Source organism: Sesamum indicum, linkage group LG4, assembly GCF_026168435.1.
Source record: "Sesamum indicum cultivar Baizhima isolate 11 linkage group LG4, ASM2616843v1, whole genome shotgun sequence".
Lineage (NCBI taxonomy): Eukaryota > Viridiplantae > Streptophyta > Magnoliopsida > Lamiales > Pedaliaceae > Sesamum > Sesamum indicum.
Genome location: NC_142660.1, coordinates 1,595,345 through 1,720,687, shown reverse-complemented (window position 1 = coordinate 1,720,687; position 125,343 = coordinate 1,595,345). Strand labels below are relative to the sequence as shown.

General features: G+C 33.8%; 11 protein-coding genes, 2 long non-coding RNA genes and 1 other non-coding gene across 36 annotated transcripts; 4 read left to right on the top strand and 10 right to left on the bottom strand.

Annotated features, from left to right (window-relative positions):
* Window positions 1-12,979: 12,979 nt before the first annotated feature.
* TRNAI-AAU (transfer RNA isoleucine (anticodon AAU)) lies at window positions 12,980-13,053 on the bottom strand. Its single transcript has one exon. It is a non-coding gene; the product is annotated as a tRNA-Ile (tRNA).
* A 1,500-nt stretch (window positions 13,054-14,553) lies between these two features.
* Window positions 14,554-16,489, bottom strand: LOC105160053 (transcription factor ORG2). The gene is made up of 3 exons (XM_011077318.3): window positions 16,022-16,489; window positions 15,383-15,745; window positions 14,554-14,925 (listed from the first exon to the last, which is right to left on the bottom strand). Exons 1-3 carry the CDS (start codon window positions 16,487-16,489, stop codon window positions 14,836-14,838), a joined length of 921 nt encoding a protein of 306 aa, XP_011075620.2. The 3' UTR covers window positions 14,554-14,835.
* Window positions 16,490-17,533: 1,044 nt separating this feature from the next.
* EDA7 (embryo sac development arrest 7) lies at window positions 17,534-25,134 on the bottom strand. Its single transcript, XM_011077111.3, has 16 exons — window positions 24,693-25,134; window positions 24,184-24,282; window positions 24,000-24,091; window positions 23,682-23,782; window positions 22,828-22,918; window positions 22,552-22,610; window positions 22,332-22,452; window positions 21,976-22,044; window positions 20,969-21,021; window positions 20,750-20,858; window positions 20,234-20,404; window positions 19,987-20,145; window positions 19,754-19,846; window positions 19,124-19,324; window positions 18,410-18,627; window positions 17,534-18,276 (listed from the first exon to the last, which is right to left on the bottom strand). The coding sequence occupies exons 1-16, from the start codon at window positions 24,823-24,825 to the stop codon at window positions 17,943-17,945; spliced, it is 2,103 nt and encodes a 700-aa protein (XP_011075413.1). The 5' UTR covers window positions 24,826-25,134; the 3' UTR covers window positions 17,534-17,942.
* A 2,158-nt stretch (window positions 25,135-27,292) lies between these two features.
* LOC105159897 (uncharacterized) lies at window positions 27,293-30,248 on the top strand. 3 transcript variants are annotated; one of them, XR_847640.3, is made up of 7 exons: window positions 27,293-27,647; window positions 27,901-28,019; window positions 28,362-28,509; window positions 28,603-28,680; window positions 29,005-29,071; window positions 29,147-29,222; window positions 29,770-30,248. It is a non-coding gene; the product is annotated as an uncharacterized LOC105159897 (long non-coding RNA). The 3 variants fall into 3 exon arrangements; XR_002286904.2 differs by lacking the exon at window positions 27,293-27,647 and having other exon boundaries at window positions 27,654-28,019; XR_002286907.2 differs by lacking the exons at window positions 27,293-27,647; window positions 29,005-29,071 and having other exon boundaries at window positions 27,654-28,019.
* A 103-nt stretch (window positions 30,249-30,351) lies between these two features.
* On the bottom strand, window positions 30,352-31,462 carry LOC110011854 (uncharacterized). 2 transcript variants are annotated; one of them, XR_016065099.1, is made up of 3 exons: window positions 31,264-31,462; window positions 30,909-31,069; window positions 30,352-30,458 (listed from the first exon to the last, which is right to left on the bottom strand). It is a non-coding gene; the product is annotated as an uncharacterized LOC110011854 (long non-coding RNA). The 2 variants fall into 2 exon arrangements; XR_002286908.2 differs by lacking the exon at window positions 30,352-30,458 and having other exon boundaries at window positions 30,602-31,069.
* A 2,523-nt stretch (window positions 31,463-33,985) lies between these two features.
* Window positions 33,986-58,717, bottom strand: LOC105159896 (P-loop containing nucleoside triphosphate hydrolases superfamily protein). Of its 6 annotated transcripts, none has more exons than XM_011077109.3 (32): window positions 58,155-58,715; window positions 57,862-57,951; window positions 57,174-57,292; window positions 56,648-56,761; window positions 56,479-56,560; window positions 56,119-56,186; window positions 55,968-56,042; window positions 54,769-54,914; window positions 54,593-54,695; window positions 53,884-53,964; window positions 53,608-53,676; window positions 53,452-53,511; window positions 53,222-53,383; window positions 51,470-51,526; window positions 50,750-50,989; window positions 50,614-50,679; window positions 50,359-50,541; window positions 49,211-49,315; window positions 46,546-46,623; window positions 46,308-46,454; window positions 45,993-46,106; window positions 45,825-45,911; window positions 45,544-45,747; window positions 45,274-45,456; window positions 44,458-44,661; window positions 44,259-44,348; window positions 44,036-44,176; window positions 35,877-35,974; window positions 35,610-35,694; window positions 35,362-35,520; window positions 35,070-35,141; window positions 33,986-34,339 (listed from the first exon to the last, which is right to left on the bottom strand). In XM_011077109.3, the coding sequence occupies exons 1-32, from the start codon at window positions 58,276-58,278 to the stop codon at window positions 34,112-34,114; spliced, it is 3,834 nt and encodes a 1,277-aa protein (XP_011075411.1). In that variant the 5' UTR covers window positions 58,279-58,715; the 3' UTR covers window positions 33,986-34,111. The 6 variants fall into 6 exon arrangements, with proteins under 6 accessions (XP_011075411.1, XP_011075412.1, XP_088735765.1 ...); XM_011077110.3 differs by having other exon boundaries at window positions 57,862-57,946; XM_088879639.1 differs by lacking the exon at window positions 50,614-50,679 and having other exon boundaries at window positions 50,359-50,461; window positions 50,739-50,989; window positions 58,155-58,717.
* An 891-nt stretch (window positions 58,718-59,608) lies between these two features.
* On the bottom strand, window positions 59,609-62,664 carry LOC105159895 (Haloacid dehalogenase-like hydrolase (HAD) superfamily protein). The gene is made up of 6 exons (XM_011077108.3): window positions 62,212-62,664; window positions 61,289-61,395; window positions 60,906-61,014; window positions 60,525-60,686; window positions 60,241-60,414; window positions 59,609-59,930 (listed from the first exon to the last, which is right to left on the bottom strand). The coding sequence occupies exons 1-6, from the start codon at window positions 62,494-62,496 to the stop codon at window positions 59,901-59,903; spliced, it is 867 nt and encodes a 288-aa protein (XP_011075410.1). The 5' UTR covers window positions 62,497-62,664; the 3' UTR covers window positions 59,609-59,900.
* A 5,161-nt stretch (window positions 62,665-67,825) lies between these two features.
* Window positions 67,826-73,549, bottom strand: LOC105160052 (protein STRICTOSIDINE SYNTHASE-LIKE 2). Of its 2 annotated transcripts, XM_011077317.3 has the most exons (4): window positions 73,394-73,549; window positions 72,301-72,513; window positions 70,020-70,286; window positions 67,826-68,451 (listed from the first exon to the last, which is right to left on the bottom strand). In XM_011077317.3, the coding sequence occupies exons 1-4, from the start codon at window positions 73,453-73,455 to the stop codon at window positions 67,863-67,865; spliced, it is 1,131 nt and encodes a 376-aa protein (XP_011075619.2). In that variant the 5' UTR covers window positions 73,456-73,549; the 3' UTR covers window positions 67,826-67,862. The 2 variants fall into 2 exon arrangements, with proteins under 2 accessions (XP_011075619.2, XP_088735902.1); XM_088879776.1 differs by lacking the exon at window positions 73,394-73,549 and having other exon boundaries at window positions 72,301-73,061.
* Window positions 73,550-73,688: 139 nt separating this feature from the next.
* On the bottom strand, window positions 73,689-76,212 carry LOC105159894 (Calcium-dependent phosphotriesterase superfamily protein). Its single transcript, XM_011077106.3, has 3 exons — window positions 75,812-76,212; window positions 75,063-75,326; window positions 73,689-74,387 (listed from the first exon to the last, which is right to left on the bottom strand). The coding sequence occupies exons 1-3, from the start codon at window positions 76,084-76,086 to the stop codon at window positions 73,820-73,822; spliced, it is 1,107 nt and encodes a 368-aa protein (XP_011075408.1). The 5' UTR covers window positions 76,087-76,212; the 3' UTR covers window positions 73,689-73,819.
* Window positions 76,213-87,158: 10,946 nt separating this feature from the next.
* LOC105159893 (two-component response regulator ORR9) lies at window positions 87,159-89,618 on the top strand. The gene is made up of 5 exons (XM_011077105.3): window positions 87,159-87,510; window positions 87,599-87,735; window positions 87,827-87,904; window positions 88,467-88,537; window positions 89,043-89,618. The coding sequence occupies exons 1-5, from the start codon at window positions 87,405-87,407 to the stop codon at window positions 89,344-89,346; spliced, it is 696 nt and encodes a 231-aa protein (XP_011075407.1). The 5' UTR covers window positions 87,159-87,404; the 3' UTR covers window positions 89,347-89,618.
* Window positions 89,452-90,297, top strand: LOC148788237 (uncharacterized). The gene is made up of 2 exons (XM_088879626.1): window positions 89,452-89,463; window positions 89,917-90,297. The coding sequence occupies exons 1-2, from the start codon at window positions 89,452-89,454 to the stop codon at window positions 90,295-90,297; spliced, it is 393 nt and encodes a 130-aa protein (XP_088735752.1).
* Window positions 90,298-93,015: 2,718 nt separating this feature from the next.
* On the top strand, window positions 93,016-99,726 carry LOC105159892 (histidine-tRNA ligase). Of its 8 annotated transcripts, none has more exons than XM_088880127.1 (10): window positions 93,016-93,242; window positions 93,438-93,487; window positions 94,335-94,502; window positions 95,633-95,714; window positions 96,092-96,197; window positions 96,874-97,101; window positions 98,164-98,646; window positions 98,803-98,883; window positions 98,976-99,053; window positions 99,306-99,726. In XM_088880127.1, exons 5-9 carry the CDS (start codon window positions 96,128-96,130, stop codon window positions 99,035-99,037), a joined length of 924 nt encoding a protein of 307 aa, XP_088736253.1. In that variant the 5' UTR covers window positions 93,016-93,242; window positions 93,438-93,487; window positions 94,335-94,502; window positions 95,633-95,714; window positions 96,092-96,127; the 3' UTR covers window positions 99,038-99,053; window positions 99,306-99,726. The 8 variants fall into 8 exon arrangements, with proteins under 8 accessions (XP_088736253.1, XP_088736250.1, XP_088736251.1 ...); XM_088880128.1 differs by having other exon boundaries at window positions 93,018-93,242; window positions 96,919-97,101; XM_088880124.1 differs by lacking the exon at window positions 95,633-95,714.
* An 824-nt stretch (window positions 99,727-100,550) lies between these two features.
* On the bottom strand, window positions 100,551-109,013 carry LOC105159890 (binding protein). Of its 3 annotated transcripts, XM_011077102.3 has the most exons (17): window positions 108,823-109,013; window positions 108,371-108,732; window positions 107,392-107,552; window positions 106,123-107,305; window positions 105,771-105,962; window positions 104,617-105,273; window positions 104,336-104,512; window positions 103,871-103,938; window positions 103,560-103,782; window positions 103,377-103,476; window positions 103,160-103,275; window positions 103,026-103,083; window positions 102,372-102,523; window positions 102,088-102,289; window positions 101,538-101,693; window positions 101,363-101,453; window positions 100,551-100,837 (listed from the first exon to the last, which is right to left on the bottom strand). In XM_011077102.3, the coding sequence occupies exons 1-17, from the start codon at window positions 108,959-108,961 to the stop codon at window positions 100,834-100,836; spliced, it is 4,041 nt and encodes a 1,346-aa protein (XP_011075404.1). In that variant the 5' UTR covers window positions 108,962-109,013; the 3' UTR covers window positions 100,551-100,833. The 3 variants fall into 3 exon arrangements, with proteins under 3 accessions (XP_011075404.1, XP_088736272.1, XP_088736271.1); XM_088880145.1 differs by lacking the exon at window positions 100,551-100,837 and having other exon boundaries at window positions 101,359-101,453; XM_088880146.1 differs by lacking the exons at window positions 107,392-107,552; window positions 108,823-109,013 and having other exon boundaries at window positions 108,371-108,513.
* Window positions 109,014-116,029: 7,016 nt separating this feature from the next.
* On the bottom strand, window positions 116,030-121,101 carry LOC105159889 (protein MAIN-LIKE 2). 5 transcript variants are annotated; one of them, XR_847638.3, is made up of 8 exons: window positions 120,799-121,101; window positions 119,323-119,390; window positions 119,045-119,157; window positions 118,311-118,955; window positions 117,949-118,116; window positions 117,466-117,855; window positions 116,661-117,322; window positions 116,030-116,285 (listed from the first exon to the last, which is right to left on the bottom strand). XR_847638.3 is itself a non-coding variant. In XM_011077101.3 (7 exons), exons 1-6 carry the CDS (start codon window positions 120,827-120,829, stop codon window positions 116,714-116,716), a joined length of 1,956 nt encoding a protein of 651 aa, XP_011075403.1. In that variant the 5' UTR covers window positions 120,830-121,101; the 3' UTR covers window positions 116,030-116,285; window positions 116,685-116,713. The 5 variants fall into 5 exon arrangements, 1 of the variants encoding a protein (XP_011075403.1); XR_847639.3 differs by lacking the exon at window positions 119,323-119,390 and having other exon boundaries at window positions 119,045-119,207; XR_847637.3 differs by lacking the exon at window positions 119,323-119,390.
* Window positions 121,102-125,343: the final 4,242 nt, after the last annotated feature.

Sequence of the window (125,343 nt, the reverse complement as noted above, 5' to 3'; positions counted from 1 at the left end):
AATTAAAATGTCCAAAATTTGACAACATTGGTCGCATCGTAGCTCTCAAAATGTCACGTCAACGCACTTGCAGACAAAGGATAGATTGCAACGTCAACCTTTTCAGCCCTAAAAATTCAAAACAGAGAAAATATATTGCAAAATATTTAAAAATAATTTTACCATTTTTTTTGTAACTTATTATTTTTTAAAAAAATATATCAATATTTTTAAAATAACCAACATATTAGTATTACATAATTCAGTATACGATACATCAATATTTTTAAATTATTTAACAAATACAAAATAAACAAAAGATAATATATTAATACTAAAAAATAGACAAAATATATGTGACTAAATAAATTCTTGAAAAATAACGGTCCACTTTCTTACAATATAATTCTTCAATTATTACCAATTTATGACCCAATCATCCAGATTTTCTGTTAAAAAGAATTACTTCGTTTATCACACAACATTTCAAGGTTAATTTCACTACAATTTATGGCCCTAAAACCAATGTATAATTTCATAAGAAAACTAATTAAAATAGGTAAACACACATATAAGTGAAAATAAAATCAAAACCTTCTCTTAATTTAAAAAAAATCTTGTCATAGCCTATGATTAAAATGAACTCACCTCTCTAATTAATGAAATATTTATATTTAATGAATTTAAATTTGAGAAAAGAATTTAAAATCAATGATTCCGTATTATTAGAATTTAAAATCTATCAGTATTCAAGAAAACATAATTCAGATATACAGGTGAAGGATTTACAATCTTTGATTTTTAGAATTATCCAAATAAATTCAAAAAAAATAGAAAAAATACAATTTACTTCCATGTGATACGATAAGGGATAATTTGCTTCATTTTTCAAAACATAAAGATATAATTTGTTTTTTTTTTTTCTTCACAGGGATTCTTTTTTTCTTATTAAAATGTTAACCCAAAAACAATTATGATTAGGGATTTAAAATTATCAATCCAAATACAGGTTTTGTTGAAATTCAACTTTGAAGAAAAAAATAAATATTTAAAACCTTAATCATAAAAAGACAATGTGTAGTGTTCAATAGGTACGTCACAGTCATCCATACAACACTCAGTACATAATGTATCTCAATGTGTAATAAATTTAAGCATATCGAGGAGACCTCAAAGGCGTGTTTCCTAAGTCTAGACATTTAGGAAAAAGCCCATCAACGTAAGATAACGCACTTAATTGAAATAATCAGTTAGAAACGGTGGAACAAACAAAACAGAAAAATACCAAAAACGTTACATACAATGCACCCGGAAAATACATATCAAAACGGCGAGTGAGTCAGTGACGTTACGAAACCACGACTTTCACACTAATCACTAATCTTAAAAATTAATCCACTTCTCACTTTTTCTTTAATTTCTTTTTTAATTAGCAAAATAATTTCTTTAAGACCGACAATTAAAATTTTTAATTGCTAATTAAAACTTAACAGCAAGGTAATTAACTAGCATTAATATATAATTATATATCTACAAAATTGAAGCACGTACTAACAGTCACGTAGACGTACGGTACCAGACATTGAATATCAGACAGAACCACTAGCAACATTGGGCAGATCGTGCGGCGGCGCGAAGGCCAAGAGAACGAGCACCGCCATGATGGCGACGGGGACGAGGAGGAGCATCAGCGGCGGCGGCGGGAGGGGCGGCAGGACTAGCGGCAGGAGCAAGAGCGAAGCCGTGAAGATGAGCATAAGGAGTACCAATCTCACGCTGAAGCAACTGAACATCAAGCTCTTCATTAATGGCTTCCTCTTCTCGTCGGCGGCGGGCCGGCCGTCCAACTCGAATGAGAGCCGTTCTTCGATCCCGTACCCCATCTTCTTCGACCATTATACGAACTCACAAACACATATATCGGATTTCCGTACTCGTATACACACGCCAATATGTGTGTACATATACATATAAACACGTATATGTAATGGATGTGCGTTGTGTTCCTCGCAGAGTTTTTCCGTGACTTGGGAATTACAGAGGGTTTGTGAATGTGGTGTGGTTAGGACTTAGGAGCCACTTAAAGAAAGCGCGCTTGAGGGCATTTTGGATATTTTCTCCACTTTGTACAGTTTCCATCTGTGCTTTGTATTTTGATACAATATATATATATATATATAGTATACTTCTAGAAGAGTATTCATACGCATCAAAATACAAATTATACGGTAGAAAAATATTATAACTATTAAATTAGCATAAATTTGATACTAAATTGCTATGCCTTGAAAACTATGCCAAATTAATATTATTTGCTAGGATCAAATAAAATTATTGTGAAAATTTAAATTTTGACCACGATTAATTAACATTTATTATGATTTAACTTATGACCAAAATATTTCACCATGATTGTTAGTTGTGGCCAATGTTTTGATCTCGCTTTCAGAAACAACGACTAATAACTGTTGCATAATTATAATTAATTAGGCATAAAATTCTTTGAATATATTCGTTAATTTAGAAATCTCAATATGTTGAATTAATATTTGAGTTTGAACATATGATTGTGTAGATCAATTGTAAAATCAAATTTGGACCAAATTCAATCCCTTTTTTGTATTATGATATTGATCGGGTTAGAGATCGAGGTCCTCTGAAGGTAGTTTAGATCGGATGGGTGGGCCCTAAGAAGAAAAAAAATCGTTAGACTTGCTGAAAGATCTCCAGCAAAACTCCTTTGATGTTTAAGTCAGTTTGTGAAATTTGAAGTACATACTAACGTAAAAATAATAAATGGCGCACTTGGCCAAAAATAGTTGTGGAGTATTTACAAAATCAAATATCCATACTTGTATAGGTTTACGTTGCATGATCTCAAGCTTTCAAGTACAAAGTGATCCAATAATTTTGAGTCTACAAAGATTGAAATCAGATATCTTTAAAAATAATTATTGAATACATTTAAATAATCATTATATTAGATATCTAAAACTTTATAATTATTAATTATGGTCGAATATTACCACACTTATGATCTGGGGTTTGAATCCTTACTCCTTGTTAAGGTATTTGATGGGATTAAACGTACGTTCTAACCATTAATCCTATGTCGCTATAGGTCTTAATTTTTTACATTAATAAGTACGGTATACTCGATGTTAAATACAATAGATAATTAAATTATTGACATATACTATAATTTCAAGAAAATAAAATAATATATAATAATTATTTATATATTCAATGCATAAAATATCAAATATAGAGACTTTATGTCTCCAATTGCAGGGTAAGGGCAATTACGGTCATTGATTAGTGACCAAATTAGGCTGAATGTATATATGAGGTAGAAATGTCATGTCGTGTGTGTGTGTGTGAGTGAGGGGTTTATGTAATAAAGACACGTTGCGGAAAACGTAATGTCAAAGATAAGGGGCGGATTCGTAGTATGTAATGACGGTTATTTTGTAATGTTACAGGAGTGACAGAAACAGCTGCGACATTTTCAATCAACGACAAGAACCAATTCTTGTGGTTCACCTCCCTTTGCTCCCTCTTTCCCCCACTGCTTATTTTTCTTTTAATTTTTCCTCTCTTTATTACACTGTTCGTGTGTTCAGACTCGGAACCAAACAATTAAAATTTTGATCCCGACTCGTTAACAAGAATCCGTCTTAAAATTTAAGTCCTCCCTCCCTACATATATATATATATATATATATATTTGATAGTTGGATTCATCTAAGTTCACGAATAAGGGTAAGGTTGAGATTTTACTTGTTCATTTGTAATAGATTCTTATTTTTTTTATTTTTAATAAATAATTCTATGATTTACAGCTACGTATATTTATTTAATTAATTAAATTTTAAAATTCAATGTATTGAATAATATAATTAATTATATTTTATCAAAAAATTTAGAGGAAAACACAGAAAAGAATTCGATCTATCTAGAATAATTATCGGCCTATATAGAGGACGTGATTCGATTCTTCTTAAGATGCCAAAAATCATTTTAATTGATGTATGATTTGAAAAGAAATAAAAGTATTTAATTCGAAAAAAAACGGAGTCGATAATAAAAATTCAAGTGACAATTTAATATTATGAATCTAAATAATAATAATATATATTTGTATATATTTTTTAATCCCGATATTTTGTCAATAAAAGTATTATTATGAAAAATAAATAATTAGTTGAGTGATGACAAACAATATAATTGTCATTATGGTTGAATTGTATTAATCAAGATTATCAATTTCTATACACGTGACATTAATTAATTTCGATCATATTATGAAAATTAAAAATTATTTTGGTATTTATTTAATATTAATAATAATTTAATATTGTCACTACATATATTTTATCATTAAAATTACTTTTTTTCTTTTTGTAGTTTAATCTCAAATAAATATAATAAAAAATAATGATGAATTTTGGTGGATATTTGGTTTTTAGAACTTATTATTATTAATAATAAATATTTTAATATAAATGAAAAGAATTAATAGGGAGTGGGTCCGGTTAAGAAAGGTGAAGTTGATCTGATGAAGACAAGAGGAGTCTTGATGGCCTTAATCATATTAACTTCAAATCAAAACCTTTGACGATACGATACATGCACACGTGTCAACCTCTCACCTTCACGCAATTCCTAATCCAACACATGTATAAAATACACAAACCTACGTATTCCTCTCGTATATATTGCCTGCATCTACGTATAAATGGCGCCAATACATACTTACAGACAAAAATTACAACGAGCTCTTTTTAATTTTATAAACATTTCATGCATATGTATATGTTAAATAAAAGGACAATTACATTACACCCCGTGATATAATCTGTTTACACAAACCGTTCCTGCATTTTATATAATTACAAAACCACCCTTGATAGATGAAAATCAGGGATAGTGTGTATAATAATGTTGATATTGTTGGGAGTGATGTATGTACAATTTTTCACCAAAAAAAAGAAAAAGAAAAACACGATCGTCTGTGTAAATAATGTTGACGATTTAGTGGGTGTATGTGCAATTATCCAAAAGACCGAGGTGGTTTGTGTAACCATAAATTAGGGGTGTAAATATAATTATTTTTATAAAAAAATAAAAAATTGCACAATTTTATACATAATTACACACCTCGATCTATAGTTTATTTATAGAAACCACCCCTACCATTTGTATAATTATAAAAATCACACATGACAGCCAAAAAACAGGGGTAGTTTGTGAAATAATATTGATAATTTTTGGAGAGTATGTGTAATTTTTTAAAAAAATAAAGATAGTTATACAAATGATGTTGACCATTCCAGTTGATGTATTTGCAGATATTAAAAAAGGCAGAAGTGATTTGTGCAACCATAAATGTAATTGTTTTTAAATAGAAAAAAATAAAATAAAAATGGAAGTGCTATAAATGGGCATGCAGGTGGACAATAGCAGCATGATGAAAACTTACAAACTTCTCGGCTGAACTGCCGTTACAAAAGGACATTTTGCTAGGTACATACTGTCTCTTTGTATTTGGTATTACAATGGTGTCGGAAGATGAGGGGAAGTGGATCAAGGGCTTGCTCCTATAATTGAACCCATTATTTGTACTAAAAGTTGAAAAAAAACACAAGAAATTTATTAGTGAAAAGAAGTACCCACATTCATTTAATCTTCTCTTTTAGTCCCTCCCCCTTTTCCTAGCTAGCTGTGAAGTCAAAGTATCAGGAAATTTCATTTTCCCTCCCTATACTTTGCACTATTTGCAGTTGGGTACCCATAGTTTTTTAATTGGTATATTTACACCACCATCCCTCGAGGTTTAGTGTAATCACACGCAAACCTTCTGCATTTTGTTTTCGTCTAACAAATGAATCCTTCCGGTAATCAAAATTCACCTGATAATAATAATAATAAATCAATATTGACATTCGATTGACTTATTAATGGTCAAATAATTTTCTTTTTTCTAACCAAATTATCCTTATAAGGGTGAAAATATGTTTCCTCACATGAAGATGTATAACGATTTTTCTGACCAAACTACCCTTATAAGGATGAACATATACTTCCTCACATGCATGAGCGTGTGAAGATAACGGTTGGTCTGGTCAGAAAAATATTTATTTGACCTGTAATAAATCAATACTAGTCAATTAAAGAATAAATATAAATACCCGTTATTTATTAGACGTAATTAAATATTAAAAATACTAAATATAAATTTTTTAAATCACATTAAATCTACATATTATTACACAAAACTTGAAAGACGGCGGTGTATCATCCCTTTTCAATTTGGGTCTCAAATATCCGTTTCATTGGGTGGTTAGATGATTAATAAAACAAGACTAAAATAAAATAGTATTAGTGACAAAATTTAAGAAATAATATGAAAATTATATATATTTATACTCATTAAATGACAATAATATTTGTTTTATTTTAATTATAATTTTTATAATTTTATTGATGACAATAATCATATAAGAGTTGTCACTACTGGTATTAGTGACGAAAACTCACGAACAAAATTATCATTATAAACAATAAACGATATATAATTGTATTCTTACTGTATTTTTGTCACTAAATTTTTTATTAGTCGCAATTAAGACATAATCCTTTATCACTGTTAAAATTTTAAATATTATACTGTGGTAAAATAAAAATTATCTCCATTAGGTATATATTATTACTAATAATTTTCATGATATCATTGTACATTTTTTTAGTAATCAACATTCTCTATGTAGCAAAAATTATGGTAAATATTTTAGTCAGGAACAACGACTGCTAGCCGTTATACAGTTGTGGTTAATTAGTATTTATTATGATTTTTTATTTTTAATTATGATAATTATTAATAGTGAAAAGTTGTATTTCTTTTAGTGATATTGTATTGACCAATGAATATTATCAATTAATTAATTTAGGGGTCTTAATTGGGGGTGGGGGGGGGGGGTGGGGGGAGCAAAAACCATATATGAATTGTGTGTATTATTACTACAATAATTCATGGCAAGAAGTGCAATCATTTAGTTACCACAAAAAAAAAATTAAATTAAATTAAAAAAAGACATAATTAAGCACAATGTATGAGGACTTGATCTTTTTTCCTGCCATCAAATCCTGTGTGTCAATGTTACTTTTTTGATGTTGTACTTTGGGTTTTTCAATTGGTGGAAGGTACCACTCCTCATTAGTCATTTTCTTGTACCTTCTTACACATATACATATATGTAGTCCTAAATATATTATTTGCAATTTTTTAAGACATCTTAATTATTTTTGTAACTATTTCTTTTTTTTAAAAAAAATATTTTTAATAATTTTAAAATATGTATTAGTATTTTTGATATGTCATGCAGTTCATTTCATGTATGGATAGATCCAAAGGTGAAAATTTGAGGGGACCGAAATATTATACTTATATATTGGTTCGCGTTGCTACATTATCAGGGCAATTCAAGTAATTGAGGGATCAATATGTAAAAATGTTAAAACTTATGTATAAATTTTGGAAATTACAAAACTGTCCAGGCCCCCCTGGATTTGTCATTATGCATCGAAGTGTGTCACGAACACTAGCTGGTATTATTAGATAATAAAATGACATCACAAAATTTTAGCCAGTATTTAATAAATAATAATATAAAGGGTAAATTATAACTACCTTAACTGAAATTTAGCATAACTATTGATATTCTTTAAATGAAAAATAATTACGTAGCTCTTAGTCAATGAGGTGAAAATACTACTTTACCCTTGTTGAATATATATATATTTAAGAAGATATGAAAAATATAAAAAGATTTGAGGATGAGTAAAGTAAATAACCAACATGGCATATTAATTCATCAAAATATTTTAGAAACTTCTAGAAAATATATAACATTATAAGTCATAATAAAAAAGAAAATTATTGTCAGTTCACCACAACAAACAGATGAGAATCTAAGGCGAAGGAACTAGACTCGTTGTTGACGGACGTTAAAATAAAGGGAACATATGTAATTTTTTAAATAATGAGAAGGTATTTATAACGGTGTCAAATCCTTAAGGGAATGGCCGCAATTTATCCTGATATAAACCAAAAAAAAAAAAAATCACTTTTTTGAACTATTCTTGAAAATGTCTAAAAATGTGTGGCAGGGGCAATGAACAACACCACCACTAAAGATGGAGTATATAAGTCAACATAGGTAGAGAGTAGAGAGCATGTGTGGTGGAAAATATGAAAGGGCCATTTGATTAATATGCATTCATGCACCTCTTTAAATACAAAAGATTGTTGGTACATACATTAGCTAGAGAATGAAAGCTCTAGCAAGGAGGGGGTCCATTAATAATTACTAGTAGACTATGGGTTTTGTTTATATGCCATTATCAAAATTCACCTCTTTTCTTTTTTTTTTTAGTTGTACTTTTTGAATATGTCTGTACGTAAATTTATATTAACTGATGTACAAAATGCTTTTGACTATGATTTTTTTATGAAAAACTGAATAACAATAATTTGTTGTAATACGATAATAAAAAAAAGTTATACATATGTTTGAATATCGAGGGAGGTGAAGGTAAAGGTCATTTGTGATGCTCTTTGTGCGGGGGGGGGGGGGTGGGAGGAGTTAATTTACCATTTGGTCCTCCATATTTCACTCAAATGGCTATTACTGCAATTGTACTTTCAAAGGTTTAAGGGTATTTGAGTAATTTTTCATTTATTTATTGCGAAATAATTTTAATTTTATGCATAATCTATTTGAATTACTATTGTATTTTTTCATATGATGCAATATTTATATAGGAGGCCCAACATTTCCCAAGAAATATGGAAGATAATTAGGGTTAATGTATAGTAATTTTGAAAATAAAAGTAGTGGAGATGGAACATGTAAAATCAAGCACGTACAAATTTTTCTCATTTATTATTTATTGTACCATTTAAGGAAACTGAATAAGGGCAAATAAGTAATATTTCAGAAACTTGCTCTGGTAGCAATATTCATTACCTGGCAATATCTGCTGCCTGTCCCTATTACCTCTATCGGGTGGGGTGTGTCATAGAGGTGGCAGACGAGTCGAGTTGGCTCGCGAACTTCGCGAGTCAGTTCGATTTTGAGTTTGACTCATTTTGAGCCAGCTCGAGCTTCCGTTAACATAGAAATGTATGTTCCCCAATCACCAACAAAATGGTCATTTGCTATAATATTTTCATGAACTTTCTATACTCCAACAAAAATATCAACGGACACATATCCATTAATTAGAGAAACATCATCATCTGCTTTAATTGGCAACACCATCTTCTACCTTCTATCAGCATTATATGTTGCGTATGTAAATCAACCCAAAGGACGGAGGCCAAGTTTTTCATACAAAATAGATTGCAGTTCAACAAACGTATTGTTACGATATATTCTCAAAAATTTGATTGGAGGGCGATCGTAACTTACACAATTATATAAATTAATTTGTTGACCTCCAAAATATATAACAATATTAATATTGTTTCGCGCAGTCATACCCACATAATAAAATAAATATAATAACAATATTTTTAAGAAAACAATCAGAACCCGGCTTTGGTCTCGATTTCAATGGTCAATTTCTTATTTATTTTTTTTTTGTTAAATCATTTCAGAATCGGGTTTGAAATACCGATTTTGATGCGTCAGAGTCAGGTTTTATATATATATTATTTCTAATAGCAAAATCGTTGTCTGAAACCGTGATTATGTCAATTTTTTCAAATTTTTCAAAAGGCCCCTTTTTTATAATTATTTTTAGATTAATTAAATAATTTTCCCAGAATTGATGGAAAGCAAGTGGGACGAATGTTGTCATGTAATAGAGAAACAGATCATTTCTTACAACATTATAAAATATGACTTTCAGTACCTTGACAAGCCACATACATAACACATATTGCTGTCCAAAACCAATTCATGTGTCCTATTTTTGTTTTTTTTTTCCCTTTTTAAAATTTCGATTAAGTTTCCATATTTGCTAAAAGATAACTCAATTTGCTTGTGTTTGTTTAAGGTCAAATTGCATACTATGCCATGCGTTTTTAAAATTCGGCTAACAATCCTTCTATATTTTAAAAATAAATATTTTTTTTTAATTTTTTTAAATATAACACAATTGTCCCTTATCATTAGTTGAAGTTAATGGAGTTAAATTTTTTTATCAAAAATTGTGATGCCTTTATCTATTATCTATTATTTCTTATTTTAATGATTGCTGGAGTTTTTTAATTACATAACAATCATAGAATTTAATCAAATATATATCTCAACCGTTAGATCTAAATTATTAAGGGTCAAGATTAAATCAATTTTGATATATATTATACATATTATTATCAAATATAAATTATAAAATATTATTTACAAAAAGTAAAAAGTAACAAAATTAACCCCACCCCTCGCCACTAGCCCCCTCCACCCTCCACCCACCGCGCCGCCCATTCCCACTCCCGCCACTAGGCCCCCCTCCCCCCTCCACCTGCGTCCACCTTTACCCCCTCGTGCTGCCCAACGCAGAGGGGGTCAACATCGCAAGGTAGAGGGGGGCAACAACGATGTGGCGGTCGCCCAGATCACATTGTCGTCACCAATTTTTTTAAATATTTTTAATAAATTTAAAAATTAATTTAAGAAAAAAAATAAAAAATTTAAAAATGATAAGAAAAATTAATTTAAAATTTTAAAATTTAAAAATAGTATAACAAGGTATTAAAATTTTCATTGCAAATACATAAACTAGTAAAATTTAAACTATTTATAGTAAATAATTTATTAAATTATATTTAAATTAAATATTGACTTAAACTAGTTAAAAAATATTATTGTTAATTTTCATTAACATTTACATTGATAAATATTTAAATTTTTAAAAAATGAACTTAGTTTATCATTTTTTGTGTTGTGATATTAATCTAATTTTTTAATTTAAATTTATTAATTTTTAAAAAATAATATATTTATTTGTATTTTGATATTTAAATAAATATATTTAAGAATAATATTATTTATTATTTAGGAGGGATGAAAAATATAAAAAATAAGGTTAAAACAAGTATATTTGATCATAATAATTTTAAACACAATATATGGGTATTTTTATCAATTAACAGAAAAAAAGGTCAAAACTCGCAAAAAAAATCATGCCCACTTTCACCAAAAGCGAGCAGTCCACCTTCCGTTAGTTTCTAACAGAAGGGGGGTTTTGCGTTGGATTTTAAAAATTATAGGGTTTTTTTGCTTAGTTTTAAAATACAGAAGAGTCTTTAGTCATTTTTGAAAAATACAGGGAGCAAAATACAATTTGTCTTTATAATTATGTCAAATTTTAAATTATCCTTAATCTATTAATAAAGAATTTACCTTTTTACTAAGAAGTTTCTATGTTCTTCAGAAGTTTCAGAGTATCTAAAAATAATTTACAAGAATTTTATTTTATTTTAATTCTAAAAAATTGCGTACATCTATAATGCTGAGGTTGGAGGGTACAGAGAACCAATTTTAATCCTCCTTAATTAAAAAAAAAAAGAAAATAACTTAGTTTTGGGGGGGGGGGGACAAAAAAATAAATCAAAAATTTTATGCAATTGGATGACATGAAATATTCACAAAAATTCAAGATTCAAATATAGGGACAAACATTAAAGAATTACATATGGCTCCAATTAGACTTATTCAGTGCACCAAAACATATATTGTAAAAAAATGAAAGTTGAATTTAAATTATATGTAATATTACTACTGCTTTTGTATTATGGACTACTTTTTTATCATTTACAATAATAAATATTTATTATCATTGCAATTTTATTTTATTTTCTTGTTTTGGGGTAATTATGATGCATTGGTGAAGATCAAGTGCAATGAACTTGCAAGACAACCACACCACTACCCATCAATACCCATAGATAATTATTTGGACATGCTTTTTGTCATAAAGTTGTAGTGCTACTCCAAACATTGTCTCTTCCACTTGCAACTTCATTTTGATCACTTGTATTCCATGTATTTCAGTATTGGCATGCTATATATAATATAACTTTTTAATTATTTTTTTGATTTTAATTGCTATTATTTAATGTTTTTATTTTTGTCTAATGCATACAGCATACTAATTTTTTTTGAAAAATATCAACTATTAAGGAGGATCGATGGTCACCGTGCTAACCATTAGGTTCAAGATTCGTTCCTGACCTAATGTGGAACGAGAGCTTTATATTTTATCACTGGGTTAAGTATATCTCAAGTATTGACACACGGATACTGGAGGAGGGACCCTCATATTCTTTTTGATCCAATTCATACTCATGTCTTTGGACAGTGTGGGTCCCACTAGATCAACGTTAAACTTGATGATCACTCACACAAAAATAGAGGGTTCGAGTCCATGTCCTCTCTATTGAATTCATATACACCCTCATATAATATGGACCCTTTTGGATGAGCTCTACCTATAGTGTGAATTTTTTTGTGTAAACTCTATGTGATTCTGCCCTATCGAATCCATATACACCCTCATTTAATGTTTATTGTTAAAACGTCAAATGTTTAACCTTAAAGCACAAGATAATTGCTGAAATTTGGAGCCTTTTGATACACTTAGAAAAGACAATATTGAAATAATTACAGGGGCAACATGCAAAATAGACAATGAAATGTTGATTGATTTTGTAGGGATATTGGGAACCCCATGAAAATGAAATGTCTTAACATAGACAAAATTGGTGTATGTTTTGTCTTAGAGTTCATCTGAAATGGAAAGAGATGAAAAAGGGTAGTAGGTAGCTACAAATGGTGAGACATTAATATATATTATAAGGCAGTTGGGAGACCAATAATTAACACTACATTTCTTGTTTTACCCTCCTAACTATTGTTTTTTCTATACTGCAGAAAATACCAAAAATTAACAAAGAATAAAGACACAATAACAAAAGGGAAATTTAAAATTAATGTGGCCCATGCAGGTCTCGAACCTGCGACCTTCGCGTTATTAGCACGACGCTCTAACCAACTGAGCTAATAGGCCTCATGTTGTCATCAACATTCTATTTTAGATGTAGCATTTTCCCAGTTAAAAATGATATCTTAATTCAATTTAATTATTAGTAATCCAAAAGTCAGATAAATTTTAATTGAATTGAATGTAAGTGGAGCTCGAACAACTTAGACATTTTAAAACACTAGCCGTTATATTACATGATCCTTACGTGCATATAATAAATAAATATTTATATTTTTTTTACATATATTATACATATATAAACAAACATATTATATTTCAATAAATAAATAAAATTAAGAATATTATCTACGTTACAAAAATTGGTATCGCAGCGTTACAGACCGTTCTTTGTGAGTGAATTTTTTTTTTCTTTTTTTATATTTTTATAGATATATTGATGGGAAGAAAAATTTGAGTAGGAGTGATCGAAAAATACATAAAGAATATTTTTGGTCATATGAAATTTTGGTGTTGCGGTGTCATAAACTGTTGTTTGTTAGTGAAAAATATATTTTCTTTTCATATTATATAGATAGTATAAATATATGAATGAGAATAAGAATTCGAGTAGTGGTTGTTAAAAATGCATAAAGAATATTTTTGGTAATAAAAAAATTGATATCGTGACGTAAGTAATCGGTGTTTATGAATAAAAAAGGGTTTTTTTAATTAGTATAAATTATTAGTTGAAGGTCATAATCTATGTATTAACTTGAATTGATTCGAGGGTTTCAATTTATTTCATGCTTTATAAGGCTAAACATAGAATCAAAAATAAAAAAATAAAAAAAAATCAAGAAATGCATATACATTCTCACGTTCAATGTCCGTAAGGAAGCACACGAGGCATGGGCCCAAGAGAAGATTCCTAAGATGGGTCGACCCGGATTAAAGAATAATGGATCATGGAGTGTTCTTGTTTGTCGGGTTAGTGGGTAGTGGTTTTTATTTGATGTGGAGGCCTTTGTCTCCCTCTTTATTTATTTACTTTTATTATTTCACATTCATATTTGGAGCATCCCATGCAAATTATTATAACGTCAAATATTATTCTTTTAATTATAAGAATTTTAGCCAATTTCAATATTAATTTTGAATGCGGCCCTTTAGTATAATTGTTGCACAAATTCATCGATCATGCACGATGATGGGTTAAAAAAACGCATAGATCCAATTAATATGGACTGTACTCCAAACTTGGGCTGAAGCGAACGCAAAAAGGCGTTAGCACTCCAAGCCCATGTTAGTATTGAATTTGAGATTGAATAAAATCAAAAAGTAAATAAATGCAATTGAAATCGAGATATGATGAAAAAAGTCGATGAAAAGTGTACGAACACTTGATAATGTGCGTGTGGGGTGTCTAGAGTATATTTAGAAAGTATTTTGATTTGAAATAGAGGATCATAAGCCTCATTTGATGGCCCATATATATATAATGTGATATGCAAAAGTTTAAGATTAAAAGGATAAAAACATTAGGTATAATTAAAAGTCTCAACTAAGTCAGCACAATTAATGAGATGAGATTACAAGTTGGATACACAATAGTTGATTTATTTTAGCTACTGTATGTATGCCGTCTAACAGAAAAAATTCTTATACAAATCAAGTTTGGCCGAATCAAACCAATCACATGATAAGTGTGATATGCTTATCATGTAATTATTTTTTTCTTGAAATAAATGTATTGTAATTGTTATATAATCGATTTTGGTATGACCAAATTTGATTGGATTAGAATTTTGGTGTGGCAGTACATGTATTTTAGAACTCCTTTTGAATAATAAATTAGGAGCTAAAATTTCAAGTTAGTGTAATTTCTTCTCCTTTCTCATGAAATGGCCACACTTTCTCCTTCAACATTTCAGTATCTATCACTTGATTTTCTTGTGCCTGTTCAAAAAAACAGAAAAAAATTTAGAAGAAATTCCAAAATATGTATATAATGTTTGGATTCGTTTTCTGAATGTTTTCTTGTGTTTTGTGGAGATAGAGAGAGAAAAATAAAGATAAATAAGTGTGTGTTAGAGATAATATGTATGTTTGGATTTGTTTTTAGTGATAATTTAAAATAAGTATTATATGTTTAATGTTGTGTTTTGGGAGAAAAAAATTACTATTCATTGTCAAATCATGTCTTTTTTATATATATGTGTATGTATATATATATATATGTATGTATATATGCTAAAAACAGTTAAAAACACCTAAATAAGGTATTTTTGAATGATGGTCAACATTGGGTATGTTTTGACTTGTTTCGAAAATAGTTTGGAAATGAAAACAAACATAGTATGTTTTCATATCATACAATAAACATTAATAAAAAAGAAATTGGAAAGTAATGTACCTGAAGATGCAAAGTGTAGAAAAGGGTGGTGGCATCAAGTGATTGAAAGGAAGATGCATTGAGCAGAAGAAAGCCTTCCTGCACCTCCAATCTCATCACAGCCTCACAAAATGAAGAGTAATTGCCCTTTTCAGCTGAGCTCTGAACAATGATTTCCCTGTCGCTTATTTGAGTAATTGCTGAACTTTGAGTTGCTTTTCTATGCCTCTGCTGCTTCTTCATTGATGTGTACTTTTCTTGCCTGCAAATCTTCTTTGACATCATCAGCTTTTCCTTCTTTTCAGTTAGTCTCTCCACTTCTCTCTGTAGCTCTGGAATGTATTTCACCACTCTTGAAACTGTCGCTGGAATGCTTAGTTTTCTCTGTCAACCACATCATATATACATATATCAGATCATTGTTGATTACACATGATGTAGTAAAACATTGCAGTAAAAGTGTCGGGTTTGGATTTTCTGTTCCCAAATTCTAAATGCACGCCTTGTGTACTATTACACAAGTTTTCATTAAATGAAATACATGATATGTAATATTTGCACACGTTATATATGGTTGTGCTAGTGTTAAGGCCATGATGGTTCCGTAAATCATCTTAATGAGTTTCTCCGAAAAGAAGACAAGAAATTAAGGAGACTTACTGTCTGATCCTCAGGTGGAAGCAGCGACCTAAGAGAAGAATACAAGGAGTTCATCCTCTTACGACGATCACGTTCGCTGGCATTATGGTTGAGCTTCTTGGCCATCTTATTATTGCTCTCATGATCATCCCCCTCATGAAACCCTTCATTATTAAACTCCCCATTCTTGCAAGGAGAGTGGAGATCAATGGAGCCTGCTGAGGTTTCTGGTCTCTCTCTAGACAAGTAGTTTAGGCCGTTTTCTTGATCATGGTTGAACATGGGATCTTCTTCCTCCAAGAGCCACCCCATAGAACAGAACTGAGGAGATATATCCAACATTTTTCCAGTGATCAGTTTGTACTCATTAGGAACTGATGATTTGATTTCGATTTCTATTTGGATTGGATAAGAATGACTTGTTGTGTTGGTAGTTGATAATGAGGGCTGGTAATTATATATATATACTAGGATCAATGTTGTTATCATATTACAATAGGCTAAGTCAGCATCAATTTTATATTTGTTGATTTTTCTGATTTTCTATTACAATAGGCTAAAACAGCATCAATGTTGTTACCATATTACAATATGTCATCAGAACTAATTAGTTCAAGTTGATCATCCTGTGAAAAGGCACACGAAGGCTTAAGGCTAATCATAGTTTATTTTAGTAATCGTGCGTCTTATGCATGACAACACGACTTCTGATTTGGTCTGTTGCTCATCAGCTTGAGCCATGCACGTGGAAACACACTTTCTTCTTGGTGATTAGACATATATATGTCTGGGGTAGACTTTGTCATTTTTATTTCACATATGCAGGAATATTCTGTTGAGAGTTCGATTGTTTTGCCACAAGATGAGATTGTTGTATTTGATAATGTCGTGTACTATTTTGTCCTATTATTTTTTATTTTTCTTCTAGAAGAGTGAGCATGGAGCTCTAAGTCAACAAGATTCCAATCCCACCTCAAACAAATTTATAATTGTTGTCCTGGAAAATTTGAGAGTTAACAAAGAGTTGTCCGAGATGAATTAATGGTACTACTTCTCTTTCGCTAGTCTTATAATCCCTTCATCCCATTTTTATGCCTTCGATCTGAGTTTTGATAACAGTTTTTAGTAAGAATTCAAAGAGTTAAACTTAGTAGAGTGGTGGAAAGAAGCCCATGTAACGCTGAAATTGTCAATGTTTATCTTACAAAAGCAATCAGTGAGTTTTGCATTTTGCCACTGACTAGTCGTTGGTGCATGAATAATAAATAAGCCCATGAAAAACACACAAACGGAGTACGAGGTGAGGCAAGGACAAAGAAATAAGTCTCTGAAATGAGGGCCAAAGCAACAGCCAAAAAGATAAATTGTAATTATAAGTTTGAAAAAACATAAAAAAAAATAAAATGAAGTAGTGGATTGAAAGGGAAAAACATCATACTTATGAGATTGTTAAAAAATATTAAATTATTATTTTGACTATCTTTTTTTTTTCTAAAAAGAAATGAATTAAAAATAAATATGAATAATGAATAATTAGTACAACAAAAGAAAAATTTCTTGTATAATAGCATAGATGGTAATTTGTTTTTTGGTAGAAGAAAAGGAGAAAACTAGGCCATGGTTGGCAGTGGAAAAGCTATCAATGCAGTGTATCTTCCACCAACACTCCCACTGATTAAAAGAATGTGAAGCTACAGTTTTCAACATCAAACAACTTTCTAGTGTACTTACTGTAACTCAAGTACAAGAATACATCCGCCGAAATTGATTTTTCTGATCTTCTGACTTTACACCGGCAAAGAGTAAACTTTTTCCTTCATTCTCTATAATTTTATGTTAGTATTCCCTTTTTGTATCCCCATCTCTCGTTCAGTTCAAATGTAAGCAAAAATGACACAGATTTTCTTAGAGGGGTAATCAAAGATTTTCTCCATATTTAGGTTCAGCGACGTCCTCTCCCTCTGTTCCTCCCTCGAAAGCCACCTCTCCCACGACCCCCACGACCCCGGGAACCAGATAGTTTCAACGATTGAATGCCCCTTCTCTTTCCTGGGCGTGCCTCCTCATCCTCATCATACTCATTGTATTTCGACGAGCTTCTGGGTTTGAAGGAGATTTCTCTTGACCCTCCTTGTCCGTGTTTGACGTCCTCCCTTGAAACTTCCCATGGTTTCCTCAGAGCTGCCCTTTCTCCCAAAGGAAGAGAATCTTCCTCTGCAAGGGATTCACGGTTCCAGAAAGCTTCTGCATGCCTTTTATCCTTCACTTCGTAAAATCTGCAGATATGACATGATATTGAAGACTTGATTAGGTAAGTGTACATTCTGAATTTGTTTTTATGTGACGACTTCTGCATGCACAAAGAACAAAATTTTGTTCCTGCTGTCCAAATGAAAACATGTGTCTCACCTAGGAGCTTGTACTTTCTTCTTAGATTTGCCCTTTGTGTTTTCATGCTCATCCTCTGACAATTCACTCGCTGACGATGCATCAGAACCACCAATAGCCTGTTCATCCTCTTCTTCAACAGCTTCAAAATGCTCCTCCAGCAAAGATGGCTTCTTTGTCGTTGATGGCATTGGGTGCAAAGCAAGGTATTCGTTTGAGAATTCATCAACCTCAAAGTCCTGCAAGCGGTGTCAAGAAACGATACATAATTTGGATGCTGTTTGAACGTAAACAAATTCCAATACAGATGTTGTCAGTACGAGGCCAAAAGTAATGCCATCATCATTAATGAATCTTTTTACATTAATCATCAAAGAAAATCCACCCAATACATCCGTGTACTATTCAAAAGGTTGTCACACTGATTTGAGAGATATCCCAATGATGTAGCCTAAATTTCAGAGGATAAAGGTGGTTAATACTCAAGCCTGTGACCAGCCGATATATCTGTGTCTCATTCCTCTCAAAATTGATTCTTTGCGCTAAAGATATGTATAATGATTATCATTTCTTGTGCATTTTCACATGTCTCTATATTACTTACTGTCCAGGGGTTATTAAAGTTCTAACTATTTCCCAAATCCCTGAGAACACGGTACTACATGGTTGATCATAACTAACAGCAGCAATCAAGAAATGAGTGTTTTTTGCATAAACAGAACCTCTATGAATTACCTTATTTTCAAACATAGCTGTAAACCTCTCATCTTTGAGAACTTCACTGGTGAGGCCTTTCTTTTTCTTTGATGTTTTCTTAGCATCGGATGTTTTCTGAACATCAGCATCATCAGTTCCCTTATTCTCATTCAGCTCTTCCTCCTCCTCAAGAAGTCGGGCTGCCAGAGCCCGATTAACTCTCGGCAGCTTCCTCTTAATCTGCAAGATGAAAGATAAATGAAATTGAATTCTCAACACTTGATACGAAGAATGATATGGGCTCCAATATTTAAGTATGAGTCATAAGGCAGTTGAAATTACATAAATATAAACATATATGTACTACACAAAATCTTTACTACTTCATAAACTTTATTCAAGTTAAAATGCAGCATACAATGGAGAGAGTGCTTATAGTAAGTTTATCGATTTTGATCAATAACTAAATCATCTAGCATTTAGAATTGCATCAAATACCATGTTCTTCTTCTCAAGGTAATCAATCCTACCAAAGTAATTTTCAGAAAAGATTAGCAGTAACAGCAAACCAAGCAACCAACAATTCCCCCCTCAAGTTCCCTGCAACACTTTGATCAAAGCAGCGTGGCTACATTAATAAAGACATAATACATATGGCACAGAACTGACCGTTATTCTAGAGGCACGTTCGGCTTCCAACTTTTCCTGCTTTCGCCTCTCTATATAAGACTCATAAGCAAAAGGATCTGCCAAACTTTGGGCCTAGTGACAAAGAAAAAAATACAAATCTAATGAATATCTTGTCAACAATTACAAAATGTGGCAGATTAGAGCAGTGTTTTTTCCCCCATAAAAGAGAAGTTCAATGCCAGGTAAAAACATTCTGTTCTGCAGATTGTGACCTTTTTATACAGCCGGTAATCGATAAAGAAACCATGCATATAGGCCCTAAGAAGATTGGTTCCAATCAAATTAGTCAAATTCAGTTTCGCAAGGTCCTCTTTCGTCAAGAATTTGTAATCATCATAAATAGTTGTTTGTCCACCCTCCTCCAGCTCTTCCTGCACAGCCACAAATTATCATAATAATTAACATCAAATGGCAGTCATCTGTTTATGATGGTTGCAAAGCATATAACAACAATCATACCGTTAAGTTCTCTAAGTAAGAACACCACTTCGGAGCAGGTCCAAGGGCCGGTATGAAGTATGACGGTATTTGGCTGCTGTCCAGAGCCAGCAAAATCAACCCACTTTCTTTGAAGACACACATGTCATTGATTTTGCCAGCAGTTGGTTCAATGCTAGTCATACCTTCTCCCTGAAATTAACAGAATTTGATGTCCAACATTCAGAAGACCTAGACATAAGGTGCTCAAAACTCCAGGGAAGTCCCACATTTGAGAGTATTCTATCAGACATCAATACCATACAAAGTTATGTTCACAACCAGTTATATTTAGAAGAAGGTATATATTGATTGACAAAGTATTTCAACTGAGTCAGGCGAACTATTTGTTCATGATCCGCATACATGCATATTCATGCTATCCCTATGTAAAGCTGGCTGCTGGGACGTTCAAGTACACAAGACAAAAAGGAAAAAGTAGAAGGTGAAGCAGAAACATCAAAATAAACAATCTAATAAGATGAAAGAACTTCTCACCGTCTCAGGGTCCCAAATCCTGACTATGTGTTTATCGGCAGTGATTAATTTTGATTGCTCAGAGTTTAGTGTCTTATGCCACTTAATGTTCAGTATTGGGCTGCCATACCTGCACAAGAGCGACCAATTGCCAAAGTAAAGATCACGAATTCACAAGGTGGGAAGTTGATCCTTCTTTGCATAATTAAACTAAGTAGACATATAGTAAAGGCAACTCACATGTGATCCTTTACACGCAAAGGATTAGATGAGCGCAAATCATAAATCAGAACCTGCATAATTTACAGAGCATAAGAAAAATATCCGTAGAATATTAGCTCGGTTAGACAGAATTGCATGCATCAAAAAGGGAAAAATACAGTTCAGATACGATTTACTATGTCAGCAACTCATTTTCTCGTATATCTGGTCATCCAATCCACACTTAGAGATTTCTATCATTTTTTTCATATGCTCTTCCTACTACTTACTCTACTCAATTTTTGAACCATCAGATGGTAAAAAACCAACATGCACCAGTATATGTCTATTGTGTCCTCCCACACAATACTAAACGTAATGCCCATGCTCTCGAACAACAGTTTAACCCAGAAAGACCTAAATCCTTCTGGCCAAAAAGGAATGACAAAGTAACATTCTGCATCTTATGGTTGTTCCAACTACTATACCCCAAGTGCCAAGGTGTAACATATTGGTAAATGTGCCTCGCAATCATTAAAGCATAAACATTCCTCAACACAAAGCACATAATAAAGTAAGAACCATCAGATGTATGTTATATCTATTAAGAAATAGAAGCACAAAGAGTGGTTCTTCTATGAAAATTAATGTACTGCATAACTTCACATTTCTATTAGTCTACACGAAAATAGCATTCAAGTTTTTTCGTTAGTACTCAATAGCCTGATAGATGAAATCTGTGTAAAGTGCATGCTTTCATCTTGACCATCTGGTGACTACAAGAGCATATTGTTAAAATCAAATTCAACTCCCAGATTCACTGATTTCCAAGCATAGATTATAAAGCAATTAACAATTCTTTTCAGTGGACCCATGGCAGTAGGTGTTGATACTTGGTTTTGCAAAAATCATTTGATATGGGCCATGTTGCTTTTCTCATAAATGAGGTACAACATAAACCATAAGATGTGGTAAAGCACAAGAAAATGAAACAAGACAATGGATTGCAAAGAATGGTAATATGACAATAACAGACTAAAGCTTACCTTCCCACCACTGCTTCCAACGGCCATAAGATAACCTCCATCTCCGTCGAACTCAATCGCAGTAACCTCCTACAATTATCATATTATTTTCATCAATTAAGAAACTCCTCATTATGCCATACTCTAAAGCTTCTTATTCGAGCAAGGGCTATTGTATTTGGCAGATTGATAAAACCAGGTTGGAAACATGTAGGTATAGGTATCACATTTTGCACTTAAGAGCCCTTGCAGACTACTTTCACCATCAATATAAGGCATTTGCACTGGAATCTAAGAGAATAGTGAATAAAGTGAGGACACAATATGTGGTATGCAGCCATGGATTCATAGTACCAAAAATGAAATAAGCTTGTTACCCCATCAACATCACCCGTAGATGCAACAACATCTATTCGACCAACAGAAGACCTTGTCCTCATATCAAAGCATTCGACAGCTCCATCCTCACCACCACCAGCAACTAATCCATGGACTTTGCTGAATTGGAAACAGAGATCACATTACTAGAGATGTGGGCCAGCTTGAGAACAGTAAAAAAGATAAAGTCGATCAGAAGGAAAACTAAGTCTCACAAACCTTTGAGACACTACATTCAAAGCTGGAGATTGAGTGCTGAGAGAGGATAGGAAACGTCCCTGACAAAAACATTATTAGCTTTGGAAAAGTTGAACCAGGAGATCTTATGAGATATTATTTTTCATTGTTAAAAATATGAAAAAAATACACATACAGGTCCTGTGCTTGTACATGTGCATACAAACCCATGAGTTCATACGTGTGTGACGGAGGGGAGGACAATAGTCATGCTTGACATTTTCGAAGAAGAAGGGAGCATAGATTGGCTAGACAAACCTGTTCCAAATTAATCCTGTATAGATCTGGAGAAGAAGCAGCACAAATAATGTCACAGGACCAGCTGTCATACGCAATATCTCTTCCCATCCTGTTTAAAAAGGTAGGATCACAGTGAAACAAATACCAGAATATCACCTACTACATTCTTCACAGAAACTTTATTTCAAGCTTCAAGTAATTTCTTGATTGGGCACTCGAGCTTGCATAGCTCGTGACTAGGACAAAAGCTATAAACTATTATTATGTGTAATTTCTCTCGGGTCAGAACTCGAGTAAGTAACCAATTTGGTGCTAATGATTCTTTTCATAAAATTGCAAGAGAAAAAGGGACCATATGAGCTTTTTTTTTTTTTTTTTTTGTCTCCAAAAAGAATCTAGATGTCTTTTAGAAACTTATATGCGTGGAGGTAGTTTCAGGACAACAATGAAAGCATGACGGAATGATTGCACGTGTTGAAGATGCCGTTATCTAAAAGCTCCTCAATCTAATAGCATATTTTCTTAACAAAACCATCAAAATAGAAATTGAATGTAAGAATTCAATGAAAGCACCAAATCATTTATGTAACATCAACCAATCCGTAAATTTCAATTCATAATAACCCATAGTAGATCAAACTGAATAATCACAGGGAACTGTATCCATATATAAATTTTCCAGCAGCACTTTTCAGCATTTGATTACCTGAGTTGTGCAATAGAAAATTCGTACAGAGAGAGAGAGTAGTAGAAAATGGTTAACAAATTGTGAAGAACAATTAATGTGGGTATATTCTGAATAGATATGTAAAAAAGACTTTGATTCCAAGAGCTAAGATACGATGCTTAATGTGTGAGGGAGTGAGAGAGACCTTGGGATCCTCAAACTGTAGTGACTTCCATATTTTGCATGAAGACATACAGAACGATCAGCGCAAAGAAATGCGATTTTTGCATAGTCATCATCCAATACCTGTTGATATAGCAACATTAATAAGTTACTAATTTGTATATATAAGGACTATAAATACTACATGCTACCAAGAGTTAAAATTATCTAACTCAAGTGCATATAGACACTAAACTACATATACAAGAACATTATAGAAGATAAAATAACTGGGGAAGCAAATTGATTACATGTATATTTACGCTGAATTTCATCATCTACCATTTGTAGAAAGTATTACCTCAAAATCAATAATTTCTGAAATCAAATGTCTTTCAAACTTCAGGGACAGTTCCCTCAGCTCATAGACTTTGACTTGTGGAGGGTAAATGCCTGAAGATAAAGAAATATCTGAACATAACACATCTGGACACAAAAACACAACTCTGGAATGCAAGTAGGTTGACATCAAAATTATAGCTCACCTGAGGCTATAAGATACTCCCCATCAGGTGTCACCTTAATTCTCGAAGTCGCAGTTTCAAACCTTAAATCCTGGATCAAATCCACCCTCTGCAAATAATCTGAAAATTGATAGACAAAAACTCATTATTCATAAGATCATCCTTTCCATATTCAAAAATTACAGACATCTTTTTAAATTTCAAATCAATTAAAGTAGATTAAATGCTTAATATCCAACTTATGATAAAACCACCTGAAAACTGTCAACATTTTAACACTTCTATATTCTCCCATATGCATACAAAAATTTGAACTCTTAATCACTAGAACAAAAGCTCAGCCAAATAATGAACACAGAAGTCCGACAAAATGCGTGTCCAACTGTACTGTAATAAAAACTGAAATTTGTTTCGAATATTCGAATTCACTAGTCACGCTTAGCTAAATTCTTTAGTCGAACAGGCGAAAAAAATGGGATAAAAAATTGAACTGTCCGTTTAAAAGTGCTCACAGTTCTAATTCCCAGTACCTGGGTTTTTGCGCAGTGCCCTAAGCTTCTTCGGAGGAAGCCACGTCGCAAGCGAGCGGTTGTGGCCGGCGACGGTGTACATTTTTACTCCATTTATGGAGGTCGACTTCAAGTTGCCACCTTCATACGCCATGGTGCCCGACCTCTTTCAAGCTTTCTGGCTATCTATTCGCTTGTATTCCACCACAGGAGGGGTTGCCTACTGGTGGGGAGGCAAAGAGTTCAGAGGCTGTTGAGATTATACAAACAGAGTACCCAGCGAAACCCAGAAAAGGCTATTCTTTTCAAGTTGAAAGAATATCAACCTCAAACAACCATTCACCGGGCCCTAGGAGGAGATGCCGACGTCTGTAGTCGGCGACACCGGCGGCGAATCCGGTTCTCGGCTTTCAGGAAGAGGTATCTTAGTGAAGAAAATAATAAGGGGGAATGATCAATAATGGGCTTTTGGGTTAGGCCCATATAGTTCAGTTAATTCTGATATTTGACTACAAACCCATACCTTCGTCCTTTTCTTTTTGTTAGTCTTCGCACACCATTACTATATCTATATAATAAATTTTTTATTATACTTTAAAATATATTGTAAATAAAGAGAAAATATATAATTAATATATTTAATTAAAAAAATCAATTGATATAAAATTTTAAAAATTAAACAAATTAGTTATCTTATTAAACATTTTTTGCTTTACAAAGATTAGGTACGACAATATCATTAATTATTGTTTATGAGGATGGAGGACCTTTCTATTTTTTATTTTTTTTTGTAAATATAAATTTCATATATAAGTTAAGGTGGTAAAATCATACAACACAATCACGAGATGTAAGCCCGATTAAGGCCAAGGTATCGTCCATAATCTATATAGTGTTATCATGTTAATCAAAAAAAGTAGTTCTACACTAAGACTTCTTTGCCTAGTCTCCTCAATAACTACATTACCTACAATAATGTAAGATTGCTTTTCTTGCTGAACTCGTCTCTTATTGTACTCCTACTAGATGTGGTATACCAAAGAAGCATATGCCGCATTGATCACATGTTTGCCCCACCACTTCAACGTTGCCCACATAACATTATCGTCCCAATCACGTTGAGGCCATGGGTACCATACATGGTGTTGAATTTAGTTAAGGCATTGGCGTGAGAATCGACAACTGAAAAACAGGTAAGAGAGCATTTCAAGTTGTCCGCCTATGCAAAGGACACACGCCCCATCTAGGTGGCTAAGCCAAGGTTTGTCAAGCATTGATAGTCTATCCAATATTGCCAACCAAAGTATGAACAAGTTTCGATGGATCTTGAAAGGTTCAAAAAATAGTGAAGACCAACCTACCTTGGGGCTCCCGACGGATAAAAGAACTTGTAAGCTGTAGCATTAGTGAACATCCCCGATCCAATTGCCAAGTGATCCTATCACTCCCCCCATGTACAGTGAGTAGCGAGTGTAGAATCTCCAAACAATCTCTATCATCTTACATTGTTAAACAATATGGATTAATCATATCATCAAAATTCAAATCAAATCGTTAGATATGATCAAACTTACAGAAAAATACACTTGGTAAAGTTTTAAACTTATTGGATATACAAATGTCAAGATACCGTACTCGAAACATAAGAATAATCATTCAAGTCCGTGTATCATATAATCAGGCCATGTGATTTTAAATCAAAATAATCCGATATGATCTAATTGACACGGTCTTATATAGATTTAAATTTGGTGTGAATCGGGTGCCCAAATTTTAAGATATCGTAATTGTTGATTAAATTTTTTGATCTTATTATATATATAATAAAATAATAATTAAAATTGTTCAACCATCACTATTATTATCATTATCATTATTTTTAGATTAATTCATAGGATTCACTAAATTTTGACATAAATTTATAAATAAAAAAATAGATTGCATAATACATAGTATGTATCCTGATATAAATATAAAACTCAAAAATAGATAAAAAAATCATAAGTGAATTACTTATCGATTTAAAAAAACTATAACGTAATACAAATATATATTAAAATATAACATAAAGTTTACATATGTCATATCAAATAATAATTTTAATTACAAAATATATTATAATTTACTAAATTATTGATTAAATTTATTTTTGTATAAAGTTAAATGTATAAATAAAAGTACCATAATTTATTATTATATAAATAAAATGTATGATATTGATTAATAATTATAATATATGGTCAATTTTAATTATAAAACTGATCAAATATTAAATATAAAATTAAATATATAAAAAATTTAAAAATAAAAATATACATAAAAAATAAAAAAAATAGACAAAACTCGCGAGCCAGTATAAACAATTGAGCACTCGAGCTCAAATTTTTCGAGCTCGAGAGCATTCATCCGCTACCCCTAAATTCGACCCATTATTTAAATCCGAACGGAATGGGTCGGTAGCTTCCTCTGTTCAAGTGGCCTAATTGGCCCAACAATAGCAATTCAGCCGATACTGAAGAGAGGCCCAATTTCAGACCAAGATACAGCATAAAACGGCTTTTTTTGTAAATTTTGGTAATTAAACGACTATTTCTTCTTTTCTTTTTTAATTTATTTTTGCTAATTAAACGGCTATTTTTTTCAAAAAAAATTTGTAATCAAATGGCTATCTTTAAATTTTTGGTAATTAAATAGCTATTTTTTCGGTAATTCAACGGCTATGTTTATATATATATATATATATATAGTTCAAAACAGTTACAAATCGGCCATTAGAGAATTTGAAGGGGGGAAAGTCAGCAAAACCCCCACGCTCACACACACAAGCAAAGAGAAGAGGGCGGTGAGAGAGGAAACGGAGAGAATACACGTCTCCGTGAGAGCAAGGCCTCTCTCCACCAAGGATGCCAAGGCCAGTCCATGGCGTATCAGGGAATTCTATTTTCATACCCAACCAACCCTCCAAATTTGAATTCGGTAAAGTCTCACGGTTATTTTTTTAATATAATTTTGTTGCTTTTGATTTGTGGTATGGTTCTTGTTTTTCTTGATGTTCTTCTTTTTTTTTTTTTTATGGTTATTGGAGGATATGGTTCTTGATTTTGTTGATGTTCTTTTTTCCAATTTTGATTTTCTTGATGCTCTCTTTCCTTTTCTCAATGGTGACGTGTTGATCATATTGTGGCGGTTCATGGTTGCATTCTGCTGTCTTACTGGTTGGTGCTGTAAGGCACTGTTTTTGCATATGGACAAACAAGTAGTGGAAAAACACTCACCATGCGTGGATCAAAGTCTGAGCTTGGAGTCATCCCCCTTGCTGTCCATGATCTTTTTAACATTATACAACAGGTATTCATTCCTACGGCAGCCTCTTTTTGGTTTCTTTGTTGCTTATGAATATTTTCTTCCAGTAGGATAGCCAAATAGAAGTTTATTCATGTCAACGCCGTTGCACATGGTTATTCAGTTTAATAAATTCACTTAGGGTTGGAATCAATCAGATTCCTTGACGTGTTCATTGCATGCCCACCAGCGTACTACTAGGAAATTTGAACATATTAAGGCTAAAAGATAACTGTAATCATTCTGATCAAATTGAGTTAAGGTCTCCCGGTAGTCATTCTCTGATTGGTCTTAGATTGAGCAAACATATATGGCTTGTTCTTTGAGACTTGGCTTCCGCATTTGTAGGTGATGCAGTCTAATGTTATTTTCTCTCTCTAAGGAAATGGATCCTGAGTTTCTTTTACGCATGTGACATATAGAGATTTACAATGAGGAGATAAATGACTTGTAAGCCCCTGACACAGAAAACTGCAGATTCATGAAAGTAAAGGAGGTAATGATTTTACTTTTTATTTTGCTCATCCGACTACTGTTACTAAGAAGACAGTATATGGTATATCTAACGAACTTTTGAAAACTGAAGCAGGAATCTTTGTATCCGGGTTAAGAGAAGAAATTGTGCCATCTGCTGATCAAGTCCTTGAACTTATGGAGTTTGGAGAGTGTAAGATGATATTTTATATATTAAATTTGCTAACGAGTTTTTGTTGTTTTTGATGATAAAAAATTTTGCTTGATGTCTAACTTCCATATAGTTTCTGTAATGGAACAACTCTTTACACTTGGTTTGCTTCATGAAGGGTTCACTTATAATCTAAGCTTACTTTTAATTTTGCCATGGGCCAAGTCTTTTCCCCCATTCTTTAAAATCTTGAATATGAGAGACAAGTCGAAAAGGAAAAATGACACTCTCACCCCTAATTTTGTTATTTTGTATTGTTATATGTGGCAACCATTTGATATATTTTTTTTGAATATCAATTTACAGCTCATCTCATATTGGGGAGACGAATATGAATGTTTATAATAGTAGGCTGCACACAATATTTCGCATGGTATATTACTATTTTTGTATTACTGTCATTTTGACAAGTTATTTATTCAACTAATCAAGAATTTGTTTAAGACAGATCATCGAGAGCAGGGAAAAAAACTGGTGATGCAGAGGCAGAATTCTCATGCAATGCAGTTCATGCTTCTGTCATGGTATTGATCCTCTTTCCGTTTATTTATTCATAAAAACAAACTTGCAGTCTTGCTCAGATATTAAGGTCAGTGTGCAGTGGTAGACTTATTCAATTTTTCCCTATTTGAAATCCTTCATCTGAATAAAGCGGCTCCCATTCCAAGTTAAAGGCATTTACACGAAATTGGCCCTACTTTTCCTTTCTGAAATCTTTCATTTGAGTAGTGGATACCGTTGTTACCTAAAGGCATTTATATGAAATTGGTCTTTGTGGCTGAAGAGGATTATTTTTCAGCCTCACTAGTGTAATCTTCTTTCATTGTCGGTTTGCATTTATCTTTTTTAGACATGTTATGTGGTTGGAGAGATTTATTCCTTTCCCTTTTTGTTTGTTTTTCTTATTCTGGTTGCTTCTTTTTTGTGTTGTCTCGCTCTCTGTTTTTGTTCTATTGTTCTTTAACTAATATTTCTCTTTTAACTAGAAGAAGGAATTCTCTGCACACTTTTGTCCATTCCTGTCTATTTTCCTTATATGGTCTTTCTGGGATCTTGATTGAACCCTTACAGAATTTGGTGGATCTTGCCGGCTCAGAACGCGCTGCAAAGACTGGTACAGACCGCGTTACGTTAAAGGAGATGTCCCACATCAATAAAAGCCTAATTATCTTAGGAACTGTCATAAAGAAACTGAGTGAAGGTGCTGAGAGCCAAGGATGGGTATGAATTGCTACTGATGTCAGATATTGAGATTTTATACTCTGATGTTTTTTACCCAAAATATTGCATCGGTCATGTCCCCTTCCGGGACAGCAAACTTACACGAATTCTGCAACCTGCATTGGGTGGAAATGCAAATACTGCTATCATAAGCAATATAACACATGCACAGGTTAATATTTGGAGTCTAGTAGACCTCGAACTCATTTGAAACTTAGTCTTGGTTTCTAGAAAGAATGGATAGTTTGGTGATATTGACCGTTTTACATGTATTATTCTGTATAAGAGATTGCATTTATCTGATTTCACAACTAGGCTCTAGCTTGAAAGTTGGCCCTTCTTTCAAATGAACTTATCAAGTTTGCTTTACTGCTCACATTTCAGCTGTAGAAACAAAGTGGCATAACTGCATTACCTCAGATTTGTTGGTTCTAGAACTCCTCTTCTCCAGCAAAACTCGTACTTACAATGGTAGGCATTTTGTTTTTTAGACATTTCTCTAACTGTTTTCATCGAGACCCATACTTAGACTGTATCACCTACAAATGCGATTTTTTGTTCATATGTCTAAAAATTGCATCGAGATAGAAAGTAATATTAGACTGTATCACCTACAAATGCGGAAGCCAAGTCTCAAAGAACAAGCCATATATGTTTGCTCAATCTAAGACCAAATAGAGAATGACTACCAGGAGACCTTAACTCAATTTGACCAGCTGGACCAGCATGATTACAATTATCTTTTAGCCTTAATGTGTTCAAATTTCCTAGTAGTACCTTGGTGGCATGCAATCAACTCGGCAAGGAATCTGATTGTTTCCAACCCAAGTCCTACAAGCTAAGTGGGTACCAAGTGAATTTGTTAAGGTAACAGAATAACCATGTGCAACGGCTTTTGACATAAACAAACTTCTATTTGGCTATCCTACTGGTAAAAGATATTCATAAGCAATAAAGAAACCAAGAGAGGCCACCGTGGGAATGAGTACCTGTTGTATAATGTTAAAAAGATCATGGACAGCAAGGGGGATGACTCCAAGCTCAGACTTTGATCCACGCATTGTGTGCGTTTTTCCACTACTTGTTTGTCCATATGCAAAAACAGTGCCTTACAGAACCAACCAGTAAGACAACAGAATGCAACCAGTAACTGCCACAATATGATCTTCACGTCACCATTGAGAAAAGAAAAAAGAGCATCAAGAATAACATCAAGAAAATCAAGAACCATATCCTCCAATAACCAAAAAGAAAGAAGAAGAACATCAAGAAAACCAAGAACCACACCAGAAATCAAAAGCAACAAAATTATCAAAAAGAAAAAAACAAACCGTGAGACTTTACCAAATTCAAATTTGGAGGGTTGGTTGGGTATGAAAATAGAATTCCCAGAAATACGCCATGGACTGGCCTTGGCATCCTCGGTGGAGAGAGGCCTCACTCTCACGGAGACGTGCATTCTCTCCATTCCCTCTCTCGCTCTCTTCTCTTTGCTGTGAGCGTGGGGGGTTTTGGTGATTACCCGCCTTCCAATTCTCTATTGGCCCCGATATGTAACTGTTTTGAACTATACATCTATATATTAAAAAAAAAAATAGAGCCGTTGATTACCAAAAAAATAGCCGTTAAATTACCAAAAATTAAAAGATAGCCGTTTGCTTACAATTTTTTTTTCAAAAAAATAGTCGTTTAATTAGCAAAAATAAATTTAAAAAGAAAAGAAAAAATAGCCATTTTATGCGGGTGCTATATCTTGGGTTGAAATTGGCTCTCTCCAATATTGACTAAATTGCTATTGCTGGGCCCATTAAGCAACTTGAATAGAGGAAACTATTGATCCATTCCAAATTTGGATTTAAATAATGGGTCGAATATTCGAATCCGATTGTGTAATATGCAATACTTGTGCATAAGTTAAATTGGAGGACAAATATAATAGTATATTAACTGTTAAAGGATAATGTAGACTTTTTCAATACATAAATGATTATATTAATAAAAAATATAATTAATATTTTAAAATTTTGTGTTATGGTGTTACAAACCTCCAATTTATAAGTATACAGTGAGTTTTTATTAACGATAATCCGGTATTGAGGTATTGGGAAGAGTGTTAAAAGAAATAAGAAAAGAAAATGAGGAGGTTTCCTTGGTTGATATTTATATTTACAAATGGAGTTAACTTAATCAACATATTTAAAATATTTAATTTAACATATTTATATTTAATAAATTAATTATTGTAGCACGTTGTTCACGTGAGTATATAAAAAAAAAATTTTGACATGAGAAGATGAAAACGAAATAAGTCCCAAAGAAAAAAGTTAATTTAATGTCATTCATTATAAGAAATTAACTTGAATGTCAATATTAAGATAGCGTTTACAAATAATTATTTTATCGGTTGAAGGACATTTTTTATCTTATAAAATTTTAATACGAGAACATTATTAAATTATTTGTGAGGTTGTAGGACTTTTTTATTTTATATTAGTATAGATGCTAATGTTAATATTCTAGAATACTCGCACTTTAGACTTTATTTATGTTAGTTTAGTTTGTTGGTTTTATAATTGATTAAAAGAGGGATAATTACGTTATCATTCTTTGAAATTTAATGTAATCATACATAAGAGATAATCTCTTATAGTTCAGAAAATTACTTATAAACCCAACCAAGTCAGCGAGGACAGTCCCAAAATGATCATGCCTAAACCTCCCTTCCCGAAAAGTTTCGCCAAGTTCAAAGAGGAGGAAGAGAAAAAGGAGATCCTTAAAACTTTACTCAAAGTTGAGGTAAATATTCCCTTGCTCAATGCAATTAAACAAATACATTGCTATGCAAAGTTTCTCAAAGAATTGTGCACCAACAAATTCATATTGAGAGGTAATGAAAGGATATGTATGGGAGAAAACGTATCCGCCATTATGCAAGGAGAACTACCTCCTAAATGAAATGATCAAAGTACGTTTTCTATCCCTTGCAAAATTGAAAATATTGGAATAGAAAATGCCATGTGCGATTGAGTGCTTCAATTAATATTATGCCTCTTACTATCTATGAATCTTTGAATGTTGGCCCATTGAAAGAAACGGGAGTTGTTCAACTTGCCGATCGTTCTGTATTTTACCCTAAAGGAGTTCTTGAAAATGTACTTGTGCAAGTTAATGAATTGGTTTTTCCTGTTGATTTTTATGTGCATGATATGATGGAGGATATTTCTCCCGACTCTACATCCATTTTTCTAGAAAGTTCTTTCCTTAAAACCTAAAAAACCAAAATTGAAGTTGATGCCGGAATTCTCTCTATGAAATTTGATAATGATGTTATGAGTTTTAGCATTAGTGGTGCCATGCAATATTCTAATGATGTGCATTATGTTTTTCTCGTTGATTTTATTGACCCTTTGGTGCAAGAAAATGCTATGTTCGATGGTGAGGGACGATTTAACAAAAGTCTCACTTCGAGTCCAACAACTTACAAAAATAAATTTTTGATGACAAAATAAGTTCGAGAAAAAAGTTATCCATGAACCGCCAAGTTTTCCTAAATCCACACCATCACCGGGTGCATTACATAGAAGAAGTAAATTAAGAGTGTCCAACTCATTTAAATTGAGGCACAACAACGTCTAGCCAAAAACGCTAAAGAAAGGCGCTTCTTGCGAGACAACCTATGTCCTTTTCTTTTTCTCAATTATTTTTTTGTTTCTCTCTGATCTAACTTCTTGTAAATGTTGTGATGCCACTACAATGATTAATATTGCATCAATGGTCAATGAGTATTACGTTATAATGGCTTATAACAATACATATTTTAACTCATTTGAATCTCTCCATTTCGAAATTTAATATAATCATACATAAGAGATAATCCCTTGTAGTTTAGAAAATTATTTTTAATTTTTATTTGTTCATCAAATAAACCCCAATTAATCAAAATATATCGATTTAGCTCACATTAGAACAAAAAAATTGACAAACTACTAACATATTGCAAGTCAAGTAGATTTTTTTTAACCGAATTATTTTTAGCAATTGAAGGGATTGAAATACAAAAGAAATCTAGCAAATAATTGTTTGCATTACATTACTAATAATCTCAAGTACACAAGATATACAGAGTATAATTCTTCATAAGAAAGGCAAAAGATGAAAGAGTAAGCTTATACTGGACAATTAAGGTGATTTTTCATTGTCCTTTAACAGCTGCAAGCTGTTTCTTGAGATTAAGGACTTCAGTACCATATGAAGCTAATTGCTTTTTCAGCTTCGATGAAGCCTCCTCAAATTTTCGGTTCATGTACTCTAACTCATCCACCGACTCATGGTACCTAACGCGAAAAGTATCCAGTTTTGATTGGGCGCCTCGGAGTCTCATTCTGAGCTTAGCCTTGTCCTTGCTGTTACTAACTTGGTCCTGTTCAAAATCAGCAGAAAACCACACCTTTTCTTATGCTTGGCTAATGACATGCTAAAATCTCAGTATCAAACCACATGATAAAGGGCCACAAATACTTAAATCTGGTTGGGGCATATTAAGCCATCATACCGCTGCTCTTACATTTTATTTGTGTTTGTAAAATAATACAGTAGTTGTGTATTTAGAAAGGTGAGACGAGTTTGGCAATTGGGACAAAGGTCAAGACTATTGACCAACAAAGGTGCTAACAGCATTGGCAATTATCTTCCGAGATGCAACAGTGGTGCTATATATGTGGGCCCAGGTCAAACCGAATATGGTATACGCACTCTGAAGGACTTAACCACGAGTGTGTTTCTTGAGCTAAATACAATAGCATGCAAGTTCTCCAACTTCCAATGTAGAATGGTGACTTCACACCTTTTTAGCTTCAAATTGCACATTTTAGGTGTTACACTTTGGGCATTAGTTTCTTATTTGCCCAAAATTGATTACTCTTTTACTAATTGGTATCCACTTCAATTGTTGGTCCAAGGTAAAACCTAATTTTGAATACCAATTTTACCATAATTTGTTCATATGGGTACTCTAATATACAGAGGAATGTATATAGATGAGCAAGTTAGATATGTAAGACCCCAACAAAATTAAGAAAAAGTGCACGATTATTTCCATTTTGGATGCATGTGAAACCTAAAGCTATGTTTTCAGGAGTAAGATCACTTACATTGCGCATCTTGTCTTCCATACTAGAAAGTCTATCACTCTGCTGCTCTAGTTCATGTTTCAACTTCAATATCTGTGAAAAACAGAATCATGTCATCCTGTGGTTATTAACATGATGCAGGAGAAGTAAACCAGTCACAAGGTTTGCCTGCGCCATTATCTATCACTACAAATATATGTACTGCACTTCCCCAGTAAAGGGAACAAAAGCTGAAAACTAACGAAGTGCTATGATCACTGTGCAAGTGAACACTGCACTTTGGAATTTCTTTTTTGTTCAAAGCTGGACTGACCTGAGAGTCATCTGTTGAAGAAAGCTGGACTGGTTCCAATTCTTGAACTTGGGCCAACAAATATGCCCTTTCTTTTCGGAGAACACCCAATTCCAACTGTAAAATTTCGATTTCTTCACATGTATTTTGGCACTTAGAGTCTGGTCGTAGATTCAAAATCTGACAACGTTGTTTTTAGCATCCATCAATAAGCAAGTCAAGTTAAAGTGCATGGTATAAAGGGTAACAACCAAGAACATAAGACTTACCTCTGGAGATCTTTTGCTCTGGTCATCTGAAGCTCTTTCTTCATTTCTGCTGAGGTTGACTTCTGACGGCTTCTCCTTGAAGCATCTGAGCATTATCAGAAGGGTTAGGATAATTTACATGTCATGAAAATGCCTTTTGACAAGACAACGAAGAACCCCAGAAATCGTTTCGGGAAAGTAAAAGGTTATTATCATATTCAATACTTCATACAAGAAAAAATGTCCTTCACTTGTACGTTCCAGAAAAACCCAAAATGCGAGACAAACCTGCACTGCTTCTCCAAGGCACCATTTTCCTCCGACCTTCTTGGCAACTCCTCAGAAACTATGCAATCTCTTCTATAAATCTCCAGTTCGTTTCTTGCCTAATATTGTCACATCATCAATGAGGAAGATAATCTTTCTTATAAATTGGAAAGTAAACCAAGCAGTTCAAAGAAACTTGCCAATTTTCGCAATGATTTCTCAAGAAAATATTTACAAAGTTGAAGCTGCAAAGGTCAGCTGGGTTTTGGTAGGAAATCTAACCAAGTTAAAAAGAATCCATACCAGAGAGAACGAATCCAGAAGCCCTTTTACTTGGATACATGTTCCAGTTATTAGAAGACTTAAGCTCAGCCAGAAATCAGGAAAAATGAAAAAATGCCAAGCAAACAATTAATATATTAATATCTATTTCATAACTGAATATTTTAGTCCATAACAGGGACATATCTTTTGTTGTTGATCCAACAACTGAAGAAACATTTGATTTCTATTGTGCAAGTTGAACATTCCAATTAAGACCTCCATGTTCAACATGAAGGGGAGTATTGAGAATCACGAATTGATTCTTAAAAATAATTGTAAAATCACATATCTAAGTAATTCTTGTGATATTTATATGATTTGGTTTGGGAGTGATTTCCTTCATCTTCCATTATTGTCATGAGTAATTTATTTGTATAAAAGATGAACATCATAACATCAAATTAAGAGAGATGTATCGTGGACATAGGGTATATGGCCGAACCACATAAATCCCCGTCTTATGTTCCCTCTTCACAAATCTAATATTTTGGCATGATATCAAGCATGTTTAGGGAGGGCAATGGGTCTAGAGATCCAACCCGAACCCTAACCATTTTGGGCGGCTTTGAAGTCTTATATAAATTACTTATAATACTTATATAAAATATATTTATGCATATATGACAAAGAACTGTGTATGTGTTATTTATACTTACATACAATACATAAACTTAATTTTTTTATAAATCAAATAATGATATTAATAGTTTATAGACGTTTTAATTTATATATAAGTAACACATTCTAAAAAAATTCAATATGTTAAAGCCTAAAACATGCACATATAAATGTATAATAGAAATTAACATTTCAATAATATTATTAGTGTGTCATTTTCATAAAGTTATTATTGTATTATTTTTATAAGTAAAAAAATATTTTGAAAATCTTAAGCCCTGTCTAACTCGCCGGTTTCTAAATCCAAGAATTTCTCGGCAGGTCGGATCTTAAGTTTTGTGCCATCCACTTGGTTGAAAGGAAAATATATAAAATAAAAAATATATATATTTAGTTCTTAAAGAGAGAGAGACGAATACAGGAGGAAACCCTCATTAGTCAGCCAAGACAATCGACCGACCCGCCACCATGTCAACCACCTACCGCCGCAAGCATACCCTCCAAGCAAGGTGCTCCTCTTCTGCCTAGTTCGCAGCTGCACCCCTCTTTCCCTATCCTTGCTGGCATGCTGCTGCTAAGAATGCCTATCTGGCTAATTCCGCCACTGAGTGGCAGCACCCTCTTCTCGTGCACCGCATGCCGCCTGGTCTCCATCCTCTATCTAGCAATTCTATGAACAAGAATGGACTTTTAACTTTACCTGCTAATTAATTGGGTCTGTAGGTTTTGTGCTATATGTTTGTCTCCCGTTAGCCATGACATGAAATTCTCCGATCTTTTGCTACTTCTTTTGTCCATATATTTATCATGCTGTCCGTTCTTAATAGTGTTGTTGGTATGACCATTTGTCATGAAACTACACGAAAACCTTATTTAGCTACATTACGCCGTAGAATTATGAAATTTTTTACAAAACTCTGCAACTATCTCTACTATCCCTATTGTTCCGCCAACTCAAATTGCTTTTATTGCCTTCATGGTAAGTCTTGGATGATAGATTTTGGTGCCACAACCCATATCACTAGTAATAAAATCTCTATACCTATTTGTTCTACAAATGTTTCATACTTTGCAGTCTCTAGGTTTGGACCACACATTGCATCTTAACCTCGATAATGTTCCAAATCTCATAATTGCTATCTCACTTTATTTCCTTCGTATTGCATCTTCCAAAATCTAATGACGAAGAGGATACTTAGTAGTGGGCATGACTGTGCTAGTCTCTATTACTTAGACGTGCTGATACACTAGTTGATCTTGCCCCATATGCCTCAATATCCCCCCTTCAGTGGCATTATAAGCTTAGTCCTCTTTACCATCTCTATATTAGAATTGAGCATCTTCAGCAATACACACCGTAGTTTTCCTATTCCATTTCCAACAATTTGAAAACTTCAGTTTTTTTAAGTTACAACGTAGAGTTGTTAGATGTCTACATTTGTTCTTTTAGAGTAGTTAGGTGATTATACTTAATTTTTTTTAAATTCAAATGCGTCACAACATTTGTTTTAATATAAATTAAGACACATTGCTCTATTTTTTTACCTTAATTCTATTAATATTATTTATTAATTTCTAAAAGCTAAGTTCCAATTTTTTTTTCTCTACAAATGATTAATTTTTTTAGGAATTAAAATTATTGCATGATTTTTTTAAAATTAACTTTATTGAGAAAATTATTTAAACCAAAATTTAATAACAATATATATATATATATAATTTTAATAATTCTAATTAAACTTTCTAAATTAGATAGTTTCCTTCAAAGGCATTTAACATAATCTTATATTTTCCTTCAAAGCATTTAGCAATCAATATTGGTTACGAAATTATCGTCAAATGGTACAAAATTTTAATAATATAATCACCTATGTAAAAGAACGTTAATTAAATTTGATTTGTATAATATAAAAGATTAATTTTGTTCACATCAATTGTTGTGTGCAACCTTGACAATCTTATATACCGACTCGAAATAGTGTTGTTGACATGATAACAACTTACACTAATTGTGTAAACTTTTCAAACCAACCATATTTTAGAAAAAAAATCTTCATAATATTAGAACAATTAAGTCCCTCATCATAAATTAAAGTCGAGCATGAGGAGGGGTAGGCCTTGGTTGAATTGCTCGGAATTATACAAGATCATAGATGCATTGAGCAAAATATTTGAAATATATAAAAATCTACACAGTTATATAATCGAAGAGCACTATATTGAATGGTGTCTTCTTTTAGTAAAACTACCTAGAGGCTAGAAGTAGCTGCTTTTCTTTTTTTCTCTCTCTTAAATTCACACTTTCATGTCAATTCTCTCACAAATTATTGATCCTTCAATACTTAATCAGGTTTTGCATTTTCTCAATATCTTTTATTATTTGAAGAGATATGAAAAAATATCTAAAATAATATAAGTTGTATATTCATCACTTGGAAATGATTAGTGTGTCATTACCAGCATATCCCTATCACTTTGTGTAATTTCCATGCAAGTCACCTCTATAAATACATGTCCATGCACTCTCACTTGCCCCTTCTTCCGTGAACATTTTAGCTCAAGAATTTGCAAAGTTCTCTTCACTCTATAACCACTAAAAACTCCGTTGTTTTCTATAGTGAAAAATGGACAAGGGAGATGGAGGGCTTGTTCGTCCAATCTCTCACCTACCTAAAACGCCTGGGTATCTTTCGGCCAAACAACGACTCCATGCAAGCGATTCATTCGGCCATATTCGACGTCAATAAGGGTCGACAAACTTCACGAGCGTTTTTATCTGTCCCAATGAGTGGGAAATCACCCCGGCGTGAATTGGAACCACGACGATATGAGATTGACCGCGGAAGCAAATTTTTGTATAAAGTTGTGGATGACACAATCTCGCTGACAATTTAAGTTGTATCGCGCCATATGTACTTTCAGAATAGGGAATCTGTTCTTTAGCACACGAAATGCCAGCTCAATGACATTACGCAATTGTGAGTGACGCTGTTTAAATAATTATTTCGGTCCACGAGCTTGCCGGTTGTTACCCCAAAACGAATTGATATGATAACGATCTTGACGGTACGGCGCCAAAAATCCAGGAAAATAGGGATTAGCGGTGTAAATTTTTGGATAATGTAAATTTAATATCGTTTGATGGCGAAGAAAAATTCTGATCATTGTTGAGGCAGTCTATGAACACACAGGCATCGTTTGCGCTACCCTCCCATCCAGCCATGACATACGTAAACATCAAGTCAAAATTGCAACAGCCATAACATTTTGTGAGATATCACCGTGTCGTAAACGGTATGCATGGACACCGAAACACTTGCTGGTATAAGTATGCCATCAATTGCGCCGACGCAATCCTAATATTAAATAAATTTGAAATGTTATGAGAAGGAAAATTAGCGGCTTCGAGGTTTAATGAATGCAATATTCATTACCTTAAAATATGGAAAGAAGTGTCTATTGTTATGGATTCTGGGATGAATACGATTAAAATTTGTAGGACAAATTAGTCCCGGTGCAAGAAGATTCAGAGCCCACGAAACCCGTTTCATGTGCCCGAGATGATCTCCAATAAGTGCTGGAACATGAAACGGGTTTCACGGGCTCTGAATCTTCTTGCACCGGAACTAATTTGTCCTGCAAATTTCAATCATATTCATCCCAAAATCCATACCAATAGACACTTCTTTCCATATTTTAAAGGTAATGTATACTGTATTTATTAAACCCCAAAGCCGCTAATTTTTCTTCTCATAACATTTCAAATTTATTTATTATTAGGATTGCGTTGGCGCAATTGATGACACACTTATACCAGCAAGTGTTCCGGTGTCCATGCATACCGTTCACAACACGGTGATATCTCACAAAATGTTATGGCTGTTTGCAATTTTGACTTGATATTTACGTATGTCATGGCTGGATGGGAGGGTAGAGCAAACAATGCCCGTGTGTTCATGGACTGCCTCAACAATTATCAGAATTTTCCTTGGCCACCAAACGGGATTAAATTTACATTATCCAAAATTTCACACCGGTAATTTTACAGTCTTCATTCATGATTACATCTCTTGTTATTTCAGGTAAATATTACTTAGTGGATTCCGCTTATCCCAATTTGCCTGGATTTTTGACGTCGTACAGTCAAGATCGTTATCACATCAACTTGTTTAGATGTAACAACCATAGTAGTCAATGGCGCGGAATGGCGCACGGCACAAAAGGCGCAACCCTCGCGCCATACGGCGCCCATGGCGCCGCCATAGCGCATGCCTGGGCGTCTTTTCGGCGCTGCCCAGGCGCGCGCCACGTGCGCGATGAAAGAAAAGGGCCTGGGCGGCCTGGGTTTTGGCTGGGCTGCCCAGGCCCATGAATTAAAAAAATAATAATAATAAGTTAATAAACCCTAATTTCCTAAATATAAAAGGAATTTCCTAAATATAAACCCTAAAAAAAATAACTTAATAAACCCTAATTTCCTAAGTTAATTTTTAGCGTGTACAGCAGTACAAACTCTAATTATGCCGATTGAATCTTTGAAATTAATGTGATTTTATTAATCTTTGAGTGCTTCAATTGTTCTGTTAGTGTTTTTTTTTTTTGAATGATTTAATTATATGAAGTTTTTTTATGTTTAATTTGTTGTTTTATATGTCTTATTTAACTCCTTATACATTAATCTAATCAAAATAATACTAATTATATAAATATATAGATTATTTCTTATATTTGCCCCATCCTTTGAAAAGGCGCGCGCCGCGCCGTGCGCCATGGCTCCAGCATCCCTTGGCGCCATTGTGCGCCGTGCACCACTGACTACTATGGTAACAACCGTTAAGCTCGTGGACCGAAAGAATTATTTAACCAGTATCACTCACAATTGCGTAATGTCATTGAGCGGGCATTTGGTGTGCTAAAGAACAAATTCTCTATTCTGAATGTACCTATGCAGCAATACAGCTTAGATCGTCAGCGGGATCTTGTCATCGCATGTTGTGTCATCCCCAACTTTATACGAAAATTTGCCTCCGCGGTCAATCTCCTTTCTTCGTGGTTCCAATTCACGCCGGGGTGATTTCTCACCGATTGGAACAGATAAAAACGCTCGCGAAGTTTGTCAACTCTTGTATAACCCCATGCGTACGTTAGTCGCGTGTGGAACGCCTTATTAACGTTGAATATGGCCAAATGAATCGCTTACATGGAGTGGTTGTTTGGCCGAAAGATACCTAGGCGTTTTAGGTAGGTGAGAGATTGGACAAACAAGTCCTCCATCTCCCTTGTCCATTTTTCATTATAAAAAACAACATATTGGAATGCATATCCTATAGAAGCCATGGTAGTTTTTAGTGATTAAAGAGTGAAGAGAACTTTGCAAATTCTTGAGCTAAAATGTTCACGAAAGAAGGGGCAAGTGAGGGTTCTTGGTGCATGGACATGTATTTATAGAGAGTAATTTGCATGGTTGCATGAAAATTACACAAAGAGATAGGGATATGCTAGTAATGACACACTATACATCATTAAAAACTATACTCAAGTTGCTGCAAAATTCTTGAAAATGTATTAATTCCTTCCACAAGCAACCTTCAATTGACATTTGATTTTTGATGGAGGAAGATGTCAAGCGATAGTGGAAGGGAAACCATTAACTAATGAAGAAAACAACCATTAACTCCCAACCACCATTTGTCCTAATAAATTACAACTACTAATATATAATTTTTATGAAAAGTAATAACATACTGTTAGTTTTATGATTTATATATATTGTACAATAATATTATATGAAAATTTGTTATACAGATTAGTAGTATAATTAAATTTTAATAAATTAAAAATAATTTATGTCACGTACAATAATTTAAAAAAAGTCAACAACACTTAATAATTAATTAATCAAAATTTAATTTTACAGTACATATATATATATATCTTAATTCTTATTTTGGTGATTATGCGATATAAGTTGAAAAGCTAATTATGCTTTTCATCTGACTAAAAAAAGAAAAAAAATCTAACTAACTGTCACATAACTTATAATTTTTGTAAGATATAATTTAATTATAATTAAATTAAATTTATGCATAGCAGTAGGTGTACGTTAATATGTATATATGCAAACAAAAAAAATTGTACTGAAAAAGGAAAAGGAAATGGCAAGATTCACTTTCATTATTTTATAATTTCACATATTCAACTCCTTCCTCATCATAGCTTGGAGGGTTAGCTAAGCTCATTCATTAAGGGAAGGTGGGTTGCTCAATTTGGTCAACCCTCATAACTAAATTCTATCATATCAAAAATACATATACATATATTCAACATTCTCACACCTATATACTTATATTTGGAAACAACTAATCCAAACATATTCTCAGTTTTCGCACAAAAACCAATAAAATATTTTTACACAAATTCAATTGTTGGAAACTGAAAATGAAAATGAAAACACAACCAAACGGGCACAAAGTGTCCAAAATAAATAAAACCATTAAACAAATCCTACATAGTCATTATAAAATTGAAAAGTAACATAAAATATCCATCACCGGTAGTAGAATATCTTCTCTCTTTGTGTTAGGAAAGGTGTAAAACAGCAAAACCCTAACGTCTTCACTCTTTAGTCTATTTTTTGTGTAAATTTCTATAATTTTTCTTTTCCTTAAAAAAAAAAGCTAAATTAAAGGCTAGGCTGAGCAAAGGTGTAACAAATAGCTATTTCTTTATGCTGGGCAGTTCGCAAGCTTCAGCCTGAAAGGGTTGGGGCTTGCAAATGGCACGCCTAACAATGGCGCACCATGGCATCGCCATTTGCAAGGTATGCGCCATTGTATAAAAATGGCGATGAGGCCTCGCCATGGCATGCACCTTATAGTATGATGATTATTTTAAAGTATCTTGAGATTCTTAGGTTTTTTATTTTTTGTTAATTTGAACTATGTATTAAAAAATGAAAAAAGAAAAAAATAGTTTGGCTTGGAGCTCATATTGATTTCCTAACCAACCTCGAGCTTTGGGCAAAAATTGTCAAGCAAGTTCAAATATTGAGGAGAAAAGCTCGTATAATCAAGCAGAGCATGAGCCTAAGCAGGCCAATTGGCTCGGCTTGATTGGCAACCTCAGCCCTAGTATGCACATGTCCGTAGAAAAAAGGCTCATGCGCATTCAAAACCTTAAAAGGAAAGAAAAGTAATTGTGGAGGGATATGTAATATATATTAAGGTTAAGAAATTTACCTGTGACAATTTTTCAGACAATGAAGCAATTTCAGCAGCGTATAGTTTGTCCTTTTCTCCAATGAATTCCACAGAAGCTTTCTCCTTGGATGACCATATTGCTTTCTCCTCCTCCATTGTCAGAAGGGCTTCAGTGAGTTGCTGCAAAAAGAATGAGAGCATCGAAGAATGAAGAAAACTGCTAGAGTTCCACTGCGAATAAGTATCAATTCTACTTCAATACCATTGACAAGTCCTCCTTTTCTTCTGTCAAAGTTTTGAGAGAACTTTCCATTTCCTGCACATGGGACCTGTATTCTTCCAAGCTTGTTCTCTGAAATATCGTCAAGTAAATAGTAATAGAACTTGGTTTCAAGACCTAGGTATGATACATAACTAACAACTTCTGGAATACGAGTGTAAAGAAACTAAGAAAAGCATACAAGATTGACAACTTCTTCCTTCAGTGTCAACTCTGAGTTTGACAAGTGCAACTCATTGGACAACACCTGCAAATCAGAAGCCAAACTCTCAGCTCTAGAAGTGGCTGCATCCTTTTCCCCATTTGCTATTGCCAATTGGTCTTCTAATGCCCCAATTACAGTCTCCATCTCAAAAGCAACTACTTCCAGCTTCTTGTACTCCTCCTGAATAAGAGGACAGATGTAGTAGGTGATATCTACTCAGAGAAGATACAATGCATGAAGAACTTCACATCTCCCAGAGAGGCAAAAAGTTAAGGCAGAATAGCAAAAGCAAAAAGGAAAGGAAATGTTGTGAACTGAATATGACTTCTGCCATTCACAGAAAACTACGCATGAGTTGGTGCTCACCTCTTTTGAAAACCAACTATAACACTACAATCCAAGTGCCCATTTTAGACCACCAATATAGACCTGATCTCTTTCATTTATGACAGTAGTTCATCCTTGATTGTACTAATGTCATATCTTTAATAGGGCGTAACAAGTCTCCATTTTCAACAAGTAAATTCATACCTGATCGTTTTCAATTATTACAAACATTTAAGAAATTTCCCAAATGACCTGATATCACAATCACAAACAGGAACCTGCAGTAATTATGTTTTGTTCGTATGATCTGTACCATCCTGAAACTTCTTGATTCTTCTTTCTTCTTTTCAGGGGTTGTAGAAGGGAGGTACAAGTTTGCATTTGATTTGTTAAGTGCAATTTCTTTTGTTGCATGAGAAGTCCTGCACATTATGCATTATTTGATTCCTAATTACTGATAATCACCTCCAGTTCAGCCAAAGCAGTAGAGCCCTTTGTCTGTTTCTGATCAAACACATTTGAGCTCCTATCAATTGTTGAATCACGCCTTCTGCCAATAATAGATTCACGTTTGCTCATATCACGTTCAAGCATAGCCTTCTGGCTTTGCAGTCTTTTAAGTTCTCTTTCTGCACATGACTTCTCACCCTGGCATCATGTAAAATGCATATACAAGTGTAATGTCTGAATAAAAGCGCCTATAGGGAAAAAAGAGCAAAATTAAGGGTGTAAGACCTCAAGTTTTGTTCTCTCCTGAATAGCATTCTTTAGCTTGAACTCCATATCTTTTAACTTTAATTTTGTTTTCTCCAAATCCTTTCTGATACTTTCCTTTTCCTTTGCCAAGGAACACGATGATAAGGATGAATTTTCCCTTTGGAGCATTTGAAGTTGACATAGATATTCAGATTTTTCGGCTTCATGTCTACCCTCGAGTTCCTAGAAAAAAAGCTGGTTGGCTCAGAATTGGAGATGTTGAAAACATGACAAACGTGAAACAAAGTGAAGTAACTTACCATGAATGCATTTGTAGAATTTTGAACTTTTAAATTTAATTCTTCTATCCTACAATGAAGCTCTGAAGCTTGATTGCAAAGAACAAGCTGTATTTCAACAAGAAATACAAAGAAATTTCAATAATGGAATCAGTAAATTACGAAGTATTTACATGCAAAATATTATACCTTATCCTCCTCAAGCTCACGAACTTTGCTTCTCAAGCAAGAGTGTATCATCTCATGGCTCCTAAATATCGATTCTATTTGAACCATACTCTGGGCAGCAGAAGGCCTAAGGTCCTGCACTTGCAATGAAAAAAATGTGGATTGATGATATGACAAGTGCTATAGTATGTTTGCAGCCAGATTAACTTTAAACAAGGTGAAACATGAAAATAGTTTCCAATATGAATGAAAGTGTAATACAAAAAAAGGAAAGATTTCGGCTTATCATATCTAGGTTAAAGATCCAAAAAACACTTTCTAAAGATGCCTACTGACAAGAATCAGGTTTGGCAATGTCGAAGAGAAATGGACAAGCTCGTCCACAACCGAAGAGAGAGACCCTATAAGATGTCTTGAGTTATCAAATTCCAGCTTTATTTCCTGGGCTTCAGTTAATAGGCTGGTCATCCAATCAGATTCTTCCTGAAAGAAGTTAATGAACAATTAAGTAAAAGAGCATAAAAAATGTAACCGTGAAATTCTTTAGATGCATAAGCCAAAACTAGCCAGTTACCACACTAGACTGTACAGAAGCAAGGGTGTCACGAGCAAGAGTTGCTTCTTCTTGTGCAAGCATAAGTTCCTCATACATCTGCATTAACCAATAAAGGTCATAACTTAAAGCAATAGATTTTGCAACTGATTAAAAGAAAGCACAAAAACAAGCAACTCTCACATGCAAAGAACTTTCTAATTCCTCAAGCTTCTATTCATCTCCCAAGAATTCCAAGTCATATGCACTGCCAGGTGGCATGTTGATAATTTGTCTTCTATCATCCTAGTGTCAAGTATTTCTACTATCCACTGATCCCTTTGTAGTTCTCTTATCTTTTATATGTTTTCTTAGTATTGAAGAAAATAAACCACTAATATAGCAATAATTCTCGTACTTCCACAATGGTCTCCAAACTATTAAAATGTGCGCCTCAAAAACTGATTATGGAGAATGAAATGAAAAGGATATGTCGGAATAGTGCATAAAAAGATAGATGATGAACTTAAGCAAAAGGAGGAATACTAAAACAATTTTAAGTTCCAGTTAATTTGGCAATATCAAGCTATAATATGGTTGATGCGTGGCCCAATATGCATGCAAAGATTGCTTTCTTTGTTATGTGTATAAGTGAAGAGAGAAACACAAGACGTGGATCCTACGTCCGCGTGACAAATGCCCAAAGGGCTAAATCATGTTATTCTCTTAGTTTGAGGATAGGTTAACTACATAATGTTGGACATGGAGATCTAACATATGTTCAACATGCACAATAGAACTTAAGCAAAAGGAGGAATACTAAAACAATTTTAAGTTCCAGTTAATTTGGCAATATCAAGCTATAATATGGTTGATGTGTGGCCCAATATGCATGCAAAGATTGCTTTCTTTGTTATGTGTATAAGTGAAGAGAGAAACACAAGACGTGGAACCTACGTCCGCGTGACAAATGCCCGAAGGGCTAAATCATGTTATTCTCTTAGTTTGAGGATAGGTTAACTACATAATGTTGGACATGGAGATCTAACATATGTTCAACATGCACAATAGAAGTCAAAACTTTTCTTCAGATTCTGGATCACAGATGGGGAGGTGACCTGAGCTCAATGCGACATCATGCCATGTACACACATCCAAAGTAGTGTAAATAGAGACATCAAGTCACACAATCAATTTTAGGTTCAAAACACGAGCAGAAGGGCACTTAACCCATCAAGAGCAAGGTCGATCAGAAACAGAGACCAACAAACGGTTTAGTTTACGTGTAGAACACCATAAGTAGTGAAGGGGTCAAAAGAGAATGAGACCAACAAACAATTTAGGTGTAGAACACCATAAGTAGTGAAGGGATCAAGAGAGAATGAGACCAACAAACAATTTAGGTGTAGACACCATCAGCAGTGGCTCGATGAAGCAAGTGTTGCCTATATGCCCAAGCTGATTAGCACCGAGACGAGGTTATGCCTCATGAAGACCACTATGGCGGAAGAAGAGCATGTTGGCAGCGGCAAGGCGATGATGCTTAGTAGGGTTACAGCACCGCGGCAGTATGGCGGAAAACGACCCTATAATGCCACTCGCGGTAGCACAAGGTAAGGCAGTGTGCAGCAAGGCTTCAGGCTCATCTTCCGCCATTTGTCATCGCCCTGAAGCACTGTCGCCTTGCCGCTGCAGCCACTGGCCACCGCCGACGTGCTCCTCTTCCAAACAGGCATATTAACCTCATGTTGCTGTTACTAGAACACTTGCTCCAGCAAACCACTACTAATGGTGTTCTACACCTAAACAATGTGTCGGTCTCATAATGAGACCGGCTTTCCTCCTTGTGATAGGCTATCCACTACTATCACCTAAACTAAATTGGTCACTTTTTCTAAACTACGTTGCTGGCGTAAGTTTCTTCTACTTGACCTCAGGTCACCTTGCGGGGGAGTATTGAGAATAATGAATTGATTTCCAAACAATTCATAAAACCCCTGTGGTTTGGAAATTACAAAAAAATTGGAAGAAAATCTATATTTACCCTGATTGACTTATTAATGACTTATAATGTAGGTCAAATAAATCATTTTATGACCAAATTACCCTCATACGTTTTCATGCGTTAGTGCTTATGAGAAGATATATTTTCCTGAAAAAAAATTATTTGACGCACAGTAAATCAGTAATAAATAAATCGAGGGTACATATTAATTTTGATTCAGTTTTTTTTGTTATCAGCAAATTCAGTGAATTTTGACTAATGGGGGAACTTATTTGTTGAAGCAAACCTCAAAGATGCTATATGTAATTTCACCGAACCTCATAGGAGAGGAGTGTAATTGTCCCTGAAATCTAAGTGATTCTTACGATATCTTATATGATTTAATTTTGGAGAAATTTCCTTCCATTTCCTGTTATTAACATATGCAATTCACCAATATGTAAATAGATGAAGGTTATATCCTCAAACTAAGAGAGAACAACATGATTTACCACCTTTGCGTATTTTTCTCGTGGACGTAGGTATGACCAAACATTGTAAATCATCATATTCTCTTTCTCTCTTCATTTATCTAAGTTTTTGACATTATCTTTTCAAAAGTAAGATGCAAATTTTAGATATCCGAAAGAAAATTCCATCCTATATTTGACATTACACGTTATGATGACATGGAAACTTTAAGCATCACAAGTGAGCATGAACCTTTTCATATTTCTCCTGTGCAGACTTGGTCCGCTCAGTTGCCAAGTCAAACACACAATCTAAATTTTGCTGGCTTGAGGACTTCTCCATCTCCAAGATTGCAATCTGCATAGCAATTTTGATAGATTTACACAATGAAAAGATCCAAAGGATGATTAGAAAGGACATTAGCAATCACTTGAAGACTATGCTGAAAATCAGCACCGTATAATCAAAGAAAAACACAGGCAATGCTTGTCAGTCAGACTTCCCACCGTGGCAATCAGAATCATACAAGAAAAGCAGGAAATGCAACCTGATTTTAATTATACAATTATAACGAAGAGCTGAATGCAATATTTGGCAGCACAACAGAGCCCGAGTCAAGCAGAGAAGCCCGCAGTATTGCTTAGGCAACTAAAAGGACCAAAAGCTCCTGATGTTTTTTCTTACTGCAAATTTCAACTCCTAAAATTGATTCGACATCTCATCTTCGCAACAGAACGAGCTATATTTTTTGCATCATTACAGGGGGTGGTCACCCCAGGGTCACCTGAAAACTTAACTTCTGGAACCCTAGAAAACTGATATTAACTTTTTGTAACCTTCAGTACTCCAGCAAGTTGGTTCATATAAGCTGGTTGTCTTTCAATTTACTATTTATCTCACTTAATTCTTCATGTGACCAAATTAGAAAATTCAAATGTACATAAAAGAATACTTTTTAGAGAAGATTGGTGCAAACCTATAATCTATTACTACTTTAAAATTAGAAAACCTTCTATTATGCAAAATAATCCAATAGTGTCATGGTTCAAAAAACGGCCAGTCACCTCTTGCTTAACATGAGTTTTGCTTGGCAGGTGCATTGTGCTACCTAACATCGTGTTAACCAACTAGAGGAATAATACCTAATTCACCTAGCTCAAGATCACTAGTTGTGGAAGTTTCTCTATGAGGACCTCTATAACTCCAGTCTCCTCCATCAGGTACCAAACAACTCCTCGTAGCAGCTATAAAATCTTAATTTACAAGCCATAACAACCGGAGCCTTTTCCTGATTTCATTTATTCATAATATCCATTCCATAGAAATGAGTACCAAGTGAAGAGGAGTAAAAGAAAATTGGGGAATATTGAGCAATAAAGCAATAAACGAGAGCTGAAAACCTTCTCCTGAAGTTGCTTGATCACAAGAATAGCATCCGAGTCCTTCAAACTTCTATTTCCATCTGGATGTGACAGAGGATTGGGATTTCTTGCAGTGCATTCTCTGCATTTCTCATCCACAACAAGATCAGCCTCAGCAAGCTTCCTTGTTAAGTAATCAATTTGAATGTCACTCATTGTCCTCTGTAAAGAGGAAAAGTTAGTTATAGGAAAATTCCAATGCAAGCATTCATTTGAAGAAGTAGGAAAACTAACATAAGTTTCAAACTCTGAAAGCAAATTTTCATATTCTGCTTGCATTTCAGTCAAGTCATTGCTCTCCTGAAACAAGAGCAATTAATCCCAGAAGCAAATTGAAAGGTAAAGAAAAAGTATATAACTTGATATGAACCATAGGTAAACTTCTTGTTCTGGCTGGAACTTTTCTCCTACTGGTAACATGCAGCAGTGCATTTGGATCAGGAAGTGTACAGTCTTCTGAAGCACTCCTTTTACAATCTTGCTCTTGTTTGCACAACTCAGCAGCACTCGCTTCTTTAACTAACTCTTCGAATGGAAGAAGTGGACCAATTGTGCAATCTGCTCTTGTTGATTTCACTTCAGAAGGGGTCTCTTTTACCACAGACGATAACTAGAGCACCAATGCAGAATGTCAATGAATACTCATGAACATTAAAATGTGGTAATTTGAGTGTTAGAAACACAAATGTAGTGCATAACTTAATATATAGAGATGTCAAGAGCTCAACGCAACTAGTTGGTGAACTTAAAGAGATTATACGAATTGTCTACGAGAGTATGCCATTGCTAGCAATCACAATTATTTCATTTAGGATAAAACTTATGTCTGTACTACACCATGTGTATGAGTGCCTAAATTAGCATGTCGCAAATGTAAGCAGAGAGGTTTGTCACAAAATTTATACACGTCCGAATGCAACAATTACACAGAACCCAATCTTCTTCTTCATGGTTTCAACATACAAGTCACAAGAACAGACAATCTTTCCAGTTAGAGAAAAGGATAATTGTTTCAATTCTATGACTCAGCAGGTAGTTTAAAAAAAAATGGGAGAACTTGACTTTCGTACTATCAGAAGTAGAACTATACCTCCTTCAGTTTCTTCCTCAAAAGATTTCCAGGGCACCAGGTATCTCGCCTTTTTGCCTACCATAGAGTACACGTATAAGAGAACCACAAATAGTGAGAAATATAACCAAAGTAGAGGTAAATTATATAGGACTGGACGCAAAAGTGCACATGAACATTGATAACATAAATGGGAAACCATGAAACTGGACTATTTTTTTACGGTTTTGGTCTTCTTTCACCAAATAAGTAGGAAAAACAAACAAGTATGAAGGTATCTCAATCCTGATAGAACTAGAAGAGGAGTTCACTAGTTGTAATCTACAATTTTTGAGAAGAAACTGAAGATTGTACACACTCCATAGTAGTTAATGGCGCACGGCGCACAATGGCGCCAAGGGCTCCTGGAGCCATGTCGCATGGCGCACGGCGCGGCGCGCGCCTTTTCGAAGGTTGGCGCAAATATAACAAATAATCTATATATTTATATAATTAGTATTAAATGCGATATATATATATATAATATTTATATTGTATTTATCTAAACAATAGTTACTTCATCATCTTTAAGTATGCTGCATGCAGTTTTGAGTTTCATGATTTTTGGCAAAAATCTACTATAAATATCAACATCAACATAAACATACAATAAAACACTGTAATTAATTTAGAAAAAAGTCATGTGAAGTGTGAACTGCAGCAGCAGGACAAGATGCTTATAAGTTATATGGAAGAGAAGAAGAGAACTAGAGAAGAAGTAAGAAGAAGAGGTGTTGAGAACTGAAGAGTCATGTGAGAACTGAAGAGTCATGTGAGAACTGAAGAGTCAAGAAAGAACTGAAGAGTCAAATTCCTTTTTTTAATTAGGGTTTACCTTTTCTTTTTTAATTTCATGGGCCTGGGCGAGCTGCAGCCTAGCCAGCAGCCCGCTGCCCAGGCCCCTTCAGATGGCGCGCGCCTGGGGCAATGCCGAAATGGCGCCCAGGCGCGCGCTACAGCGACGCCATATAGAAGGGCGTCGCCATGGACGCCGTATGGCGCGAGGGCTGCGCCTCTCGCGCCATGCGCCATGGCGCGCGCCATAGCGCGCTATTAACTACACTGACACACTCTGTGGCATGTTCCGACAAGGATTGGAAAACAGTATATCCCAGAACTAATAGTGGCTATAGTATATGAGTGCTGCATGTAGATCCCAAAAATAATAGTGGGCCATGGCATATGTGTGCTGCAAAGTACATGGAGCATCGAAATCACATCTCCAGGTTTCAAACAGTTGAATGGCAAAAAAGAAATACTACTTTAGCATTCAGCATTACTGAAACAGGTTTTTGGAAAGTTAAAAATGTTGTTCGGCCCTAGCTGGATAATTCTAAGATCTTAAATCAAAGAACTTCAACCAGCATCCTCTACTGGTTTTCATTTCTTGCAGGAGGCACAATATTCCATAACTTGCTCTACACCGTGCCACAAGTCTCATGCCAGTTGGATCCATGATTTGACTTAGGATAAGCGAGCATCCATTATAGATTGCTTTCAATTATGAAAATAATACAAAACAGATACTAAAAAGACAATCACTATCTAATTCCAGCCTTATCCTCTAAATTTAGCTTGTCATCTTTGTCCACCTTTCCAAGGGGAGAATAGAAGTTACATTATTAGCAGCTATACTATATTGCCAAAAGATCAAATATCACGCACTATCACTTCACTCATGTTTGCAAGCAACATACAAGTTACAAAGAGCACAGCAAAAGATAACAGACAGACCTTTTTGTAGACAACACTCGTCTCTTCTCTATTTGCACAAAATACCATAGAGCTCAAATTTTCAATTTTCTTGGCTTGCTCTTGCAATCTCTTCTCCCTTTCAGCCTGTGCTTTCTTTTCTTCCTCCAGCTCTAAAGCCATTCTCTCTCTCTCCAATTCACTCTGGATGGATAACAGATTTTAGAGCACATATATGTAACTTAAAGTGAAATTAAGAAATACCATCAAACCTTTAGCAATGTATTCCGCAGATTCAGGATTTCCTCTTCAAGATGTTCCGAGTGTAAACCCTTGAAAACAAACAGGAATAAGCATGTCAGCATGACACACTAATGCAATAACTTCAATAAGCATGATTCCATATAACAACCATGCTAAGTACCAACCTGCAATTTGGCGCGAAGTTCCTCAATTTCTTTCTTCTGACGTTTTAGCAATGCAGCATCAGTCAATATCTGCATCACAATTAGACCGTGTCAAGAGAGAGAGAGAGAGTTATTGATGGAAAAGAACAACTTTCCTATTGACCTATTTTGTTCATGCAAGCATGCAGGAATCAGTACTTGTAAAATAGTTCGAGATACATGCAGATTTGATATGGGGCCATATGGCGAAGAATGGCTCGTTACAACTATCAAGGAAAAGGCAATCAAGTGTACTACCTCATTTACATGGGCACAGTTTGTCACACGCAGTGCCCTACTAGCAAACTGAAGACTACTTTTAGTCTCATCAGCATGGATCTGCAATTAAACAAAAACCACATAATGGCTTGAAAAAGGACTAATCTGTAGTAGTAATGCTATAGCAAAAGGACAAGTAATTAACACTGCAAAGAGTAGCACCAGGAGCAAAGAAGAAAACTGCCCCAGGCAAAATTACAGCAAGATAAGCCTTAATTTGGAACAAGGGATAGACTAGCCTATTTCAAATCCTGATGTCGTATATCAAGTTGAAAATCAGATCAGGAGGACCAAAACAATACATATAAGCTCAAGAAAAGCATAGCTCATCTGTAAGTATGGGTCTCGATGAAAACGATTAGAGAAATGTCTAAAACAAAATGGCTACCATTGTAAGTATGAGTTTTGCTGGAGAAGAGCAGAGTTCTAGAACCAACAAATCTGAGGTAATGAAGTTATGCCACTTTGTTTCTACAGCTGAAATGAGAGCCGTAAAGCAAATTTGATAAGTTCATTTAAAAGAAGGGCCAACTTTCAAGCTAGAGTCTAGTTGTGAAATCAGATATATGCAATCTCTTTAACAGAATAACATGAGTAAAACGTTCAATATCATCAAATCATCCGTTCTTTCTAATACCAAGATTAAGTTTGAAATGAGTTCGAGGTCTATTAGACTCCAAATATTCACCTGTGCAAGTGTAATATTGCATATGATAGCAGTATTAGCATTTCCACCCAATGCAGGTTGCAGAATTCGTGTAAGTTTGCTGTCTCGATAGGGGACATGACCTCTGCAATATTTTGGGTAAAAAACATCACAGTATAGAATCTCAATATCTGACTTCAGTAGCAATTCATACCTACCCTTGGCTCTCAGCACCTTCACTCAGTTTCTTTATGACAGTTCCTAAGGTCATTAGGCTTTTATTGATGTGGGAGCCCTCCTTCAACCTAACGCCTTCTGCACCAGTCTTTGCAGCGCGTTCTGAACCGGCAAGATCCACCAAATTCTGAAAAGGTTCAATCAAGAACCAAAAAAGACCATATAAGGAAAATAGACAGGAAAATGGACAAAAAATTGCAGAGAATTCCTTCTTCCAGTTAAAAGAAAAATAATAGTTAAAGATCAATAGAACAAAAACAAATGGCAAGACAACAGAAAAAGGATGCAAGCAGAATAAGAAAAACAAACAAAAAGGGAAGGGAATAGATAAATCTGTCCAACCACATAACATGTCTAATAAAGATAAATGCAAACCCACAATGAAAGAAGATTACTGTCCTTTAGAACTGTCAAACATTGTTATAGCGATCATCGCACAAACATTTTTATGAATTTAGAATATAATGTCCTTTAGAACTGTCAAAACGCCAAATTTCACATAAAACAAACTGAAAGAGCACTAATAATCTAAACCAAATGGCCCCGACAATGGTGCAAGAGATGAAAGAAGAGTTAGACCTTTATTTTTTGTGTGTATGAGGAAGGCATCAAATAAGAACGCCTTATGTGGCCTAGTTCTGCTAGCATATAACTCATAGCTTATACAAGGGACAGACAATTCCACTTGATATTTGCAAGGTCCATGATATTGACAGTCCCACTAAATTCTCCTGCCTTACCCATGACTCATGAGGAATATGAGGAATAAAAAACAACATTATCTTCCATACCATCCTCCCAAAAAATGATGCAGAATGTATACTATAGATACCTATTACGAGAATAATACATGTTCAATGATTTTAAAACTTAGGATCATGTCCAAAACGACCTTTGCCTGGACTTGGCATTCTCTGTACCAGACAAGTTCTCTAGGACCAATTTCATATAAATACCTTAAGTTACAACGATTTCCACCACACAAGTGATAGATTTCAGAATGGAAAAGTAGGGAAAATTTCGTATAAATGCCTTTAACTTAGAACGGATGCCGCTTCTTCAAATGAAGGCTTTCAAAAGGGGAAAATTGAATAAGTCTGCCACTGCACACTGACCTTAATATCAGTGCAAGACTACAAGTTTGTTTTTATGAATAAATAAACAGAAAGAGGATTAATACCAAGACAGAAACACGAACTGCATCACATGAGAATTCCGTTTCTGCATCATCAGTTTTCTCCCTGCTCTCAATAATCTGTCTTAAACAAATTCTTGATTAGCCGAATCAATAACTTCTCAAAATGACAGTAAAAGATAAATAGTATGCATACCATGCGGAATATTGTGTGCGACCTACTACTATAAACATTCATATTCGTCTCCCCAATATGACGATGAGCTGTAAATTGAAATTAGAATAAAATATGTCAAATAGTTGCCACATCAAAATAACAAAATTAGGGTGAGAGTGTCATGTTTCCTTTTCGACTTGTCTCCCATATTCAAGATACGAAAGAATGGGGGGAAAGGACTTGGCCCATGGCAAAAGTAAATGTGAGTTTTTATCATAAAAAACAATAAAAACTTGGTCATTACACAAACTATATGGAAGTTAGACATCAAGCAAAATTTTTATCATAAAAAACAATAAAAACTTGTTAGCAAATTTAATATATCAAATATCATCTTACATTCTCCAAACTCCATAAGTTCAAGTACTTGATCAGCAGAGGCCACAATTTCTTCTCTTAACCCAGCTACAAAGATTCCTCGCTTCATTTTTCACAGTCGTTAGATATACTATATACTGTCTTATTAGTAACAGTAGTCGGATGAGCAAAAGAAAAGTAAAATCATTACCTCGATACTTTCATGAATCTGCAGTTTTCTATGCTCAGGGGCTAACAGGTCATTTATCTCCTCATTGTAAATCTCCATATATGACATGCGTAAAAGAAACTCACGATCCATTTCCTTAGAGAAAGAAAGTAATATTAGACTGTATCACCTACAAATGCGGAAGCCAAGTCTCAAAGAACAAGCCATATATGTTTGCTCAATCTAAGACCAAATAGAGAATGACTACCAGGAGACCTTAACTCAATTTGACCAGCTGGACCAGCATGATTACAATTATCTTTTAGCCTTAATGTGTTGAAATTTCCTAGTAGTACCTTGGTGGCATGCAATCAACTCGGCAAGGAATCTGATTGTTTCCAACCCAAGTCCTACAAGCTAAGTGGGTACCAAGTGAATTTGTTAAGGTAACAGAATAACCATGTGCAACGGCTTTTGACATAAACAAACTTCTATTTGGCTATCCTACTGGTAAAAGATATTCATAAGCAATAAAGAAACCAAGAGAGGCCACCGTGGGAATGAGTACCTGTTGTATAATGTTAAAAAGATCATGGACAGCAAGGGGGATGACTCCAAGCTCAGACTTTGATCCACGCATTGTGTGCGTTTTTCCACTACTTGTTTGTCCATATGCAAAAACAGTGCCTTACAGAACCAACCAGTAAGACAGCAGAATACCCCAGATTTCTAAATTTTTTTGGATGATATCTCTAGACTGTAGAACAAGTTCAAGAATAGAAAGCATGCACATATTCGTATTCACATTGAAAAATCAATTGCACAATTGTGTTATCTGAGTTGGATTTGCTTGCAGCCTTTATCTTAGACGAAATATTACTTGCCCTATTGAATTATCTGAATTGGGTTGCTTGCAACCTTACTAGTTGTTAAACAGTGAGACATATTTAATATTGTTTTCATTTTTCAATGTGGCATTATGATTATTTTTTTCAATTAATCACTGAACATAAATATAAAAACTGGAAAATGATGGGACTGACACATAAGTTTCGTTAACTAATTCATGCATCAATTTTGAAAATTATTCAAGAATTAAAAAAAAGAAGATCTCCACACATATGATTCCTTGGATGGCATTCAGGTTTCTACTTTACCGCACACATCATAGAAATTCTTCCTATGTTTCTATCTAATCAATTAACTTTCAGTAGCACTGTAAATAAGCAATTAATTAGCTTTCCTGAAAAACATACCATTGAAACCACGAACTGCAGCAGCCACAATATCTCTGGTCCGAGCCCTGTATACATCTTGAGTTTTACAGTCCTCCCCAAAAATCTGATCTACACATCACCATTGAAAAACGAGCATCAAGAAATCAACAACCATAACCACCACAAATCAAAATTGAAAAAAAGAACATCAATAAAATCAAGAACCATATCCTCCAAAAACCGAAAAAAATTTAAAAAAATCAAGAAAACCAAACCACACGACAAATCAAAAGCGACAAAATTATTAAAAAAAAAAGACCGTGAGACTTTACCGAATTCAAATTTGGAGGGTTGGTTGGGTATGAAAATAGAATTTCCAGAAATACGCCATGGACTGGCCTTGGCATCCTCGGTGGAGAGAGGCCTCGCTCTCACGGAGACGTGTATTCTCTCCATTCCCTCTCTCGCTCTCTTCTCTTTGCTTGTGTGTGTGAGCGTTGGGGGGTGGGGGGGGAGAAGAAGAAAAAAGGGTTTTGGTAACGTTCCCGCCTTTCAATTCTCTATTGGCCGATCTGTTGCCTTTTTGAACTATATATATATGAATATAATATATAGCCGTTTAATTACCGAAAATTAAAAAAATAGCCGTTTAACTATCAAAATAGAAAAAGAAAAGACGTTTTCTGGCGGTACTGTATCTTGGACTGAGAATTGGGCCTGCCTCCACTACAGGCCCAATTGTTGTTCCTGGGCCCATTATTCCACTCTAATAGAAAGGACACAAATTTTAAAAATAATAATCAAAAATTGGTTAAAAATAAAATAAGTGAATAATATATAGAAAATAAATTAGACTATTTTAAATAAATAAATAATTACTGGGAAGAATATTACAGAAAAAAAGAAGAAAGAAAATGAGGAGTGTTTCCTTGATTGATATTTATATTTCCAAATGGATTTAATTTTATCAATATATTTAAAATATTTAATTTAACACCTACATATTTAATAAATTAATTGTTGTGGCACATTGTTCCAATAAGGATATAGAAAGAGAATTTTTGTGTGAGATGAAGAGAAAAAATAAAATTATAAAAAATATTAAAATTACTTTTTTACTAATTAAAACAAATAAATTATTAAAAGGTGAATTTAAATATTCAAAAAATAGTATGATGAAAGGTTATTTTTTTAATAGTATAGATAGATAGAATGTTTTTTTTAAAAAAAAAGTTGGAATAACTTTTGCCAAATGTTAATCTAATGTCATTATAAGAAATTAACTTGAAAGTACTTTTTCTTAGCAGTATAGAATTAGAATTTTTAACATTTCAAATACTTTCAAAATACTTGTTTGGAATCAAAAGTACTTCTAGCAGCTTTGATTTTTTTGTAAATAAACTCAAGTTTTTTGGCACTACTTTACAGTCATTATGATATTTTTTAATTAAAATTTATATTTTTTTAAATTATTTTGAAAATTCAACATCGATATTGAAGTTTTTAAATAATTTAACATAAATAAATTTATGCTTTCACATATTAAATAATACGAATCTATTATTAACATAACACAAATACAAATATTAAGCAAAAATAGTATATTTTTAACATATAGGAACGAAATAACCTTTAATCAATTAATTTTATTTCAAAAGTAATTTTTTTTCAAATACTACTCAATTTATATTTTATCAACTTTTCACATTTTTTATAAATACTACCAACTTTGATTCTGTTACGACGTCCCACTTTTTCTACATAAATCAATTATTTAAAAGCACAATTTTTCTCAAACACTCCCTAGGTGTAAGGAAGTCAAATTTTTCAGAAAGGCAGAACATGTCTAAAGAGAACTCTTACACAGCAGCCATCACATAAATTGGCTGAAGTTTGCAACAAATAACCAGAAAGAGTGAAAGCCAGTTCAGTTATGCTCTTTATTCTAACTCTACAATGGACTCTCTCATCTCCCTCGTATTGATATAAAAACAAGATGGAAGCAAGCTACAATATATACAACGATGCCGTTTCATACATCGCCAGCATCTCTACTCGAAGAGATGTTCCGCTTTCACTCACACCTGAACTCCTATTCTTTGAGCAACCTGAAACCGGAGATGAAATGGAGACATTTGGATACATTCGACAGCAAAAATCTTAACAGAAAATGAATAAGTCGAAGAAATTTTCTTGGGTCATGATCATTTAGTAGTGAACGTGACAACGGTACAAAAAACGATGGGAAGGGGGAGGATAAGATGAAGAAAAACATTGATTGAAGTGTCGCATTAAGAAGCTTAGTTTTAGATTCTGCACCCAAATTTGAGTAGTTTTTCACATAATTTCGACAGAGTACGTGTTGCTCATTGAAAGAGAAAGACTTATAGCAAGTGAAGAACTAAATTCTTGAAATACCTCCTTGAAGGATTTAACATCACTGCCCCACAGCCAGGCATCACAACCGGCATCTCTGGCGCCCCATATGTCGTTTCTTCGATCATCTCCAACATGTACAGCATCCTCAGGTTGTACTCCCAAGAATTCACAAGCTTTCAAGAATATCATAGGATTTGGCTTCTCTGCTTCGACCTGTTCCGAATAAATCAGAATAGTTACATAGCATCAGCCATAAAATTTCAGTTTTTATATGTCGAGAGCAATAAAAGTTAGAGAAACCAGAAAGAAACGCGTCAACTTACTTCAGCGGATACTGCCACAGCATCAAACCAGTGATCGCATTTCAGTGCTCTCAACAATGGTCTTAACCTAGTGTCAAAGTTGGACACAACAGCCACTTTTACTCCTGATTTTCTGAGAGCCTGGAACACTTTCTCAGCATCTGGATCACATAGATGCCAAGCCTGTTGAAAGTAAACACATCGTGTTACCGGATAGCATGAAACCGGGAAACAGCAAGAAAAACTATGGATGGGCAAGAGGCCGTTGGTCAAATTAGCATTTCGGTGGAATTTATTTCGCTTTTAAAGAAAGTAACACGTCCTATTAACAAACTAAAACTGTTAGATTTTGCACTTGCATTCGATTACAATGAACAAGTAAAAATGTGTCAACCAGCCAACCTTTTCAGTGGTATAATAGTTGTACAGCTCCTCAAAATACTGAGAGTCTGAGCAGCCGGTAGAAGAACTGACTATAAATTGCCAAAATGGTCTCCCATCATTCACATATCTGCTCATCACCAAAAACCAGAAAGAATTTAAATCTCGTTATTAAAGTACTAATGATTTAGGCGACGGAATCATAGAGGACTATATGCTATGGAACTTGAGCTAACTTAAGGGGAAAAAAAGAAAAAAAGGGAGAAATATGTACACGATTACCAAACGAGTTCCATCTGGTTCAAACAATTGCTTCTTACGTGTATAGCCTCACATGGCAATTGAGTGACCAACTTAAACACTAAAGCTTTTATTAAATGGAGTAATGGAGACAAGGATTTTACCTGAGACGGGATCTACCCCAAGGCTGCCCGTAAGCCCATCTGTATCGGTTCAATATCTCCCCTTCGGAGTACTCAACTCCATACTTTTCCCCAATCTGTCGATAGATCTACATCACAGCAACTATTTCAGTAAAATGGATCATCTTGAACATCAATACAAACAAATTCAAGACCATTTTAGTAACCAAAGGGAACCCAAATCCGTAAACACTCAACCACTTAACACAAATGGAAACAAACAGGTCCTGTGTGAACTCGACAGAGACGCAAGAACTATGACTAGAACCGGAAACTACTGCGTAGAGATTATTCATAAGTTGATAACCTCCTTATTAGAACCTTGTAATGTCCAAATTATAAGAGATCAGCACCAATTTACCAAAAGGGAAAAACAAGAATAACATGTGCGTGTAGCTCTAGTAGTCCCTTGTAAAAGAAACAGTAGAAGAACTGTGAGTACAACAGCAAAAGAGGGAAGTGATTTCCCTTTTCAAAACCCATGTACGACTACATAAACGACACCAAACGCCGGCCAATGAAGATCTTTCTGTCAAACGGTGCACTGATCAACAGAAGCTCAACGATTAATTGAGCCGACAGAGTGAATGCTAGGACCAAGTTGGACACTTAGAGCCTTCAATTCAGCACCCGAAAATCATACAATTCCTTCAATTATCATATGCATGCATACCCTCAATCCACAAACAACGAAAAATAGTTCAAACAAATCAAAATTTAAGGGTTGCAATTTGTTTTAGTATAGTTTCATGCATCCAAGCCCAGATCATTAACTCTGTTGAACATTAGATGGATTTCACAAAAAACACACATCCCTGAAAATGACGAACTTCAATACTGAGACAAAACCATTCTTGAAATCACACAAAACGAAAACTAAAACAAAAAGGTAGAAACAGAAGAACCTGTGCCATGGGCTGGGAGGGAACAACGAGAGTGCCGACTGCATCAACGAGTAGGGCCTTATGCGTCAGCCCACCATACAAATTCCTGCGATAATCCTCGTACTCCTTAATCAAGCCCAGTATTCTCGACCCACTCAACCCATCCGCCTGAGGAGCTGACGGCGGCGGAGGCGGCTCCACAGCAACAGCTGCGGAGCTGGAGAAAGATTGGGATCCAGGGCCAAAACGGCGCAGATTAGAGGGAGCGAAGAGTTTGCTGATCTTGGTTCTAGCTGAAGAAGCCATCTTTCTGTTTCTTCTCAAGGATTGCTCCTACACATTTGACGGGTACTGTGGTGTGCGTACGAAGCTTTGCTGAAATAGAGGAGCTGCTGCTCTGTGTCCGTGGCAGTGTGAGTGAAATTGTATTTGTACCGTATGTATAATTGTCTGTATGCCTATTGTGTACGACTCTGTGGGCTTTTTCTGTAGTAGAGGAGCCAAATGGCAGGGGATGGGGGGAGATATGTGGAGGATCGTTCTGGACTCATATTACTATTTTGCCCTTTATTTTATTTTTTTACCATCCCTTTATTTTTCATTATTAAGTTTAATAAGCAGTTTAATACATTCAAATAAAATTCAAGACCCCCATATATTAATTTTTAATTTAGATGTGTTGAATTATTTAACTCAAATAACCTAAACAAATATAATATAATTAATATAATTTTTTTTATCAGATCACCCCAAAAAACTACCATCATGAAGAAGATGGGGTCAATAAAATAAAATATATATAAAATAATAAGTTAATTATTAAAATTATAAAAAAGATAGTGTCAAAGAAATGAATGGAAATAAAAAAGAAAAAGAATAACTATTGAAAGATAATAAAGGAGTGAAAAGTTAATAAATAAATAAATAAAATTAAATATTAAAATCAGTATATCAAAATAATTGAGACATCAATTTACCTCTTTTCAATTATAAATAGTATAAATAAAGATCGTATAAAAAATGCCCATCTACTGTTAAAATTATCAAATTCGAATCTCCCACCCCAATTTTGAAAATTCAGCTTGAGTAGATAAAAATAGGCTGTATTTGCAGGTTACAATAGTAGAAGAATTTTTTTAAGAAAAATAAGGGTACTAACTATTATTAATCAAAATAAATCGATTTTAATAATTTTTTTTGAATATCAATATCTAAACAAAGATCATTAAAACAATCATACCCTAATCAATATTATCAAATATTAAATCTAATCAATACCTACTATGTACTAGAAACAACGCATACTATCCAATAGAAGGGGAGTTTTTATACCACCTTCGTAGTACGAATTGGCAAACTGACTAATATTGTTTTTAAATTTTCACTTTTAACAAGCAAATTACACTTTTGTTATATAAAAAATATTGATATTCAACAATTATAATAATTTGTACTTTATTGTAATAACTATATTTTGGCTGGAATTTTACCGCTTTAATAATGATAATTTTTAATTTTTCTCATTTTAAAACACAAAACATACGCAAATTATAAAATTATTGTTTAAGAAAAATCTAGACCACGATAATGCAATGAAAATTAATTTTAGAATGCGTGAATTGTTCGTTCTAACATTGAACTTATATTTATATGTTACATCATCATTAATATCGGTCCATTTCCTTATATTTTTATATACACTAACCGTTGTGGCATGTTATCAGCATTAGTATCTCAATATATTACCAACTACATGATTAAATTCGACACAATGGCACTCGAATTTTACACACATACACACACACACAAAAAAGAAAAAGAAAAACAAATTCTTAAAAAAGATGTATCGAGCACGGTCTATTTCCTTACATTTTTATATAAACTAGTCGTTATGACACGAAATTTTTATGTGCATATAAAAAATAATTTTTCATATTTTAAAATATATTATAAATAAGAGTAATATACACTATTGATTATTATGGTTGGAAACTGTCCTAAACAGTTGCAATTGAATCACATGGGCTGTTTATAAATTATGTGTTAAACAATGTTATCTTTAACGCACATGTGTTTGTTTGGTAATTATGGGAAATTTTAATGACATCAGTTGTTTTTTCTTTTAAAAATTTACTTATTATTTATTTCATACTCTACTTTGAATCATACATTTCATAGAAACTTATTATTAAATATATATTTTTTGAATTAATTTCATTACACTCAAACAAATATTTAAATTGAATATCGAGTAGTTTGAGATGACTCTCAACCCTAACTATAAAACAACACAATAAATGTTTTATGTGTCGTTTATACTGAGGGTTGCAATAATTACAAATACTTGTCTCTTTGTTTGAAAAATTATAAATACCTAATTGTGGAAACTGATTGTAGGGGATATTTGTTAAAATATTTGTAATTTCAGGGGTTATTGTAATTTTCAAACAACGAGAACGTATTTGTAATTGGGATAAACTTTAAAGAAGTCTTTATAATTTAATTTTATATATAATTATATACGTACAAGTATTGCGTTCCACGATAATTAATAAAAAATAATAAAAAGATTGTAGATGTAGCAAAATAAATATTTTAAAATTTTGGATGAAATGAAAGAAAATTGAGTAAAAGCAAAAGAAACAAGAGAAGCTGGTGTGGCAAATGAATAAAGGTGTGTTTGGATCCTTGTCAGCGGATTCTAGCACCGCATTATGCATGCGGGTCCACGTTACCAAAGTGAGGCCCACCTTTGACGTCTGACACGTCGACCCCTTCCACTTTAATTGACCACGCGCAACTACCATTGGCGGTCGCCCATTTGGGAGTAGTGACTGTTCAGATACACCAGAGGGTGATTTTTATTTCGGTTCCACTCGAATAAATAAATAAATAGGTTAATCTCATTCTGTCATTCGAATTATAATTATTTTTATATATTTGATATTTAATTTTTTTATATTAATTTACTATTTTAATTTTATAAAATTTTGTATTTTATTATTTATTATTCTTTTTTTATTATGTCTTTTGTCAAAAAAGTTTCATATATAGTGCACATGTGATATTTATAAGTATGATATGATATTTTTTACATATGCACAGTATGTGATATTTTTCTAGCAAAAAAATAAAAAATATAATCATATATGATAAAATAAAAATTTTACAAAATTAAAATGATAAACTGATACAAAAAAAAAAATTAATTCCAAAATATAATATGAGCATATATAGTTCTAATAGCAAAATATACCAAATAACAGCAAACAGATTACACTTATACGTACTTTGAATTATATTATTATTTTTAAATAAAAACAAAACTAATTATCCATAAAAAATGTTAAATCTATTAATTATAAATGTACATGAATCGAAAAATAATTGATGGGTTTTTTAGTCAATTCATATATTATGATAATCAGAGTTAGTTATGTATCGGATAAAATCTCAGTAAATATTATTAGTAGTCAGGAGCACATTCAATACGTACATAACTAAAATTTTTATTATTTTTATTTAATTGAAAAAGCAAAAATTAATAATTAAACAGCATTGATAATATAAATTAATTTTAAATGGATATGGATGCAAAATTATTGTTATAACTAATAATTTGAGAGAAATAGTTATTATAGATAAAATAAGGGCATTTTAGGAAATCGATATTTTGTCTACCAATATAGACGTATCATAGATCTAAGATGTCCACAAATTTTAGATATTCACATTCCAAGTATTTTATTTTGAATTTTGATTTATATATTATTTTAAATATCGTAATTCATACCACAACACCGCTCTGAATTGAAAATAGTATATATTGCATAGGTCAAATTACAGCCAACTCCTTCGAGATTTGATATAATTATAAATGGCTTCTAGTTGTTTGAAAAATTACAAATATTCTCCCTGATTTTAACAATCGTCTAATAACAATCTCATTCCATTAGCCTTTATTATGCTTCCATCTGATCAAAAGACCCTTTTAAATTATGAATTATAGTTTTTTTATATATTTTTTAAAATATTTTTGTGAACTAATATTCCATATGTAAAGTAGTAATGTCCACCTGCCCGTTTAGGAGCTGCATAGTTATTTTTCATTAGATGAATTTTTCAAACAATGAGGGGGTATTCATAATTATGATAAAGTTTATGGGAGACAGTTGTAATTTAACCTATTATATATCAAGAATTATCGATTATTATTTTAATAAAACGATGAATAGATGTATTAATAAAAAAAAAATCCTAAAATATTTTGGTGCAAATTTAAGAAAGAGACGAAATAGATGAGCAAAATGCAATGTGATTTTCTAGATGATTTCAAGTGTTTGAGAATAAGTCCAAGAGAATGTACAAATAGTTGAATTTTTTCTAATATTTATTATTTTTCAATATGTGATTCTTCTTTTTTGTTTGTATTATTTTGATTCAGCTCAACATGTAAAACAAAATGTAGTTTTCTAGAAAATGAAAGTTTAGGACATTATTTGTGGCGTGGATTGAAATAAATATGGTCCATGGAAATAAATGGACAATATATAAAGTAAGAGGGTCAAAGTGCAATTTGGAGAGATTATTGGTCAAGAATGAATGAATCCCCAAATCTAATTTGTGGAAACAAGTGTATTTGGGACCACCCTCTTTTGAAATTTGAACCCCCTCTCCTAATCAAATCATACACATACATGGGCGATGTGGCACTATTTTTCTTGAAATTTGAAAATGACCCCACATGTATCATTTTATCACAAGAGGACCCCAATAGATTATCAGTGTGATCACAAATAGGAGGACATGTCTGCACCATCATTTTCAACCCTCAAAAAATCTTCCATAAGTTGCAAAATCACACGACACGGAACCGTATAATTGGAGAAAATCTATAAACAACCATCCTCTGCGTCCCCACAAGTATAATTTTTGCTGCATCTAGCGTTGTTACAACCTTAAATACTTTCCTCTTTACAACCCACACAACTTAACGAATCGAATGACTATTGCCGAGATCTTCCTAGTGTGCTTTTAATGGTTGTTTATTTTGTAGGGCTTGACTTGATAAATTTGAAACGTTCGGTGCTCATTAGTAATTACAAATAGGGTTGATTACACTTACACCCCCTCTAAAAATGCTAAATTATACTTTCCTTCAAAAAAAAATTAGAATTTATATTTACACTCCTTCCGAAAATTCTAAATTTACACCTGACCCCCCTTCTATTTTTGGGTTTGGACAAAAAATGCCTACATAAGCAAAACAAAATAATTTAATTTTGTCCCTCATTAATCATTCCAATTTATATTTTTATAAAGGAATAAACATAATATACATGGAGAGAGGTTAATATCATTACATTTTTCACTCATAAGTACAAAATCATTTCATGAAAACATTAAACGAAGGGTAAAAAATTAAAAACTTATGCAATTATTTTTACTAATGTCAGCATTGGTCGTTTAAATCACAACAAAAGAGGGTTAAGTGTGAATAACGAATTTTTAGAGGGAGCGTAAGTGTAATTTCAATTTTTTTTAAAGAAAAGTATATTTTTTCATTTTTAGAGGATACCTAAAAGTGTAATTAGCCCTAAAAAATAAAAAAAACATAATAACAGTTTCTCCAATATCAATGATTAAAAGAAGAAACATAAAATGATTTGGTATTAATCCAAAGACATGGGAAGTTTTTTTTTAATAAGAAAAGAGCTGGTAACAGATCCTACCCACAAATTCCCATTATATTCCTCAACCTCACTAACAAACTTCCATCTCTTTCCCTTGACAGAATCCAATACCTCCACCACATTCCCATCCCCATCTAACCTAATTCCCATTCCCATCCCTCCAATCAAACCACCCAAACACGAATGAACCTTCGTAACATCCACCGGAGACACTCTAATCAAACCATTCCCAATCCAAGAATTCGATACAATCCATTCCAGGAGTTTTCCCCTCTTGGAATTGATTCCCACCCAAAATTCTCCGATGCTGTTCCGTTTTACGTTATCCGGGAATCCAGGAAGCTGGGCTAAGACCTCGACATTCCCAGCCTTTGGTGGCTTAAGCCAAAACTTAAACAATCTGCAAGTTGTGGTCTCCACAAACAATAAAAAATCCCCATTTTTGCTTAGCGCTACCCCGTTTGGAAACTTGAGATTGTTTAGGAGAAGAGTCGTTTTCTTGGTTCTGGGATCGAATTTCATCAGCCTTCCCGTATCGTCACCGCTAATAATCACCGAAACATAATTCCTGTACGTGTAAGAAATTCTCACCTTAAATGAGCCTAAAACAAAAAAAAAAAAAAAACACAAATTATCCCGTGTTTTTATAAAATAAAGTACATTCATTAGTTAAAATTCATTAAATTTGTTAATATTAAAAAAAAAAGAATAAAAATTGACATCTATCCTCGAGTAACTTATTATAAGTTAAACAAATCTTTTATGACTAAAATACCCTTTTTACGGTGAAGAAATACATCCTCATATGCATTAACGTATGAAAATGTATAAAAGTAATTTGGTCATAAAAAGTTCTATTGACCTACATTATGTCAGTAATAAGTCAATCGTGGATAACTATAAATATTTATCCGAGTTTTCTGTCAAATATCATCAAATTTGATGAATATTTTGACTAACAAAGAGACTTATTTGACATATAGAAGCAAACTCAAGGATCTAGATATAATTTTTCAAGCCATAAAAATTCTACAGATAAAGCCAAATTACCCTCTTATCCAAACCACTGATAGAGGATAATTTATTTTTTACAAAGAATATTTGTTCATTTCATATATCATACGGAATAAATTGCATTTAACCATATAACATTTATGTTCCCAATAGATTGGATTTGGATGAAAAGAAATGGAAATGATGGTAAGAATAGGATAGGATGACTAGTTGATGATTCTTGAAGCAAGCAAGGAGGACAGTATGTACAATGTAGGAAGATAGAGTTTAGTTGTTCTGACAAAGGATATGGCGTGTTTGGGGGACCATTATTTGGAACTCAATCGCTTCTCCCTTCTCTTTATCTTATCTCTTTCTTTCTCTCTCCGAATATCTTTTGTTTTATATGGTTTTTAGTTTTAAACTTGTTCTTTTTTGTTTTTTCATTTGGTACGTAATATGGGATCCTCTATTTTTATATATATAAATAGATAAATAATGAAATTATAATAAAGAAAACCTACATAAGAACAAAGATCACAAGAAATTTAAATATTATCATTTATTATATATTAAATGGAAAAAAATTATTTCATCAGAATAATGAGTTTTATAGTCTTATTAAAGATAATTGTTTTGTAAACATCGACACCACCATAAATTAGCGACAGAAAAATTACGTATAACTAAAAACAGTCAGTGACACATATAATTTTAGAGTTTAAATAGACTTTGGTTTATATATATTTTAATAAACTTAGGGCCAATATACCATCTAATGATTTTGGCTTTCTTCTTTTTTTTTTCTTTTTGAAAAAAACTAAATTAGTGTAATTATCTATCTTGATGAGATTTAAAAACAATTATTAGGAGTTGTAATCTTAGGAATGTTCATTTGATGAAACCATATCAAATCGAACTGAACTGAAACTTCAGTGTCAAAATGGCGCATCAAATACCGAATTGAGATTTGATTGGATTTAGTAAATTATACAAAAATTTCGATTCATTTTCATAAGATACTGAAAAGCACGAATTTAAAAAAAAATGTTTTTGATTATAATTATATATATTCTATTCTATTTATATATAAATGTATTTAAAATAATTTTAATTTAAGCGTGAACACCATAGTAATCTTACCTCCTTGGAAACCTGGTACTGCTGTCCGTGAAATACACAACCCCAGTGTTGTGATCAATGTCCAAAGAGTTGGTGAACCCGAAGGCAAGTCCATCCAGTTGTTGGGCCAGTGGGCTGGCCAGCCCACCATTTGGGCCCACAACGAGAAGGCCCATATATGCGTCCGTAATGTAGAGATCTCCCGTCTTCTCATTGAAACGCAGGCCCAATGGCCTCCCACAAATGTGCTCCTTCTGGGAGTGGTCATGAGGACCCTCACAACCATCTCTATTTATTTCAAAATACAAAAATAAATAAATAAATAAATCAAGTATTAGCATAATTAATAAAAATACGTTTACATTATCTACATTGTTTTAATCAAAATTTCCAAAATAATGAAGACGATCGATTTAAGCAACTTAATTATAAGCTTAAAATGGTCCTTTAATTTCTTTATGTATATATAGAGATAAAATTACAAAATTCTTATCAGAACGAACCGCATCTTACATAACAATAATGTCTTAAAAGCTTGATATTGTCTTAAAATCCAAATTATTGAAAATAACAAAATGTTGGTTGGACATAAATTTCCCATTGTCTTGGTCCTCTTATTTACTCATGTTGTCTTTTTGTGTAGGTAAGCCTTCTCACTACAACCTCATATTTTATATCTGATAAGTATTTGGTTTATTATTATTTACATTTGCAACAAGATGACAAATGAAACTACAACAAATTAGTATAGTTTCTCGTTGTCCAAAAAAATGCGTGGCCACCTTCTTATTTCCTTTCTAGACCACATGGTTTCTTGCTACTTTGTATAGCGTGAATACTAATTATTCGAACAATTATTTATTGTTCTGAGGTCAATATAGTAGCCGTAGCTAATAATTATGATAAATACTTTATTTATGTTTAAAATTATAATAAATATTAATTAATTATAGTCAATTGTAATAGCTAGAATCAATGCTATGTTTTTTTGAGCCGTAATCTATTATATCAAAGAGAGGCAAGAATACTTATACTTTGCAATTTTTATAAAATTCTAAAGATTATACTACTATATAATTACTAGATTTAATTGTATTTAAATCATCTCTAAAAATATGAAATTACGCTTTCTCCCAAAAATGTTTTAAAATATCTTACACCTCTTCTGAAATTTTATTATTACGCTTGATTTTCTTTTGTTATAATTTGGATGAGGTATGATGACTTTAGCCAAAAAACTTATATAAAATTTTCAAATTTTATCCCTCATTTGATATTTTCTTGTAATCATTTTATACTTATAAGGAAAAAAAAATATAATAATATTAATCTCACTTCATATATATGTATATATTACATTTATCTTCTTATAAATACGAAAATATACATAAAAATATTAAATGAGAGACAAAACTGAAAATTTATGTACTTGTTTTTGTTGATGTCAGCATTTTCCGTTCAATCCCTAACGAAAAATGATCAAGTAAAAATGAAAAATTTTCAAACCAAGTATAAGTATAATTTTTAATTTTTTTGGGAGCAAATGTAACTTAATGTTTTTAGAGGATGTTTAAGTATAATTAATCCTAATTATTATTCTTATTATTATTTTTTAGAAAAAGTAATAGTTCTGATAGTAGCTAGAAGCGGGAGGAAATCTGGCAAAAGAAGATATGATAATTATGAATTAGGTGAACATTGGAGTAGCCTCCTTTAGCATGCCAAATTAATAAAGCTACATATATTCAACACACCCATGCTACTAAGTTATTATGTTCTTTTTATTATTATTTATATCCTTAATTTAAATCTTGTCAAGGAAACTAGAATCTTGCCTGAATCCCCATCAAACACCGAAGACTGGTTGGTTTGAAGATTCATTATCAATGATCAACCCAGAAAAGAAAAATTTTAATGGGTTTGAAATTATAGATAAAAAAGTTATATAAAAATTCATTATTATTTATCTGAAATTAAACTCCTATTAATTGCCATGAAAGCGAGACCGATCAAATCTAACATGTAAATAAAATTGTCCCAAATCCAAAAAATATTAGGGGTAAATGAATTATAGGAAAAATAACAGATCACATGACAATTACAACAATACTTGACACGAACCTAATCACATACGATGTGTGCAGAAAAATACATATTGGGCATGATTTTATGGTTGAACCATGAAAACTATGTTTTTTATAACTACATTTGAACGCGATATGCAAATTCGTCGTGCAAGCAAATGCATATGGATGTGAGCGACTCAAGCTTATGTTGCCCATAAGAAAAGAAAAGAAATCACCTCATAGGAGACGTCACGGCGAAATCAACCCACTGGCTTTCGTTCGCCCGCCATCGGATTATCCTCCCATCGGATACCCCGGTGTAGGGCCCGTCACCGTTCCCATCAAAAGAGAAGCTCTCCGGCCCTATAGCACCACCGGGCAATGGTATCAATGTAGATTCTTGAATTTCATCGGTCAATGTTGAAGAATCATTCTTGAATCGAGGAATGCTGAAAATTTCAACAGAACTATTATCAAAGTAGACAAATACGACAGCCAGTGAAACAACCCCCAATGCAATTGAAGGGAGCCTTGTGGTCATTGCTTTGGCCTTGAATCCAAGAGGGATATTGGTGATCATGAAGGTATGGAGTAGGTTCTTGAAAACCCCACAAAAGGATAATGAAGTGAAAGCTTGGAAAATGGGCTACACTGCTAGAGATTTATGTATGGCATCTTTCCCACAACGGAAGGTGGATTGTATGGGCATATAGTATGTGCTTTTCCCTTGAAGTTGGCAAGGCTATATGTGTTAATTAATATCAATTAGTGGGGCACATGCAATTGAATCAGTCATTGTTATTTGCTAACTTAAATCAAGTATAACATCGTTAAAAAATTTGCCAACGAGATCTAACGTAAATGACGAGACAATGAGGCTGCATAATTATGCGCATATTATAGGTTTGAATTTTATTAAATATGTAAGTATTTATCTATTTTAGTAATAATTATTTATTTCAGTATCAATTGATCATTATTGTAAATTGTTATACATATATATAACTCACTCACATATTAGTATATTTTTTCCCTTCCTCGTGAATAAAAAGAAAGTTTGTGAAAAAGATAATCAAGACAAAAGAGACAGTTTGAGCCAGAGCATTTGGTGGCGAGTCACTATATCCGCCCAAGTATCTGGTGGTGGTTTTCGAGAAAAATCATACTGCAGTGTGTGAAAGGAATCTGACAGACGTTTTTGCAGCAACCTAAATCTTGTCGTTTGTTTAAAAATTATCAGTAAGAAAGAAGACAGTGTAGAAAATTATAAAATGGTCCCAAAACACACACACAAAAAAAAGATGATTTTGATGCAGAATAAATGTGTACCTTAATAGCACCACATCATCCGCCCATGTTTGGTGGGCTCTGCAGCTGTTCAAACACAGCATGGTCCAGGCAACAGTTGGACTCTGTTTCAAGGCTCTGCCGTTGTTCAAACAAACTCTGTTTCAGGATTTCGAAGCTTTAGTTCTCAACAAAAGCGAAAGCATATGCCGGCGCAGATCAGGTTGAGAGACTCATATGAACTCTACCGAGCCATAACCCAGATCAACTGCATGATTCCAGAGAATTACATTCAGCAAAGGTTTCTGGTTGGATCACTTTAAATTTATATAGCACCTTTTATACGTATAGCTCAGATCAGCAGATTTCCATAAAAGAGGGACGGATACCCGTCGTGTCAATATGAACCATAATGATACATTAGGTGAAAAGAGATTGGTATCATCCATATAAATGGGTAGTTTGTTATTACACAGTATAAATTCCTATGTAAGGCATGAGTACGGAAGCAATCCACAGCTTCCCATGTCTCTCCTCCACTTCACTGATAAACTTCAAGGTCTTCCCTTCAACGTCTTCTAAGACCTGCAAAATTTTTCCTTCATTGCTTAGCTTTACTGCCGTTGCATGAGGCTTCCCTCCCACTAACAAGTAATGCAGTTGCTTGAAGGTGAGAGGAAGCTTTAACAGTGAACGTCCGAACCACGAGTAAGAAGTCGCCCATTTTGTAAGGACTCCCGTCTTTGAGTGAAGAGCGACCCAAAACTCCCCTTCAGAATTTCTTCTGATGTTGTCTGGAAAGCCTGGTAACTCAGCAAAGATATCATGTTTTCCGGCATTAGGGCCTTGAAGCCAAAACCTCACTATTCTACATCTCGTGGTTTCAGCTACTAACACAAATGAACGATCTTTACTGAGGGACACACCATTTGCAAAAGCAAGGCCTCGCAGCAAAACTGTCACTTCTTTCTTTGGAATATCATACTTCATCAGCTTGCCCGTCATGTCCATGGTTAAAACTGACGACATGAATTCCCTTAGATTGAACACACAAGTTGGAGTCAATATATTTTGGCCGAGTCAGTTTGGTAATTGTTTAAGCTGAAGCAGAGTTCTTTAAAATAGACAGTAATTCGGGTCTGTAAAACTTCATATCTTTAGTTCAGGCAAACATATGTGCGATGAAGATCACAAAAATCACAAAAAAGCCAATTCTAAAAAGTATCTCCGATATGGTTTCTTTTCTCTATTCCACTAACAAGGAACATCTCCAATTTAAAATCACAAAGGGTCAAACGGGTTACATTTTGCTTCCACCAGCTTAACCCTCATACCCAATCAATAACATGTTCCCACTGAACTGATGCAGCACTATAATCAGAAACATTAACCCATGCCCAAACCAAGATGGCTTGGGCTGAGGTTTGTACTTCATTTGGCTCAAAGAGGATGCTGCTAAACATACTCTGAGGTAATATCTAGTACGATTCTCCAGGGTAAACTACACCAGAAAATGTGAACATTGATCTACCCATGTCATTATCCGGCACAATAGATATTGCCCCCACTCCAAGCCACCTATATATTGTCCAATGTTTTTGAAAGGAAAGGCCAATTTTTGAGTCAATGCATAAGCGTTCATAATCATAACAATAAGAAGAAGATGGATGGTACCGAGAAGCAGAGACTTCAGAATATGAAATCCAAATACCTTCTGTGAAACACTGTGCTAGAGTCTGTGAAGTAAATCACATCTTCCTCTTCATCAATGTCCATGTCGTTAGTGAATCGTAAAGGCTGCCCCTCTACTTCTGTTACTAGCTGCGAACCCATTCCTCCTCCTGGCCCGACTACTTGGAGGCCTAAGTAGGCATCAGCAATGTAGAGATCTTCAGTTTTCGGATGAAACCGCAGTCCCAGAGGCCTTCCACATATGTGCTCCATTGCCGGGTTGAATGGGTGAGAACATTTTTCTCTTCAGCACAAGAATCAAAATTTATTCTATCAAATGAAAATCTACTAATAGAAGTGTTAGTAGCATATTTAGCCTCCAGAGCATCCAAAAAATAAAAATGATCTGAAACCAAGCATTTTGTCAGCTCAACTACAAAACCACACTTACCATTTGCTATTCTAGACCGCCACAGTCTATCTTCAGAGCAATTCATAACTTCAATAATGTTGTTTTAAACCCTAAAGTCTCTCTCTCTTTCTCTCTCTCTCTCTCCAGATTAAAATTAAGCAAGAAGGAAACTTAGCGCCAATTCAAAGTGTAACTTGCTCTGGCATGAATTCAGTTGAATAATAAGCTTTAACCACTATTGAAGAGATTCATAACATTCAGTAAAAAACTCAGACTCGACTTAAAAATTACAGAAAAACATCTCAAACCACACAATTCAACAACAACAAAAATTTCTCACTGAACAGAGGAATCACGCTGAGCAGAGGCTTAATTACCTCTGTGACGAGGTAACGGCGAATTCCACCCAATCAACGCCGTTCCACTTAAGGACTCGGCCATCAGCGACGCCCGTGTACGGGCCTCCGCCGCTGGGATCAAAGACCAAGCTCTCCGGCCCAACAGCTCTAGAGAGATGGATCCTCTCGGCACCGGGGAGGACGTCGAACGACCCCCGTATTGGCGGAGGAGTGAAGACGCCGGTGGTGGCCAAGGCAATCGCCACGGCGAGCAAGGGAAGGGCGATTACAGTGAGGATAAGCTTGGAGTTCATGGGGTTTGGATTCAGAAACGATAATTACAATGTTTTTACTGCAATTTACCTCAACCTTGAGAATTAATGAAACAAATATAGATATTGCACGTTTGCACCAAAAGTCTTGAGCACTCCAATTTTTCACTGCAACACTAATTTTTTAAATTACCAAAATCATCTCTATGTAACTTTTAACCACCCCCACTCAAACTCTTCTTCTAATCTATATATCCATACATCTATTTTATTAATTTTTTTATTTATTTTTTAAAATATAATATGTTGGTTTATATATTTTATTTTTATGTATAATATATTTAAATCTTAAAAATTTATTTTTTGTACATAAAGACAACATGCCATAACGGATAGTTATCAAAGTAATTCCACATTATCTTAACGCCATTATACTAATTCTTTTGTTCTATCGATAATACCTTAAGTTGATTTTTTTCTGTTTATTTTTTAAAATATGATTTGTTGATTTATATACTTTACTTTTATTTATAATATATTTTAAAATATAAAAAATTATTTGTTATGTATAAATAGAACAACGTACCAGAACGACTAGTATTATTTATATTTTGGGGAGTCAATTCATATAAAAGGACCCCTTATAATTGTTTACATAAAAGGTGATCAGATTAGGCTAGGCAATATGGAGGTCCGTCCATTGCTAGCCCAATTTGATTCAGTTAAGACTGGTTTTTGGATCGACCCAAATAGTATAATTAAGCCCAAATATACAAATCGGTTTTTTAAGTCATGAGTATACTTTTATAGTAATTTTTTTTTATTTTGTTTGTGTATTTTTTAATTTAAATTACTGATGTATTAAATTAATTTTTTAATTTGAATATATTGAATGAAATAATGATCGCATACTGAAGAATCAAAAGGGTATGAGCCGCCATATGTCTTATTTACGGTAGACTTTGAATTTCAATGAAACAAATATAAAATAAAAACTAACTAATTTCTCTCCAGCTTTCTTTCCTACGATATTGTAAATGAACAAATTATCCCATTTTGAAAAAAATAGCAATTTACTCCATGTATTTTTTAAAAATAAAGTAATTTTCCTCCTTAGACAGGAAGGTAAATTGCTACTTTTTTTCATAAAATAATAATTTGCTCATTTGTAATATCAGATAAAATTACCTACATTTCTCCCTTTGTTCTCTCTCTTCCAAAAAAGTAAAAATATGCGGCAACTATTGAACTAATGAAAATAAATTATAGTATCCGGCGTAGAAAGAAAACCCACAACCTATTTTAAATGAAACCCCTCCTCATCATAGGCATTAAATTTTGCTCAAAACCTATCCAAACACACGAACACAAAGAAAAAGAGAGGGAATAAGTGTGTCCTAATGGGACAACCCCATCTGCCCCAACATCCCTTCATAAGGGCACTATGTCCTAATACACATAGTGGAGTAGGACACGTCCAACACCAAACTGTTCTTGTCCACCAAATTAATTAATTAATTAATAAGAAACGAAGAATGCCCAACAAACCAACATTTGTTTTGGCCCATGCACTCAGATTTCCAAAGATTTTCTAGGTGTTCACTTAATGATGCAGTTAAATAATAACTTATACAGACAAAAAAACAAGAAAACATTAGGTACAAGGCTGGCAATAAGATTTTGTGGCTGGCCAAGAGATTGCATGTTTTCTTTTTTCAGTTTTAGGATGAAGATAAGAATTGTGGATTTTCATTAGGGCATTTTAATTCAAGTCCTACTTGACCCACATTCTGGTCGATCCAATTATCTAGAACCCCTTTAATTTATCATGTCTATTTAAATGGATCGAGACGAACTATATGAATTCGTTCTTTTTTTTTTAATTATTATTTATAAAAATCACTCATAAATACCAGTCATACATTTATTGCTCTAGAATTTTAGTTCATTACACTTGTTTTAACTAAAATTTGAACCCACTGACCAACAAATTTGCCGTGTTTGTTTTTATATTTTTCCTATATGTTTTCGATCAAAGTACCCTTATTGTAAAAAAGTTACAATCCCATCAGAATTGTGGCTCTTAATTATCGATGAGTTAGAAGAAATAATCTTGTAGTAAGTTGCAAGAACAACCTTAATTAAATTTCAACATTCATGGGACTAGAATGTAATACATGTTACATTTGGTAAAATCAAGATAAAGAAACAGATGAAACTAATTTAGGTGTTGGATTGAAGGAAGGGAGGAAGGAATGCTGTCAACCCACCAGGAGGGGCTTAGCCATTTTCCTCATGTTATGCCGACCTGACCCACAATACCCGCCAAGATTCTTGATTTCTATACTCCAAACTAAAGGAAAGAATCCCTTTGTTTTCAAGACCAAATCCTTCATCGGAATGTGAGTTTTCGACCCATTTAGGACATGAAGTTTGAATATAGACGAGCGTCTTACAATGGGTTGGTTGCAAATGAGGAGGTTGAGTTATTTATAAACCTCAATGCTTCCTCTTCTAGCTAGACACATTTTTAATACAAAATCGTTAAACTCGTACGAAGCTAGATGAATAATATCTCCAACAATACAAACATTGATTGAGTCACAAATCACATCAGATACTAAGTTCAATTCTTTTCTTCTTAATCATATAAATACGTGATGATCAGATACAATACATATAATATTTTCAAAGACAATGAGTATTAACAAAAAATAATAATAATAAAAGGAGAATTTGTATCATTTGCGTGGTGAAAGAGGCATAAGATTGACTTAAATCCATTTGATGAAGAAATTGACTGAATTATCATAAGATTCCTTAGAAAAGATGGGTTTGAAAAAGATAAAATATATTGTTTATTTACACTTTCTATAAAATAAGAAAAAAAAAAGCAACTTTTCGAGGAAACCGTTTTGTTCTATTTTGAAATACATTTAATGTATAGTTTGGAGTGCATCATTGGATTTATGTCCCTTCCTATATTAATGTCTTAACCTATTATTATACCATGTACATCCACTAATTAAACATATACGTACATGATATAATTACTAACATAAATACATACATGCATCTAATTTTCGTAAAACACATAACAAGCTAAAATATAAATAGGGTACGTACAAGCAATTAATCATGTCAAGAATGCGTTATATATAATACACACACATGAGTGTGTGTATATGTACGCACGTATGTGTATACATGTTGTGTATGTATATATTTATACACATAATTTAGTATTGGGGCATAGTCTTGCGACCAAGTTTTGTTTGTCGCCATTGAGACAAGTTATGGACATACAAAATCTGCTAAAGTTGATTTGTATATAATAAAAGCAGATCTGTTGTACAAACCATATCCTCTTCAACTATTTAATTAATTAATTTATTTTTTCTATATATAAATGGTGGAAGCTCCGATGCATCTCATTAATTTCTGTAACTTCTTTTAAGTATTAAGCAATCTGTTCAACAGCTCAGTTGAAAATTATTATCCATCGGGTCTTGATTTATTTGTCCAAGTTGACATCCAAAATAATCCTATATATATAAAATCACAAATTTTAATTATGCAAATGGCAAAATTGTAAAATGAGTCCTATAAGTATAGTGGTGGCAAAATTAATTCCGTAAGTATTGGATTGCTAATTTTAATGATGTAAATTTCAATTTAGTAATAATTTTAGTCCTTCTGACTATAAATTGCTAGATTTTAGCAGGAGAAATTGAGGTTTAGAATTTCGATAGCCAATTGGGCTCGAATTAAATACGCGGCATTATCATAATAGCTGACATAAAAAAAATAAAAAAAAGAACCACAAAAGTAAACCCTACCTTAGCCACTATCGCCGGCAACCCGACCTCTATTCTCGGAGACCACAGCCAGCTACTTCACCCCACCTCTTTGTTCGTTATTTTCACCTCTCTTCTCCCTCCCTGTTCCTTGCTCTGGCAAATGCCAACTGGTGGCGAACTTTTAGACCAGTTTCTACTCAACTTCTTCCGCTCTTCCCCCTTATCATTTGAATTTTCATCAACCCACTTCAAATGGGTTTTTTTTTTTCTTCTTCTTCTCTATCCTTCGCTCATTTAAACCTTAACATTTCATCCCTTAATTTCTTCCTTCGGCGAACAACCCCAGCACCGATTTTCTGACCACAGCTTTGGCTTTGCCAACCAATCATTTTTCCTCAACCAACTTTTATTTCCATTCATTTTTCCTCAACCAATTTGGGGTTCTTTATATTTTTTAATTTTTTCCTTTTTTTTATGTTAGCATCATTTGAGGATGCCACATATTTAATTCAAGCCCAGTTGGCAGTTGGAACCCTAAGCCCCAATTTGTCCTGCTGAAATCCGACAATTTTTTGTTGGAAGGACTAAAATTGCAAGTAAATTAAAACTTACAGAATAAAAAATACCAGTCCAATATTTACAGGACTAGTTTTACGACCCCTGTACTTATAGGAGTACTTTTACATTTTTGCCTTATGCAAAATGTATGAGTATTTATTTTATTTTTATGAATTTAATTCTCATCTTTCTTTATAGTTGTTGGTTATATATATATATATATATTTGTTAATGATGTATAAATATGAATTTCGAGCATAAACAACCCATCCAATCCAAAGTCGTTTAGATTAATGAATGTGAAATGAAAAAAAATTTCAAATGACTTCAATCGAAAAAAACTAAAATCTTTTAATAGTCGACAAAACACAATTCAAATAAGAGTTCAAATTTAGAATTATATATCCAATTAAATCTAATTATAAATTTTAAATCCATCAATCCAAATATAACCAGAAGGTTACGTTGGATACCAAAATATTTGTATTTTTCATCATAAACCATAGTTTAAAAAAGAGATTTTCTATATATATATATAAAAAAGGATCAATTGTTAAGATTTTTATCAGAATAGTCCTCAAAACAAAGTATGATGCCTATATTTTTTCTTTTTTTTCTCCCCTATTTTGGTAAGTAGAATAATAATATTTTCCTCCCAAAATCACCAAAAGATATATTATCCTCCAAAAAAAAGGGAAAAAAATAAGCACTACAAAAATAATAATAAAAAGGAATAAAATAGAGGCTGACTTTCACCCAATTCGACGGCTAAAAAGTCAAAACCTCATCCTCTTTCTGACTTTATTTTTCTTTTTATTTTCCTTAGGTATCAAATTGTACGATGATTTTGCCTCTTTATTCTCCCTTTTGATTTGCACTTTGATTCTTGAGGGACACCTATTTTATTTAAAAAATAATTAATATTTATTGTTATAATAATTAAAAATACATTCTTATCTTAATTAAAGAGAATATTTATATATTCTTTATAAACATAACGTATCGGATGTGACTTTTATGGGTAAATAAATATCCACACAAGAATATGAACATTGATAATCTATATTATGTCGTACCCACCCAAAATTAATATATCGATTAATTATGAATTCTTATTTTTTTTAATTCGCAAAAATGAATATGACAACGTCAGTATCTCATGTTTATACGCAAAATGTTGATATATCATCTTTTTTATTTTATTTTAAATCTGTTGATTTTTATTATCTTTTTCGCTCTTTCCTATTCATATATACATATATGTGGTTTAATTGTATTTTTTTTATTATAAAATTGGAAAAATAGGAGCAACAATAATTGTACATGACGTTATGCAATACTAGAAATGTAAAAAATTGAGTCGAGCGGAATATATTATTATTTAAATTTATTTGACCTATTTTGTATATATGCGTGTATATATATATATATTTACATGGTTTTATGCTTCTCCTAGGTAAAAGTACGGTGGGATCAGAACAATGATGAAAAATTTAAAGGGAAAGGTATGGGATAAATTGTATTTTTTGTTCCATATATAAGGATGTTTTTCAATTTAGTATTATTTGTTATGATTTTTCATGCTACATTCTATGCTAACGTCTCTGTTAATTATTGGATGAAAAATACACGTAAGAACTCAAATTTAAAAAAAAATAAAATTTATGAAATACAATATAAAAAAATAAAATTATGATTTTTCGAAAAGATATGTATGGTGGGGGATCCACTGAGAATTAATATACTTGTAGTATTCATGGTACGTACTACGTTGGTGGCATTGCCCTAAAGATGTTGAGGAATATTGTCCTAAAAGGGACACTGCACATTTTCGGGTCTCTTGAAGTTTTAATATATATGGTACGAATGAATTAAATTTCATCTACTTCTATTTATTAAAAATTTCCTTCAATTTAGCACAAGCCCATGTGCACATGTTTCCTTATTAGTTAGTTTGTTGTTTTAATATAAACATAAACTTTTGAAATATTAAGAAAAAATTAGTATCATGAAACTTGTAAAATATTAGTAACGTCGATTGTTTAAATTAATGGGAAAGATTTGGCAATATTCTTAAAAAAAACTAAAATTTAGTGAACTTATAAACTTCACATTTTTTTTTCTATCAATAACTTATGATATTCCGTTAATTTTCATGTAATTAAAAGCACAAAAATGTAAGGGAAAAGCCATTCTAGAGAAAAGGTCTTCTCTAATTTCTGTAAAAATGTTCATCCTCTAAAATGATGGTGTACAAGGATATTAAATACACAATGGGCGTAATCGTCCCAACTAATCTAACAAAATTCTATTACAAAAAAGACAGAAAAGACAGTTATAGAGAATCTATCCCGTACCTAGGATAATTGTCGCTGTGATATTAGCGACCTCGCTATCAGCGACCTCATGACTTGTAGTTGGAAATGTGTGAGCCACGTGTCGCGAGGACAGCATAAGATGTTCTAGGCAAGAAACCCTCGTATGTAACGAAGTCTATGTTTACATGTATAGTGTCAAGCGCTCACACGACTCTTAATGTCGCTCTCTAGATTGATAATTGAAGTAAATGACTGTGTGTGTGTGTATATGGGTGTTAGGTGTGCAGCAATGGTGGGACAACACCATGTTCTTGTCATCAAATATAAAACAAAAGCTGATTATCTCTGATTGATCTCAATCAATCCTATGTTTTTGGTTAATTAACATTCAGACATTTGTATTAATTGCATCAACCAACCACGTGCCATTGTTGGAGCTACTTCAATTCTTGTAAGAAAGTAGTTCATTTATTCAAGTATATAAATTTTAGACAATATTAATAATATATCAAAGTTATAATGACAAATTACAATAATTATTTTTTTTAAAAATTTGTGATAGTTATAAATACTTTCTCATTATTTAGAAATTTTCAAATAACCCACTAAAATTAATAATCAACTAACAAATATCCCCTCACGACAACTAACTGTAAAAAGATATTTGTTAGATAATCGTGTTTGTAATTTTTCAAACAAAGAGAGATTATAATAATTATAACAAATTTTAGAAAAATCTTTTGTATTTTTTGTGATTATTGCGCTTTTCATGGGCCCTCTAAATAAAAATAAATAAAAAAACTTGATGAAAAATTTGTCATGTTTTTATCCAAACAAGTCAGTAGTACAAACTGTGGAAATGTGAAGGAAATTGGAGATTCGTTTAGTGATTTTAGTACACATGTTATTGTACTAAATCACATTTTCTAGATAGTCAAGATGAACATTATCATGGTCATGGAACTTAACTTAGTGCTCAATGTTTGTCCTGCACCCTATTCAACAAACATGAATCATTCAAAAATCTCAGCAATTTTGACCATATAATTATCATTGTAAAATCCTAAATAAATTGAAATGTTAAGATAGTATGAGTACTATTCTTTTAACTTTATTTAAAATTCTTATAAATTATTTGGATTGTGTTTAGACAAAAAAATATGATACGAGAAATTTGTTTGAAATGAATTAAAATATAATTCAAAACAAAAGTCAATGTTTGGAATTGATTCCCGCAGTGAGTCTGACAAAAACAAATTCTAATCAAACTATTACAGAAAAATTAGTGGGTTACAAAAACTCTTAATACAGGCCAATAGTACAACAACAAATATTACAAGAATAATATTAATGATACAAAACTGACAAAGTAATAATAAACAGTAAATCAAAAACATAATAAAAGGCTCAGAGAGTCAGATCCGATGAGAAGCCCACTGCTACCAAGATCGATGACCCAACCACACCGGTTCCTCAAACCCACTAAGGACTCGTCCACAAAGGACCTAAAAAACCGACTACAATCAAACCACACAGGTTTGTTATTGGATCACTTAGACCCAAATCACAACCATAAAGGAACCAACCTACAAAGGACCACTCTCAACCACTTAAGTTTTCCACACAGAAAAATAGTTTACAAAGAACCCCTTTTTAACCCAATCGAAGAAAGGGAAGGAGATTTCTTTTTTTATTTTTAGTTCGGTTGTTCTATACCAAAAACCATGGGGGACTAATATATAGATAGAACATTGAAGACGGAGGGAGAAAGAGGTGTAACGGTGAGGGGTTTTTGAGAGCATCAAAAATAGGATGGGCGAAAACTAGAGAAAGAGATAGATGAGGGAGGAGAAACGACAGAGAGAGGGAGCGGCTGAAGAGAAGTGAAAATATGATTAGGGTAATTTGGGTTAAGTAGAAATTGGATCGGGACGGTGGACCGGGTGAGGGCATCCAAAATGTGGGGGTTGGGGTTGTGGGCTGAGCCTACCAATTTTAGATCTTGTGCAAAAACAAGTACCAACAGTCGACAAGTAGCTTGTGATGTTAGCGACGTCTCACGCTAGTTATAAACAAGGTTGTGAAGCTTACAAGCCAAAGTCTTCCTCTTCTTGCTGAGACACTCTTGTAGAACAAAACGGTGAGGCTAAGAAAATTAGAGTGGGTAGTACATCAAGCCACACTGTCCATTGACACCATACGCTGCATAATTAGACGCCTTTTCTTGGAACCGTCTGTAGGAGACATCTTTCACACTTGACGTTTAGGGGTTGATGATGTTAGTTTTGTCTTATATCAGTTACAAGAACTTTGAGACTTAAAAGCATCGATGCCACTCTTCTGAGGGAAACTCATTTTCAAAATAGAAGTATAAAATTGAAAAAATCAAAACAAATAATACCTCACACCACAGGTACTCATTGTATTGCGCATTGTATCGGAAACAATACGAGCGAATTTGATTACTTCATTATTTAAATATGAAATTCTCTAACTCTAAGTTCATCAATTCAAATACAATCGTAAATTATATGAAAATTACCTAAGTATTATTGAAAGCAAACTTAGGAACTATTTGGGTAAATTAAATTGTTAGCCCATTTAAAAATAATATTGTTGGGGGATAAAAGTATAGTCGTGTAACATTAATTTTGAACTAGTAAAAGGTCATGGCACGACGCGTTGCAATAGTATCGAAAAATCATGCATGGAAAATGTTTGATAAGCGAGTAGCAAAAGTTCAAAAGCGAATTCCCATAGATTTTCCACATCAAGCTGGCTGCAAATCTCCATCAAAGAAAAAGTTGGAGATCCTCTCCAAGAAATTTTTTTTTCTTGCAAAGATCTCATCCCCATCCTACATAGTACAAACAAATCATTGCACATCAACATGCCCTCATACATGGAAAAGGCCAATTCTCGAAATTCATGAGAAAAATATTAAAATTTTAAAAAATATATATTGAGAGAGTGTTTAGGAGAATTTCGGAACAAATAATTAACAAGATAAGTTGAATTTATAAAAATAATAAAAAATAAAATAATATCTAGAAAATATAAATGATTTATACAAAAGAAAATAATAATAATGACAAAACCCGTATAAATTCAAGAAGGTATTTGTTTAATAAATAATATTAAATTTATTTGTTTTTTATTAAAAAAAAAAGATCAAAGTAGTTGGAAACGCGGAAGCATTCTAACAGTTGGTCCTGACGTTTAATTTTAAAAGTATTTTATTTTTCTTATCAAATAATATTTTTCAACATTAGAAAACTATTTATTTAAGCAATTGCAAACACACTCATGATATGATATTTAAGTGGGTAGTTTAAATTAATTAAGGTATAATAGTATTGAAAATAGGTTAGTGGGAGGAAACAAAGGAATAAGAGATGGGATGGGGCAGAAGTTGAATGGGCATGGGAAACAAATCTTAAAAGGAATCAAAAGAAAATGGCCTCTCTTTGCACCTCTCCCCACCTGCTCAAGATATGGTAAGAGCACATGATTTCACACTAGGAAAAAGGTATCAACCCTGACATCACCTGTATCTCTTGTGAGGATTTTGGTGGGCACCCCCACCCCCCACCCCAAAAAAAAAATTCTTCATTTCTTTTTCTTTTTTTCAATTTTCTCCCTTGACACCTAAAAAACCCAAAATCCCACCAAGAATTAATTCATTGCACGTGCAATTTCATATTAGGCAATTTACAATATTCGAAACTTTTTTTTTAATAATAGAATGATTTTTCGAGATAAAAATTATGAGTCTCATAGCTAGTCAAAATTATAATACTTCATGCAACGGACCATCGGTGGAGTCGCAAGCTAAATTATTTGGCGATGTCTATGGGAACGATACCATACACCTATCCATAAGCCCCTCATCGATCCTGGGCCTGATGATACAAACAAACCTTTCACATTGGTTGTAGACGAGATGTTTGAGCGGCTTATAAGCCCTAGAACTCTTATCCCTATTGAATCGCATTTTCAAAACAAAATCGTGAGACTCATACGATGTCAAAATTGACAATATCTCACGCAATAAAGCACCGATCTAATTGCATGCCACGTCACACATATATATAAATGATTGAAGTACATCTAATACGTATGCATAATTTCAATACTTATTATATTTATTTAAAAAATAATAAAATTATTAATTAATCAAACTTAAGAAAATGAATAGACCTTAAATATGCATGAATAAAGAATTACTTATAAAAGAAAATAATTTTCAAGAAATGATAGTTAAAAGTATTATAATTCTTATATAATTACTATAAACTCCTCCCACTTAATTAAGAGTATGAACCCATGTTCACTACTTATGATTTTCCACTATTGTTTATTCTTTGCTGCTGTATAGTACAATACGACATTTTTATACTACTTATATTGCTTGCCTTGTAATAGAAGTGCAAGTTGGAAAATTTTGAGAAATCTCTGGATGAAAATCTGGTCGGATCTTGCTTTGTGCCTTGTGGGACTGACTTGAATACATACCCCATCTCCATTTCTCTCTTCCCTCCTCAACTGTTAGACAACACACACAACACCCCTACCCCCCCCCCCCCTTCTATAGAAAAAGACGCAAGCTTTTTTCCTTTCACCATACTTTTCTTTCTGCCTCCCATCATCAATCCTTCTGCTTCGTTCCTTTTTCTCTAGTGCAATGGGGATGGCAGCAGCAGATGCTCAGTTTCATGTTCTAGCCGTTGATGATAGCTTGATTGACAGAAAGCTGATTGAGAGGCTTCTCAAGACCTCTTCTTTCCAAGGTGCTTGCTTTCATTGGCTGAAACAATTCCAAGAATGGTTTTTCCATTTTCTTTTTTTGAGATTAATATCTTGAATTTGTTGTTGCAGTCACCACCGTTGATTCTGGTAGCAAAGCTTTGGAATTTCTTGGTTGGCATGATGATGATGATGATGTTGATGTTGATGTTGATGATGATGAGAGAAACAACTCAAATGAAGCCTTTGTTTCTCCCAAGAATCATCAGGTAAAAAATGTTTTCATTCCTTCTTTCTTTTTTTACATTATTTAGGTTGTCATTCTGTTTGTTTTCTTTTCTAACTGGTTATTTATTACAGGAGGTGGAAGTGAATCTTGTTATTACAGACTACTGTATGCCTGGGATGACAGGCTATGATTTGCTCAAGAAAATGAAGGTATTCTCATCTTTTCATTTCTGTCCCTGCAATCTATGTTTATATCAAAATTACATCATTGGTATTTGATGTGTCCTAAACTGTTAGGTCAGGTTGATTTGGTCCTTTTCTTGAGATGAACATGAATCTTTGCAAAAATCTTTGAAAATCTTTCCCCCTACCTAATTTATGTAATAAGATGTTGATGTGACATTGACTAATTCTACTTGCTTCTTCATTCTATTCTTCTCTCTCCTTACTAGCAACTCAAAATTCTAATTCCCACCGATTTAGTCGAATTTGAACTAATTAATTATACGATAAATATAATATACACTTATTATATAATTGGTGTACAGTTTCAAAAAATAATCAATTATATAACAAATTTATTATACTTACTTTGCAATCAATTTAGTTCGGCCAAAACTGATTTCGATAAATATTCCCCTAGTAGCAACCTACTTGCAAATTGTAATAAATATTTGGCAAGCATGATGTATGATCATTTATCAGTGTACCTACCTTAAAAACCACAGTATTAGTAAACATGTGGGCTTGCTTGCTTGCTTTTGTTTGACAGGAATCTGCATTTTTGAGGAACATACCTGTGGTCATTATGTCATCTGAGAATGTCCCTTCAAGAATCAACAGGTAAATAATGGATTTCTTACATTCACACAATAGGATATGGTTTAGGTATATTATGTGATCAACAACTGAATTCTTGATGGAGTGGATGCAATGGTTGCCATTGGATCAAGATGCGTAACGGAGTAGCTAAGTCAGTTTCACTTGAAGTTAATTTTAAATTTTAAAACAGTTGCAAAAATTCATGTAGATTTATCGAACATGAGTAATCAGTGTTCCGAATTTGATCGAATCAATTAGGGGGTGGGTGGTGAAAATTTAAAACAGTCTACTAGACAATCACAACCGCTCATGTGGAGTTCACTATGCATGAACGATTGTGATTGTTCTTGATTTAACCTAATGAGTTGGGTAATGAAAAGTGAAAATCATCTACCTTTATTTATGTGGATGGCCATCTGCACTCAACTCATTGTAGAACGGCTTAAATAGACTTACATAAAAAAAATTTGGGGGATAAATTAGGGTGAATTGATGGATGGTAATGATTGGTTGATGATATTTGCAGGTGCTTAGAAGAAGGAGCAGAGGAATTTATCCTGAAGCCAGTGAGGTTATCAGATGTGAACAAGCTTAGGCCCCATATTATGAAGTCCAAATCCATATGCAAGGATATTATTCAAAAGCCTGAAAATCAGGAAAAGCAAGACAACAATGAATCAACAGAAACCCAATTACAGTCACAGTCACAGCCACAGCAAACATCACAGTCCAATAACAACAGTAGTAACAAGAGGAAATCCATGGATGAAGGCCTCTCACCAGACAGAACAAGGCCTAGATACAATGACATGACTGTCATGTCCAATTAATCACTACCAAATAATCCTTTTTTTTAATTTTTATTTAAGACCTTTTATTTACCTTTTTTTTTAATTTTTTTTCTTAATTAAGGTTAGTACAACAGGAAGAGATATATGTACAGTGGGGTAAAGGGGTTGGAAGGGAATGAGGGGTTCATCATTTCCATGATGAAAAACATATTTGTACACATTTAGCATTAGAAATTTTCCACCCAATTTTGTATTTACTAATTTAGTGGAAAATATTAAAATGAACAAAAAAAAAAAAAGAGTGTTCTTCATCCTCAAGTTTTTGGATATTGCTAATAAGGGTATTTACAGACTATCCATTACTACAAATTTTGACATTAATAAAATAAATTAAATTTAAAACTGTATAATTAAAAGTGACACGTTCGTACCGACCGAGTTTGTTTGTTTGTGTTTCCATTTTCAAATAATTACTCTCTTTATCTTGCAGTTTTATTTAATATCCAATTGGCATTCGTCTCCATCTCATCTGCAATATTATAAAGAAAAGATGTACCATAGATAATAGTTTTCAACTGATAAGGCAATTGACTTATTCAACCTCCCAAGAGTGCTTTTGAAATCGTTACTGGGCAACAGCCGCTCCTTCCTCACACTCTTGATACCCCGCAAAGTGTGAGATCTCCTCTTGCTCGGAGTTTCTCTCAGGAGTGGAAGCAGAACGTTGATATCGCTAGAAGTTGCCTGGAGAAAGCTCAAAAGCGGATGAAGAAGTACGCAGATCAGAATCGCCGCTTCATCGAGTTCAATGCGGGAGACCTGGTGCTGGTGAAGGTCCTGGATCCGAGATTATCAAAGTCATCAGTGGGGAGAGATCCTCGGTTGATGCAGAAGTATATTGGCCCTTTGCCTGTCATTAGGCGTATTGGAAGGTGGCGTACAAGGTGGAGTTGCCGCCCTGGTGAAAAATCCACAACGTCTTCCACGTAAGCTAATTGAAAAAATATTCAGCAAATAAGGAGGACGACACCCGCAATCAACCCAGCCGCCCGCAGCTTGAATTGACGAAGACTAAGGAGAAGGTGGCTGAAGCAATCTTGAATCACCGAGTGATGAGTATCGCGAAGAGAGACCAAACAGAGTACTTGGTGAAATGGAGGGGATGCAGCAGCGAGGAGAACACTTGGGAGCGAGTAACGAACCTAAAGGCGTTCCTACCCCTTGTTGAAGCTTACCATACTTCCCTAGCACCGGGGATGTCGCTATCTCAGGTGGGGGAGAATTTCAAGGGTCGCCCACGCACTCGACATCCTTGACGCGCATTTCTGCCACTCAACCGTTCTACATGGCCGACCACTCAACCTTCACCGACGCTGAACATTCGTAGTCTTAAAGTCTTAGGTGTTGGTCTTTTACTGCTTTGTTATTTGCTTTCTGTTGTTTAGATTGCTCAGGGGACGGTATGCCTCCTAAGCTGCGTTTTTCAGCTATTTTAATATCTACTACTTTCAATAGGATTTATTTTTTTAAGCCTATTATAGGGGGGAATGAATATAAGAAGCTTGGCTTAGTGACGTGTTAGAGTTTCCTTCAAGGCGATCCCCTTGCTCTAGCATCATTGATCATTATATTTGCACTTTTCAGTTTAATGCAATCTACTTTCTGAAATTGTGCGTTCGAATTGATGTCGTTGCGTTATTGCTTTCGTATTGTGATTCCTGTCGGCTCGCTGCGTTAGTGTCGAGCGGTAGTGTGTGTTGAGATTGGCGGAAGTAGTCACCGGACTACTAGCCACACAGTACGCTTTGTGGAAGGCGCCTCGTGAGAGGACATTAATTTAACTGCTTAATTAATATATTTTATTCTTATTTATAATATATTTTAAAATATAAAAAAATATTTATTATATGCATGTAGAAACAGCGTGTTGTAGTTACAATAAAAAATGAACTAAATATTGTGAATAGATTATGAAATAAAGAAAGGCAATTTCACTCCATTTAATGACAGTTTTACCCACCCCAAAGAATTTCACAAATTAAATTTAGAGGGTATGATAGTGCAAATGAAAAATGTTTAGCAAATTCAAAATGAGGTTACGAAAATTCATCTGGACATAGTGTCGTGTATTGGGCCTTCCATGTACATTTTATATGGGTATCGGCCCAAATCTAAAGCCCACAATTTCTTTGTGGGTCCAAATTACCTATTTCTCCTTCATCCGGATAACTAACACAACTGTCGCTTTCAAAATGCTTTAAAGTTAAGGGGTTATTTTAGTAAAATTATTAGCTTTAGTGATTACACATTAATTTTAAAATTTATAAGCTCTTAGACTTTATTTTAAAATAATTATAGAAATATCTAAATACACTATATAAATTCACTAAGTTATATATAATAATACTAATGACATTTTAAAACTTAATTAAATTTACTAACAAATGGGGCAACTTTATGAAAAATAATACGATTGAAAATTATGAATAGCCGTACATTAATTAATTAAATAAAAATGTATTAAAGTCCTTATTTTTCTATTGAAAATGAAAGTGGGACAACTCTCTATTGCACCAATGCATTATTGGAAGGAGTATGGGTGCTTTGTATTTTCATCACATAATTTCAATAAAGCCCAGAAAGTAAATTTAAATTATCTAATTTTTAATTTAAATATGATGGCTAAATTCATCTAAATTTGATTTATTAAATAGAAAAAATTCATGTTTGAGAATAATTTTTTGTTCGTTGATGATCGATAGTACAATGTGATTGGTGTTCCATTATGTGAGGTATTGTCCGTTTTTTAGTACATAGATTCCGTCTTAAAAGGACGCATTGCTAGGGAGAGGGGGCTTTTGGGCTTATAACTCACTCAAACTTCTTATTTATACCCTATTTGGAAGCATCATCAATCTCAAAACAAGAATCTAGGAGGGGTACATAATCTCGTTGCACAAAACAACGTAAAATGATGTACATGCGACTCGATTGTTGCCCTAATGCACGTTGTTTTAATTTCGTTTGAGCCTTACCATTTTTCCATAAAAAAACACATTGCTAGTAGAGAAATTTTAAGGCTTATAAGTCATGTAACCTCCTTATCTAATGTGACGTGTTGCAAATATACGTTAATTTCTCAAATAATCAAAATATTCTTCAAACTTAATTTGTGTTCAATTCAATTAAATCTCGTTTTAGCTCGATCCATCCAATAATCAGATCAAACCTCAACAAAAGAAAAAAAAAGAAAAAGAAAATTCCCATCCCATTATAAAAATAATAATCTTGTATTCAAAGCTAATAGTGTAAAATAGATTCTCTTAGGCAAATTGTGGTATAAAAATTACAAGTGGATAAATGCATGATACGATTTTGGCCCACCAATTATATAACTTTAAAGAGATTACACAGTTTTACTTTTCCAGAAGTGGGATTAAGTCCTTAAATTAAGATATTTTCTATAATTAATTAACAAATAACCAACTTTTAATTTTGACCTTCGGATTGACCGCAGCCATATGCCTTTTTCATCCATCAGAACGCAAAGGGTCTCTATCACCCGTGCGATGCGTTTGGCGGGGCCCGCTTAAGTTTGCTTTTGACGTTCCAGCAGTGGAAGTTTGTACGTCTTGAATGAAAGGTGGTACGTTGGTTGGGGGGTAGAAAGTTTGATGTGGCGGTCGTGGATTTTCCTTTATGGGTAACGTCGAGGGGCTTATTTAGTGCCAGAGGCGACCGGGATCAACATGTTGTACGTCGTGGATTAGAAGTTGTACCTTTTTCGGGAGCAACGAATATCGTCCTGGAATTGGGAAAATCATTGAAGTACATGGGGAACGCGACCCGTTGTAGCAGTCCATCACTTTATCCCTCTCCAGAAAATTGATTCTCTCTTTAATCTCGCAGCCGGAGAAAAAGCCAAGGAATTTCAGGTGAAGCGGATGAATGAATTCAACAAAATTTATGATTTTTGTTTGGACGTTTTTTATTTTTATTGCTTCATTTACTTTCCTCTGCGTGATTAAATGCTTCTCTTGGCGTGATCTTTCTGTTGGCAATGCCTTTTTTTTTTAACTTATCATGGTAATTAAATATTGGTGGGTTTTTGTTTTATGGTGTGATCACAGCTAAGGTTCGAAGGGCTGGCCTGATCTTGGTTAAAGATTGGAATTTTACGGTGATGGCGGATTGGGTTTTTTTGGTGGTTGTTGGAATTATTGTTCCTTATTTATTTGATTTTTATTGGCTAAAAGCTGTAGTCAAATAGGACATGAGGATACCATATTTTGAATGCTATTTATTTATGTAGGCTATAGCATAAGCTGAATAGAGATGCATGTCAGAGAGGTGTGTGTGCTTTTTTTTTTTTTTTTTTTTTTTTGTGTGTGTGTGTTTTAGGGAAGCTTTAATTCGCAAAAAAATTTATCTCTACATGAGGAGAAAATGTATTGTAAGGGTATAAAACTTGAGAAATTTTGGTGCTTTTTTAATTCTATATGATTGCTAGGTAAAGGAATAAGGCAAATGATATATTTTTTTGAAATCGGATCAATAGGATGAAGAAGAAATGAATCTCTGAAATGGAGGAATAGGGAGCCAGAAACATTATTTGGGGGAAAACCTTACAGCCTGGTTGACTTGTGAGTTTAGACTGTAGTGGTAAAAGTTCCATTAACACAGAAGTGATGCCTCTCAGAAAGAGACGTGATGAATTGTAAAGAAGTAAAGGTGAGAAAGAAAGTTAAAAAAAGTACTGAAAGGCAGATAAAAGTTGAGCATTAATTTGCTTCCCATTTAGAAAATAAACTATTTGTCCTGTATGAAGATTGTTGTCACCATAAGAAGAAAATAACCGATAGGCTAACATGATTGACAAAGTGTTATGTTTATCATTATTCTTTTGTTCATGCACGTAGAGAAAGTTCCCATTAATCTTTGTACTTGCCCCAGCTGCTTTTTCTTTGCTGTTCGGGTGTAGTGTTTGTGACTAACTTAACTTTTGGATTAATGAACAATAATACCAGGCTAGACTCGGTATTTGGGTTGACAAGAAATATTGGAGTTGACGTATTCTGCAGTTAGCTGTTCTCACATGATACATTAACCAGCTAAAGTTGTATTTATCTTGTTGCGACACTTCCAAAATGTCTAATGGAGAAGTTAGAAAAGTTTCCCTACAGGATATACAGTTGGTAAGTTATTGGTGTAACTTGTTTAAAATTCTTTACAATATGCTTTTATTCTGTCGTCCAAGTAGGCTCTCTTGTTTCGGAAGACATTTATATAATTGTCTCTGCACATTTATTTGGTTAAAGTTGAGGATAAACATGAGTCTGAATCTGCAACTAAGCATGGATGGGACACGACTAGAGTCCTTTCTAACACGGGTTAAATACTTGCTGTTTAGGTGAATCCTTTCAAAGATTATCTTTGTTTCACTCAGATTTTTAATTCACAATCGCTTGCCATTATTTTGATCGATTTTATATTAGTGGGGAGTGGCATGATATGAAATTGGCAACCATCAAGACATCTTCCACCAGTCAAAATTTAACTTGTGAAAGTTGTATTTGTTTCTCAAATTTCTAGTATACAAAGATATTACAAGATGAATGGGTCAATGATTATGATAACAATTGAAATATTATGCATATTTCTTTGATATTGTATATATATATGTGAACAAGTGAGAGCAACTACTGATTGATTTCGAAAAACTCGTTTATAAATGTAAGAATTTTAATCATAATTTCTTAATGGTTATTTTCATAAACACTCACACTGTATTTCTAAAATGTATCTTTTAATATTTATATATTGTTACAATTAATTTATTATATAATTTAATTCAAAATAAGATTTACCAAAATAACAAGATCTAAGAGTTACTAAAGTTTTTTATACTTGTTCATTTCTTTTAGTTTAGTAGATATATATCACACCAAATTACATATAAATATTTACATAAGCGGATGAATATTTTCTTCATCTTTGTTAATTGTGTTACTAGTACACTAATTACAAAGTTGTGTATTTCTACGCTTAAGTTTAATTAATGCACGCTTGCTTTGCAACATTTTTGAATTTTTAAATAGTTAGTAAGTAAATTATTATTAATATCTGTTTCATATTAATTGCTATTCTACCTTTTTGAATTATCTGATTACTTCTTATATAAAACTAAGAACCTCCTTTTATTGTCCAATCCAAGATGAAATTTTCCTTCGACAATCTAATATGTAGTAAGGATTTAGGAAATTGTACTTTTTTATAATTTATGTCATATTATTAGTTTAAAGTTTCAAAATTTCTTATTGAATAGATTGAGCATGAAGTTCTGCCAAGCTTGGTCTGGTGTCAAACTTATCTCGTAAATGAGCAGCTAAGGAAGTAGATGGCCGCAGGTTTGTTTATCAAGATAATGATTACATAGGGTTCAAAAAGTCATGAGAAACTTAGTAGTTGCTCAGCATGAACGTAATAATAGTTTAAGTTATGTAAGAGATGGCAATCCCTTGAAAGTATTCAATGCTGAGAATGGATTCTTTCTAGTTAGGTTTGATCTTAGCATTTGAAGCAGTGGGCTTATGAAGTTTACTGTTCTCTTTGCCTAATCTGGTGTATAAGCCTATAAGGGTATAATCATGCCTTTGTAATTAGGATGACTGTGTTTTTCATTCAAATTTAATAGGAATCAGTAGTTGTTGCCCATGTCAGTTCCTACTTTTTGTATGTCTTCACTGACGTTATTACCAAACCTTGTTCTTTTCCATGGTATCAGGTTCAAAATCTTATAGAAAGGTGCCTTCAGCTTTACATGAGCCAGAAGGAAGTCGTCAGTACTCTGTTACACCAGGCCAAAATTGAGCCTGGATTCACTGAACTTGGTAACTCGATTTCTGGTTATTCTTCTCCTTTGTCTTCTAATATCTATTCTCCTCATAGCTAGTGACAGCTGTGACTTCTGGTTTTTTATCAAAAGATCTTTATACCTACCACAATAGGAATATCATATTCATAATCGCTGCGTCTTAATTGTATGTGCTTCCAAATTCAGTCCGTTTTACATCAAAGATAAATCTTAGCCTGTTAAAGGCAGATATAGAATAATAGATGTTGGAAAATTTTCTCTCCTTTTTTCTTCTTATCTTCCAAGCATCATCCCTCCATCTCCCATGACTTCCCTTGAGGTAGTCAAGTAATCTTTTTCTAGCTTCAAGCAGTTAACTGACAGGCATTCATGTGTGTTTTTTGAGGTTTGTTGGCTTTACTCATTCTACTCAAAACTTTAGGAAAATAAACTTTCTTTTTAGTATATTTCCATATACTTTTGGGCTGTCATCCATGTCGTAATAAGTTGCTTTGGTGCGCAAGAACCTGCCATCTGATGATATATTTTGTCCATCAGATGTTTTATTCATCCAGAATGTAGACTTTGAGTTGACATCTGATGTGGTCTTAGCATTTCGTAGTGGGTAGAAGAATAACATTACTGTCACATAACCATCGATTGTACTTATGAGCTTAGGGTATGCAGTCTTGATTTCTTTATTCTGTTATTAGGTGTCATGTCCAAAATCACTGAAATAGCACTTGACCATCTTACAGTGTGGCAAAAACTTGAAGCAGAAAATCAGGAATTTTTCAGGGCATATCATCTAAGGTTGATAGTGAAGGACCAAATATTGAGATTCAATCAGTTGCTTGAGAGACAGGTTCAGCTAATGCGCCAAATAAGTCAGACGGGAGTTGTTTCCATTCCTATGTCAAATGGATCTCAAATTCATTCAAGTAAGCTGGTTTTAATGTTTATAGTAATTGCTCATAGAGAATGACTCAGGTAACTTTGCTAGATGTTTGGTTATGCACATCAAGACATGCACATCAAGTCATGCTTACTGTCCTACATATATGAACTACTTGTCGGCACAACTATATTCATGTATGTATGGGTTAACCTCATTTTTGTTTGTTCCCGTTTACTTGGGCTAAGTTATTTTCTGGGTGTTAATCATCTTTGGCATGTCGATTTGCAGTAAGTCCTCTTTTACTTCTGTTTGTATTTCTCAGTAGTTATACTTTGAGAGGGTTGTTGGGCTGATATGGTTGGGGAAGAAACTACAGAGCAAGACTTAATAAATAATTCTTCTTACACCAGTAATACTCGAAAGCATCGTTTATAGTATTACTCCAAGGAAACCTCTTGCTGACTGGGTCCTTGCTGGTGCTAGTCAGAAATATCCATACTTCCCATGATGTAGAATTTTGCCCAATGATTCATTGGGATTGTAATGCAGGGTTCATTTCCTTGAGGGAGAAAATGTATTGGATTCAGTGAAGCAAAGAAAACTAGAATTAGGATAATAAATAATGACACTGGATCTTGGAGTTCTCTTGAGCTAATCTTCTATCACTGAACTTCATGTGATTTTTTCTTCGTTCTAGAAGAATCACTCTCTGGTCCTTTATGCATCCGGCAAAATGTTGAAAGACCTGGTCTCAGTGATTGCTTTTGGATCTTTAGTTTTCATTTTCTTGACGTCTGATGATGTGCATACAATAGATGTCATGCATAGCTGTTCGTGTTCAATTTTATGGTGATGCAATAACAAAAGATTCAAGATTATTATAGGGCTGAAATTTCTTTGTTTTCTTAAATCTTTTTATATAGCTACGTATGCAGGAGACTCTTTCTTGCATGTCTGCAAGTGTATTCATTATAACCTGTGCTGGCTGAACAGGTGCTACCATAGGATATTCGACCCTATGTGTTTATGTCATTATAGTTCTACTTTAATAACTCTAAAGTTTAACAATCAGCCAAGTATAAATTTTTTCGTTATATTTTGGCAGTTCACAACTCCTCAGCTTACCAGGGTCCACAATCGGCTATTCAGTCTATAAAGCCAGAAAACATGCACCAAACCATCAGTGCCATACCTAATGTTTACACGAATGGCACATCTTCCATGCAGCCATGCATGCAAATTGCAGTCAGTAACAGTCATGGTGGAAGGATTGATTTGCCAGCAAACATGCTATTGGCTCAGAGCACAAATACAGGAATTATGCAAGGATTGAATGGGGGAATGATAAAAACAGAAGGTGCCTATGCAGGCGATTCTGCAGTTATGTTTTGTGGCGAGAACAATCTACTTGAACCTCGTAATGCAATTGGTGAAGCATCAATTTCTCCTTTTAGTGGTGGAGAATCCAGTTCACAAGTCTTAAATGAGAATATATTGGAGCCCGAGACAAACTCATTTGGATTTCTGGGACAGATTCCTCGAAACTTCAGTTTATCCGACTTGACAGCTGATTTTTCAAATAGCACAGGTTGGCCCTCCTCTCTTTCTCTAAAAAAGAAAAAAGGAAAGCAATAAGTGAGTTAGACTGAGTGTATGTCATGGAATTTAAGGAGCTTTTTAGACTCTGGGTATGAGGAGTTCATTTTACATGTTATGATCTTTATGTTTTACTCAATCTCCTCAGATATACTGGAGAGCTATTCCAGATCTCCATTCCTGGGAACAGATGCGAACTTCTTGGACTCGCATATCAGAGAACAACAAGGTAATAATGTTTTTCACATACGTAATGATATGTTCTGTCTCCTATGGAAGAACGTTAAATTTTGTTAATATTTTTGTTTTACTTATGAACAGACATTAGGAGGTTAGATACTATATCAGAGGGCTTTAGTTATGAAGATTTTGGCAGTGATTGAAGCAACAGTTTAAATGGTACTCCTCTTTCCTAAGAAGTCCATTTTATATATCCTGTTTATCTTCTTAACTTCACTATGATCTCTTTAATTTGTCTTACAATATCTACACCCCCTGCATTATATGAGAACCTGTTCTGGGATAGTCTCATAAATTCCACAACTTATATAGCTATAGTCGGAACTACGAGTTCTCAGAAATTTGCTGAAAGCAGTCTCAAACCCATCTAATTTCCGTCCTTGTCGTGATTTTTTTGTTTTTGTTTTGCAGGGCGGGTCACTCGGTTGTAGAGTGTTCTGTTGTATATAGTTTTTTTATAACTAGAGAAGCAGAAGCTCCATGGTTTTCAAACTAATGCATCATTGGTTGTGTGTTGTGAGGTAATAATTTAGTCAGGATCAATGGTAATCCTAATCTGTAGTACTAAACTTGGAACAACACTTGCGCGCAAAGGCTTGCACGTTCATTTCCTAGATTAAACACATGCTAACTGTAATTATTAGCAAGCAGATTTGCGTCGGAGGAGAAAGGGTAGAAGAAAATTTCAATTCTTTTGAGTGAGATCAATTCTTACATTGGACACTCATGAAAAGAAAAAAAAATCTTACATGGGACTTACATCGGTTGTCGTTTGTAGTTAATTGGTATCATGTTTCTTGAATATTTGTATAAATTACTAGTTGCATTGGCCTCTTGCCTCTCCCTGCCAATACAAATACAATTCGCCATTTAAGCTAACCATTGCAGAATTCCGGCTTGTAATACAGTCGGTATATATGTCGTACAGCTTTCAACTTTTTTTATAAAAATCACTCCTTTAAAAATAAAATTTTCGCAAAACACTCTTGTAGAATTACGAAGGTATAATATCATGTATACATCTTTACATGTTAATGTGTGTAATATCTATATCTTCAAGTAGTTTGGTTAGACAAATCACAAATTTTCTGTTTCCTTATAATAAATTGATTGATGATAAATATAAATTTTCATTACAGTTTGCAATTAATATTAGCAAATTTATTAAATTTTGAATAAATAAAAAATATATTATTGTACAAAAATAAATGCCAGAAGTTTAAAAAACGAGGGAGAGAGCTGTAATTATTCTTAAATTTAAAAATAGAAAAAATCTCAACTAATACTTTTTTTGCGAATATATAATTATAAATTAAATAATCAAGTTTTTTTTAATATATATTTTACACACATTGAATATGTTTAATTACTAATTACATAATTAACCAAAACCCTTTTGGTGTCTTGGTTTATGAATATCTTATCATGTAGTTTTTTTTCCTTTCTCCAACTATTATGGAAGAATACTTATTTTAAATTGTTCATCGTTTATATACTAAGATTTTCTTTTTTATTCATTAAGAAAATATATTTTATCCACAGCCACATATCCTGATCCTACTAGATAATGGATTTGGATTGGCGTGAAGCATCATAAACCAAAAAATGACCTCGAAATTACAGGTAGCTTACTGTTTTTCACCTTACCAACTAAGCTAATATGAATCAACATCATTGCATTACATTACACGACTTTACATAAATGTCTTGGTGGCATATATTACACTACATTTGAGCTGAATGTGGTCTGACATGCATGCCAAATGGTGCATCAATCTATACAAAGGAACTTCTTTAGACAACGATAACACACAACACAACAAAAAGAGAAACAACTCTTCCATCTATGAAGCTTTCTTCATATATTCTGTGGGCAAAAAAAAAAACCCAAAGACATTCAAAAACAATCTGAAGCATTTGGTCCTCCCACCGCCCACCTTTACCTGCAATTATGACGAAACTCTATTTAAACGTTCTTCATGAAAATGTGGAATGCTACGTTCTGCCCGAAACAGAAATTGTCATGAAGCTTATATTCCATGACTTATTAGGGACAGAAAAAACTGAAATAACTGTCAAATGAAAAACCAGGGTGTGGATGATGGTAAGGGTCGAGACTAATTCAAATGCACGGTTGCGCTTTGAATTACAGTCAATTCAAGTCTGTCTGTTAATATAGCAGCTAAAGTATTACTAATTCTAGGTTATGTTTGAACGATAAGAAGTTTTCACTGGCCATTCGTCCTTTCAGGGTGAGAGGACCTAAAAGCAGCAACTCCATCTTCTAAAATTAGGAATCATGTCTATGCTTTTTAATCAGTATGGCCTAGGGATTATTTTCTTGATTTTGTAATGCTTTAAAAGCAATGACCGACAAAAATGCCAGCAAACTGACAGAATTGTGAGTTCCTCATGCATGCAGCGCGGGCACGAGCGTGAGTGAGAGAGAGAGAGAGAGAGAGAGCTACCTTCTCTTTGACCTTGTGTTTCTTCTAGTGGAGGTGTCAGGTTCAACTTTTAGAGATCTTGTGGTGCTTTTCATCCTGGATTTAGAAGCACCTGCAACACCAAGTAGAAATCATATTAGCAACAATTGAACCTTGGTATACCAATAGTCATACTAGAGTTTCAAGCCTGCATAACCTCTTCGATGAACAAGAGGCCATTGAACTTCATCTTCATCCAATTCCAGCTCTGTCACTTCACCTGAAGCGTCTGAATGTGTTCTTGATTTGATAGTGTTTGCCTTTGAATGCAAAATTCCAGTATTGTCCACTGAATTATCAGCTTCTTCTTCGTCTGTGCAATTTCAAATTTGAGATTGTAAATAGCTCATTGAAACAGCTGACGAATAACAAATTAAAGATTCTCATTTACACAGGACCCTACAACATTACCATAACCAATTGTAACAATAAGGAAATGAAATTTTACAATCATAAAACTTCTAGGGAGAGAGAGAGAGTACAATGGTCACCACAACTCTCCTCATGTAGTAAACCGAAGTTGCTATCATCATTGAACACAAGCCAATTTGATAGAAAATTCACAAAAAGAAAGCAAGGATAAGATGCAATCAACTGGTCTCGCATCCTAAACCAGAAATTACTCTTGCAACCACCCTATAACCCCCCATAGATGAAGGAAAAACTTAAATCAAGTCCATTTCTGGCATAAATATAATTTCACCTACCTTCCGTGATTTCAGATTCGCCACTTCCCTCTGCTTCTTTCTTGGTTACCATAAAGGTCCCTAAATTATGAACTTTTTGTTGATGCGCTTGAGCATTCTTTTCAGTAAGTACTAGCTCCTTCTTCTCATTATGGAACTTAACGATCTTTTCCTCAAACTCTTCAATGGTTGACTTTAGCTCTGGTTTAGCAAATTTCTTCCCCTGAGAGAATATGGTGAAAATGTGACACAGTTAAGTGATTCAGTTTTTATTGCGGGAGTAAAACCACATCAAAATTGAGTACCTTATTAATTATATTTCTAAAATTTTCCATGACAGTGTCCTCAGATAAGACATGTTCATATGCCTTAAATGATTCCATAAGCTTCCTCATGCTTTTCTCAGTAAATGCTAGCTGAGAAAGGCAGTAAGAAATATACTCCCACTGCCTGATATCTGCATCAAAAAGAACACAATAAGCCAAGCCACCATTACTTGTCATTCGCTTATGGATGAAGAAACCACAAGAAATAAATTCCTCTTGATTCTGGCATTATTCAATAATACTAGCCACTGTAGGAACACATTAAAATAAAAAATCAACTAATCATATAAAGTTCTTAATATACAGAAGAGTTTAGATATAAGAAGCAATTCCTGCTTATCTGGATACTTAGGCTTCTCAATATAATTAACAGCAGAAGTCCAGTTTTGAAAAGGTTCACGGTTCCGATTGCATTTTGAAAAGCCTTTTTCAGTTAGATGTAGGCCAACATTAATTCTATTTGATATATATGAGCCAAAACCAAGCCAGTAGGACAAAGGGATATACAATTACAATTAGAGAGGTCAAAGTTTTATGATAATCAGATCTGTATCTTGGGTGTGACTGAGACAAGTTTATTGCTTATCACAAAATAGACTAGTTAGCAAATTGGTAAATGGGAGATTCAATTACCTGAGACACCAGTAAACCTGTTGCAGAGCTTTTCAACAAGAGCTTCCATTTGTTTATCCTGAAAAGTCCACTAGCTCAGCCAACTTATACACACAATGCAAATAGCAAATGAAAGACGGAGCTACGCACAACACCTTCTTGATTGAACCAATCAAAAACTGCATAATGTTGCAGAAAGACTCTCCCTTTAAGTTCTGGCACGACAATTTTCCAAGGATATCCGGAAGTAGATTATATATAGGGTTGTTTCCTATAATGCAAGTTGAAATGTTCCGATTATTTTCCATTACTCAGATACAGAACAGGGAAAATAAAGCCAGACTATATTAGGAAAATATGCTATACATTCACCTTTTTTTGATAGCTCATGAAAAAACAGTCTGGCCAAATTTGAAATCCTTTCATCTTCGTCTTCTAATCTCATAGCCATTTCATTTATGTAGCCTTTGACCTAAATATTTAATGGTCAAAATCAATACCACACATCACATCAACAGAAGCAAGAACAAGCAGAGACTAGTCAGTCCCTCAAACCTTCATCATGTCATTTAATATAAGGTGAGAAAGAACCAGCACAGCATTCTTTCTGACGGATACCGACTGATCTCGGAGACGTGCATACATGTTTTCCGTCCATGGCTCTAATAGGTTGGGAAAACGAACTGCCAGATCTCCAAGAGCTATGGTACAATTCGAACGGACAGTTTCTGACGGCGCATTTTCCACAACAGTGAAAAGCAGTTGCAGATTTGACTCACTTTAAAAAGATGAGATGACAATTAGAGTAGGCTGTGATGTAGTTAGAAAGGAAACATGCATATGGGAATCAATGAGCCCCTTCTTACCAGAATTCGGCATCAATTATCATTAAACGGCATAAAGCAAGCATTCCAGATGCCTGCAGTTCAGGATACTATAATAGCAGGAGATTTCAAGTCAGTTCTTCACATAAATTTAGCATGCAAAAATAAAAGCAGTAAGAAAGCAACTAAAATACCAGAAGAAGCTAATCATGCACAATCCAAAATGAATTGCCTGAATACCCTGTTTTGTTGATAAGAGGTATTTCTCTAATATCAATCTTCAGTAGCAAAGCTGGTGATTCACCTTTTAGTTTTTTTAAACAAAAAGCCATTTAGATAGTTAACTAGGTGCACAAATTCACACTTAACATTTCCATCACTCCATATACTCCAAGAATGCATCTCTGTGGCATGGGAGTTAATTGAGCATATTACCTCTTTTCATTTCCAAGATATCAAAAAAACAAGATAATCTGTAGTAATATAGAAAGGAGATTGAGCTATCACCTTCTGCATTAAACCAAAGTTTCTACATAATTTAGACAGAAACGGCGCGCAGTTCCCAATCAAGTTCTTTTCTGTACCACCACCAGAAACAATTTCCTTCTCTGCACTTTCAGCTAGACCATCAAGCATTGCATCCTCCGAAGCTGCAAGGCCTAACTCTGAATTAATGTTATCATCCTGCACGAAATCAGAAGAGCAATTCAAACTGAAAGTTGAAAGCAAAGTAGTGAAAATAGAACATGACTATAATCATGTAAAGAGTATAATCAGAACTTTGTCACCTTTTGTGCATCAGATGCTGTATTTTCATCAAGTTTCCTGTCCTCAGCAATCATTTTCTCTCTCTTGGCTTTTGCCTTCTGAATCTTCCTAACACAAGATTCAATATAGACCAACTGGTTCATAGCAACATGACTAACAACGAATAAGTATCTGCTGAGTTTCGCAACTTGAACATTGGTAAGGACATTGTATCTGTCAGAATCCATGTCAGGTTGCACTTCACTTCCTTCGCTAGAATCGAATACTGACTTGAGGGATTTTTTCACCAGATGCGCAGCTATTGTTTCAGGAGTAGGATGAATAGTGTAAAGAGCAGCTATTGCTCTATCTGCAGCAGCATACCATATATTTTCTGGAAGTGAAAATCCAGAAACTAAACCTTCTAAAATACCAAATACACGATTTCCGTTAGTTGACAATAACTTTTTCTTATCTTCTTCAGACAATCGCTGTAGTGCTAAGCATGCTGTCCTAGCAAGCAGCGGTTCAACTTTTGCCCAACGACCAAATCCAATATCAACAATGTCTTGTAGGTGAGAGCTGAGAACAGTGGGTGAAGATTTTGCAGCCATACACAGCACTGACAAAGCACCACGGCTTTGCTCTGCTGTAGTTCCGCTAATATTGAAACAAAAGAAATCCCACAGCGCTGATAACTGGACAAGAAAAACAAGTGCAGAAAAATAAATTTGCTGCTGAGACTTGAGAGAATGATCAAGGAGGAGAATTTAGAATAAGAAGAAGAAAAAGAACAGATCTGAATTCCTTGGGATAATTATCTGAGTCAGTAAAGTATTAAGTAAAACTATACAAGAAAACATGATTTTATATGATTTATAGACCCACAATTGTTGAAATTCCGCCAGAGTCATTACTTCAGATTTCTCATTTCTCAAATTGACAGCAAAAACATTCAAGTTTCGACATGGTCAGATGGGGAAAATAGGATCTTCAAACTGCCATGGAAACAGCATGTTTCAATATCAATCATCCAAATCCAGTTAATAAATAGATTCAGCATTTCCAGAAGGCAAGCTCACATAAATAGAAATCCACATTCCTTAATTCCATCTCACATTAAGATATATATTTGATACAATATTATAACAGTCAACCTGTTCCTCAGATGCCATCTTTTTGAGAATGGGCTTACCATGCTAGCAGTTATGTCACCTTTGGATACCAGTGCTCCAAGGATGAATTCCAGAGCTGCAAGATCTCCAATATTGGAATCTATGGCAAGATTCAAAAGATTCTTAGCAGTTTCCACTGGGTTCTTCCTTATATATATTGTGACGAACGCATTCTCAACAGCCTCATAAATTGATTTGTCTTGAGAAAATACCTGTTGGCATCAAGGACATATGGGGATTACATTCCCAATCAAGGAACTGATGAGAATAAATACATGCTAGAAAAATTGGTTAAAGTGAAGAGGATCTTGGAGAATAACAACGACTATATCACACTTAAAAACCATGATGATGATCATGATAAGGCATTACCAAAGGCAGCATCTTGCGAAGGCAGGCTTCTGATCCATCAATTTGAAATTGTCTGCATCTCATGAGCAAAAGAATAGTATTCTCCACATCACTCGAAGATGAAGACGCCATTAATTGAACAAGAGTAGGCATTGTGTCAGAAATACATTGTGAAAATCTCAAGCCGGCCTCCAGTGAAGCAACCAATGTCCGAGTTTGCTCCAAATTCCCAAAATCTGGTACAGAATTATCCACCTGAGGCGTCCCATCTGCCACATGAGGTAAGCAGCTGTCCGCCATACTATCCTGATCCTTGGAGTCCCCTTCAGACTCTTCATTTTCAACCCCACTATCTCCACAAGAAACATCAATATCTGATTGCAGGCCATCTGGGTTTTCGGAGGGACAATTTGGTGTGAGCTCATTTAACTTCTTCTTGTACTGTTCTAGGGTTGCCTCAAAAGAAGCTGCTCGAAGTTGTGGTCCAAAAGGGTTGTGCTGCAGCATCATGATAAGCAAATTAAGTGCTGATTTTCTGACTATTGCACTTTTATCTTCTAACCTCCCAGAAGCCACTGCTGCAACCTCATTCCACAAGCCAATAGAGAGAGAATGCTCCTCACACAATTCAGCCCATACCTGAAGAACCCGACTCCTAGTATAAGCTGAGACATCACGACAGCGCTCCAATAAGATTTCCAACATGGCCTGTTTTGTCCGAAGACGTGTAGATTTTGAACTAACTTCACCCTCAACATCATTAAAAGCCTTTGCAATTAACTTACCCAAAACCCCAACAAGCGCATTCCTTATCTTATAAGATTCTCCACCAAAATGGGGGACCAATAAACCAATGTTAGTCGAAAGCAGTTTTGGCAGTCGATCAGCCAGCTCCACAAGAAACCGCCCAATATTTTCAGCCCCAACAGTGTCTTTAACATAGTCTTTGGGATTTGTCCTTCCAATCTCCCTAATAAGGGAAATAGCCATGCTTCCATCAGCATATTTCTTTTCAGCTCCAGCAACAGCATCAGCCAAATGTGTAACAACAAAATCATATTTATGAATCAGGTGCAGAATGGAAGCACATGATTGTGCTATATAATGGTACTTCGTAGCACATGTCCCAATTATACGGCATAAAGCATCTTTTGCATCAGAATCTTTTAACAGCAACGCGTTCTCAAACATCAAGAATGCATTTCTACAAATATAGCAATGTTTCAGATCAGATATCATCATCACCATTGATAAGTTCTGAAACAAATGAGAAACAGCTTCACATCTTACTTCATAATGAAGGATAAGTAATTTTCATCGGGGTCAGATGAACCAAAGAGCAATGATAGGTTGATCTCTAACGAATTGGAAATTAAATTCATTATTCGGCCCCTCTGAGGTTCCCAGTTCCATGAATTTACGGGCTGCTTCTTCCGACTAGAAGCCACCACCTAACACCAGAATTCAAAATGACTAACTTCCTTTAGCAGACAAACTGCCAAATAAACTTCTCTGTTTGTGAGATGCCAACAACAATAGGACTACAGGAATGGTTGACTACGATTTGTATACATGATATTTCACGCAAATTCATCCACAATGATAAAGCTATAAGTCCATAATAAGCAAATTAAAGATCAGAATAATCAGAACAAGCATGTCAACAATCAATGATGTGTCAACTATCCATGTCGCCTCAGCATTATCATTCCCAACAGCGAACCTCTTGCACCAATCTTATCTAATGAAGCAATAGATAAACATCATGCTTTAGATCACCACCCATTTAAACTTATTCTTACTACTTACTACAACCGTAATAACCAGAAACTAAAATGACTTATTACTTTGAGAGAAATAATAAACTGTAAAATAAACGTCTCTGCTTGCGTGATGCCAACAGCTACAGGACTACAGGCACAGTTGACTACTATTTGCATGGATGCATATTCATCTTAAGTTCATCTGCAGTGCCAAAGCTAGAAGTGCATAATCGGAGAAGTACCCATCAGAATAAGCAGAACAAGCATGTAAAAAACCAAGAGCATGCTATATGTCCACAGAAATGCATTGATGCATATTACTTCACCATTAGCATTCCCAACAACCTACTTCTCGCACCAATTCTATTTCATAGAGAAAAGATATAACATCATGCCTCAAACTACTATGTAAATTAGTAATACCAACTCCCTCAGATTTTACACCATTATGTATTGTCATTCAACTGGTGTACGAAATTAGTGAACAGACAAGGAAAATATGTTACTTTAGCTGCATTGTTTAGAGAGCTGGAGCTCGACTCCTCAATGAGCACAATATGCACAAGGAAAAACGTGTAGATCTTAAACGCATTGCGATGAGATGCCACTCTATCAGCCACCAACTGTTCACCACCACGCACATCATTCTCATCATGCCCATCATCCCGTGAAAGAAAACCTCCCGAACGTGAGAGCGAGTCAACATTGGGTAACAGAACACTTAAATTAGATCTCAAAGACTCCACCAAATTGAACTTGCACCCAGGGCTGAGGCTAGCAAAACCCTTCACCAACGAATACACGCGATCAAAAACTTCCTGCTCTTCCACACAGAATAACTCCTTGTCCGACAAATCAAAGGAGACCCCTGTTTCGTAAACGTCGAAAAAACACTAAAATTGGTGGGAGTTTCTTGGAAAGAGTGAATGGCGGAATGCTGCTGGGGTTTAGAACTAACCTTTCACGAATTCTTCGAGCTCCGGCGGACGGAGAGATGATATGGGGAAAGGGTTTTGCACGGTGAGGCGCGTGTAGTCGGAGTCATTGTCTTCCTCGAGAGACGTTAGAGTTTGAGGGAAGACGAAAGGTGGCGCCATCCAGACAGAGAGAGAGAGAGGAATTTTTTCCACAGAGAGAGAAACGAATTGTTTGAAACGAAATCTGAAATTTTAAGAGCGGGAAGACGAACTATAAAATGGGCTGGACTTCATGATCGGCCCAAAAGTATTTAAACTTTGAAGAATTTTAGAAGTAGCCCATTGGGCTTGTCAATGGGCTGGCAAGCCTTAATCGCTGTTGTCCTCAGGGTGCACAGTGGGCCGGATTGAGCTAATCTAACCCAATATTGAATTGAATCAATAAAAAAATTGGCTGGTTTGACCCAGGCCTACTTGAAACTGGGCCGGTCTCAGAAATCAATACCTTGGACCAGCCCAGTCCAATATCCCAAGATCACCTAGTCTCGGTTCGAGCCTAGGTCGGGCTTATTAGGCCTTTTTTTTAAAGTTCATTATATATATTCTTAACTATTATTTTTCTGTATATAAATTTTTGTTTACTTTTATTTGTTATTTATTTATTTTTAAAGACAATTATAAATTTACGTAATTGTTTATAAGAAAAACTCAATATCATAAAAAAAATAAAAAAATAAACAAGTATATTTGGGCTTGATGTGGGCCTAGTCTGCGCTTGGCCTGAGCCTGAATCGGACCAGTCCATGGGTTGGGCTTTGGTTTAAAATGGACCTAATTGGGGCCCACTTAAAGACTCAGGACCGCCCTAAGACCGACCATAAACAATAGTGGGTTGGTCTTGCGCTAGGCTTCTTCGTGTTGGCCCGTGCTAGTCCTGGATCGATCCAGCCCACTGTGCACCTTGAGTTACACCTTTTCATTTAGATCTTATTATATCTATACTATTATATTATATAAAAATAACCTTCAACACTCACAAACGACAGTTAATGACACCGCTACACCAATTTTTTGTTAATCAAAAAATGCCATTCAATCAATAAAATAACTAGCTTATTTAATTTGTTAAAAAAATTATATTAATTAATAGATTAGTTTGTTTCTTTATTTATAATATTATTTCTAATATATATATGTTATTTCTTTTTTTTCTTATATATAATATATTGATTGATATATTTTATCTTTATTTATGATATTATTTCTAATATATTTTAAAGTATGTAAAAGATTATTTATTATATGCATACAGGAAGGCCGTATGATGACGGCTAGTTTATTATAGGGATAGCTATATTTACATCCCTTATTTGTAGTTTATTTATACAAATCAACTATATTTTTTGTGTAATTACAAAGAACACTCCTGATAATATAAAAAAGATGTAGTTCATGTAATGTTATTAACGTTTTTTCAGGGTATACGTGTAACTTTCCAAAAAAAAAAAGGGTGATTTTTTGTGGGATGGATGTGTGTAGTTTTTCAAAAGACAAGAATGATTTGTATAAATGGACTATAGATTATGAGTAAAAGTGGAATTATCCCTTATATACATACATAGATTAAGTTAGTGTGTGTTTTATCTACAGATTATATTATGTTATTTAAAATAAAATCAACCAATATTTCTATCTCTCTTCTACATGTCATATTTGAAGTGGACAAGTTAATTTTAATTTAATTTGTCACGTACACTTATTTCTATAAATATAAATTGTTGATTACATTAGCTTTTCATTAATTAGTCTCTCTCATTATTTTATTTTATTGTTTAATTCCTCCTGATGCATGCGATTTTAGCACAGGTTCAAAGTTCTTGGATCTTGAAGTTGAATTTGGGCTAATTGAGTGAAAGCACTTGAGAAAAAATAACCCCCAAAACAACACGTTAGCACTCTGAAGCTTAGTTGGTCTTGGATTTAGAAATGAATAAATGTAAAGATAAATGATAATGAGAAATTGAAGTAGAAATAATAATTTTCGTAAGAAAAATATAACTGGAACACGAGGTATGAAATAGCAAAGAGATAACAAGAGAGTTTCCAGATTGTTGAAGGGGGGTCTGTTGAGGGGTGCTACCCATATTTATAGAGGAGTCCCTCTTTGCAGAGACTCTGGAGAGAGCCGCATATCCGAGAAGGAAGGCGGGATTTTGGTGGATAAGGTCGCACTTTATCCCCTTCTTGAGCAGCACGTTTTCGGATGAGGAAGGACTCCCTCTTCGTGAAGACTCTTGCTTTGCAAGGAGTCCTTTTAGCTAAGGACTCCAGTTTCTTAAGAACGCCTCTCTTCTCCCCAATTGGTGTTGAAAGGGTGCAACAGGCCTCTTTCTTAGACAAATTATAGTGTGGTGGACTCTCTCTTGGGTTGAGCCTAGTGGACCTCCATCTTGGGCTGAATTGGCTGCAAAGGGCTCCCTCCTTGGGTTAAGCCCCACACTTTTGGACGGGTTGCCTCCATCATGGGCTGACGGGCCTGACTTGGCTTTGGTATTTTTACTTGGGTCAATCGCTTTTGGGCCACATCCATCAACATTATTTGAGGATTGATATAATTACAAATATCGCTTCGTTTGAAAAATTACAAATACTCTTTTGATGTTTGTAGAATTATGCAATCCTTAAATAGAGGTAAGGAATTGTTAGCTTTGTTCTTATTGTATTTTTTTTATTTAATTAAAAACTTATAAAAAAGATTGGATGGATGGATGAAAAATTTTGAACAATGATAAAATTATCCACCCATTTCATTAAAAAAATTATTTTTTTTAAAAAAAATAAATAAAGTATACTTCTTAGTCAACAAAGATGTTATTTCACTACAAAAAATTAATAGAAACATAATGAAAATTAACGGATTGGACTAACTATTAGACAACCGTTAAAATCAGAGGGATATTGATAATTTTATAATAATGAAATGTGTATTTATAATTATGTCAAATTTCAAGAAAAATAATTGTAATGTACCCATTCTTAAAACTCATTTTATACCATACTGATTTGGTTAACTATACCAAGTATTATTAATTAAACCTAGTTATTCAATTGTTATTATGATTGTTAGATCCAACACAAAATCGTATTTTAGTATAAACATGATATGTATATAACTATAGTAATTAATTAATTCTTTCCTTAATAATTTTCTGTTACTTAAAATATAGCAAACTATAGTAATTAATTAATTCTTTGCTTAATAATTTTATATTACTTAGATATAGCAACGAGTTTTATTTACTAGCTAGCTATCGACCTTTTATAATTTGATCACAATCTTTTTTTTTTTTTTTAAACCACTCATCTTCTCTACTTTTCATAATTTTATGGAGTTCAAGTTCACATAAGTTTCTCAAATAATTATATTCTCTAATATTTTATTTTTATAAATATAATAATACTTGCTATTACAAAGTATAATTTTATTATTATGGTCATGTTTACTCTGCATTTAAAATTTTATGTATTGATTTTTACTCTGCACTAATGTATATTTCTTGCATAAGATGTTGCTACCTTATTAATTTTATACACTATTTAAATCATATGATATTATTTTTTCATGTATTTTTAATTTATTTTTTTCTCTCGCTCCAATAATTTTTGTTCATGATGTTTTGATTCCCCCCTTTTTCAATTTTGTTTGGGGTGGTGGTGGTGGGGGGTATTAGATTTATATGGTATAATATAATACTTTTTATGAATCATGTAAAGTAGATAATGTAAAATTAATTTATGTTAATATTGTTTAAGAAGATAGATAAAATTTTATAAGTATTATTGATTGACATCTAAAAATATCAATATACGACCATGGTTGGGAGCTATCGGGAACCAAGGTAGCTTGGGCTTCTCTATTCTCGGACTCCCTAAAGATTCCAAGGCATACCTTCATCCTTTGGCTTGTAATTTTGGGGAAGCTATTTACGACTGATCGATCATGGTTATCACATCACCACCTATTTTTTCAATGCCGTTATGCATGACAGTGTCTCACAACTGTTAGAAGGACGTTGACTGGGCAGCGCGAAAATGGAGAGGAAAACACATTGTCAACGTGGCTTACCGGATTCTCCTTGCGTCATGCGTTTATCACATTTGGAGAGAACGAAACTTGAGACGATTTGAGGACACTAGACGGCCACCCTCTATCATTGCCACCACCATAGTTGAAGATGTTAGACAGAGGATTATTAGCAAAAACTTATCTTACTCGATTAGTTTATGTACATTATATAGATTATGGCGTATCTCTTGGTCTGTCGAGGGAGAAACCAATCGTTGAACACTGTTGTACCTTTTACTTAATGAAACTTACATTTATAAAAAAAAAAAATATATATCAATATTGCTTGAGTAGTCGCATGTTACTGTAAAGTGATTGCATTATTTACTTCTGTCACAAATATTTTTTATTTTGTGGATTTAAAAATGTCAAAAATACTTTCTCAAGTCATTTCAATTTGTTATTAATATACAATGTAAATAATTGTCAAAATATGTAATTAATTTTTATTATGTTATTACTAAACATTCACGCAATAATTGATACAAATTAAATCATGTTTAAAATTAATATTTTAATTATATTTCAATAATCATATAACTACTATCAAATATTATATTTTATATTAGTTATTCAATAAGCATTAGAATTACAATAAAAATTACTATTCTTGAGCTGCTTTTATTTAACTTAACACAAGTATATGCTTAATTTTATTAGTAAGTTATAACTAAAAATTCATGTTATAATTGATATAGATTAAACATAAGTTATATTTACAATTATGATATTCATATATAATAGCTAATACAGAAAATAATTTGTTAGCAATTTTTAATAATAAAATATCGTCAACAAAATAATTACATATAAATTAATAGTCAATTATACACGTGATAATATTTGCGATCAATATATACTTATGAAATGATTAATTTTTTTCCTTAAAATATTCTTTTTCAAACTTATACAAATTTATTTTAATGATATTATCTCAAATTTTCGTGTCATCTAAACATTTTTACTTTTATTACCAACAATTATCTAAATATTAAAATCTACAATTTATAAAAAAAAAAAAGATCAATTTACTTTATTCAATACATTAAGTATGCATCTATAAGAACAATAATTGATCGATAATATTTATTGCAAACTTGTTAAAAAACGAGGTGGGAATTTGGTTAACAAGTTCGTTGAAGTTACATCATTATTCAAATTATGGTTCTCGAGTAGGTGAATGAAAGTCATATTTTCTTGTTTAATAAAATTGTTGTTTCACAATAAAAGGCAGTTGATTCAAGTCTTATAAATTCAAACACGTAGGATAAATAATTTTTTGTATTTATTAATTATTGATTTTCGATATTTGTATATCCTACTACTACGATGTAATAATTGACTAAGATGACGACAATATGTGAGACAAGCTTGTCTTTTTTTAGATTTAAAGTACCAATCTATATATGAATGATGTTAACAACAAATTGTGATTTTTTTTTTTTTTTGTATTTTTCTCTATTGTTGTTTCATTTGACAGGTAAGAAAAGAGACGGATATGTAGCTATCATTATTTCTGTCATCGAAGATATATGTGTGTAGGCAAAATATCCGTCGCAAAAGTGCACTTTAACGGGTTCAAAAAGTAATATTCTAGAAAAAGGGGGGGTGGTCCTTGTAATTATGGGAAACTGTCTTTCAGCACTATTGACTTTGTTCCTTTGTTCCACCAGGTGCGTAGATACGATTTGTCGGTTTTTATCACCAAAAAATCTAATGTAGAAACTTTACCGCAATAGGCAAATACGCGTGACCCAGACCCAGAGCCTTCTATTTCTTGTGTGTGGCAGCGCCCAAAATCACAGAAATCCAGAGTTCTGAATCGCCTGAATTTTCTTGAGGTTGGTGAAAGAATTGGTGGGCTGCGGTTTCTTGAGAGAAGGAATTATGAGCTGAAGAAGAAAGAATTAGGATACTTGATGCTGGGTTTTGACTGGTTTTTCCAATCCAAAAGAGACGGAGGAGGAACGACTACGGTAGCTGTTACTCTTGGAAATTATCCAAACTAAGCGAAGATAATCTTGGGTTTGACCTTGGGAATAACAGCTGCTAGCTGTTTGATGATTTACGTGTGTGGATTGGAGTTTCTTGATTTAAGAAAACAATATTGGGGATTTGGTGTTTGGTCTATTTTTGTTGAACTGGAATCTTTTTTTGAAGAGTTCGAAGAAAGTTTGCCGTTTGGGACCATGGCCGTACCTTGGAGCATGACACTTTATGTTGCAAAAATGATATGGATGGCATTGGGTGGTTGGGTGGTTTCTTGCTTAAATGTTGCTGATGAGATTGCTAGCTACTTGCAAACCGGAGGATTCGAGCCTTTACATGTTGATTAAGTCGAGGAAAATCTGTAAATCGAAGTCCAGTATATGCTCTGGTTTGTACCAGTCAACTTACTTTTTGTTTCTTGGTGTGCCGCTTCTTGTTTTCCCTCTTGGGAAGAAAGATTTAACTGTTGTAGAGTTGTTTTGTGTTGATGATGGGAATAGAAATTGACTGATAATTGATATGTATTCCTGTTTCTTGAATGAGTAATGTCTATAAATTTTGATCGTTGATGAAATGGTGTGTTTGAACATCCTGGCAACTGGATCAAAGTTTAGAAGTGTGTACTAGAGAAGTTTACTTGTTTGTTGGTTCTTTTGCCTTCTCCTTTGTTGCATTCATTCTCCAGTACAGATAGTTTGAGGGACAACTCAGGTTGGTTCTGAAATGTAGTTCTGCACTGAAATAGTTGCTACCATCTTGTGATCATTCGTACTCATTCCCAACGAGTAAAACGTCAGCCGTGTAAAGTATTAGGAACACAATTGTGTTGGGAATCTAGTTCCTACTGAAATCTGAGATATTGGTTTGAATGTGATAAAAGAATCTTGCAACTTGAAAATCTTCTAGTCATGTTTCTTTGTTAAGCAGTGAAACTAAGAATTAGCATCAGCTCATCATTGAGAACCCAGCTGGAAATGGGCATAATCTCTATCCTGTATAACTGTTTACCTTTACCATCAACTTAGATTTCTTCCAGCATCATCACATCCTCAATCATTTCTTTAGAGAACCGTATTTCCAACCAAAAACCTTTCAGAATAATCATTCATCTAAGATTGCTCAATCAACCTCACTAAAAGAGCAAAACTGCTCCAAAAGCAAGTTGTACATTACTAATTTTTAAAATGGAAAAATATTATCTAATTAATTACAGAGCACAGTATCTTTCAATCTTCAAAACCTGAAAATGGACAACTACAAAAGAAATGGAGAAAGAGAATTATCCAAATGGTCTATAGTAATTACAACCCAAGGGAGCTTGGGATCCCTATTAAGATATTAGAGACTCCAGAAAAGTGCTGGGCCTTTAGCCATGGAATCCAGAACTCCCTGCATGAACAAGGAAATATTGACTTATCAAGTTTCCAGTATGCAAACAATTCAAAAAGTAATGCAGGTAGATTGGGTTAATTCTGACAACTTCCTAAAATTCGTATAATTATAAACATGCCCCTTCTAAATTTTTGCATTGAAAGAAACTTACAGTTACCTCCCTTCTGGTATTAGAGATAGATCAACCATACTCTCACATTTTTGGAAACAGAAAATTAAGATCCCATTAGATTTTTAAAACATTACTATCTGTTAACACAGAATGGAAATATATAAATGTTATGGACACGGAGATCTCCTTAATATCAAGAGGGGCACAGTCAGTATATATGATATCGTTGTAATTACCCCACTAAATTTGAATAGGTGTACCTCTGAAAAAGGAACAATATTCACCAGATAGAATTGGAAGTTCGGTCGACCCTTTAAGCTGTAACACTATAATCATTCTGGCGGGCCACATCCTCACTAGTTTCTAGAGATGATTGCTGTACAACATCAATAGTAGGAATGGGTTCACATGGATTTTCTTCTGATCCATGAGAAAGCTGGTCTTCATCGATTTCTTCAACTCCATGCTGGTACTCCGATCCATCAACTTCATCAGGGGCATCATGGTCCATTGAACCATCAACTCTCCCAGTGGGTGACAATGAGTCACCAGCATTAGATGGAATGCAAAGGTGTTGGTGATCAACCTCATTTCCCACATGATAAAATTGTGCTTGATCAGAATTGACAACGGAAGAATATAAACGGGACTGGGTATGCATAGTAGCTGCATAATATTCCTCCGGGTCATCTTTCCTTCTACGTTTACTCGTACCCCTTCTTCTAACCCGTTCCTTTCCCCTTATCCTTTTCCCAACCTCGTCCTGAGAATCGGCTACAACAAGTGTTGAACTCCCAGTATGATCCCTCAAACATTCATGTGCAATGTACCTGATTCTTGTTACAGACTGTATTTGCTGATCATCCATTCCATGTGTGGAGAGGGTATCTGCTACATGTGCAATGTCCCTCAATGCAGCATTCTGAGCTCAGTAAGCAAATTTGGTTAAAGAAAAAACAGAAAAGAGGGGGGAAGAAGTATGGTAAACTGCACCCAACCTTAACAAACATGAAAAAGACATGTTTGTTACCCTAATGATCATTTGAAATGTAACTAGAGGCTTACCATTCTCTGAAACTCAGATGAGATGGGTATAGGCCTTCCAACCACCCTGCGTGTAATTTTTAGGTACCAGTTCATGTAGTCACCCTCATCCATGTCTTCCTCAGCCTCCACAATATGGAAACGGCGATTTGCCCATTCACTAAGCTCTGATTCCATTTTTCCAGAGAGATCTACCCCACCATCAACACCACGTGTCTTCCTTTCCCATCTTTGCACTTCTTCTGGGACTGTTTGGTGCATGCCAAACTGCCTTAGGCAACGATCTGGAAGGTGTCTTTCTGCCTTGTCAAAACATATCAACATTGTCTTAGATCTTCCAAGAATGAGTTGGTTTAAGATATTATCAGGAATAACAGTATGGCTGATATTTGCATAAGGACACCAATCTACCTGTAATATAAAACACACCAACTCATTATTATCGGGCCCAAAAGATAACAATAAAACTGCACAAAGGTTCAGCATAGTATATTCTAAACTCACATCAGTAGGTTTTAGAGAATCCAATGCTTTGCGGTAGAAGGCCACATCACGGTTTGAGGTTGGACCACTATGTTTCCCTTTCCACCTAAGTACAAATGGAAAACATTCATGGATTGGGTCGTGATGAAGTTTAGGTCGGCCAACATTAAGGTGATAGTAACTCCAGCACTACAAGAAGGAAACACTGTTCAATATGTCTTCAAGTGAGAATTATTGTTTAAAAAAACAAAAAACAAAACACAAAATAACACACACATATTGCCAGTGGTGAGGTGTTGATTTGTACACACACAATGAGTGATGGGGGTATTAGGATTCTTGATGCAGTAGAAAAACACGAGAACAGGTTAGTTTTACTTCACCTGTAGCAGTGTCAAACAGCCACTAATAGTGCTTTGCGACCTAAGAGAGGCATTACCAAGTGCCCGATATAAGAAGGCTAATGCTGCTGCTCCCCATGCATACTTCCCAGCATTATCAAAATTCTCAAACAATGGTAGGTACATAACAGGTACTTTGTTACCGGTGGTGGTGGAAAAAATTGTACTACCAACAAGATAAAGAAGATATGCACGTGTATAGCGCTCAACATCTTCGATGGAGGCATCTTCACGACATTCAGAGAAAGTCTCTTTTAGCCAACTCAGCTTCACCATCCCACCACTCGTATACCCAGAATCCGGTGCTTTTCCAAGATATTTAACACATACTGAATCACATGTGGTATATGTTACACCTATAACAGGTTCACCATCAATTCGAAGTCCAAGCAAGTAAGCTACATCTTCCAGTGTTACTGACATTTCTCCAACAGTCATATGGAATGTGTTTGTTTCTTTCCTCCATCTCTCAACTAGTGCAGATATAAGAGGGTTATCGAGACTAATTGCTGGAATCAATCTCAAATAGCCAAAACCAGCCCTTTTCACGAGTTCAATCTGTTTCTCAGTAAGCAACCAACGGTCAAGCTTTGAAGTGTGTTCGTGACATCTAAGTGCGCCTCTCTCCTGTTAATATTAAAATTGATATGTTACTAGTTAGAAATGCTTTACATATAAACCAAGACAGATGAGAACAAGTTGCAGAGCAGAGAGACCTGCCCCTCCCAAACTGCAGCTGAAACATGCTTGTCTTGATCATATAAAACAGAATCATCAACCGGACCAGGGTTGGTTGCATAATAGTCCAGCATATTGCTATAAGTTACATCTGTCCAAAATGCAGAAAGGTAATGCCAGAGACAGGCTTAGTAAATGAACCTGTCCATCCATGCGACAAGTAACTAGTATCTCATTGCAGTTAGAAAAGATTCAAAAGAAATACAAGCCTATGTTCGGATAATAATTACAATACCACGTCATTCCTAATTCCAACCTTGTGAATCAATTGGAATCTGAACAAACTGTAGTACACCAGATTTGAGAGAAGTAAGATGGAATCACCTAGAAGATTTCATGGAGAATCAAATACGTCTGAACAGGTAAATATTTTATATTTGGAGTTATCAGAGATATAAAATTACACTGGACATAACAAACCCAAGTTGAACAGACATAGCCAAAGCAGAAAAGTACCAAAAAGATCAAGTTCAGCAGCCCACTCTTAAGCTCACATCGGTTCTCATTATTGTGTTTTTGAGTTGCAAACATATTATTTGCAAATGGAGATTTTTCTCAGGTGACTCGTTGAGCTGATATGGGACCTGATCATGTATGCTTAATATGTGACTTCATTCTGGGGCACAGTAAAGTTCATGCTGCTGAGCTTGTGCGATGGTCTAAGGGGAATGATCCAGTTGGAACAGCTCCTTTGGCAGTTCAAATGTTGGCATGCCATCAGTCTAAACAATTTGCTCACATAATTCATCATGCCTTGATGACTCACATTTAAGTGGGCCAGCAAGGAATTGAGCACATAAATAGTACAAGAAATAAGTGCCACACCTCACCATCAAACCCACATCTACTAAAGAGCTCTGGTGTTAGGAGCTCCCAAGCTGCTTTCTAAAATCTGCACCTGATTAGACAATTTGAGCTAGGAAACCATAGATGTCGTTTAACAAGATCATAAAAATGCACGCTTAAGCTGCCAGCTGGACTGCCGATCATCTTAATACACTGTCTGATGCAACCCTGGGAATTCCACAATGGAATTCAGCCACGCTCTCCCCTCTCCCACTTGACCAGCATCATCCAAAACTATAACTTCTGTGCAACAACCTATAGAAGATACTGGAAGGTACTTTTATCCACGTAGCTCTTGTAGAGTTCACAAGAGGGAAACCTCTGATTTTTTATCTCAACACTCTCAACTCCTACTACTTTTTCATGAAAACCATTTCTTAATTGGGAACATAGTACCCGTGCTTGAGATTTGCACCGGCCCTCCGTTTCATTTCAGAACAGATTGTCATACTTTTCATTATCTTTCTCTGTGCATACACATGCTAGTAATAGGGAGAGAATACTTAAATCGGAGACAACCAATGATAAACATTTCTAAAGATAAAATCAACAACTGATTACCTGTGATTAATGGGGAATGATATATTGCAAAGTAAATTTTTTTCATTGTTAAAAACTCCAGTAACCACATAACCAAAGAGCCTTATCCAGAAAAAAGAAAAAGAAAAAAAAAAGACGATTAACGGTTCACCACCAAGTACAACTCAAAAGAGTGAAATTCAATTTGAAGGGTATTCTGAGCATGCCAACCATTTTAACAAACGTCTATGTTTCACAAAGAAAACATAATCATCACAGGCAGCCTGAAATAAGAAAACTGTAACAAACAGGCATCGTATTTTCCCTTTTTTTTTTTCTCTGTTAGAATATAAAAGAAAAGACTCACTGGAGGCAGAATAATAATCTTCAGACTTCATATCAATGCATTGAAACTCTCTCTTAGCCCTTCAAATCCTGGAAACCCCCCAAAAACAGCGGTCTGTTCGAAGTAGCCTTTTACGAAAAATAATGGACCAATAACGAAGAAAATTGCAGAGATAAATGGGTTTTCTGTAGGGATTATAGGGTCGGATAGATATTATAAGGAAAGACAACGACGACAACGCGGCAGAGGGAAGAGAGTGTGGTGGATGAACAGAGGAGAGAGAGAGAGAGAGGGAGAGAGAGGGGGGGCATCACTTGATAGGTTGGGCTTAATGTGAAAAACAAAGCCCAAGACTTATATCAAATTTCGGGCCGTATACTTTCGGGCTCGGACCTATTTTTGGTTCTTAAATTTTATTTAAAAACAATAACAAATATACATTTTCTATCATTTTAAATGACAATATTTCGTATAACAAATATATTTTACCATCTCTTTGGTTTATTTTCTATCAATAATTTCTGTTGATGCATATATTTGAGGTTAACTTATCTAATTGATTTTGATTAGTTATTTATTTATTTAATTAAATAAATATAATAAGAAATTTTAAATTATGTACAAACATCGAGTATATTTTCAAACGATAAATGCACTGCGGTCATCACTAATTGGGTAAATTACAACAACCTTTTATGAAATTTATCATAATTACGAATACCCCTTTATTGTTTGAAAAATTATTAATATTCCTTTGATTTATAACAATCATTTAACAATTAGCCTATTGCGTTAGTCTCCGTTAGATTTTCATTTATTTTTTATGATGAACTGATCAAAATGCCCTTGTGGACTAAAAATTATAATTTTAATTATTTTTTAATTTTTTTTATTTTTTTATTGACTAAGTAGATAATTTTTTAAATTTTTTAATCCACCCCATCTGATTTTTTTATAAATTTATTTTTTTTTTAAAAAAAATACAATTTCAGACTTCCATCTAAGAATTACATAATTTCATCAAATATCAAAGATATTTATAATTTTTTAAACAATGAGAAAATATTCATAATTATATCAAATTTTAGGAAAAATGACAGTAATTTACCCTCAGTAATTTGATTAGTTTTTATACGCAAGAGTTTGATATGTTGAGAATGGCACAAAACTTGCACATGAAAGCATATCGCAACATATATAAAAAGCTACTTACTTTTCCAATAGTAAAAAGATATATAATGGGAGTGAATGTAAGTTTTATGTATCAAAATTCGAATAAATTATCAATAATTTAAACAAAAAATATGTGATAAAATTCACTAAATTTGTTACCGTAAACTAGGGTAATGAATTGCTTTACTTTCTTAGAATGCACGCAGAGGGTGAGTGTTATTTAGTGTGGTATCCCGCGATGTATAAATATTTCATGAATTTTGGTAGTGGTGTGCAATTCGATTAGCTGAATTGAACTAATAATTTAGGTAATAAAAAATTCAGTACGTTGAAATGACATGTCGAATATTTAACTGAATTAACCAATTTGATTTGATTCAAACGTACTAACTGAATTTAAAAAAAAAGGTAATATATTTATCAATATATAATTTATAAAATAATATTACATATTTATAAAATTATAATATAATAAAAAATATTTAAAATTCTGTAATTCGATTGGTTCGATATACCGAGCCACAAAATCAACATTGATCGAATTTATTGAGTATTTCTAAAATATAATTCAATACTGAATTCAAATTTTCGTTAGGATGGGATCAAACATGTTAACTATCTATATTTTGTTTTAGGTGATTTCGTTTTGTTTATTGACATTATTCAAAATTATTTGTTGGATAACAAATTAATTAGAAGAAAATGCGAAATTCCAAACTTGTAAAAAATAATATATGTTTTAATATTTATTGGAAGACAATATATACTCTTATTCAAATAAAGCAAATACTTATCAATATTAAATTTTTCCCACGCTTGATGTTGTTTAATCAGTTGATTTTCCGTTTTATTGTTTACAAAGCACAAAATTGCTTGCTTGAAAATGAGGCAATTTTCAAGGTGGTCATAAGAAAGAAAGCAAAAGGTCATATTCGGAATCAATTGTTTGGGTAAATGGATTAGAATTATTTGTTTGCGACGAAACAAATTTTATAAGAATCATATGATTAAATTTTTTTCAATAATGGTATATGAATTAAATATTTTCATTAGTGGTAATGAAAAGAAACATATTTAATTATTTTATTTTGATTAATGTTTATAGTTTTGTCTTTTAATTGAGGAATATATGTTGAAAACTTTACTCCTCTGATATGGTCGAGAATTTTTTTCGTCTTTTACTTTTTTATTTAGATATCAAGAATTTATTTGACTATCATTACAAGTCCTTCATAATTTATGTAATTTCTCATATATTTTTAATCTATTATATCGTTCAACACATGCCATCACGTGCCATTAATGTGCAAAGCTCGTGTCATTTCTAGTACCAAAATTTGGTGAACATGATCATAGAATGTACGTCTATAATTCATTTTATATATTTCTATTGAACCCATAAATTCTTGGAAGCGTACAATTAAAAAGTGAAAGATGATCATATCTAGTTTTATTTAAAAAAATACTTATGATGTCAAATTCTTATGGCTTTTGATATGTTTTAATAAGTTTTTATTTCCTGTAATATTGTTAACAAATCAAGCAATTTGTTTGCTTGCTTTGTTAACAACACAAAGGGAAATCAACTGATTAAAACAATATCAAGCGTCAAAATTGCTTGCTTTGTTAACCACAGAACGGAAAATCAATTGATTAAAACAACATTAAACGCCGTAAGAATTTGACATTGTAAGTACTTGTTTTATTTAAATAAGACTAAATAACAACACATGGCATTTGAATTCATTTTGAGATTTTAGAAATGCTTATTGTCATCATATCCACAAGGTATTATAGTAGCAGCAGTAGTGCTAGGCTGACTTTCATGATTACCCTTTCTTCTCGGCAAAAGCTCTTTCTGTTGCCGCTCTTCTCTGTTTTAAAGCAAAGAAGGAAGTGACTTGTTCAGCTGTTCTTGTTTACGACTCTACTGCTATTGATTATCGACCCTCCCTTTCTTTAGACTTGCAGTAAAGCTGAACAAGTTTACTCAGCTTGCGCTTGGCTTGACTATCAGAGAGAGGCTCGATGTAATTGAGAAGACAGAGAAAGGAAGTAGTACCAGAGGATTGATTCTAGTGAAAGAGCCTACTCCTTCTATCTGCCTGCTTTCAACCCTTTGACTGCAACCATGCTTGCCAGAGTTCTTGCTTCCCTTTTTCCTTCCGGCCCACCAGGAACTTAGCGAGGAGATTGGTTTAACATGGCTAGTTGCTTGTATTTGAATCGAGATTCAGTTTTTTGAAAAAAAGAGAAGATCGGTCTTGATACTTTGAAAGAAAGAGTCCCAGATTGGTTGGGGGAGAGAGAAGGAAAGGCCGAAACGAGATTGCCATTCCCGGCTCGGAAGAAAATCATGTATTGGTCCAGGTAAATCCATTTGATTTTATAGAAAAAATAAATCGAAATATTTCATGCCTTTGTTGACCTGACCAGGAAAGAAGTTATCCTGAAAAATAGGATAATTCTTAATTGAATGAAATTTGAATGGGGGTGGTGTGGATTGATGTAGATACAGTTAGTGGGCTACTCTTATTCTCGAAAAGATGATATGGCTGTTCAAAAGTTCCCCACCAGTCAGATAAGAGGATAAATCCTCATCAAGCATAACGGTCTTATTCTCTTACCTAGTTAGTGAATCTCTCCTACTAAAAATGGCACGTGCCCTGCACATTAATAGTATGTGTTGCACGATGCAATAAGTATATGAAAAATTGAGTGAATTATGAAAATACATGCAATAATAGTCAAATAAAATTTTGAAATCCATATAACAAAGCAAAAGAAGAAGAAAAATTCTCAACAATGTTAGAAGAGTAAAGCTTTCAACATATTTTCCTAAAAGATAAAACTACAAAATTAATCAAAATAAGATAGTTAAATATTTTGCTTTTCATTATAACCACTAAGGAAAATATGTTAATTAATTCATATACCTTTTTTTTTAATTTTAAGTTCTGACAATGTGATTCTCTTGAAATTTGTTTCTTCGCAAACAAATAATTGTAATTCTTTTTCACGAACACATCGTTGCAAATATGACTTAGTTTTAGGTTTTTTACTTTGACCACCTTGAAAATTTTCTCCTTTTCAAGCAAGCAATTTTTATTGTTTTGTCAATAACAGAACGGGAAATCAACTGATTAAAACAACATCAAGTACGAGAAAAACTTAACATCGAAAGTACTTGCTTTATTTAAATAAGACTAGATATAATCGTCTTTCAATAAAAGTTTAAAATATCAAGCAATTTGTTGACTTGCTTTGTTAACAATACAAAGGAAAATCAACTGATTAAAACAACATTAAGCGCCAAAATTGCTTGCTTTGTTTACAACAAAACGGAAAATCAATTGATTAAAACAACATTAAATGCCACAAGAATTTGACATC

Bases quoted from the DNA above. Each gene is read 5' to 3' on its own strand.
- LOC105159895 (XM_011077108.3), bottom strand. From the start codon at position 62,496: ATGGCTTCTTCAGCTAGAACCAAGATCAGCAAACTCTTCGCTCCCTCT. The intron at 61,396-62,211 runs GTTCTTCTGTTT...GCTGTGATGTAG, and splicing joins CCTCCCAGCCCATGGCACAG to ATCTATCGACAGATTGGGGA. The intron at 60,687-60,905 runs GTTGGCTGGTTG...TACTTTCAACAG, and splicing joins ACTATTATACCACTGAAAAG to GCTTGGCATCTATGTGATCC.
- LOC105159893 (XM_011077105.3), top strand. From the start codon at position 87,405: ATGGGGATGGCAGCAGCAGATGCTCAGTTTCATGTTCTAGCCGTTGAT. The intron at 87,905-88,466 runs GTATTCTCATCT...TTTGTTTGACAG, and splicing joins ATTTGCTCAAGAAAATGAAG to GAATCTGCATTTTTGAGGAA. The intron at 88,538-89,042 runs GTAAATAATGGA...TGATATTTGCAG, and splicing joins GTCCCTTCAAGAATCAACAG to GTGCTTAGAAGAAGGAGCAG.
- EDA7 (XM_011077111.3), bottom strand. From the start codon at position 24,825: ATGGCGTATGAAGGTGGCAACTTGAAGTCGACCTCCATAAATGGAGTA. The intron at 24,283-24,692 runs GTACTGGGAATT...ATCAATTTTCAG, and splicing joins GGCACTGCGCAAAAACCCAG to ATTATTTGCAGAGGGTGGAT. The intron at 20,859-20,968 runs GTGAGTTGCCTT...GCTCTTGTGCAG, and splicing joins TTGCGTGTAAAGGATCACAT to GTATGGCAGCCCAATACTGA.
- LOC105159896 (XM_011077109.3), bottom strand. From the start codon at position 58,278: ATGGAGAGAATACACGTCTCCGTGAGAGCGAGGCCTCTCTCCACCGAG. The intron at 54,915-55,967 runs GTATTAATCCTC...GAACCTTTTCAG, and splicing joins CAGTTCGTGTTTCTGTCTTG to AATTTGGTGGATCTTGCCGG. The intron at 35,695-35,876 runs GTTTGTCTCGCA...GATAATGCTCAG, and splicing joins GCCTTGGAGAAGCAGTGCAG to ATGCTTCAAGGAGAAGCCGT.
- LOC105159889 (XM_011077101.3), bottom strand. From the start codon at position 120,829: ATGAAGTCTGAAGATTATTATTCTGCCTCCA. The intron at 118,956-119,044 runs GTCTCTCTGCTC...TAATATTAACAG, and splicing joins CTGCAGTTTGGGAGGGGCAG to GAGAGAGGCGCACTTAGATG. The intron at 117,856-117,948 runs GTGAGTTTAGAA...TTTATATTACAG, and splicing joins ATTCTCTAAAACCTACTGAT to GTAGATTGGTGTCCTTATGC.
- LOC105159890 (XM_011077102.3), bottom strand. From the start codon at position 108,961: ATGGCGCCACCTTTCGTCTTCCCTCAAACTCTAACGTCTCTCGAGGAA. The intron at 107,306-107,391 runs GTAAGATGTGAA...CTATATTTGTAG, and splicing joins TACTTATCCTTCATTATGAA to AAATGCATTCTTGATGTTTG. The intron at 103,939-104,335 runs GTGATAGCTCAA...CTGCTATTATAG, and splicing joins ACTTTGGTTTAATGCAGAAG to TATCCTGAACTGCAGGCATC.
- LOC105160052 (XM_088879776.1), bottom strand. From the start codon at position 72,644: ATGATCACCAATATCCCTCTTGGATTCAAGGCCAAAGCAATGACCACA. The intron at 70,287-72,300 runs GTGATTTCTTTT...TGAAATAAATAG, and splicing joins GCCGTGACGTCTCCTATGAG to AGATGGTTGTGAGGGTCCTC. The intron at 68,452-70,019 runs GTAAGATTACTA...TTACACGTACAG, and splicing joins AGTACCAGGTTTCCAAGGAG to GAATTATGTTTCGGTGATTA.
- LOC105159894 (XM_011077106.3), bottom strand. From the start codon at position 76,086: ATGAACTCCAAGCTTATCCTCACTGTAATCGCCCTTCCCTTGCTCGCC. The intron at 75,327-75,811 runs GTAATTAAGCCT...CTTGTGCTGAAG, and splicing joins GCCGTTACCTCGTCACAGAG to AGAAAAATGTTCTCACCCAT. The intron at 74,388-75,062 runs GTATTTGGATTT...GTTCAATCTAAG, and splicing joins AGCACAGTGTTTCACAGAAG to GGAATTCATGTCGTCAGTTT.
- LOC105160053 (XM_011077318.3), bottom strand. From the start codon at position 16,489: ATGATAACAACATTGATCCTAGTATATATATATAATTACCAGCCCTCA. The intron at 15,746-16,021 runs GTAAGTCTCCTT...TGTGGTTGACAG, and splicing joins TTCCACCTGAGGATCAGACA to AGAAAACTAAGCATTCCAGC. The intron at 14,926-15,382 runs GTACATTACTTT...TTTTTTGAACAG, and splicing joins TCTACACTTTGCATCTTCAG to GCACAAGAAAATCAAGTGAT.
- LOC105159892 (XM_088880123.1), top strand. From the start codon at position 94,455: ATGTCTAATGGAGAAGTTAGAAAAGTTTCCCTACAGGATATACAGTTG. The intron at 96,198-96,873 runs GTAACTCGATTT...TTCTGTTATTAG, and splicing joins GCCTGGATTCACTGAACTTG to GTGTCATGTCCAAAATCACT. The intron at 98,647-98,802 runs GTTGGCCCTCCT...CAATCTCCTCAG, and splicing joins TGATTTTTCAAATAGCACAG to ATATACTGGAGAGCTATTCC.